Raw genomic sequence first — 144,179 nt, 5'->3', positions numbered from 1 at the left:
GAATGCAGCATTTCTGTTCTCCAATGTCAAAAAAAATCCAGAGTTTTGTTGACATTTAACGTATGATTGTGATGAACCTATAGAGTCGATAGAAATCAGGACAAAGACAAGATAACTGATGTTCAAACTGAGTAACTTTATCGTAGTTTTGGAAAAATACGATATTTTGAATTTCATGCCTGGGATATGTTCCATAAAAGTTTGGACGGGGTACAAAAAGACCTGGAAAGTGGTGTAATGCTTAAAAAATACCTGGATCATCCCACAGGTAAGTAAATTTATTGGCATCAGGTGGTAGTACAATGATTGGGTAGAAAAGGAGCACCCCTTAAAGGCCTGGTTGTTTACAATCAATGCTGGCACAAGGAACTCCACTTTCTGGCTGCATGGGCAAATAGTCCAACAGGTTATGAACAACGTTCCTCAACATGCAACAACAAGGAACAGATTTCACCATCATGTAACAGAACCTTTAACCCCCTATGAGCTAGCCCGCTCCCTGAGATCCTTAGGTGGGGGCCTCCTGGTCATTCCAAAGTCGAGACTTTTAAGTAAAAGTGACAGGAACCTTTCCATCAGGGCCCCTTGAATTTGGAACGACCTACCTGAAGAGGTAAGGCGCGCAGAATCAGTCACTGTTTCTTAATCTTGCCTAATCCTCTAATCATTGTTCTATTTTTATTACCATTACTGCTACTATTGCTGTTTTACTCTTATTATTACCTCCACCAAGGAGGTTATGTGATCGGCAGGGTTTGTTAGTTTGTTGGTTAGTTTGTTAGCAATATAACTCAAAAAATTATGGATGGATTGTGATGAAATTTTCAGGAAATGTCATAAATGGCATAAGAAAGAACTGATTACATCTTGGGAGTGATCCAGATCACTGTCTGGATCCAGGAAATTTTCAAAGGATTCTGTACTATTGGGAGATAGGGCTAATGGAGGTGCAAATCAAACCAGCTATGGGAGAAGGCATCCTCTTAACCAGGTGAGCTAAATGGCCACCCATTTTGCTTTTTCTTTTCCCTTTTTGTTTTGTCTTAATTTAGCTTCTTTTCTGTGAGGTTGGTCAATATTTAAGGCGGTAGTTTTCCAACTTTTTTGCCCAAGGTGCACCTAGGATCAAGCCAAAATCCCAAGACACACCATATTTTTATCCTTACATATCAGTGTGTTAAACGCTTGTTATTTTTACTATTGTTATCATTACCACTTCTGATCTTTAGCTTGTTTAAATACCTTCTATTCTTCTTACTCATTTTTAATGTCTCTTACTCCTCTTATTGTTTTGATTTCCTATGTCCATGACCTTGAGTTTTTATTTAGGCAGTTCTTACTGGTTTTTGCTTTCACCCTCTTGATGCTTGTTTCATTTTAGCATTTTTCTTCCTCATACGTATCCTTTTACATTTATTTTTCCTTTATAGTTTCACTTCTTTTAATGTTTTTAGTTCTTATTGCTTCTCTTTTACTTGCCTTTTAAAACTTCAGTCCCCTTGGTCTCAGGTTTTTGTGGCTGGATACCTGTGTTGGCCGGGGACTCGTGGAGAGAACCCATGCACAGGGAGAACATGCAAATTCTGCACAAAAAGGGCCTGACCGGGGAGTAAACCAGGGACCTTCTTGCTGTGAGACAACAGCGCTAACCCCTGCACCACTGTGCAGCCCAGCTCTAATAATGTCTCTGTAATAATGTTGATCGGGGTGAACATGTAGCCTGAGCCTGAGTCTTGTTTGGGTTCCCTTACCTTGAGTTTTCTCTCTTGTTAATGTTTGCTGTCTTAATCTCCTGTTGGGTTTGGCTGCTTTGTACATTTTAGCCAATTTTCCAGGATCTTGACAAATTACGTCATTAACATGGTTAAAGCAGCTCTTCTGTTGCAAGGAAAGAGAAAAATGAGTTGAAATATTGATAAAACATTCAAATGTACCCATTATGACAAGAAACAGAGTAAAATAAACAGTATGGTTGCATGTTCTTGAGAGATTTTTGCCATTGTTTTTTCAAGACACACATTTGCGACCCACTGAAAACTGCTCCATGACCCACTTTTGGGTCCCGACCCGCCAGTTGAGAATCACTGATCTAGAGTCCATAAAAATCAGAATATTCCAAGAATCTGGAGAAATCTCTGCACACAAGGCTGAAAGCCAACACTGAATGCCCGTGTGCTTTGACTCCTAAGGCAGTGCTGCATTAAAAACCAGTATCACTCATAGGCCTTCAGACCAGCAGGGCTCCGTGCCAGCCAGCACATCCAAACCCAGAAAAGTTTAGTTAAAAAATAAATGTTTTTATCTGTGCTATATTTGATTGAATGTAGATTAAAAAGGACTTGCAAATCCCAGTATATTTTAAAATTCTTATTTTTCCTACTGTCCCAATTATTTTGCAAAAGGGGTTGGCAGAATATTGATGAACACATTAAAATAACAGTCACTGATCTGCTTTTAAAGTTCACACAATACCAGAATATTAATCTTTGATACAATCCATGTAAAAATCAAATGATACTTGTACAGCTTTTGATATCACCATGTATTCATACATGGCTGAAGATCTGTAATTTTTAACTTTAGCCCTTTTTATTCTATTGAACATGATAAAAAAATTGTTTGATCTTATTTCACACGGTTGAAATTTCACACTATTATTCTTATTTAGACCTGCCATCATTTTTTAAAACATGAGGCAACACCAGGCTTGTAAATCAGGACTGGGCCTTAATCTGGGATGGGCTTTTGTTAGCAGTCCGACAGTATTTAGAATCTGGAGTTACAGTAGTATTATGTTTCCATCCAGTTTTACTCTTATTGAAAGTGAACAGTGTACCTGTTTTTAATCATTTAAAGAATCATGCGTATCAGCTGCATTATCATAAAATTATTACCATGCTTCTGTCATGCGAGCTGGTGATTAAATCTTGGCGAGCTGCCGAGGCTCACAAACCGAGTAATGTGTAATACAACTCCAATATCACTGCCAGGAGGTTTATTTTGACCAGCGCTAGGATTTTAATGGATCCATGACCTTTACATGTTTATATGTTTTCATGTAGAATTAAACTATGTTTATTGATACTTCAACCTGTAGGTGACGCCATGGGCCTAGCACAGGCGGGGGTACTGATTACCCAGGCCCACAGTAGAGAGAGGCACTTGGGAAGCCTGCATTGAAAAGTGTTTTTTTCTTTTTTTTTTTTTTTTTATAATTAGTGTCATTATTGAATCAAAGCCACTAAATGAATTGATTAAAGAGACTGAAATTTGTATCAAATAGAGTGGAATAAATTACTGGGGCTCCTGCTCCTCCCTTAAAAATGTCTAAATGGTATAGTCCAGCGCTGCAAAAATAATGCAAGATAACTTAATTTAACCATAGTAAAAATATTGCTCATACATTGGGAAATTGTGGTTCAGAAATACATTTAAATGCATAGGTATTTGTAAAAATGACACAATATTTGTTGCTTGGCTAGCTGGTTAAGGAGGCCCTGTGTAATATTCTTTCTGGGGGCCCAAAATCCCTAGCTACGCCCCTGGGTGATGCGTAAATCATAGACTAATTCTCAGGGTTCCCCTTTATGAAGTGTGATACAATACAAAGCTTTTCTCCTCTGTTTTAAAAGTGCTTTTATGGAAATGTTAATATTCTATCATGCAGGGCATGCACATGTCCTCGACAAAAGATCTGTGTTTAAACGATCCATTATTACAGCATTGTATTTAGGGCAGTGGTTCTCAACTGGTGGGTCGGGACTCAAAAGTGGATCGCAGAGCAGTTTTCAGTGGGTCGCAACAAGGTGTCTGGGAAAAAACATGGCAAAAGTTTTGAAGCCCTTATTGGACATGTCTCGATGCCTTTAATTTTACCCTGTTTTACTATGAAATTGGGTAAATTTATATGTTTGATTAATATTTCATCTAATTTATCTCCTTTTCTTGCAATAAAAGGCTACTTTTCCAATGATAATGAAGTAATTTCTCAAGATCTCTGGAAAATTGGCAAAAATTGACACATAATGATGGGGAAAGGGTACAAAATTGGTCAGTTTCGTCCCATTTCTTTTTAACTCTCAGAGACCGATGCAGCCAGGGGCAGCAAAAAATAGCTCCCGCTCCAAAAGTAACTTTTGCATTGTTTATCCTATCAAAATGCTTTAAAAACTGGATAAAAGCTGAGATTACAAGCTTTCTGGTGGTACCATGAACGTCTCATTTGAATGCAGACAGGCTCCAAGGAGCACCAAAATTCAATTGTGACTGGCTTAAAAGATCCATGTGGTTTGCATTCTATACTTTTGCTCTTCGTTGATGATAAATTTCTCTAAATAAGGGTCATGGTTTCCTTAGTGTCTTTTGTAATTCGATAATAATATTTATATTGACTTAACACTTTTAGATTCATTAACATGGTCAGCAAATTAAATGTAGGGAAACACCTACTTTTTAGAGAAAAAAACACCTGAAATTATATGATTAGAAATGACTGTAACTTCAGAAAGATCAGATAACAATTAAAATTTATACGAAGTCCAAAACAGCAAACCACAACCTTATAAATCAAAAAAAGCAAACTTCCTTGGGTTACGTCCCAGTTCAAAGTGAAAAAGCACAAAATCTCTACAGGCGTTTTTCAAAATTTCTGATAAATTCATCCATTTTGAGACCAATACATTTAAAATTGGAACATAAAATTAGTTACACTGAAAGTCTAAGTTGTCCAGGTTAAAATGATGTATGGCACTTGATGATGACTACTAGAAGTTTTTTTTTTAAAAAAAGCAAGATGAATGCAGATGAGTCAGGCATGCCACAACTGGTCTAGGTCTTTAAGGGTTAATATCAGGTGTTTTGGTCCAACCATGCCCCAAACTGCAACATATTCAATTACCTAAACATGTGTTGTAAAAAATGGTTTGGAAACTTGGGTCACGACCTGTTGTAAGCCAGACTGGTGGGTCCTGAGGCCGGACCAGTTGAGAACCCCTGATTAAGACTTCAAATTTTTGGGATTATAACATCGAAAGTCAAAAATCCAACCATTGTTTTCAGTTTGGTTACATGTTCATTTTGACTTGACGCTGTTGTAGACGCAACATTTTGAAAACTTAAAATTTTTTAGTCTGTAAAGTCAAAATTTAAGACTTTTCAAACCCTGAAATTCTGAGTTTTTCTTATAATACACAACTTTATAATCATAAAAGTTTCAAACCCACCCCCCCCCCCAAAAAAAATGTGATATTTTTTTCGCTCCAAAATTACAATATATATTTATTTAAAAAAAAAAAAAAAAAAAACTTTTTAGTGGCCCTTATACGCCATCATACATTATGTTTCTAATCCTGATTTTTAAAGAATATATCACTGGCATTGGACAAAAACCTTGTATCAACATTCTTCTTTATTTTAAGTTTTTCATAACCAATTTTAAAGCAATAAAAAGTGTCTAAAGGTTATGACTATGACCATTTCATGCTAAATTAATGACAGATCTATTATCTTTTTTGTCGTTCCCTAAAAAAGTGGTGATTTTGGAGATAGGAGGTTGTCGCCACTTGTGTGCACATCTAAGTTTGACTACATCAGAGCAGACAGGGCCAACTGTTGTCTGACTCCACCCCTCCAGAGTTTAGATGACGGCTTTTAAACCATGGCTGCCGCTGTTTCTCATTGAAGTTTTAAAAAAAAGTTCCTTGAATGTGTCACTACTCTTGTTATTCTTCCAATCTGAATGGTTGGCACAATTGTAAACAGCACAATGCTTTGGTGTTTTTATAGCACATCTCTATGTAGAAATCACTTCCTGGCCCCATCTGGAGTTCTTCTCAATAACTCATGTCATCGTGCCATCGTGTTGATGTTTTCTTGATCAAAACACAGAACTCAAATTAGCTCTCGAAGTCCAAGTCTATTTATGCTAAAAAAAATGTATCTTTATGTATATTCTCTTCCTCTTTCTAGCAGTTTTTGAGCTGAATTAAGTGTAATAATTTTCTAGATCTTTGATGTAATTAAAGGAAGCCCTAATTGTCTTATTCATCCATTAGTTTCTTAAGAGTTTGCATTATCCTTGTCGGACTGCTCCTTTAAGAACATGATTGGCACTCTTTTTTATGATGTTTCCTTTGCCTTTCATTGCACGGCCATAAATGTGCTCATATCCTCGTCATAGTTTGTGTAAGGGTATAGCAGTTTTTATTTTTCTCTGTAGGCAGCAGCTACTGGTGTGACGGGAAGCTGCAGAGCGAAGCCGCCGCGGGGCCGAAGCACGGCACCGATCTGGACCCCGGGATGTTTGTCCGTTACAAGCTCGACTTTAAACTCCGATGTTTTCCAGATGTTACAGATGTTATTACCACATTATTGCTGCTGGTAGAGCCCCAGCTGTGAAGCCAACCAGAACAGGTCCGGCCTGAGCAGCAGCGGTCGCAGCAGAGGAGTTTGACTCTGTGTTGTTTCTTTTGGTAACAGGCCACTGGGGCCTCTGAAGGCTTTAACTGATTTATTCAGGAAACCTGAGACTCCTGCACACACATGATGAGGGTTTTCAGTAGCATGTTGCAGAGGCTCTCATACTTGGTGTATTTATATCTGCAGTGCAACATTAATGTTCTCATAATAATGGTATGCTCAGAGTTTAATACGCAGACCCTTACTGTATTTTTATTGTCAACAAATTACTTCTTCTGGATATCGTTAAGCAGCAAAGTTTTATAGAAGCCCACTCTCAATCCAGCATTGTCAGATATGGAAGTTTGGTCAGAAGCCCAACACGTCTAATAATGATGCAGTAGGTACCCCTATAGAGCGACGTTTGGACACAGTCCTGTAGCTTATTGTTTGATTTTCTGTTAAAGCTAAAACAGAACAAAAAAATACTGAGGCAATAGACCATTTTCATAAATGTGCACGGTGATAGCATGTTTGTGGGCTGACAGAATGGAAACTTTGTCATTTTTAATAATAGTTCCCTCTATTTCATTATCACCCATGCTGCTAATGCTAAAATTACCAGGTAAAGTGTTCTGTTTTATATCAGTCATGGTTTTTATTGCCATTTCTACACATACTGATACCGTCATTATCAACAGGCATATGCTACAAAATGGGAGACAGTAGTCACTGCTGACTTCTGAATGGTCAGACAACATTACAAGGAGCGCCACAAGTGTGATGATCAAACCCCCGCTCATGGGCTGCTTCATACTGCCGTATGACTTCCCAAACTTTCTGAGAGGCATCTGGCTGCAGCCCTCGGGCAAACCTCTACGCTGGAGCGTTCGGCTGGAGACCTCTCCGCTGGGGTGAAACCTCTCCGCTGGGGCATGACATACATTGCCCAAGCCATGGACCTCTACACTGGGGCGTGACGTATACTGCCCGAGCCGGCGGACCTCTACACTGGGGCGTGACGTATCTTACCTGCGACGAAATTTCAGCTCTATCCGCTTGCTGACAGGCTGACCCTAAATCTAACCAGTCGTGTTTTAATGCCTAAACCTAACCAGCCGGATTTTAATGCTTAAACCGAACCAGTCGGGTTTTAATAGCGTAGACCCATTGACCCGGCGTCTGCTACTGCACGGTCCAGCGTAGACCCGTACGCTGGGGCTTCGCCAGCTTCGCCCCAGCGTACAGGGCTAATGTGTCATAAGCACAGCAGTGTAGTCATGCTAACAACAGCTAACACGCTGCAAGGCCCAGCGTAGGCTTGGGCAATGTACATCACACCCCGCCTCTGGAACAAAAATCTGCTGTGACAAAAACTGAACCAGGCACACTATCACCTCAATGCCAGTCCTTGTGCAGGACGTCACAGCAACCATGCTAATGATAACCCTGCATAAATAAAGGACACTATCAAAGTTGTAACGGAAAACAAAGTTCCTGGTACCAAACTGGAAAGCATCCAGCCAAATGAAGTCGGTGAAAATGCAACTGTCAATAGCACTACCTTGTGTTAAATTCATATCAGAAAAACACTGGGTTATCTGAATGCCTTCTAAAAACATTTTAAGAGTTTGTCAGCAGAAAACAAGTTGTCTAAAATAGGGCTGAGCAATTAATCGCAAATTAGATTAAATCGCAATATGGCCTGCTGCAACTTTTAAATCGCTCTAGTTGCAATATTACTTTAACTTGAAATGTGTCAAAATAGCAGTTTAATAAATCCATTGTTGCAGCAGCAGAGTTCTTATGCACATTATGCAAATATTCAAGTGTCAGTTTTTTTATAATGGTTTAAATCCTCCTTTTCGTGTTTTATGTGTTTTTCTTAATCAAAATGAGTGACATAAAGATTTACAATGATAACGCCCTTAAACAAAGCAAACGGCATCACATTTGCAATACCAGCAAAAAAGTAAGCTCATTCTATCTAAAACTGATGAAGCCTAGCATTACTTCACAAAAGCTGTGATCAGCTGCTAGCCAGCCTCACCTCCTCCACCCCAGCCGCCTCCTTTATAACTTGAAGCTTGTTGAACCCCCATATTCAGATTCATACTACTACTGCTTTGGAAATAATTTCATTGTTTTCAATACAAATGGTCTTATTTATGGAATTTTTTATTGCTTGAATTTGTCAAAAAATACATAAGATTAACCCAAAAATAATCGCATATTAAATCGCAATCGCAATATTTGTAAAAAAAAAAAAAAAAAAAACACAATTACATTATGTTTGCAAATCACTAAGCCCTAGTCTAAAAGCAGGGTCAAACTACATGAATTTAGCCAGATATTGGACCGGCTGCATTTTCACAGCTCATCTTCAGACATCAGACCTGAATATGACCGTCAGGAATGGTGAATGCCATTGTAGTAAGACTCTGCACTGATGCATCCTAGAAGCTCAGTGACATGGTAAAACATGGCATGTCAGAATTTTTTTTGCATCTTCTCTGTAGTTTGACAACTTGACCTCATGTTAAGGATCTTCTGTTGACATAAGTGGTGGGATTATCGATAATAAAGTGCTCTTTTGGTATTAATACATCTTGCCACTGCTTCTCCTGAGAGCTTCCCTGTCTCTCTCCTCCAGCTTCTGTTGCCTTCACTGCTTGTCCGGGTCACGTGACTTTGGAGACCAATCAGACATGTCTACCTTGCCATACCATGTGACTTTGGGGACCAATTGTACACGAGTCACAAATCTCAGCAGCTCCACTTGCGCGGATATGAACTCAGACATCCCTCTAACTCAAAGTGGCATCCAAGTCAATTTCAAAATTATAAGAAAATACAACAAAAAGCACTCTGAAGCCACATGCCAATACCACAAAAGTATGAAGACCAAATTGTTGAAACATAAAAAAAATATAATTCTATTTAAATCTTTGATGACTTGTATTTCTTAAATTATCCAATTTACTCTATCTGAATTTTAAAAATAAAAGAAATGGAGCATTTTTTATATTGTAGATAGTTTAATTTTATTTTCAATTTTGTAGTAGAATTATTTATTTTCCTCTATTTTATTTTTTATCTGCTTGCACAAATATTTCAATTCAATTAAAGTTTTTAAATTGAAGTAAATTTGATTTAATAAAAGTAAATACAATTCTGGAGCACCTGGAAACATCATTGTATTTGCCTGAAATGTGTACCTCTTAAAAGGTAATTGATCCTTTCTTCAAAAGTAGCAGTATTGGCATCTCACTGAATAAAAAAATGTGGTATCGCCCATTGCTTGTTTACATAAAGTGAAGCTAGCAATACTAGGTTAAATGGGCTAATGTTTTTGACATGTTACCACACTGATACCTCAAGTTCTCTCTGAAAGATTGCCAGTTCATATTGTCCTCTTCTAGATACACATGGAAGAGATGATAGTTGTTTCTTCTTTGTTGTTTTCAGAGCAAAAGACTACTAACATCACGCATTTCTGTTGTAGCTATGATTGACACTCATTGACCTGCCTGACTATGAACTTGTCCACAGTTGCTAAAAAGCAGAAAATCTCTAAGAACACCTACGATGATTGGTTAGGATCACACTTAGAGTGTTATCAGTCTGTCGGCCAAGACAGGAAAAGATTTTTGTTGCACATGGCGCCATCACAAAAGACAACCAAGAAATTGTCTGATCTGGCCATAATTAGCTAACTGTTGTGGGCTGAGGTTTCATGAGCTGCACTCACCACTGGCCTAACAATCCAACTAAACACACAAAGTGTGACACCCAACATTTATAATAAAGAAAAACTCATGGCATGTAAATCTCTACACACAGAGAATGTTGTGCTCAATACACAAATGTATAACTCCAATAAAAGGTTGTGTAATAAAGAGGGCAGGTCTGAGCCATGGAACTCTGGCTGACAAAGAGACCCTCTCCAGACCTATCTAATAACATGAAGGTTGGGGTTCTCAACTACATTTCATTGCAAGGTCTTGCTGAGAACTTTTGTCACTAAAACTGTCAGTCAGGTGTCTTACACTCACCCAGCTGCATATTGAGACAGTTTTGCTGACATCATGTGACGCTTGAAGCATTCAGTCCACAGCTGTTTGTGAAAAATGGGCTTTTACTGCTCACATCAACCACTGGATAGAGGTCCGAGGTCATAGACCAGAAGTTAGGTAACAATGGAGAAAGATCTAGAGGGGAAACTGCAAGTCCAAGCCGAATCCTTTGATTTTTTTTTCCCAGTCAGATTGAAATTTGTTCTTAAACATGCCATATTTGTGCATGTTAAAAACTACAACAACAATAGTAACTTGTTTTTACTTGCTGTTATCTTTATTCATGCACAGGGTTAAAAAAAAAAAAAAAAATTAGAGCCTTTCATCTCATAAATTTCAACTTCACAAATCTAATCTCACTGATTTGTAATCTCATAAATATATATCTTTATTTTCATATATTTATTACTTTAATGGTTTAGATGTTTTTCTTTATTCTTATAAAATTTGAATTTTAATCTCATAAAATATTAGGCTACATTAAACTTATTAATCTACAACGCTAAACTCGTAAGTTTTACTGCTTTATTCTTGTAAATGTAGGACTTTAATTTAATTGCGGCTTTATTCTCTATTTTTTAGTAGTATAGTAGAAAAAGTCACTTTTACGAGTTGCACTAAATGCAACATTCACCGGCAGAGAATTCTGGGTAACGCAGTTTTCTGCGTTGTTGTGTAGTCATCATGCTAGCTAGCTTTCCGTGCTCGGAGCTCTGACTAGCAGCTGAGTAAATGCCGTATTGTCGCTCAAAATGATGAACGGAAAGACCGTGATAATTACCGGAGCTAACAGCGGGATAGGGAGAGCTACAGCAGTCGGCATCGTGAAGCTCCAGGGTCGGGTGATATTAGCATGCCGGGACCGCAGCAGAGCTGAGGGGGCAGCCCTGGAGATACGACAGGAGACCGGGGCAGACAGTGCACAGCTGGTCGTTAAACAGCTGGATCTGGCCTCATTGGCGTCTGTTCGCGTCTTCTGTCAAGAAATAGTCAAGGTTACTAATTTACTCATATTACAAATGTTAGTTGGATTTCAAGACAGTGAATTTATTGATATATCCGTGCTTGCACATTAGAGTCCCGCTGAACCCCATTCAAAAATGGTTGATTTTAAATTTGCGACTTTATTCTGAAGTTCCTTTTCACGAAAACGTATGAAAAACGTGTTTACTTCATTGAATTAATCGCGATCTTTAATGCGGCATACATTTGTTGACATTATTATTTAGCTCCCAAAGAAAATTAAACTTTATAAGCCTACAATTTAAAAAGCTTTAATTCAGTAAACACGAGATGAAATGTCAACACCAAGAGGTATTATGATCAGTTTAAGCAGAAGCATCACAGAGTACCATTTTCTAATTGCCAAGTGAAAAAATATGAAATGATAATTGGGCAATTTGGACAAAAAGCAGTGCTTCTGGGCCCGGGCGTGATTACTTTCTCTTCCATCTCCCCTGCTGGTCTGCTTTCACATTAGTAACATTGTTCCATGTCAAAGAATTGCTGTGCATACTACAACACAGGAAGTGGCAGTGTGCATGTAGTTGGTTCGCAAATGTGCCAAGAAGGAGAAAGAGGAAGAGGCTACTATTGCAACCACTTGAGTCCACATTTGTTTATTGGTGCTGCTGCTGTGAAATGAAGGCCCCCGGCCCAAGACAGTACAACTGAGCCCCATATAGAACTGTACAAGTCCAGCTCCATATGTCAGTGTGAATGCAAGTCTGCTTGATGAAATTTGAATGCAACCGTGCTCAGATGCAGTAGAGAAAGTTGCAGCAGTTAAATAACAACAAAACATCTTCCACTGGTTTTGCAGTTTGCACACACTTTTTTAATGCACAGTGGAATTTGAGACTTCAGTCAACACATAGTCAGTCGTGACTTACCTTACGAATGACCACAAGTGGAAGTAAGGGGGTAGAGATGCAAACATCTATCTCTTAATAAACTCTTGTATCCTCACAGCACAGGCTCCTTTTATCCTCTGCGCATGCACAGATCCATTGGGAACATTAAAAAAAAAGGAGCTGAAGTGGTGACAAGGATCTCTTGCTGGTTCCATCTGCTTTTCCAAATGTTGCCAACAAATATGTGCAGTGGTGCAAAATATGTGCAAAGTTCAGGATCTTAATTTTGAATCTTTTTGTTTCCCAATCTCTCTCCTTGGCTGAACAGGAGGAGTCTCGACTCGACGTCCTGATCAACAATGCTGGCGTCTACCAGTGTCCCTACACCAAAACAGAGGACGGCTTTGAGATGCAGTTTGGAGTCAACCACCTGGGCCACTTCCTGCTCACACACCTGCTGCTAGACCTCCTGAAGCGCTCCGCTCCCAGCCGCATCGTGGTGGTCTCCTCCAAACTCTATAAGCGTGGTCACATCAACTTTGAGGATCTGAACAGCGAGCAGAGCTACGACAAAGCCTTTGCTTACAGTCGCAGCAAACTCGCCAACCTGCTCTTCACCTGCGAGTTAGCACGTCGGCTGGAGTGCACCGGGGTCACGGTGAACGCCCTGACCCCAGGCATCGTGAGGACCAATCTGGGGAGGCATGTTCAGGTCCCAGTTTTAGCGAAGCCTCTGTTTAACCTGATCTCCCGGAGTCTATTTAAGAGCCCTGAGGAAGGAGCTCAGACTTCGGTGTATTTGGCCTCCAGTCCTGATGTAGATGGTGTGCAGGGCGAGTGTTTTGCAGACTGTAAACCTCAGACTCTGCTGGACAAAGCAATTGACCAGGAAGTGGCGAGCAAACTCTGGGACATCAGTGAGGTCATGGTGGGAATAACCACATGACATTTTAAATTTAACCAAAATTAAGAGGCTGAAATCCTAAAATCAATCCTAAATGTTTAGTGCCTTGCTCTGCACATGATGGATTGTTGACAAAAGTTGCACTTGTGTCAGAAAATGTTGATTTTTTTCCCATGACCCTCTGTTAATGCTTTAGATCCACTAACTAATTAAAAAGTATCTCGTACGTTAACTACGACTGAGCTGTCACCAATTTTTGGTATCATTAACATTATTATACCATGATATTACTAAATTAAAAGACCAAATGCATTTAATTGCACATTCAGGTGCTACAACCCTACTTCTCCCCCTAAAACAAACAAAGCCAACTCATGTATGAGCAGATTATCCCCTAAAAAAATGATTATATATGTCTCTGTCTTCACTTTGTTATAACTCCACTCATAGTTTTAGGTTTAATTTCTCTCCTTCAGAGGAAAAACAAGGATGGAAATATTACATTTATTGACTTTTCTTTGAAAGAACTAAACAGAAACAATGTTTTTTATTGATTTAAATTAGCTTTAGCAGAGGCATCATTAACAAAAAACCAAACAATTAGAATGGATTGTGGGATGGAGTGCCTTTATCCTTGCACCTTTACCTTTTTCTCCACTTTACAATCCTGTTTTTGTGCCAAATCAAATGTTTTATAGTCACAAGAAATCAGGTAGCTGGTTGGCTGGTTTTCCGGTATTAACAATGATGATTTAAGGATGTTAATACTCTGCCATGAAAGAGAATTTTTCACAGCTCTGTAAATATTAATGGAGGATTTGTGTGGTAAATTTTCTTATAAAAAACAGAGCCCCTTAAAAAGTGAGCAGACACTGTTGAGCTCTGTACAGCATTATGGTGATTAGGAATCATATACAGTGCCTTTAAAAAGCATTCACCCCCTTGGGTGTTTTGCCCTTTTATTGATTTTTAAATCAATCATGGTGAATATAATTTGGCTTTTTAACAAAAAATACAACAAAACCTTCTTATTGTCAAAATGAAACCAAGCTGTAGTTCTCTTGCAGACTGAATAAGATTGTCCTCCAGGATTTTCCTAACCTTGCATAGCAGATGGATAGGCCCATTTCCTTGTTTTTCACTGGCGAATCCATCTTGTAAAGCTCCCATCTGAACCATTTGGGCCTGGTTAGAAAGTGACAGGAACAATCAGCGACGAGGGGCAGTACTTTCAGTTGCAGCTGAGTCGTGACGGAAACAAGCAGTAACAAGAGCTGGTGCAGTTATGGAGGAAGAGCTTAGCATGGATGCTGCTAAAGTGTCAGTTTTATCAGAACTTGACGACATTTCTTTGTTAAAAGAAGAACAAAGAACAGCAGTGAGTTGTTTTCTTTTCAAAAACGACAAAAGTTGTGTACTTACATGTCTGTAGTCGTCATGTTTCGCCTTTTTCATCAGTAGCTGTGCACGTGCAGCTTGATAGCTGCTACGTCACGTGTTTTGTTGCTCTGATTGGCCCATAAAGATGTGACAGACAGAACGTTCACCCAATCATACTCCGAGTTTTTTTCAAAGCCTCTGCCTTTTCTCAAACGTTTCCTGTTGAAGCTTTCCCAGATGGATGCGTGAAACACATTCATCTGGCGTGTCAGGTTAGGATTTTCCTGTATTTTGCTGCATTCATTTTACCCTCTACATTTACAAGCCTTCCAAGGCCAGCTATCAAGAAGCATCCCCACAACATGTTGCTGCCACCACCGTGCTTCACAGTAGGGATGCTGTGTTTGATGTCAAAAATATCTGGTCTGCAGGCCAAAAAGCACCATTTTGGTCTCATCAGACCAAAGAACTTTCATCCATTTGACCATGGGGTCTTCTAATGTCTTTTGGCTTTCTCTTTGCCACTCTCCCATAAAGCTTGACTGGTGAGGAACCCGGGCAACAGTTGTTTAATGCAGAGTCTCTCCCATCTCAGCTGCTGAAGCTTGCAAGTCCTTCAGAGTAGTCATAGGTGTCTTGGTGGTCTCTCTCACTAGTCTCCTTCTTGCACGGTCACTCAGTTTCTGAGGACGGCCTGATCAAGGCAGATTTACACATCAACCAGTCTAAACTACTCTGCTTGTTTCACTTACAAAAACAGCACTAGTCAAATATTAGTTTGAATAGTTTGATATTGAAAGGATAAAATGGTAGAGAAATGGAGGGATGAGGGGATGAAAGGTTGAATTTATGAGGAACTGAGCAGATAGATGTAGAGATGATGTGGGCTATGTTAATCAGTCCGATCTGAGGAAAGCTGAAGGTCCGGGACTGTCATTTGTAGTGAGGATTGATCTAAGACAGATGACAGATGTCACTTTTGCTGCTTTTTGCCCGTTTAAATCACTTTTCACTCATTTTTTTTGTTACATTTTTACCGCTTTTTGACACCTGTAACTCATTTTTCTATCCTTTATTCTATCTATTTTTGCCATTCTTTTACCCAGTTTCTGAAATTTCTATTTCTATTTCACCCCTTTTCATCCATTTTTTGCCTTTTCTTTGCTGCTTTTTTGACCATTTTTGCCACTTTAACCCATTTTTGCCACTTTTCACCACTTAGATTGTGGCTCTTGCAAAAACATTTTGCAACTATTTGGTTCTTTTGTTTAGCAGGGTTGATTAACAATGAGCTAACTATTTTTGCTCGTACTGCAAGTGTGATGTAATTTGCTTTGTTTATAGGCATCATTTTTATGTCACCCATTTTGATCAAGAAAAACATACATAAAACACAAGAAGGATTTTTGTAAACCATTATAAAAAATTGACACTTGAATGTTTGCATAATGTGCATAAAATCTCTGCTGCTGCAAAAAAATTGATTTATTAAACTGGTATTTTGACACATTTCAAATTCAAGAAATATTGCAACTTGTGTGATTTGAAAATTGCAGCAGGCCATGTTGCAATTTAATCTAATTTGCGATTAATTGCCCAGCCCTATATGGCAGATGATCACTTAGAGCTTCTGTAGCCTTAATTTAACAATGTGAAATAAAAGATTATTAGTACATTTCAGCTAAAGGGACTTGTTCACAGGCACTCAGAGGTAGGTCTGTTATCTTATTGCACTTTCAGCCTCCATAATTTGGTGTTCATAATAGAATAATGCTCAGAGACTTGCTTCATTTACACACTGCCTCATTTACAAACAGACTCCAGGAGAAGCAGCCGTTTGGAAATCAAATTTCTTTCCAGGTTAGTTAGGCTTCAGTCAGCCATGCTGGTTACTCCGAGAGCGTTCATTAGCTGGGAATGTTTTCTCTCCAGGTCACCTACACATACAGCACCTCACCTTACATCAGACCCTCAGGATACATAATGATTTTCCCATAGGTATTCTTCATTAGGACATTTTCTGGATCATTTATGGAGAGCTGGAAAACACAGGCAGCTGCTTTATCAAATCCATCTCAGTCTAAATGTTCCCGGGACTTTTTAATGGCAGCTCCATTGTATTTATTTTACAAATAACTCCAATTAGTGCAATTACAGAGTTTAATGTCCTTAATCGGAGCAGGAATATTGATAGGTACTGCATGTATGCTAATAGATGTGAGGGCCTCACTCAGGCTGTGTTTGCCTTCAGGTCCGACACATAATGGTTCAATTAAAAGTGCATTAAATCTGTCTTTTCCTCAGCTTCTGTTAGACTTACTGTGCTCCGGTCTGTGGTGAAATCAACTCAGAGACTGAATTAAGCACAAAATGTTAAGTTACAGGTTTCTGAAAAGGCATTATCAATGAAAAAATGAGGCAAATTTTTAAACAATCTTTAGGAAGGCATTCATCATGCACTATATCTGTGTTATCTAACTTTAAGTTGTCGGTTTAGCTCTGTTGGATGAGAGGGCATCACATCTAGATCCAGGGATTTGTGTGTTTCACAATCTTGTATTGCCATAAGTCACGGGTGTCCAAACTTCTTCCATCAAGAGCCACATACAGAAATATATAATGATGTTGGGGCCACATTAATATCCAAAAGGTGGGCTATGAAAGTTTGTAAAACTATTTTAGTGTAGGTTTAGATATGCTTAGTGACTGAGTATGCCTACATGACTAGTTCAATCAGGAAACACATGCTTTTTGGTCATAAATATTTCTTTATCAGCAGTTATTAATTAGCACCTATTTCTGTTATTTATGTTCTGCGATGTGGTTGTTGTGGATCCTCCTGCCCTTCCATGAGCCTACATGGAAAGTATCAGGCAGGAACAGCGCACTTTCCTGCTCTATCTGTGCTGGTAGGGAAAGCCTGAGGCAGGGAGGAATGTGGCAAAGACACCAAAGCAGAGCAGGCATCAATGACAACCAAATGGTGATGATTACCTCAGAAGAATAAAGGAGGAGCTGGGGTGGAGGAGGGTTGCTAAAGCAGCTTGCAGAGAGAGCGACTGAGCGTGGCCAGGCAGCAGCAGATTAAATAAGGTTGAATGAGAGCAATTGGCCAGTAGCATGCTTAGAGCAAATCAACTGGCCATCAGCTGATGAGGGCTTAGATCAGCTGATCTCAAAGCTTGCATCCTTGGCCCATCCAAACTAACTCTTGATTTAATGGCTGACAAGGCAAATAGACAATTATTTCCAGATTTTTGAGGATGCCAATCAGATTTCAGGGGGCTCTGTTTGGATCTAGCTGCCACTGGCTTAACCCCTGAAATAATATTGGTTCTTCTATTTGCTGCCAAAACTCATGACAGGGTTAGAAAACAAGATGTTATAATTTTGATTGCCACATTTTTTCCATGTGCAGTGTTGTCTCAGTTTAGTCAGAAAAAAACATCAATAAATTCTTTTTGTCAAAATGTTTGTTTACAGAATTAGCATGGTAGCATATTCTTGTGCAGAAACTAAGTAATACAGTCAAGCATACACTTCATATTCATATGGGGCCATACTTCATTTTATTTCTACAGTTTGCAACAGGCCAACCAAAGTTGGACATAGTTTGGAGGCCCCTGCCATAAGTGCATCTATTGTTGCCTGCTGACCGTGACAGCGGCAGAGAAACTGGTCCATAATAAATGAAACAGAACATTTGTGCAGTGACCATCAGAGTTATTTTTTCCGAAGCCCCTGCCCTTTCTCAACACAGATTATGGGCAGCTTCTGGTGATGGGTTGTTTATGAACGAGTCGGTTCAAAGAGCCGTTTCTTTTTCGTGAATGATAAGAGCCGGATCCCGTTTGGAAGCCGTTTAATATTTTTCTATTGCTATTATTTTTTTATTATTAATGTTTGTATATAGATTGTGTGTGTCTGTGTTATTTGGTTGATTAGTGGAGATGATCTTTTATTCTATGCCACCATTAACAACTCGTGTTTGATGGTGTAGGATTAATGTTTTATGTCAGGTGTGTCAGCCAGTGAGCAGATTTCCTCTGACCCGCACGGTGTTTTGAATTTTTAAATTGAGCATAGTCAGAGTAAAATACCTGCCCAAATATCAATCATATGTTATAAAACTGCACATATTGGCAGGTCAAATGAAGCCAAACCAATACCTGAATGAAGAGCCGTTTGAGAGCCGAAAGAGCTGACTCTTTTTGCTGAGCCAAATCACTGAAAAAGCTGCAATTCCCACCACTAGCAGCTGCCCAGATGGATCTGAGACATATCCCATGCTATGGGTATGTGAAATTGTCTATCTGATGTATCAGCTTTGGCCCTAGCACTCTCTTTACCCACCATTTCAACAAAAAATGGGACACCCTAGATGTGGATGTGCGAATGTAGAGGTAAAACTTTACTCACTTGAGTTTCAGATTAGAAAAATATTTATTAGAAATCCTTGTAAGTATTTCCATGAACATTTCTGAGTAAAACTAAATGTGCCTGGTTTATTTGGCATCATCTGATAGTTTTCTGCATCTGTGGGAAGAAGTTACCTCGTAAACTATTTGTTATAATAATAACATTATTCCCCCGCAGACCCAGCACACGAGCCTTTGCTCCCTGGTGGCACAAGCAGGCCTCGCCTTACATCTCAGCTGATGTTAGACATGATGGTGAAACTGCGGCCACAACAACAGTGTGCAGCTACACAATTAGATAGGGTGATGAAAATGAGGTAAGAATGTGTGAGAAGATTGTAGTTTTACATATCAAGATGTCAGGGTTAATTGTTTCATGCTGTAACCTCCTGATAACCTCAGACAGAGCTTCAGCGCTGCAGCTACGCAGACCTCTGGAGAGGAGATAACAATACAAGGAGCTGATTTAACACTCTTACTCTTAACATGAACAAATAATCGCATTAAATGTGTCCATGGTTGAGTTACATCATTAACATGCATGTATTTTATGGAAACTTTATGCTACTTATGGCGGTTTTCTTCTCTTCCCCGTTGGTCTGCTTTTAGGTGGTGGTATGCATGTATTTAGTTTGCAAATCTGCCAAGAAGAAAGTCTCACGAAGCAATCATGGCCACCACTCAAGTCTTTAGTTTTTATTTTTTCAACACTGCATTGTCAAAGTCAGCATTGTGTCTTTCTGTATAATCAGCACCAGTATAAGTCATCAAGAAGTTGTGAATATTTTTTTCAACTCAAGAATAAGTTAAAAGGTTCTGGCTATGGAAAAACCCCATAGCTTTTTCCCAGACAAAGGAGTTAAAGGGGTTAGGCTCATATTTTTGGTTACCTTCCAGTAGTTTGAAATGTGCTAAAACTAGAAGTGTAACAGTACTCATATTTGACCTAAACTGTCACGGTTCTTAACCTGACATGCCAGATGGATTTGTTTCACATATCCATCCGGTAAACCTCCCATAGACGGTGTTTGGGAAAGGGCAGAGCCTTTGAAAAAACACTCAGAGGGTGATTGGATGAACACTCTGTCACATCTTTACGGGCCAATCAGAGATTCATAATACGTGACGTCATAGCCCAAAACCGAGGTGCGCCGCTACCAACCTGTAAACTCCATAGAGAACTTCATTGTTCAGGCCTGCACCAGGCACACAAGACTACAGTAAGTCTTTAGTGCATGCATGCTTAGATACCCTGAGAACCACACTGCCTTGCCTAGCTAACCAATCACTCCATGGGCAGGTCCAAGTATGCAGTTGATCTCAACCTTGCAGTAAGCCTATCACTGTCAAGTCAGGTGACCTGCTCTACAACTTCCATGCTCAACAGCAGCATCCCAAATGCCTGTGTCCTTTTTTTTTTGCCTCAGGAGATGTTCAGTCCCAGCAGAGACATGTACATTCTTAACAAGAATCCCAGCATCATTAACCAAGTCTGTATACTACTGAGGGTAGCAGACATCAGGAGGGCAAACATCAGCTGTACGAGTGTACATGGGATTACATGGTGCTCCAGGCACCTCCAGAAACAACCCTGCTCACCAAGTGGAACTCCTTCCCTACAGTGCAGGCAACCCTCTATTGAAGTCTGGAAAGTGCTCATTAAGGACCATAAGTGTGAGGATGTGGTCTACTGTAGACCTTTTGGGTGTAAACCTTGGCAATGACATCTATTAGCATTTATACAGACAAATCAGTGTTGGACGCATCCATCCACCCTTTATTAACTGCATCTGGTCCAACATTATTCAGTCTGACTGTGCAGTGACTGGATTTTGTAGCAGCCTTCTCCAGCGCTTCTCTCTTAAATTGAAACTGTACATGATGGAGTTTGCTCTCTCTTGTTAGTGCCACCACGGTCTCTAACACAGAGCAGGGAAACAGAGGAAGGCGAGATCATGACTTTGGTATTCAGTCACTCAGAGGTCGACCCCGTCAGCTCGAGCAGCACCTCGGGGACCGGGCCCACCTGACTGATTGGAGTGAGACCCTTAGATGTTACCTGTTGTTAATATCACTGTGAGCTGTGTCGACATGCATGCCTCCCTCCTCCTCCCCCGCCTGCTCCACTCACTCTTAAAACAAGCTGTCTGCAGAACATTACTGACTCTGCAGTTGTCAGAGTCCGCTCAGACCCCCATACATCATCAAAGCACGGGTGAAAAATATGTTTCTTCTCTTTCTCTTAATGCTGCACAGCTCTGTGGACCATCTTCAGAGTCACTCACACAGCATGCTTAGCTTTGTAATACTAAAAAGCTTAGAACAGGACAAAAGCAGGAGCAGTAGATTGTTGTTTCTGCAGAAAACAAAGTGACAAAGCAGCAGGAGTGAAGCGATTTCAGAGTAATGAAATGCAACCATACCATGACAGCTCTTTGAGTCTTTATTGATTTTCTCAGTTCTGATGCCACTAATCATGTTTGACTGCAGCTAAATGTGCCCTCACTCAGCCAGTGAGAACAGTTGGAACATTTCATGACATTGTGGCTCCCTCTACTGTACAAAGATGGAATGTCTACTTTTCAGCAGTAGTGAAATAAGAGACCTTTGTCATTCCTTTCTATAAAACTCTGAATCAACTCAGATAAAACTATAATAAAACTAAGTAATGTGTGTTTCATCTCACAAAATATGTACAGCCCCAATTCCAAAAAAGTTTGGGGCAATGTTTAAAATGTAAATAAAAATTGGATGCATTGATCTGCAAATCACACAAACCCATATTTTATTCACAGTAGATTCATAGATCGATTCCATGAAAAGTAATTATCTCATTTTGAATTTGATGACAGCAAAATATCTCAAAAAAGTAGAGACAGGTTTATGTTAGTCTAGCATGCCCTCCTCTTCACAACAGTATGTAAATGTGTGAAGTAGACCAGCTGCTGGAGTTTTGAGAGAGGAATGTTGTCCCATTTTTGTGCGATGTAGGATTCTAGCTGCTGTAACAGTCCTGGGTCTTCTTTGCCGAGTTAATTTGTTTTATATGTCAAATGTTTTCTATTGGTGAAAGGTTCGGACTTTTCTCCTGCAACGGCGTTGTGATGGAAGTGGCATTGACTTGCTGCAATATGCTAGGCCTTTTATAATAGGCCTGTCCTGAAAGAAACATCTGACTGGGAGCATATGTTGCTCTGAAACCTCTATACCAGGGATGTCAGACTCAGTCACAGCAGGGGCCGAATTCTGAATTTGGGTCTAACCTGATGGCCTGACAGGGTCAAAATTTCAAATAAACTGTGAACTTCATCTTCACGGATAACAGATTACAGGGAAAAAGAACATAAGACTGATGATAAATGATTTTGAGTATTAAAAAAAGACAAAATATAAATTAAAGATTTTTAACAGTTAAAGTACTGACTAAAATTCAAAATCATGAGTTTCAAAGGGTCAAAACAGGAGATAAAATTGTAAATTCATAAGTTTAAAAAGTCAAAATATGAGATAATATTCACAATTTTAAGTTTAAAATGTCAAAATATTAAATAAAATTATATAATCAATAGTTTAAAAGGTCAAAATTTTAGATAAAATTATATAATCATGAGTTTAAAAGGTCAAAATATAAGATATATTCAAAATTATACACTTTAAATTATATATAAAGTTCAAAAAACTAAGTTAAAGGGTCAAAAGATGGGAAAAGAATAAATGAAAAGGTTCAAATTTACAATTTGAATTGTAAAGGTCAATATTTGGGATTTAAAGTTATTTTTAGGAGTTGCAAGGTCAAGATATGAAAAAAAATTCTAAATCAAGAGTTTAAAAGGTGAAAATAGAGATAAAACTCAAAATCATGAGTTCTTTATTTCCATATATGCGATAAAAAAGTAAGATTTTAAATCAAAAAGGTTAATATTTGAGATTAAAATTCAAAGTTAGGAGTTGGAAATGTCAAAATGTAAGATGAAATTCAAATTCATGAGTATAAAACGTAAAAATATGACTTAAAATTAAAATCGTGAATCTAAATGGTCAAAATATGATGTAAAAAGTTAAAACCATAACTTTAAGTCATAATTGTGAGATTCAAATTTGAAAATACGAAATGAAAACACAAATTTCTTTTCCTGCCTTCCTGACTTTTTATCAAATTATTTTAAATTTTTACTTTTTATTATTCTTGTGACTTAAAACGGATATTTTCAATCACTGTGGTTAAGTTTACACTGTTTACTGGAGGAAATCTGCAGACCTCGTACTGGTGGGCCAGTTACAATATAAACATGTTATGATCTGGTGGGCTGGATTTGACCCCCTGGGCCTTAAGACCTCCTCTCTCCTTCCTTGTCTCCTTAAACAATGATTTTAGGTGCAGCGAGCCTGTTTAGATCAGGTTGTAAATCTGCTAATATCTATATTGATCTATGTTTCCTTTTAAGTGATACACCTGATTGACACTCAGTCCTTGTAATCAGGCGCTTGTGCAGTTTTATCATTTAAGAAAAAGATATAACTGAAATATTAATTACACAAACATCCCACGCTAACCAGCCCGCACGCGTGACAGTGAAAGTGTGTGCATATCCATTTACTGTATGACTTTTAAAAATGATGACACATATCACATTTGTGTGAATTCTTTTTATTTGAACTTTTTTCCTACCTAACTGGTAACAACCATCTTAAAAGTGATATATAGCATTTACATTTACAAAATTACACAATAAATTTGACAGCGATTCTGTGCAGATAATATTTATAACCTCTTTTAATGCTGCTTGTGTGATGCATCAAATGTGCAGTCAACAACTGCAAACTTAAAGTTAATTGTTTACCTGTAAGGTAAACAGGTGAGTCAAAATCCTTTTTAGTGCCTGTACAGAAGTGGCATATATAAATAATATCAAACTGGATAGCAGGCAGTAAATGTTTATCAGAAATCAACAAAATGCCATGCATAACACTCAATGTACAAGAATCATCAGAGGAACTAAAATCCTTTTTCTTTGTTTATCATGTGGATATTTTATTTCTGAAATGAGGCCAAAATCTATTCTTTGGCATGCTTTAAATTACAGAATTACAAAGAGTATGTAGAGATATATTGGCTGTACATAGTGTTAACCAAAGATTAAAAGTCAAGCAGGAACATTTAATTTAAAAGCAATCTCATCCATGTTTGATGTTGAAGACTTTTATCAAATCCCAGATAAAAGCAATGGTTCCCTGTGCTTGGTTTTGAAACAGGAATCTGCCACATTGACAGCGTTGCTTAAGGATGATTCCCTGTAAAATGATACACATAACCACAATAAATAGCTTATTTTTCGTTTTTCTGCTACTGCCTGAGCTAAGTCGTTCTGAATCATAGGTTCAAAATTCTGAGTTTTCTCAACAACTTTAAATGCTCTCTTTATTTCTCACTTCTTCCTATACAGTTTGAAGGGTATATCTTAACATCACAAACATGCCCGGATTATTTTCAGTGCTTTCATTATTCAAAAAACAAGGTTTTGCTCAACTAGGAAAACCTCTGTCACTTTGCTATTACAATAACTTTTTTTTTACTACCGAGTAAGGCAGTATTTTCTTCTAAATACATACATTGTCGTCATCATTCTGTCTTCTATTACAGATGTTAATTACTGAATGAACTGTAGTTCTTAAGAAGCTCTCAGGCCACGGTGCTTTTAACTTTCTGTTCATTTACACAAATTCCAAATTCCTGGCCTACTGGACACCAAAGAACTCAAGTCATATGCAACTAGGGATGTTCTGATACCATTTTTTCCTTCCCCATTTGATTCCGATACCAAGGCAGGGCTGTTTTATGCTATAAGCAGACTATCCAAATGCAATGGACCCCACAAGCCACTAGGGGGCCCCAAAGCTGAATGTTCATCCTCATCTGAAGAGAATTAAAACTGCCGGTCTTTATCCCTTATATATTGAAAAAGAAATGCCAGGATAAAATAAGCCGCCATGATAGACTGAGGGTGTTGTTGTGCAGATGTCTGCTATGTCTAAGATATCTGCCACTTAACATTACTTTAGGATTACTTAAGATTGCTTAATTAAGTTTTTAGTGTATTTTATAGGCCTAAAATAAACTATACTAGTTATTTATTAAGTGGCTCATAGCTTGTAGGCCTATTGTTGATTATTTTGGACTACTGTGCCAGTGGATTATTGCTAACTCCACTGAGTTAGTTGCAGTCTCCCTCTTTGATTTAAATATTTATTGTGATGATACAGTTTGCTAGTTTGAATAATTTTGCCTCCATTCCTACAGCTGAGTTAAATTTTGGATGTAGTATTTTGGTTTATTCAAAAGAATCATAATATCACAAAGTAACTGTAATGTAAACTATGCTGTATATGACTGTTAGCTCTGCCCACAGAAAATAAAATCTAGACTAACAGCATAATTTAAGAGGTTATCATGACTGCAGTCTGTTTTGCTCATGAAGTGTAGTAGATGGTGGCATGTTCATGGATTATCTAATGGATTAGGAATCTCTCCATTATAGTTTAGCAAACTAGGGGCCCCAAACAGCATCTTGCACACAGGGCCCCGACAAAGCATAAACTCATGTACTTACTGATACCAAAACCTGCCTTTTAACCAGTATCAGACGTATTTCTGATACTGGTATCGGAATAAGAACAACCCTTCATGCAACTACCATGTGATGGATGCAAAGTCATGTTTATTCCGAGATCAGGAATAACATCAATTATCAGGTCAAACATCAGTTTGTCTTCAAATCTTTCTTCCATCATCAGCCTTTCTACATCAAGACTGCCCTGACCATTCCCTTTGGAACTTTTCACAGTGAACACATCACATCATTTGAACTCAAATGTGGTTAACAGCAAAGTTCAGTCTATTTTTCAATGATATAAAAATGATAGCTTTCAAAGCGTCTGGTTTTGTGCTATCTTTTTTTGGACAAGATCCATAAAAGTCCAGGATATGATATGATGTTATTTTTGTCATGTTGATAAAACAGCTCATATACCTGTACATTTCGGGGGATGACCGCTCCAGCGATTTCCTTCACAAACAATAGCAGCGGCTCCTTTTAACTTAAAACCATGGTAGCAGGAGTAGAGAGCAACCAGTTTGCCCGTCATAGAGGATAAAATAAAATCCCCATTCTTTATTTTCCATGGTGTGCCACACTGTCTTAATTCTGTTGTAAAATAAGAAAGGCTGTTTAAGTTAATAAGTAGTCCACACTCAAAGGGATTCGCTTAAATATCACAGATAACCTGACAGCATACCTTGGCTCTTCTCTTCCCTCCAAGCTTCAAGGTTCATTGATGGTATACGCTCACAAGAAATGTAATCAGAAGGGTATTTCCTGAACATGAAAGAATCAGCAAGGACTTCCTTTATGTTGCTATTGTCACAAATGATCCGAGACAGCGAGCCTTTCAAAAGCTCCGCCTTCTGTTGTTGGCTGAATATTCCTTCAGCCTCCCACCAAAACCTGAAAAAAGAATGATTTTGCATTTAGTGAAAACAAAAAAAGATAAACTAATAAAATAATTTTTGAAATTGCTTCTGAAATACATTATCAAATATTATGACAAATGAGTTGGATTTTTCATGAAAGTACAACAATGAGGCAAAAAACCCTGATAATTAGAAACAAAACAACATACATCACAACAATATTCATGTCACACATCCTAGCAAAAATCAAACCGCCTCCAATTATTTATTATTTATTATGTGAAGGGGCATTTATGGATCTACCTAACATCACAGGTTTTGGATTGTGGCTCTCACTAAAGTATTTCAAGACAATGTGGCTCTTGGGTAGAATAATGAGTACCACTGGTATAGACTATCTTTAGACACAGAGAAATATCAGTGGCAGGCTTTATTTGAAAAGCATGAACAGCCTGAAAGAGAGGGTTTATGAAACTATATATTTTTAGATATTATATACCATATTTATATTTTACTAAATGCATTAATGGATATGTCTTCCAACATCTTCTCCTTGAACTCACCCCAACATATAGACTTTCAAATACCAACTCATAAACTCACTGAGGCTGTTATTAGAAAAAAAGGAAGCCCTCCTCAAGGCTCAGGAAAAGACAGTCTTCTAAGGAAAAGAGAGGATTTATAGGATCATAGGTCCCGATAAATGCTCTACAACTAATAAATCCATTCATGAAGCATTTTAAGGTGTGGATAAAAAAAAATCTGGTACACACTATATGCCAAGCATTACCTGCAAACCCTTGAGGCTAAGGCCCTCCTGTCTTTCAATCCTAGTGATGTCCCTGAGACAGACCCAGGTCTGCTTGACAGTAACTTTATTTTCAAAACACTGGCAAATTAAAGTTAAGAAAGCCAAAAGCTGTGTGTACATATTGCAGAGATAACTGTCTTTCCACTGAAGCAACGAGTCCACCTTCGAGCAAAGCACATCTTTATAGTGTCAGCAAAGACGCTAACAACAACACGGATCAAGCCATGGCCGTCAAGCTTCACTGCTGGAGTCCTGCAGACCTGGATTCATCCACAAAACATCAACATCTAAGCTAACTAATGCAATCAGTTATGGGTCGTCAGAGACTACAGACTATCGACATTGTTGACGACAAGGGGCTTAAAGATGATCTCGCCTCAGACTACCCATACCACAGAACAACAAGGAGAACTATTGCCACAAGAATCCATGAACTGTATGGCAACTAAAGTGGAGCAGCTGCCCCGAGCCACATTTATTATACTGACGGGAGACGACTGGACATCAGTCAGCAACCATGGTACTGCAGGGTAACAACGCACCTGATCATTCGCTTTACAGCAGAAAGTATTTTGTACCTGATGTGTTTGTCTTCTGGGCTCATTTGCAGTTTATAAATATTATTGCTCAGTGAATTAAGACACTCTGATTTACAAACCATTACAAGTAAGCCGAGATATTAAAAGTTTAAAAACTATAGTTTCTTAAATGTTTCTTTACTCAAACACAGTTTTACTTCTTTTATCTGAAACAAAAATGCAAGTAAATGGCAGTATTTAATAGGCATGATTTAAAAATAATATTTTTTATAAAATGCTTTCAAAGTGCTGTACATAATATTAAGAGAATGAAAATAAAACACCTGACATTAAGAAATTTTAAAAATCTAAAAATATATAAAAAGTACAAAAACTATTTGAAAAATGCTGTGATTAATCAGAGTGTAGTGATGTTATCAACTTGATTAAATTTTTAGTCGATTAAGAGCAGTAATTTGCAGTATGTTATGTTATATGTTGCAGTAATTTAATGTTTAATTCCTGTATACTGAGAGCAAGACTAACCAGATTCAAACTCCTTGTTGGTCAAGCATACTTGGTCAATGAAGCTGATCCTGATAATTGTTTTGAAAATATCTTTTTTTGTATGAAATGAGTCTAAGTAAAAAGTAGTCTATAGTTGAATGGATAGAGGCCAGGATTACACTGTTGTTCAACAACAAAAATCACTTTTGGTTCCTGGCCTAGTTTAAAAGTTAACAATCACAAACATGAGACAAGTAACAACAGTTGCTGAAAAAAACAGTTTTGCTGAAACAAACTCAGCATTGGCCAAATTGCTATGCTGAACATAGGTATCGACCCTGATTTTCACTTAAGTGTATCACTAGTTGTGCTATTGCACATCGTGGTGTGGCATACACATATGGCACATATGCAGTTCTTATATAACTGTACCTATCACCATCACGTAGTGCTCTCATCTGCTTCCCAATCAGGCAGGCAAAGAGGGGACCAGTTCTTGACCCTGGCAAAACACTTTCCACCAGTCCTCCAAGCCACACATCAATATTATCAGGATGTTTGTATATTTTCCATATCTTCTCAGCCATTTTGAAATCTCTCACAACTTCCTTGAAATCATCAAGTGTGTGTATGGATGTGAGACCACAGAAAGCTCGCCAATCATTGTATCCTGAAACATAATTCAATAGGAAGCACATTCACATTTTGTTAACGTGTTAAGTGACACTTGGACTATGCAGCAAAGGCAAGCATGTGGAGTTTCCTGGCATTTAAGCATTTACGGATGCAACTCCAAAAAATTAGAATATCATAAAAAAGAATGCAACAGTTGGAGTTAAACTAATTTACATTTCATCTCAAACCCCAAAATGTCCCTAAAAGCAATCAGACACATCAGTTACTCAGAAGAGAGGTGAAGGACTTACCTGGAAGAGCATGATCTCGTCCTCTTTGCAGGTTTAATGCTGCAAGGTCCATATGTTGTGAAATGTTTAGGACTACCAGCCGCTCTGTTAGCTCTTCTGTCAGCAGCATGTCTGCATTTGCAGCTCGTGCTGCAGTTCCAATAGTACCCCTCAGGATCAGATCAATTCCACCTTAAAACAATATTTCCAAGATACAGCTTTTTTTCTTTCAGATTTGAAATTACACTACTTTATTCAGCAATTAAAAAGATCCTGTTTATCAAAAAGAACTTTGTTCAAAAAGTATGACTAATATTAGTTTATGTATTTTAATTAGATTAGATTATACTCACCTTCTTTGATTATTCTCCATGGACTGAAGAAAGTGTTGTGCAGTTGCAAGCTGGAGAAGTGCTCATGTTCCTGGAAGTTCTTGTTAAGTCTCCTGATGACTGGAGGGACGGTAGCATGGCCAAACCTGAATGCAGCTGTGCCAAACACATTGGAGGCTGACGGGTCAGTGTTTGGATCATATCCCCCATAGGGTCCAATGTAGTGTTCATAAGACCACAAGCCGATAATTTTTGGGATATAATCTCTCATGGTTATGATCTGAGAGCCAAGGATAGAGGAAGGATTAAAAAAAACAAAGAAAAACATCTTACATTAGAAATTTAATCATTGCAAAGCTCTAGACATCACACATGATATATGAACCAGGGTTTTTTAGACAAGACAAAAGCTGGCTGCAAGTTAGAATCAATCTGATACCAAGTAAATACAGGGTCAGTATTGCTGATACTAATCAATATCAATACTTTATGCATTGATATGTGAGCTATCCAGGAGGAGACAGCAGGTCTCCAGGAGTTCAACAGGAACATGGCCTACAGTGATGATCTGCTAAGTGAATACGTGAGGCAACCGAAGCCCAGTAAGAAGGAGGAGCCAGAGGGACTATCATGGGAAGACAAGCCGCTGCAAGGTAACCTGACACGCCAGATGTATTTGTTTCACACATCTATCTGGTAAACCTTCCATAGACGGTGTTTGGGAAAGGGCAGAGCCTTTAAAAAAAAACTCTGAGGGTGACTGGATGAGCGTTCTCTCTGTCACATCTTTACAGACCAATCAGTGCAACAAAACACATGATGTCGTAGCCCCAAACCGAGGAGTAAACTCCGTAGAGAACTACATAACGCAAACACGTCAGTACACGACTTTTGTCATCTTTGAGAAGAAACCAACAGGTACTTTAGCAGCATCCACACTAATCGCTTCCGGCCTCTTGTCGCTGCTTGCTTATGTCACGACTCCGCCGCGCCCAAAAGTACTGCCCTTCGACGCTTGTTGGCCCTGTCACTTTCTAACCAGGCCTAAACTGTTCAGATGGGAGCTTTGCAAGATGGATTCACCAGTGAGAGACACAAATATCCATATCCATCTGCTTTGCAAGGTTAGGACTATGTGCCACTTAACTAAAAGGTAGTCATACATGCCCCAATACGCTTGGCACTTTGATTTTGTATGTGCATGTACTTTAGATGATTAGATAGGGCCCTTAGTTTCGTATACAGAAAGTTTAAACTGCTTACGTGTACAATGTGTAGTGTACAATTAACATACCTAAACTATTCTGCTCAAACTGAAGCTAAATATTGGCATACCAAATCAGTTTCAGTTACTTGGCACCTACCTGGTGCAGAGCTCCAATTATCTTACGGGTTTCTTGGTATATAGTCTCTGGGCTCCAATGATCGTTGATGTGTTTCAACACCTCTGCAATTCGATTGTGTTCTCTTAGCCAGAGAGTATGTAAAGTGGTCAGGGGCAGACCCTCGTTGACCCGGCTGTCTCCAGCACTGAAACACTCCACTCTCTCTCCATCCGGACCCTGGCGGCAGGCCGACGGCAGAGTAGATACATGTGGAAGGTAAGGTCGTCCGTGTGAATCCATGAATTGTTTGCTGACAGCAAGTTTTCCATTAAATCCTGAGAGATCCCGGAGATAGCTCGCCAATTTTGGAGAGTGACCATACACAACTGAAGCATCTATGAATGATGTGATTGCATTCATCTGTTGTCGTTGCAGAGCTTGTCTGATGTCAGTCCCATAATTGACAAAGCAGGCAGGAACCGAGCGAATGAAAGGCATGCAGCCCTGTTTACCAGGCACAGCTGTCTGTAGACAAAAGATGAAGTACAAATATAAATACACAAAATTATAAGCTTTCATTTACAAGCTATAACAAGCTTCTTGGGCTGGCCCATACTATGGGTTTGCATGGTAGAATCTGAGTGGCCAGATTTTGCCATTAGTCAGCTGATTTCAACACATAACAGCTAAACCATGCAGAGTAAATAAACTATGTCTTCAGGGAATTTGGAAAACATTTTTTTCTATGGACACAAGTGAGGCAAACAACAGAAGTATGCACCAAGACTGTTTTATAATAGTTTACCTCAATTATGGGAAAGCACGGGTGCATATTTTCACACGTACTCATGCAGTTCTTGCCATTCCCAAAGGCGGCACTGCCAGTGCTTTGCGGGGTAAAAGTTATATCATGGTCAATGTACTGGCCCCACTCCACCAACATATGAGAATAGAGATCATCGTCCTGTGTCGAAGAGCTCCCCAGTATTTTTGTGCTGACATCCCGTGGCTGTTGAGACAAAGGGGTAAAATATTTTGAGGAGTGGGATAAGATGAGACAAATTTTTTTTACGCCATCCTCAAGGTCAGGAAAAATGAAAACACAAACATTTATTTCAAGATCTCTGCTATAAAATGAAGTTATCAACATGACTCTATAACACAGCCTTCTGAAAATATGACCTCCCAAAGCATACTCCTGTGGCTCGAGGTAAGATATGAATCAGTGGGTAAGTCTAGCCATCATGGGGTAATCTAAAGAACTGAGTTTAAGTTTGAATCTAAGCATAAATGTAGAAAAATAGTTTCACTGTTATGAACTTATCAGAACAAACCACCAGTTAGTTTCAAGACCACTGAACAATCAAAACCAGTGATGCTCAACATGTGGCTCATTTGTGATGGTTTGTGGCTCTTTCATGTCTTAATTTGAAATATTCCCCCAGAAAACCTTAAAAGGAAAACTTTACCTCAGAAATTATCAGTTGCAAGTAACATTAATCAGTTTGTTTCCCACACTCACACAGTAGGCTTTAATTGCCAAACGTAACCCCTTAAAGCCTGAAAACACAAATAATAGCCAGAAAATTCTCTTTTTTGGAACTGAAATGTTAATTTAACTTTCTACTGAAATTTAAAAAAAAATCCAAATTTCCATAGAATTTAACATTTTTATTTTTAGTATCTCATTTCATTGATTAGGTGTTTTTGGTAACTGAAAATCCACCTGCAGACATTTTTATTATAGTAATTTATTGATCATATTAATTAGATAGAGGTATCATAAAAGTATGTATCAAATATGATACTACAGGCATTAAGGGGTTAACTGTCAACCTCTATTTTTTGTCTGCATATTTCCATTGCCCTTATTTAGAATTTTTACTACTTTAATTCCATTTTTACTGCTTTTGGCCCATTTTTGACAGTTTTATCCTGCTTTTTTTTTTCAATGTTTTTGTCCATTTTCACCTTTTTTGTCACTTTTCGCCCATTTAAGCTGCCTTTTGCAATTAAATGCCCCTAATTTCCCATTTTGCCACTCTTTCATGCTTTATGCCCATTTTTCCAACCTTTATTCTGATTATTGTCCATTTTAGTCACTTTTCACTCATTTTCTCAATGTTTTTGCCACTTTTGGACCATTTTTGCCACCTATAACTCATTTTTTTGCCACTTTTCACCCATTTTTTGCCACTTTTCGCACTTTTTTACCACGTTTCTCCCCATGTTTTTGACGCTTTAAGCCCATTTTGACACTTTTATCCTGCTTTTCGCATTTTTTTGCCCCTTTTTGCCATTTCTTGCCCATTTAAGCTGCCTTTTTCAATTAAATGCCCCTAATTTCCCATTTTGCCACTCTTTCATGCTTTATGCCCATTTTTCCAACCTTTATTCTGATTATTGTCCATTTTAGTCACTTTTCACTCATTTTCTCAATGTTTTTGCCACTTTTGGACCATTTTTGCCACTTATAACTCATTTTTTTGCCACTTTTCACCCATTTTTTGCCACTTTTCGCACTTTTTTACCACGTTTCTCCCCATGTTTTTGACGCTTTAAGCCCATTTTGACACTTTTATCCTGCTTTTCGCATTTTTTTGCCCCTTTTTGCCATTTCTTGCCCATTTAAGCTGCCTTTTGCAATTAAAGGCCACTTTTTGCCCATTTTTCCCACTGTTTTCTGATTTTTGCCCATTTTAGTCACTTTTTCACTCATTTTTCTCAATGTTTCACCACTTTTTACCTATTATTTGGTCACTTCCCACCCATTTTTGCCACTTTTATCCCAGTGTTTGCTGCTTTTTGACTATTTTTGCCACTTTTACCACTTCACCACTGTATTTCAACAGTTTGGCTCTTTGGTTGAGCAGGGTTCAGTAACACTGATCAAAACGTCTATCTTTAAATATTTCAGTCATCCACTACTCAAAAAATAAAGGGAGCACATAATCATCACAGTGTAACTCCAAGTCAATCAAACTTCCAGGGTATCTACCTGTCCAGTTAGGAAGCAACACTGTGAATCAATTTCACCTGCTTTTGTGCAAATGGGACAGGTAACTAACCTGACATGCCGAAAACCTCCCATAGACAGTGTTTTGGAAAGGGCAGAGCCTTTGAATAAAACCTCAGAGGGTGATTGGATGAACGTTCTGTCACATCTTTACGGGCCAATCGGAGCTATTAATACTGTTATTTCCAGCACTATTTTTGTGCACATTGGACAAGCATTTTGATAATTACCGTGGGAAGTTGGAATCCATTATGAAGTCGTTCCCTATTCCACCCCTTGGGTTCTCTCTCTCCATCCTCATATTGAGCAGGAAGCCATCTAACCAAAGGAATGTTGGCTGCTCCCCACAGAGGATTTTGCCTGGTGCAAAGAATCAAAGTGTGTTCAAGGTAAGTCAGTGCAAAAAAGATAAATTTAAATGTAACATGTACTTGGTGATTGAAATCTCCCTGTACAATTTAAAATCTGATATTTTTAAAGGCATAAAGACATCTTCAGACACATTCTGCTGCTGATAAAAATATACAGCAAATTTATATATAAAATCAATAATAATAATAAACATTTTTCTTGCTATGGGAGATTTCCCACATGAATGTCACATATATAATCATGCAACGGATATGAGCCAATCTGGCATGTCAGGTTTGCTGTTTCCTGCTGACAGAGCTTTATGTTTTAAACTTTTGGGATCCTTCAATTCTCCACTCACAGACATAAGAGACAGCACAATTACACCCCGGGCTTTTCAACTGGCATCTGCGATAGCTGCGGTCAGCCATATTGGTTTTAACCTAGTCTTGTTTAGTTTTAAGATGTAGGATTTTTGTGGGCTACCTGTTGTTGCAGAGGCCAGTTATGGAGCGGTATTTGTTGAGATGACTGTGCTGACAGATGGTTGGATGTGTTGCAGGTGGACATTTCGACAGCTCTGCAATCAGCTCCAGGTCATCCCACGAGAGCAATGCTAGCATGGTGACAAATAAACATGATTAAAGAAAAAAAATAAGTGGATTTTAATCTTGCCTCCCATGAAAAGCAAATTAAAGCTGAAGCTATGCAATCCATTTAAATCATCCAGTGGTGTTGAAGATTTTTACAATGATAATAAAAGTGGCGTGACTGATCTGAAATGTTTTTCTGAGTCAATACTGCTTGTGCCTTCTTGCCTATTCAAGTTTTTTCAAAATGTTATTTTTTGCATTTAAGAGGAAAAAAGCACTTCTACCTTGAGCCATGACATCCCTTTTATGTCTTTTTCGTGCTTTGTCCTTTAGGACTTGAAGAGTGGTTTGAAAAATCTCTGCAGATCGAGAAAATTCCAGAGTCTCAGCATCAGTTTTCCGGAGGGTTCTAAACTCATTTTCTGAAGATGTGGGAGGGCTTTGTCTGGGTAAAGGCACAAATGACAATTTTTTAATTATTCCTTGTATTCTACTAGACATACAGAACTGATTTTAAGGAAGAAATTTGTCATTTGTCAACTCATCAGTCATTTTTACCGTAGTCCAGAAGGGGCCAAGGCTGCATCAACAATTTGAAGGCTTTCTTGGTATGAAGAGAAAAGTAGCTCTCCAGCAGTGGTGTCTGAAAATTACATACAAAACCACGACATAAATCATACAAATCAGGTTTACCATTTTTACAATCTCAATCTATCTCTAGTGCCATCCATATTACATAAACAATGAAAGTTCACAATGTTTGGGACCTGATAATTTGATAGAGAATTATTTTAAAGACAGATTTACTATTCCCTCTTTGATTGACTTCATATTCACTGGAGGTAACAGTAAAAATGAATTTAAAGAAACAAAACTAAAAGCTAGAAAAATGTGATAAAATGAGGAAATGATTTTTAAAATGCACTGCAGTGCATTGACAGTGATCAAGCCAACTGTTATCATTCATTTCTGACACCTTAGATGAAATCTCATCTTGTTTTTTGGTAATATAGCATGAAATATATGTATTTAATAGTGCTTTACTTGATTTAAAAAATTAATCAAGTTAATCACATCACTACGCTTCGATGAATCATGATTAATCACAAGGTTTTTTTTTAGTTTAAGTAAATTTTTATGTTTTTAGATTTTTAAAGGATGTTATTGTCAAATGTTTTATTTTTATTCTTTTAATTCTATGCACAGCACATTAAAGTGCTGATCTGAGTCCTTATTGATACCACTATCATTACTTTCTATACTTGAGTGGAAAGACAAAATAATTTAAAACTACAAGTGGTCTTAGCTGAGTAGTGCTTGAGTTAAAAAGCTGTGATTCAGTCTGTCACATTTATTGTATATCCCTCAAATACAAACACATTCACATCCAGAGGTGTCAAGTAACAAAGTACAAATACTTCGTTACCTTACTTAAGTAGAAATTTTGGGTATCTATACTTAACTGGAGTAATTATTTTTCAGCCGAATTTTTACTTCTACTCCTTACATTTTCATGCAATTATCTGTACTTTCTACTCCTTACATTTAAAAATAGGCTCATTACCAACATGTTTCGACCAAACTGGTCTTCTTCAGGGCTAACAAACATCTGTAGTGTCGACTACAGCCAAAGAAGGCAGTCACATGAAACAGAAGTCTTTTTAACCCTAGTATCTATACTTCTACCTGAGTAACGAGTGTGAATACTTTTGACACCTCCATTCACAACTGTATTTATTGAAGTTTCTCATCAAAAACAACATTTACCATTTTAATGTGACATTTGAACACATCATAACATAGAATACAATCATCTAATTTACTGAGGTTACCTGAACGCGTCATATTTTCCTCTTCAGCTCGTAAAGTTTGCTAGTCAATTTCAATTTTGCCAATTCCACCGCGGATTTCTAGACTGGATTAATATTGTTAACAAACAGGACTGTCTCAAAGTTTCGGAGCACTTTCCAGCATTTATCTGAGCAGCTGAAGAAGAAAACTGTCCTGAAGCTGCTGAAGAGAGCGGTACCATGGCTCGTGTTGTTGTTAGCGTCTTTGCCAAAAAATAAAATTTGTCATCATGAAATTAAAAATGAAAATATGCTTCAACATTTTAAGTTGTGAGTGTAAAAGGTCAAACTATGGGATTATGAAGTCAAAGTTTGGAGTTGAAAATATGAGATAAAATACAAAGTAATTGGTCAAAAAGGTCAAAATATGAATTACGAATCTTAAAGCTCAAAATATATAAGAAGTCAAAATTATGAGTTGAAATGCTCAAAGTACGAAATAAAAAGTCAAAATCCTAAGTTTGAGTCCTAATTGTGAGATGCAAAATTGAAAATGTGAAATTAAAACACAAATTCTTTTCCCACATTCCTGACTTCTTATCTAAATATTTTTACTCCTTGCTTTTTCAGATTTTATGACTTAACAAGGATGTCTTAAATCATCAAGGATAAGTTTACATTTTTATACTTGAGTAAATCTGCAGACCTCATACTGATGGGCCAGTTAGAACAGAAATATGAGATCATCTTACGGGCCGGATTTAACTGTTCCACGGCTGGATTTTGCCTCCAGGCCTTGAGTTTGACACCCCTGATTTACAGTAACTCAAACATTGTAAGAAATCTGTAAACTATCTTAAATGATCTTATCTACCTCATGTACTTATGCCCACATCCTTGCATATTATATACTTTAAATTTTGTATATTCAGCATTTTTGCACCCTTTGCACATCTTGCAACCAAACTATTGATGCACACAAACTAGAAAAATACCTGTCAGGAGCTTGTATATATCGAATCTTTTTTTTTTTTTTTAAATACTTTATTCAGTTATTTTGTTTTTAATGTTTATTTCCTGTACATTGAGGGTCAAATTCCATGTTGTGTAAGCATACTTGGCCAATAAATCTGATTCTGACAAAGATGAATCAAAACTGACATGCAATGCTAGACTTTAAAGTTTATTATGTACTTCCTGTTGTTGAGGCACAAGTTACAATATAGAGGAGCCAGAGTCTTCTCCTGAATGTGATTATTTTCATTTCAAAATCAAATTGTCACAGTTCTAAGTAAATCTCCTTTCCTCACAGCAAAACAGTATCAGGATGAAAACTGAAGCATTAGCTGTGAATAACATGCATGTACTGTGAATGCAATTGTACTAGTATGTATAAAAATTGTAATTCATTCAAGCCATGGAATACTGAACATCTGTATTTCTAGCTGAAAAAGCATAAATCAAGAATTACTTACAGTTAAAATGTCTGGCTTCATCAGTAGACAAACTTGGAATCACAATGCAGAGAAGCACAAGAAGAAAGGGTTCGTTTAAATAATAAAATATTTTTGTAAACATTTTAGAAAACAAGTGACAAAATATCCCAGTAGCTCGAATCAGACAAACATCAAGTGCTGTGTGAGCTGTGTGAGCTGTGTGAGCTGTCCTTATATGCTGAGGTAAAGGAGGAGGTCAGTTTCGTAGGATAGCTGGCCCAGCTCACATAGAGGATCTCAGGGACTCTTATCCTTGGTTGACTGGATAAAGATTTGTTTTGTCGAGATGTTTGGAAGATCCTGGAAACTCAGTGAAAGACTATGAGAAACCCAAGGTAACACTTCAACAGTACAGTGAAATATCTTGCTTTGATTAAATAACAAAGCCATTGTCTCAAACTGGGAACATTTTGGCTTACTGGTAGCATAGTTCTCTATCAACCTGTAGGTTGGGGGTTTTATCCTGTAGTGACCATCAGTATGACATTGTGAATGAAAGTGTTACGGCCTTTCTCCTGTGTGTGAGATTAACCTCTGTGGAGCGAGAACAGCAATGAAAAGCATTTTAAGATTATAGCAGCCTCTGCTATCTGTCAGTAAATGTTGTTTAAAATGTATAAACATGGTGTAGTGTAAAGTGCTTCAAGTTGTAAGAAGGCTAGGAAGGGGATAGGTTAGACAAAGTCACGCATGCCTGAGTATCCAGTCTATTCATGTTGGTTAGCTGATAACACTGTCCCCAAACATACAAAACTTTCAATGACAAAATATCTGCCAGTCTGGAGGTCAATGTGACCAGCAGAGACATAAAAATCTATGTGTATCAGAGGGATTAGTCTATGAAAAGGACAAAATGTTCAAGTCCTGTTGTCATTTTGCATTGTATCAGCTGCCATGACCTTCATCTGCAGAAAGCTCACTGAGAGTTACAGATGGCAGTGATTGCCTCAAAGCAGGGGTGTCAAACTCAATCACAGCAGGGGCCGGATTCTGAACTTGAGTCTAACCTGAGGGCCTAACAGGGTCAAAATTTAACCATAAAATGCCAACCTTATTTTCACCAGAAATGAATTATGGGTGTAAAAAACACGGCACTGATGGTTAATGATGTTGCAATTAAGAGGTGAACATGATAAGTCAAAAACTCAAAATCTGAGATAAAAGTCAAACTTATGAGTTTAAAAGGTGAAAACATGACATTTAAATTTAAAACAATGTTTTTAAAAGGCAAAATATGAGATAGAATACTGAAACCTTGAATTTTAAAAGTATAAAAGAATGAGATAAAATTCAAAATCATGATTTTTTACAGTCAAAATATGAGGTCTTCTTAATGGCAATTTTCTTTTTAAAAAGCTGGGGAATGTTAGTTAAGATGAAACCAAAATTGTGGGTACATGCTGCAGTGATGAACTATCTACCAGTCCTCAGTTCCACCTTCAGGCAAAGTACATGTTTGCTAATGTTAGCAAAGACGCTAACAACAACATGGGATCAAGCCATGGTCATACCACTCTCTTAAATGCTGAAAAGTGCTCTGAAACTTTGAGACAGTCCTGTTTGTTAACAATATTAACCCAGTCTAGAAATCCGCGGTGGAATTGGCAAAATTGGAAAATATGATGCGTTCAGGTAACCTCAGTAAATTAGACCACTGTATTCTATATGTTATGATATGTTCAAATGTCACATAAAAATGGGAAAATGTAGTCTTCGATGAGAAGCTTCAATAAATACAGTGTGAATATTTGTATTTGTGGGATATACAATAGATGTGACAGACTGAATCACAGCTTTTTAACTCACATACTACTCAGCTAAGACCACTTGTAGTTTAAATATTTGCCCTTATTTTGTCTTTCCACCAAACTATAGAAAGTATCGATAATAGTATCGATAAGGACTCAGATCAGCACTTTAATGTGCTGTACATAGAATTAAAAGAATAAAAATAAAGCACTTGAAAATAACCTTTAAAAATCTAAAAACATCAAAACATACTTAAACCATTTTTATAAATGCTGTGATTAATCATAATTAATCATAGCATAGTAATGTGATTAACTTGATTAATTTTTCAATTAAAGTAACAGCACTACAAAAAAGACATCCTTTTTCAAAGGCTGATCTTGAGGCTATAAAATTAATCGATTAGTAAACAATAAGCACAAGATTTAACACTTCAAAATAAAACATCACAGCTACATCTATAAATAATTGGCAAAGTTTTTATTAAGTTAGGAAATCAGCAAATTTATGAAACTCAATTATATACACTGGTTCGACTGTTTGGATTAAAAAAGGACTGAAGCTTGACACACCAAGCTAATTAATACATGTAGACTTTAAATGTCACATAACCCATAAACCTTTGGTAAAATTTTAATTACAAGATTATGTCATTCTCATGACAAAGAGGTTGATGGGCTGTAATCTCCCAATGTTTTCATTCACAATAAAAAAAAGAACTCTGTCACTGAACAACCCTTAAATATCTTAGAACTACACAAGCATATCTAGCATGTGTTCCATGGGAAACAAAGAAAGGCAATAGTTTAAGAAATCATTTCTTATGAAATATTTCTAAGCCTCAAAATAAACTTTCAAACTACTTCAGTAAGGTCATTTACAACAGGTAAAAGAGGCAGGGTTTCACTATTAAAGCAGTTAAATAAAAAAGAAAAACATCCTAATTTGTTCAAAATATACAGAAAATGACATTGGTGCAAAATGCTTTAGTCAAAGCCGCTAGTGGCTGAGACCACAGTAAACAACTATGCTGAATTTCACACTGTGTAGCGAGAAAAAAAGTACATATGACAATTATGATGTACAGTTTTTTACCAGCTATTGTAATACAGTTTCCAGTGTTGTGACTATAAAGAACGTTTGCACAGCTTGAACACACAATGGTTTGTGTTTTTCAGTGTTCTTCTTTGTCTCGGCCTTTCTTGTCCTTCTCATCCTGCAGGGCTGTGCCGAGCTTCTTGATCAGCACTGACAAAACCTTGTCCAGTGGGTCCATCACGCCCCTCTGCAGCCACTTGGGAATTGTTGTCCTGGCATGGTGGAAGCCAAGTTTTTGCAAAATGTAGTCCACGCCAACTGGGTCAATCTTTCGTCCAGTCCAAGAGATAAGTCTAAAAAAGAGTAAATACAGTTGTGTTTGAGCAAAAGGCATTACTGGCACTGTATGCCAATTATTGGATGTTTAAAATAAGACACAGAGGGTATTAATGAAAATTACAGACACAATTTTCCTTCATAAACTTGTTCAGATGTCCACAAAGATAGATTTTACTTAAAATCATTACAACTTTAAAGAGTGATATAATGAATGTGTTGCTGCTTAATGTCTAAAAGACTTGTTTTTCTGCTAAGCTCTGCATTCATGCCATTCCACTTCAATCATAAAATGAAGAGCATGGTTGTCTTTGTCTTAGAACAGGTGTGTCAAACTCAAGGCCCGGGGGCCAAATCCAGCCCGTGGTGCAGTTATACCTGGCCCACCAGATCATCTGCTAATTTTTTTATAACTGGCCCACCAGTATGAGGTCTGCAGATTTCCTCCAGTATAAAAATGTGAACTTATTCTTGATGATTTATAATATCTTTGTCGAGTCATAACAGTTTGAAAAAGTAAGAAGTAAAAACAATTGGATAAAAAGTCAGGAACGTGGGAGAAATTTGTGTTTTTTCTATATTTTTAATTTTGCATTTTGCAGTTGTGACTAAAAGTTATGGTTTTGACTTATCTCATATTTTTACCTTTTAGATTTATAATTATAAATTCTACTTTGACCTTTAAAGTCATGTTTTGACCTTTTACAACTCCTTTCTTTGACTTTTGTTTCATTTTTTTTATTTAAAACTCATGATGTTTAATTTTATCTCAGTTTTTTGACCTTTTAAAATCATGATTTTGAATTTTATCTCAGTTTTTTGACCTTTCAAAATCATGATTTTGAATTTTATCTCACTTTTTGACTTTTAAAATTCAAGGTTTCAGTATTCTATCTCATATTTTGCCCTTTAAAAACATTGTTTTAGATTTAAATGTCATGTTTTTACCTTTAAACTTATACGTTTGACTTTTTATCTTAGATTTTGAGTTTTTAACTTATGTTCACCTGTTCACCTTTTAATGGCAAAATCATTTACCGTCAGTGTTAAGTTTTTTACCCCCTAATTCATTTCTGGTGAAAATAAGGTTGACATTTTATGGTTAAATATCAAACCTGTTAGGCCCTCAGGTTAGACCCAAGTTTAGAATCCAGCCCCTGCTGTGATTAAGGACCCCTGTCTTAGAATAAGGTTAAGAAGGCTGACACAGTGTCATAAATGCTCTTCTTTTTCCTCCTCTATTTGTTTGAATGAGCATTTTTACTACAGGACAGGGTCTATGTCTATAAACTCTATGAATGCTTTAGGTGCAGTGAGGTGAAGCTGACCTGAGAGTTGGCTCTAAGTGCCAGGTGTTGCACATGAACTCCCTCCAGTCCACTGTGGTGTAGTTGATGCCGTCATCCTTGTCCTTGTCTGAAGAGCTTTCGTCATGCAGGGCCGTAGGGCTTTTCTGGCCTGGGCGAGCCATGAACATCCGTGGAGCAAAAAGGGCTGAGGACAGACGGGAGGAAGAAAGCAATGATGCTGTTTCCCATGCTGCAGTGCTCTCATATTCTCTTGCTCATATGACAAAACCTTCCTCAGCAACATCAAACATGAATCAGACATGAAAAGAAAGAAAAAAAAAAGCAAGCCTGGGTGACCCCTTGGTGTAAAGCATACTTAATTAATGTGTCCTACTGGAATTGTTGAGGATTAAACAAACTTATAAAGTACTTAATAGTGTCTGGTTGTAGGTAAAAGTAGGGCTGGGAAACTAATTGCAAATTAGATTAAATCACAATATGGCCTTCTGCAATTTAAAAATCGCAGAAATTGCAATATTTTTTTAACTTGAAATGTGTCAAAATACCAGTCTAATAAATCAATTTTTTGCAGCGGCAGAGGTTTTATGCACATCATGCAACATTAAGTCCCACGGTACTGGCCCGTATGGGATTACGTGATGTTTGCCAGTGTTTCGTGCAGCTGCTTTGACATGCTGTTATTGTTTAGGAGGGGGCGGGGTGAGTGAGGGACAAGTTGTGCCCCGCTTTAGTGTTCCCCACCGGTCCATATTCCTCAGAAATACGTTCCTCTTTCTAAAAAAAACACAGCATTTCAGTCAACGTCATTCAATTTTCGCGATTTCCACTTTATTGGCCAATTCCGCAATTCCGTTACAATAATGGATTAATAATACATTTCTAAGACCTTTAAAAATCGCACTTAAGACATTTTATGAAATTCTAAGAGAATTTTAGACATTTTAAGGCCTTAAATTCAAATGATTGGATTTTAGACGTTTTAAAACTTTTTAAGACCCCGCGGATACCCTGTTGGTATACATCATTCCCGTAACATTTTAAAGGCAAAAAAAATCAGACATATTTTTCTTTCATCACTGCCTTAACTGTTAAGAGAAAGCATGATTAAGGTGAGAAGGATAAAAACCTTTTTCCTTTTCCTTCAGGTATGCAGACACCAGGTCGTGAAGAAACATGATGAGCTCTGCGTCCATGGTGACACAGATGTGATCTGTGAATTCTGTCACCACACTGCACTCCACTTTGGGCTTGCTGTTGGAGTCTGGAACACATAAATCAATTCCAATTACTTAAAAACAATGATTCTCAAGGCAAGCATACTCTTACAGATTGACAAAACAACTTATCTGCTCTTACAACAACGCAAATCAAGAAGAACAGTTGAGAGTTAAGATGTAGTTCAACATGTTGGACCTAGCCTGGTATTTTTTTTTCAGCCACAAAGACATTATGGTCTTCAGAGAGTATGAATTTGAGATTTGATGAGATTGCGCTGAGATAGTCAATGGAAAAGATTTACTATTAACTAAGAATTCCGAAAAGAGTTACAAGTCTGATCTTAAAAACAGAAATAGAAACACCTTGATTAACAGTAATGGCTTCTATATACTTTAATTTCTTATGTGCCTTTTGTTGCATTATTATCTTGCATTAGGTCCCACCTGTAAGAGATGGTTCCTCAGGATCTTGTACATGGATGGACTTGAAATCCAGCTGCATTCTTGGAAGAGCAAAGATTGTCTCTGTTTCGTGGTTGTAACTTGAGGAGCTCCGGAAGCTGCTAAGCAGACTGGAGCTTTTAGCAGCAGCTCCACTCTCCTGGTTGTTTGCTTCAACATTCCTGAGCAGGTTCAACTCTGGAAAAAAACAAAACAAGACAAAAATAAGAGAAAAAGAGGGAGAGACAAACAGTGGAAGAAGAACACAGCATCTCCTCTACTATTTCCCTGGACAAAGGAAGGAGTAGTAGAAAGTACAGAGAGGATTATTAATGGCCTGTCTGAAAAATGAAAAAAAGTCCAGCTTTATCTTCCTAACTGACAATCCTTAGGCGTGGTACAGTGCACTAAGAAAGCACTACCACCCCTCTGTAAAAAAATAGAGGGTTTCAGTGCAGTCGACACTTCAGATAAAACCAGAAGGGGAACAAACCACGGTAAACCTCTACATGAAGGGAACAGTAATGATCCAAGCTAAGTATCCTTGTGGAAGAATGACCACAAGGACAGTCCCGTGTCATCAGGGGATCAGTTCCTTTACATCTTCTGACTCGCAGGTGTTGAACTTCATAATAGCAAATCTTGAGCTAGTTGCTAGTAGCCCTGTGACCTCCGTGGTCAGACCCAAGGGCTGCGACAGCCTTTCAGCTTACCATCGGATCACCATAACTATGGTTGGTCGCTTCAGAATTGAGAGTACTGAGTATTGAGGTGGAGCAACTCCTGGGTGGTGTAGCTTCATCTGAGCTGTTATCTCCTCCACGGTTCACTCCAGCTCTAAGGACCCCAATCCAACTTGCTTGGTCAAAACATTGGGCTGCAGAATCCGGCGGCTCCTCTGCGAGGAAGAAGGCCAAAGAGTCCAAACTTGTTTCCAAGGTGGACCACATATCTGCAGAGCTTCAGCAGATGAAGGCTGCTTTTTCATCCCTCCAGGCCAAGAAAAGCAAGACTTGTGTGGTTTCGCCCACTACCTCAGAGGCCCATATGATTCCAGAGGAGTATATCCTCTCCATTGCAGCATCTGCCACAGAGTTAGGGGGGGATTTATTCTCCCATGACATCCCTTCTCAGGCGTCTCTTGCTGGCTGCCACTCCTCGACCCACAGCTCTGGGCAGGGCTCCGAGGATGAATCTGTGGGGGCCATCTTTCAAATGGCCCTTGCATGCCTGCAGCTGGACCTTACCACAGTGAAGCTACCAGTAGCCAGTGCTTTGATAAGATGCAGCACAGCCCCAAAAACCTTCACTGTGCCTCCCTCTCAGGAGTACCTGAAGAAGACAGAGGGATTCAAAAGCACTTGCATGCTACATAAGATGGCCGAGTTCTTGCAGCCATTCAGGATGCAGCCAAGTACGGGTTGGGTCACATGCCAGCTAAAGAGCTGACCATTGCGGCCCTTATTGTATCGGCGGGCAGGACACTGAGGCCATGAGCCAAGCTGTCGGCTGCTTTTCCCAAGGGTAGCTCAGTTACTAGGCTGCTTCAACACCAGACTCCTGGTAGGTTTCCTCTAGCCCAGGGTTACAGACAGCAGTTCCGAGGCCAGCCCTTGGCTGGGTTAAAATGACCATTGTTTAAGACTCAACAAAAGCCTTGGCCCTCAACCAGGAGCTTTCTGCCCTCTTGGTAAAAGGTGCCATCTTCTTTTAGGTTTCATCAACGGAACATTTTGCTAATGTTCTTGCAATAATTAGATTTTTACTTTTTAGGCTGAAGTAAAGTATTTATCCATGTTACATACAAATGTTGTTTCTGCTATGTGCTTGGCTTATTAGATATTTGCATTAATGAGCAATTTGACAGCTTTACCATATTTAGTATTTTAATTTGGTTTCATTGACTATAAATGTTAATGAAACAAAATTAAAGGTATTAAGCAAAACTGGTTACCTTCATTCCTCATGGCAGTGACATAATTAAACCATTCTTTCACCGTGGCGACACCATGTGGAGGGTTTTCATGACGCCGACGGGTTATTTTGGTTATAGTGGCCATTGGGCTTTCAAGGGCACCACAAGGTTTTGTAACCATAGTGTTGTGACCAAGATGGAAATCCAGTGTTTGAACAATGTAGGTAGAATCGTCTTTGGAGCCTAGATGAGAAAGAAATAACATTAATCAAAGAGGAATTATGGTGATCAAGCGCAGTCTATAAATATGATCACTAATTTTTCTACCAAATAAAAAAAAGATATTAGTAATTGTTATATTTTTCATGATATTTTTCAATGATATTAATGGCACTGTGTCTCACCATCCTCCCAGATCTTCTGCGCCTCTGTCCAGAAGGCAATGTTGGGCTCTTCAAGGTGGAACAGAGCCCATGACTTTGAGCGAAAGTTAGGCCCGTGGAAGCAGGCCAGGGTCATGTGGTTGCCATGGAGGCTCATTGAACCACCCAGTTGCACAGCGTCCTCTGGCAGAGGCATCTGAAAGAGGGAAATGTGGCAGCCAGCAATCACCTTCAGCACCCCAGGCCAATGGCGATGATGGGCTGCATCCATATCTACAACAAAGAGGTCAGACGCAGCCGGAGTGAGGAAAAAAATCATGTAGAATGGAGATAATAGGTTTTGATGTAATTAGTTGTTTTGACCATTACATATCCTTAAATCTTTGTAAATGTATTTAAGTGCATGAATACAACAGATAACATGGATGATTTGATAGTTAATTCTGTGCAAATCTTAATATGCCAGTCTGTACTAATTATTTCAGTATGACAGTTAAAAATGGTGCTTACAAAGCTCTGCAGCTCCTTTTTCAGTGTTGATAACTGGGGTTTTGGGGGGTAGGTATGGGCCAGGGCCCCAAGTGGAGAGGGCTCGCTTGCTGGTGTCGAACTGCTGAGTGAAAAACTCCTGCAATTTCATGCCGATCTTAATAAGGTCTGGTGTTGTGGAGCGGGAAATTATCACCTGGAATATGTCCCACTGCAAGTCTCCATGGACAAAGATCACACTAGGAGCATAAAAGGAGAAAGCATGGAGTAAGGAAAAGGACATTAAGGTTTTACTTGGTTCAGACAGTAGAGAACATGAATAAAAGGCAAATAAAAGGCATATCACACCTTTTCTCTGACAGACTAGTGTCAACGGTGCACAGGTTGACCTTCCATTCGTCCTGTAACTGCAGATCAGCATTGCTGAAAACTCCCATAAGAATGCTGGAGCCCATGTAGTCCACACGGGCCTCTGTAGAACCCATTGTGATCTGGATCTTATGGCTAGGTTGTTGGTTGGGGTGCTCAGAGATGTGTGCTAGCAAATAAAAAAGTAAAGGTCAGCATTTCTTATTTTTATCATTGAGTTTTTATGTTTTAAGCACTTTATCCCAAGTAAAGTCAAAAGATGACAGTTTATAGATCATCTTGTTACTGTAAAAGCAATTAACTGTATTTAAGTGGCAACTTATTAAGGAGATGGCCATCCAACTGAATAAAAAAACAATTGTGAGTTCAAGAAATTGCATGAATGTATGAAGATGGACATTTTAGTGTCTGTCTCCTTCATTCTCGTCCCCTTCTGCATCACTTGACTGCACCTAACAGACATCCAATCGGACTCAAGTTTAATGCTTTATGCACAATGACACAAAGCCTACCAGAAAAGCAAGATACACACAGGCTAATATGTTTGCAGAGTGGATGTAAAGAGTTCTTAATCAGCAGTCAAAAGCATTGGCCAATACTGGAGGATGTACACGAACATTTCCCATCCTCACTCCAATACATGCATCAGAACTAGCCAAAATTATAATTGGCTGGCCTTACCTTAAAGTGAAACAGAACTGGCTGATTGATGCATCTCTTCAGGCATTATAAAACATGTTTTTATCAAAACTGCTAAAATACTTAAGTGTGAGGCTATTTCAAAGTCTTTATTTTCCACTGCACAGCTCCCACTATTGTTTTAAAACTCCCTACTGAACTCTGGCTCACAATTTACACTTTGCCAAAAACAGAATTGCCAACAAATTGCTGGACATCATTATGTCTGATAGTTGACTTTGTTTACTTACAAACCATCTCCAGGGTGTTCACGTCTATATTGCCACCCACCACCCCGCCCTTGGAGTCCAGCTTGGAGCGGCCAAGGCCGACGGACATGCTGATCTCTCGGTCCCGGTTGCTGCCTACAGACAGTCGGCCTTGACTCTTTAGCCCGCTAGTCGTCCAGCTACAGAGGTAAACACAACTGTGAGTGGTCCTGCTATAAAGTGCTCTCTATGAATAAGTTAATTTTATTTGGAAAAAAATGACTGGTTGCCAGAGGAAATCAATCATATAGAAAAGTCCAACACATCAACTCTTTACACACCAAGTTTTCATGAGCATTAGGCAGTATTTTATCATCTTAGCAGGATAATTTAAAACACACTGAAAGCGACAGAGCACCCTGACTTAGTGAGGAAGAGGCTGGTGAAATATATGCTGCTGAGAGCCGAGCAGCCTCAAATAAAACCAAGCCAGGAAAGAGATCAGCAACTTTTGAATGGACTAAATCAAAAATTCAGTCACACTTAGATCTCAGTGTTTTCACATGTTTACAGCAGCCTTATTTCAACATATCTAGTGTGTTTGGATTTCACTTTACAAGGACTTAAACATGATGTTTCTTCTACGATGAAAGAGCTCATCAAAAGAGTGCTGCCCTAATTGTGAGAATGCTCTATTCATAACTAGTTCAGTAGGAATTTCTTGCATTTCTTCCATCACTGTAAAAGGGAAGGTCGTGACTACAACATACCCTATTGAGCAAATAAATAAATAAATAAATAAAAAATAAAAAAATTACAGTGTGCAAAAAAAGACTCAGCTGATAAACGAATAGGTGATAGGAAGAAAAATGCTAACTGAAGCACTATGGTACCTGAGAGACATTTGTTTGATGGTATCACAATTTAAAGCAAATGATGCTGAAATGTCTAGTCCTCAATGGTCTTAGCTTTAAAATACAATTCACCTTCACTTGGTCCATGGCTTCTTTTCAAAAACATGTTTTTTTTAGCTGTTTCTTTATGAAACCAACAGCTTAAAGTCAGTGGCTTGTATCTACATAAACAGTTAGCACACACAGGTAAACTTACGTGTTGTTTCCCATGACGTTACTCATATTCATCTGGACAGTGAGTTGTTTTAAGTTGATGGCAAACACCACCAGAGTCTCCCACGGTGAACCCTGCTGGCCTGCGGCCTTACCATTTTTACTGAAGGAAGGAGTGGAGGTTTTTGTGACAGAATCTAGACAAGAATGTTAAAAAGATATGTCAGGGACTGTCAAATCACAGGATAAGCATATAGTGGCATCATTATATGGTATTTTCAAACTCAAATGACTGTTTTGTTTGACTGATATAACCACAGAAATACTTTTCCATTTAAATATTTACACTCTGATGGAAAAGGCTGCTATAAGACGTTTCCACTGACATTAACTAATAGTATTTATACCAGCGATTTCAACATTCCCAACTTTTCAAGCCCCTTTCTTATGGTTAAGAGATATCCAACTCTACAACTGAGCCACATCTGTCCAAATATTACCATTTCCCCTGACTTTCAGCAGAAGGGATTTACATTTAAATAGCATATTTTAGTAATAAAGAGAGCATTTCTGTTGAGGGATGCAACTGTAAAAACAACAGCCTTTTTTCTGAATACCTCTCCGAGGTGCAGAGGAATCTGATACACTCCTGGTGCGTCCAGGTGCAGGGGACTTGAGGTGGCCCAAGCCACCTGGAGACATGTTGTTTCCGGTGGAGTGCTCCGAAAAGACATTGGGGGATTGAGGCATGTGTTGTGTCCCCGTGCTGCCATCCCAGGTCCTCCAGTAAGCTTTCCGGCTAGACTCAGGGGACAGATGTTGGGTGATGTTTTCGGCTGAGTCAGGGGTGGCAGGACCAGAGGCTGGTAAAGATTGAGATGTGAGTTTGACAACAAAGAGCAGCAAAAAGAAAAACAAATGTAAATCTAAGTCTTAACATCAAATATATCCATAATGGTAGATATTTGTGACTAAACAGCTGGGTGGTGAACACAAAACACATCCTTAATCCGAACAAAAATGGAAACCAGTAATCAGTTAAAAAAGTAACCTGGCAGGTTGATTGTCTGGTCTCCCAAGAAGAGGCGTCTGGCAATACTTCGACGGTACCAGGCTCTTGGAAAGGCAAGGATCTCACTTAGTCGCCTCATGTCATACTTGAAAGAGGCGGAGCCAATGTCACATACAGCTAAGAGGAGAAGATTACAGTGATCATATGAGAGAGACAACTTCAAAAAGGTTCTATCATTAACAAGTGTTTCTAAAATCATATCTACAAGGCTGGGAAAGTGAATTTCTCATCCATCATGTCACTAAGTCTAACCCCCAAATTCCACATACTCTACATACTCTGTGCTCCAGGTGCGCATCGGTTTGCGCCGACAGGCAACATGTTCCCTAACCCACTGAAAGAATTTCTAGAGTGCAGTAGAGCCCTGAGCAGCTAGAGCCTCGAGAACATGAGATCAAAGGAAAACTTCAAGTTCACACAGGAAGAGTATGTAAACAACAGATTATTTTGCCTTTCTGGGATTCAATATTCTCATTATTATCCTGCCATAGGCTAGTAGAAGTTAAAAGGTCTTGTTGGAATGGAGGGGTTGGGTGGCATGCAAGGGTACATGACCCTCCAAACAGAGTTTTCCAGAGGCACACTCCAAACTAAGTGGCATAGGAAATCATCAAGAAAGCCTTGCAAATCATCAACACAATTTGAAAATGATGATGGCAATCTAAAATCATAACTTCATGTTGTTCCAGTGTTTTACAGTCCTTCTGATCCTTTCTTGAAGAATAACTTAAAAGTAGCGTTGTTCAGATTCTGATACCAGTATTGGAAATATGTCCAGTACTGCTTAAAATGCAGGTATTGGTATCGGTGAGTACACGAGTTTATGCCCCGATCCGATACCGTTTGGTTTAGCTTTATATTTTGCTTCATTTATCTATGCTAACTGTTAGCACTATAAACCAGAAATCAATTCTTCTTCGCTGCCGCAAAGCACGTTATGCATGGGCTACCATTTTAGAGCAGCGAAGAAGAACCAAAGGACTCACTGCAGGAGCAAAGAATGGTGGCTGCGTGACAGTTTTTGTCTTTGTCATACACAACAAGAAGTGACACAGTTTATCATAAGATAAATAACTTTTGAACCATAAATCGTGGCCCCTTACTCATTTTTCCTCTTGAAGCTAGCCATTGTGGCATCCCATTGACGCCATTGATGCCTTTAAATCCCTTCTGGCAGCATTGTCAGCGAGCCTGGAACTCGTGTGACTTTTGGAGACTTTAATGTTTAGATCCACACCAATAAATGCAACATTGAATGTCTTTTTAATCTATTTTAATCGAACTACGAACAATTATTACTGCTAGCTCGAATGCTAACCGCCATATTGTGCATTCATTGTGAGGGTCTATCAGCCAGTTGCAGGCTGTTCTATAATCATGTCATGCTTCCCAGATAGAGCATAATATAAAGAGAGCCTGTGATGCAGCCCCTACATTATTATTTTAATATTTAACAGTTATCTAAAAAATCAGCAGAAAAACAACAGTAGGGTCACAGAGATGCTGTATGTTACGATTCTATTTGTTGAGTCAAATATAGGTCTAAAATAATTTGCTAGTCTGCACAGTCCAGAAAGTTCACACTGGTATTGGATCAGTACATGGTATCGGCCGATACCCAACACCTTGGTATCGGGATCGTATCGGGAAGGAAAAAATAGTATCAGAACATCCCTTTTTAAAACTATCATTTGTGGTAGAAATGGCTACTTTTGTCACTGAGTCTGTGTATGAAATGCCGACAACTACTGATGACATATCAGGAGCTTAGAGAGATGCACCATTTTGCAGGGGAAGATTTCACTGCAACCCTTTGTAACTGTTTCAAGGGGCAAGGTTCCACTCAAAATCAAGGGGTAGAGATAAAAGAAATAGGAGTGAGCCTAAAAAAAATTGCATTTATCCCTTCATGACTCACAGTGTGTGATGCAGTGTTTGAACATTTCACACACAAACACACAAGGACTACCCTGATGTACAAAACTGTAGCAACATACAAGCAGGGGAAAAAAAAATTTCCTGAAGAACAACTTTTAAAATCACAGTGTAATCTGTAGCATTAATGTGTTCTCCTGGGGCTGAAAACGTACCTGAGATGTTGATAAGGGTGGTGTCCATCTTGCCACCTTTTGGAGGAATGAAGCTTTCAATGAAGGTAGGGCCCCCACTTCGCCTCATCCTTGATAAGCTGACTTTAACAAACTCCAGGTTAATACTCAGAGAGTCTTTTCTCCCTGTTACTGAGGAAGGCTCTTCATCAACAGTACCTTAAGGAACAAGAGCAATAATAATTAATATCTTTGTTATATTTTACAGCAAATGACGCAAGTAGTCCTTAAAATGTATTCGTGTTCTGGTTAGTTTAATGTCTTCAAAGCTAAAGAAGTTATTATAAGCATTAAGAAACTATTCATTTCAATGAGACACTTAAGCCCAGTGCCATAAGCACACTGGAATACCATGAGAACCCTTCCATACCTAAGGGCCCTGGACCAGGAGGCAAGCCTGTTACTGCGGATTTCTGCTTTCCTGCGCCGTAGGGGTGGAAAACGTAGAGGGAGAAGTCAGACATGCAGGCAGTAAAACTGAGGCCTGATGAGTTACTGGGGGGCCCAGATAGGTCTGACTGGCTACTGCTGTGTCGGCTCCTTCCCAGTGGACTCCCCAGCAATGGTGAGGCTGAAAAAAGGGGCAGAGAGGGGGTTGGGGGTTGGAAAAGTCAGATCAAGCAGTCACAAGAGTTAGCATTAACTAGTAAAATTTGATCATTTCAAAGTATCGTATGTATAGCCTGTACGACAAAAATATTTAGCAGATATTTCAGGATATGAAGAAGTAAGCTGACCAGAGAAAGGCTTAAAATAAATTCTTATCCAAAAACTGTAATGTGTGGTTATGGCTCAGAAGGTGTAGTGAGTCAGCAAGTGTTTACAAGATGGCAGCGTGATCCGAGGCTCCTTCACCTTTGAGGGTTGGTACCACTAAAAACATTTTAGATTAGTGCCTTCTATATCCTCCAGTATATATATAGATATATATATATATCTATATATATATTTAAAATCAAATAATCATCCATCCAGATAATCAAAAAGAGGGATTTTTTTTCTGAAACAGAATTAAAATTATCGGTACCATAAACAATAGTTTTGCACCATAAGAGTAGTACGTTGTTGTGTACTCATGTGAATCAGTTAAAGCATTAAATACGGTGCATGAATGAAGGCCGTCTTGGTACCTAAATAATTCTGAGAAATATCTTTAAAAGATAAAGAAACAGCTGTGACTTCTTGAAGCAAAGGTAGCCAAAGTGTACAAGTGTACAATAATACAAGTGTAGGCCTCTATGAATTACATTAAGCCCAAGGTATTTTGTGCCTTTTATGCGTACTGGTGGGGGGTTGCATTGGAGTGCAGCAGCATCAAAATGCTGTATCGAAAGCTTTGTTTTGATTCTGTTTGGTAGGTATCAGACGTGTTGACACTGGTGCCATGTTGGTACCAGATTTCGGTACTCATCCCTATTGATCAGGTTAGAAGAATATTATTTGATTAGTGATGCTCTGCTGACCTTTACTTGGTGGTAGTTTGGGAATATGTTGTCCTGGTGGAGTGGAGGATGATGGATGAGATCCGTCTGTAGGATGGGCTCCAGTTGGGGTCTCTAGTTCTCCACGATTAGAAGAGAAGACCAGGTCTAAAGAGGGAAGTTTGAGCATGCACTCCACCCTGGACATTGGAAGGCAGCTGAAGCGGATCTGAGAGGGCTAAAGACAACAACATAAAGTATGAATGTCTAACTTAACAAAGCGTACAATCTAGACAGCTCTCCTTGTATACAGTCTTAAGATAACTTTGGTTATTTTTATTTTATTTTTATTTATTTATTTTTATTTAAGCAGGAAAACATCTTTGAGATCGATAATCTCATTTACTATTGGAGCACTGCAAATAAAGACTGATCAACTAGTATAGTGCTTTTCTAGTTGTCTGACTACTCAACGCCATGTCACCTGCAGGTCACACCTACCTGATCATTCCATATTCAGACCCTGAAGGCGGAAGACGCTATGAAGAATTGGCCATCACTATTAGCTAATCCCATAAAAACACATCCATACACATTTACACACCACTAATGCAGCAGTAGTTTTCTATAGAAAAAGCATGTGCACCCAAGGGGTGTGAAATAATAATAAAAACAAATAGATAAAAAGCATGTTTTTTGCACAAGGTTGAGTTGTTTTGGTGTTTAGTTCAGATGAGTAATCAAAAACACAACATGTTTAATTAATTTACCATTACTGTATCATTAAATAGTTTCCTGTGACACAATCAGTGGCTAAAAATTTCAAAATTAATCTTCCAAATAGAAAACATGAATCTCTCTTGACAAATAATTTGGATAACCGTGACCTGGATTAATGAGAACCTACACAGACAAGAAATGACATCTCTTGAAACCTCCAAGCTGCAAGAAAAAACTAAAATAACTGACATTATACAACATTATCAGTTATTTTAATATCAAAAAAAAATAATTAACTTCTTTTATATATTGGAATATTGTGTTTGAAGGTTAGACACTTAACATAGGATCCTCTGCTGGTGTATACAATGCTTTGAGAAGTCAGATGACTAGACAAGAGGCATAAAAGCTCAAATCCATTACAATTTAAATGCTGTAGATAAAGTGAGCTGCAAGAATAACACTTTAGTTTTCAGTACCTGGACTCTGACATAAACAACTACATCAACTGGGAATGAGGAGTAGGCCGATGTGGAAGAGGAAACCAAGGAGGTGGTGGATTCCTCTAGTTGCTCCACAGTGTCAAACTGACCCATGTCTTCCTCCTGGGAAGCCACAGCTGATGGAGGTACAAAAAACACAAACATGAGAGATTACCTCAATTGCTTGGGAGCAAAAAGGCATTACTGATGTCCGCTCACAAAGACATTCATAAAACAAGCAAACCTGCATAATTCCTATCAACTGGAGTGATAGGAATGGTCTCCAGTGCCTTTTCCAGGAAGTCAAGCAGACAGGGGCTAATGACCATTTCCTCAGGTAGTGTCTGGAGGGCCACCCAGGCATACAGCTTGGCTGTCTTTACTCCACCACTGCCTTTGCCTTTGGCTGCAGAAACACATTGGAGTTTAAACCATTTGCAGCTTGGATTTTATGTCAGCAATAATTCAAAAATTGAAAATGAATTTGTTAGGCTCTTTTTTAAGTCGTGGTTGATGTCTGAATCAGTCTGCATGTGCCTATTTGATGAAAAGCTCCCTCTGGAATCCAGAATCTGGATTCATGCCTCAAAATGAAGACTGAAGTCACATGCATTTGATCCAATAGGTCCATGTGTGGATGTAAATTATCAGATCAGAGATGCAAGGCACTTAACGATGATTACAGAGGACACAAGGGCATGCAATTAAAATGAGGGAATATTCAGTACCTGATGGAATAGGTGGGGGCGGGGGAGGGAGGAGCGAGTTAGTCTTGGTTTGAACAGCATTGGAAAAGTTGGGAGGGCCGCTATCTTTCATACCATACAGCTTGGACTCTTTGGAGAGAGTGCGAGGGAGAGAGGAGCCACGGGATGCATTTGGGGACTCCGTCTTCAGTGTTTTTGAGTTGTAGTGCAACTGAAGGGAGGAAAAAGATGAATCAGAATTTAAAGCATAATGAAAGCACACATTTGAAATATGTCTATTAAAGTTTGGATGAGGAAGAAACCAACCTTAACATCTACTCCTGGAATGTAAAAGACAGTGGTTTCCATGTCATTGGATTTGGTCTGCAAGGAGGAGGGACATTTCTTGCCAGCTAGGAGGTGGGTGGTAGAGGTGTAGGTGGGCTGCAGCTTCTTCTTTTTGGGTGGGGACTCCTGATCTAGACTCCTAAGACTGCGCTCACAGCTCCTACAAAACCCACAGAGACAAGAGCCTGCTATGTGAGAAAGTTTTGCTTATTCTGTGCTCAATTCTGTGAGTTATCTGAATTAACAGAATGTTGTAAGAAGAGCTGCAATCAATTACTGGACAAATCATGCACTGGATCTCCATTTAAAGCAGCCGTTCTCAACCTTTTCAGCCCGCGACCCCCGAAATAAAGGTGACATAATATCCACTCTTATTAAACAAACAAATATCTTTTTTAATCATTCATGTAGTAAATAGCCTTCTTAAAAATGTAAAACTTTTTTGTTAAAAAAAGGATTAAAATGGTTTAAAAATTGCTAAAATGGGTTAATAATGGCAAAAAATGGTGGAAAAGGTGCTGAAATTGGATTTTAAAAGAAGCAGAAATGGGTTAGAAGTGGCAAAAGTTAAATAAAATTGGCAAAAAAAAAGGCAAAAATTGGCATAAGTGGCAAAAATGTGCATAAATAGTGGTAAAAAGAAGTTTAAATTGGCTGGAATGGCTTTAAATTTGGAAAAATGGGTGGAAATTTGCTGAAATGGGATGAAAAATTGAAATAAACTGGCAAAAAAAAGGGTTAACTGAGACACAAAAAAATAGGCAGATATTGGCAGAAATTGGTTAAACGAGCAAAAGTGGGCACATCAAATGGTACAGTGTGGTTAAAAAGGGGAAAAAATGAGCATCAGAAGTGGTAAAAAGGGGTTAATAGGTCAACATAGGCAAAATTATGCTTAAGTGGCAAGAATTGTTTTATAAGTTGCAAAAAAAGGGAAAGAAAAAAGTGGTGGAAAGAGTTTAAAACTGACAAAAATAGGTGTTAAATGGTAAAAATGTGTTAAAATTAGAGGTAAAAAATGATGAAAAGGGCTAAAAAATATGACAAAATTGGTGTTAAGTGGCAACGGTGTAATTTAAAAAATGATCTTAGTTTTTTTTAGGGCATCTGGAGACCCCCTTTTAGTGTCTCCCCAAGGTTGAGAATCACTGATTTTAAGTATAATTTAGCTCCTTAAAGGCATTATTAAAATGTTTTTCGAGCAGAAAGCAGCAGGGAATGCAAGTCAGACATGAAATACAATTCTGCTCTTGCCATTGCTCTTATCAGGATAAGAAATGTGCCTCCCATCATACCTCCTTAGGGAAATGTCCTCATGCTCTGGTTGCTGTGTGGTGGGGTGAAGGACACACTTCCCGCTGTCAATCTCCACACGGACATCAAGCTCAAAGTCGATGTTTCTTTCAGTTGTTGGGCCACTAAAACTGCGGTTGGCAGCTGTGCCAGGCCAGCGCTCACTAAACAGCTGACTCACGGCAGAAAACCCTGTGGACTTCCTGTGTGACGTTTGACTGGGGAGAAAAGTAGGGACTGTGAATACTCAAAGTTGCCCTTTTTTATGAAAGAAGAAATTAAAAAAAAAAAAAAAGATTAAGAGTGTTTCCCTTCATCACAAATTCAATTCAAGAGAACTGGTTTAATAAACAGAATCGACAGATGACTCACAAAGGCCTTCGGTAGCTTGGCGGTCTCTCCCGTTCAAATTCATCCTCCTTTTCTGAATCCTCAGATGAGGAAGAGGACAGGTCGTCCCGCCTCATGTCGTCATGCTGGAAGGGAATTGTAGGGGAAAAGACAGCTGGGGTGACAGGGGCACTAAAAGCTGAGTGCTGGCCCTCGAAAACAGATGGGGAATGAGGATGATGATGATGAACATGATGATGGAATGGTTCATCAATGGAGACTGAAAGCAGGTCCACCTCTGTCTCCTCAGGAAACTTTAGAAAAAGGACATGAAGTCATGCTCACAGTATAGGAGAGTCTTCAAAAGTATTTCTTACTAAAAGACAATCTCTTAAGTAAGAAGGTAACCGGACTATTTTGAAGGAGAGAGTGATCTGTTCATTGGTCTTAAAGGGGATTATCTTTTATCTCAGATACAGTACCGCTCAAAAGTTTGGGATCACTGGCAAATTTCTTTGTTTTTCAAAGACAAACATTTTCATGCAGTTCACAAACAGTTATCAGCAACTGTCAGTCCTCTGCATCAATCTCCTAGTATGGCTGCTAATCCAAGTTAATCCTGTTGCACAGCTAAAAAAAAAAATTTACTAATAAGGGCACAAAAAGACTGGACACTGGAAGACCAGAAGAAGGTGTTGGGCACGGATGAGTCAAAGTTTGGAGAGCATTTTTTGAGACACAAAACAAATGAAAAAAATGCAAGAACGGTGCTTAAAACCATCAGTCAAGCGAGGTGGAGGTAGCATGATGTTCTGGCGGGCTTTGGAGGTGGTAGAGTAGGAGATTTGTAAAAAGTGGAAGGGACCTTGGGGAAGGAAAATGATCACAAGACTTCACAATGCCATGCCATACTGTGCACAGCACTTGCTTGGGGCCAATTTCATCCTACAGCAGGATAATGACCCAAACACACCTCCAAAATGTCTGTGAAATATTTAAAGAATAAGCAGTCAGCCAGAATTCTGACTGTAATGGAGTGGCCAGCACAGTCTTCAGATCCGAACCCTTTTGAGCTGTTGTGGGAGGAGCCAAACCACATGGTAAGAAGGAAGACTCCATCAAGAATATCCATCTTGTAGGAGATTCTCCAGGAAGCATGGGGGGGAAATCTCATCAGATTACCTTGAAAAACTGACAGCTAGAATGCCTAAGGTTTGCATGGCTGTAATTGCTGCAGTGAGTGTTTCTTTTTCTACGAAGGGAAAGGTTTAAGAACATTTTTCATCAAAATCATTATTTCTAATTCTGACAATGTCAGCATGTCCACTTCATTTGCTATATTTCCTATTCAGACTAATTTTAAGAGTTTTTCCATGGAAAACAAGAAAAATTCCAAATATCCTAAACTTTTGAGCAGTAATGTACATGATGTATGACTTATCCCCTCCTAAATGGTAAATATATTTCTAGTTTTATGTCCAATAACAGAACACTACAAACCTTCAACTGCTCTCAGAGAAGCTAAAAGGACACATGCTCATTGTGAGGAAAGGTGAGAGAGAATCAACTAAGACAAGATGACATTTCCCTCAAAAGTAAAAAAGATATAACACCCTCCAAAGATGCTGGCAATGGAAAGTTCCCATGAAAGTCTCAATATGAAAGAGCCTTCTATCATTAAAGACAGCTGGAAGAGAGCCCAAAAGACCAGAGAAAGGTATGGTGACTGCTGGTGGACGTGTGTTTATATGCCAAATTCTGCACTTAGAAACTGCTGTTTTTGTTTGGCAAATTGCTAAAAATACAAAGTAAGCTACAAAGGTGAATATATGGAAAGGTCAAGGCCAAATGACTATCACAAAGACTGACAACAGACATTAATTCATCATGTCAAATAGCCTTAGACACAGTCAATTGGTGTGTTAGCGATAAAGAAAGAATGGTAGAGATTGTGTGATGAAAAAATTACTGACACCAGTTTCAGATGCTGATACAGACCCCAAGTACTCATACATACACTCTGAAGAAAAAAAGTCTTCTGCCAGTAAGGATTGCATGTTAAATACCATATTTGTTGATTAGTGTTTAAATAAAAAATAATAATCTTAGTGTCATATTAAAGACAAATCACCTTTAAAAAAAATGTCTATCCATGTATTGTAAGTTAAACCTGAGATATGAGATGATGAAACGACTGACTGACTGTGGTTCAGAGTCCAGCCATGCATAGTTGTTAGAATTCAGCAAACGTATTTATATTGAAGAGAGGTTAATTTGAATTCCGTGCAGTTTCAAAACAGGATGAGGATCTGCCACTTAAGGTTAGTCTCACCATGATGCAGGAAAATCAATTTCTTAACACCCTTGCTTAAGGGTATCCAGAAAAAAATCAGGGAAGATTTTCCATCCATCAACTTGTCCAGAGGATGTGTACTAATGATACTAATGGAACTGTATTTCCATCTGTGAGTAATTCTATAGACTGAGGAATATTAGAGTATTCACATTTGGTTCCACATAAATTTACAAAAAGATTAACACACAAATCACTGCATAACTGAGGAAATATAAGACCAAACCACAAAACTTTATCATGAAAAGAAGACTATTTAATTAAAGGTCCAGAATTCATCATCCTGTTTTGATTGCAAATTAAAATCAGAGAAGTCATTGTTATCATAGAACAGATGAGAAAACAGATCTTTTTTTATTGGTTAGAAATACTGATTTGCTGAAATTAATCGTTTGAACCATATACCTTAAATACCTCTCCTGGACTGACAGGTGCATGGGGTGTTTCCAAAGCCAGATTTTTTATCTTCAATTGAACACAAATTTTCATTAACAATTAAAAGAAAAAAATTCAAAATATAAACAACAATTCTGAAAGCGTTATGATCTCTCATTTGGGCATCTCTGACATCTGTGGTAATGCAAGTTACAGTTTCATGCATTGAATATATCATGCCTTATGGGAAGAGCCACAATGACACGAACGCGACAATGAAGGATGAAATGTTCATCTTAAAACTGTCAACATTAAATAGCTGATAACTACAACTATCTACTTTTTCAACATGTTAATAGTTGATTTGGTTAGCAAAAATTTGAGAGCACACAGATATGGAACAAAATTTCACTAAATCTAAAGTGAGATTATATGAAAAAGTTTTTTTTTTATTTTTTATTTTTTTGCTTTTTAAACTTGCCATACATGTATGTTTATAGAAACAAGTTTACCGTTTCCTGGATGTTGAAGGTGACCCGGGGTCCAGGAGAGGCTGCATCCACACGCAAATCTGGTAAATCATCCATATCCCCGAGTCTGGAGCTGAAGTCACAGGGATTTAAAATGCATACAAATATTTAAAGGTCTAATGCAATACATTTCTGCTATGAGTTCAATCCCAGTCAGGTCAATAGTAAATGGGCTTAAGCTTGTACAGCACTTTTCTAGTCATCTGACCTCTCAGAACACTTTTTACACTGCGGGTCACACCTACCCATTCACCCCACATTCAAACACTTATGGCAGAGGTTGCTATGGAGAATTGGCCATCAGTATTAGCTAATCCCATTCAAACACATTTACACACCAGGAGCGGACTTTTCTTCTTTGTGTGTTTTAATATAACGGCTACTTCCTCTTCTTTGTTAGTGGTTTAATAGCGGTTAGCAATCACAAGCACCAGCATTACTGCTGCCAAGATTGGCGGATAAATATTGTCACATTTCTTTTCTTTTCTTTTTTAATGGTCCAGACGTATTTGTTGTGGGACAATGTGCACCAAACCGTGACAAATACAAAAAACGTTAGATCCCTCGCTTATACTGATGGCAAATTCTCTATAACATCCCACTCCATCAGCGTGTGAATGTGAAGTAAATGGGTATGTGTGTCCTGCGGTATAAAAGCCCTTTGAGTAGTCAGATGACTAGAAAAGTGTTACACAAGCTCAAGTCCATTCACCATTTACCCAGACACAAAACAAGAGATGTATCTTTGTAATAATCACTGAATTAGAAATGTTGTCACTGACTTATCAAATGAAGTGCTATCATCATATCAATGACAGTGCTTTGGTTAGTTTGGATTAGGGCTGGGCAATTAATCACAAATTAGATGAAATCGCAATATGGCCTGCTGCAATTTTCAAATCACAATATTTCTTTAACTTAAAATATGTGGCAAAATACCAATTTAGAACTGGTTTTGCAGCGGAGATGTTATGCATTACATGGCACACAATCATTCTAATGCCATATTTTTAGAATAGTGCACAACAAATCCTATTTTCTCCATTTTGGATGTTCTCTTATTAAATATGAGAATTACATAAAAATGATCATTCCCTTTGATACAACAGTTCATATCAAAATCATCATATTTTTTAAAAATTGTCCAGCCCTAGTTTAATCTAACATTGTGTTGGTTGTCATATAGAATGAATTATTGTAAATTTTTGTTGTAAAATGCATGAGATGAGAAACTTAAGAAAAAAAAATATCGCAATTATATTATTTCCTCAAATTGCTCAGCCTTAGTTCGGATGAAAAGTGCTAATAGTTAAGATGAACCTTACATCTCCACAGAGCCACCAAACAATCACAAAACTTAAATACAACTGAAATTAGTTTCAGAGTAGGGACTTTACACTATGGAGACAGTTACAACTCGTGCAACAGGCCACTGTTGTTTAAGCTGCTGAGTCAAGATTTAAAAAAAAAAAGGAAAAGGATTATTGTTTTCATTCAGAGTTAGAATTATTCCTGGCTATTTTGCTGAAGAGTTAATATTTTTGGTTTATGCCAAACAGTGTGTCAACAGTTTAACTTCATCTGCTCATAATCTCTGCTGTCTGCTTTTTTATGTACCTCTGTCTGTCCATCCTCTTCAGAGGGGGTCGACCTGCTGCTGCAGAGATGCTTTTGGAACGATTGTAGCTTGGTTTGTAGCCAAGGCCCCACTTATCCTTCAGAGAGGCCGCCTTATAGAAAAATTTATGTTCGAAAGTTTAAATGACAGTCATTAAGGTATCGTCTGGAAATAAAATAAATACTTTGTTGACAGTTTAAAAACTTTTTGTGAAGCACTCACCCTCATGCTGGAACGTCTCAGTTTCTTTCTGACATCTCTCCTAATGTCGTTGACAGCCACAGATTCTAGCTGCTGGTAACGCTGTATCTCCTGGTTGATGGTGCCTTCACTGGCCCCCAATTTTCTAAAGGTAAAAAAGGAAGAAGCCAATAAGTTTTGAACTACAGAAATTATAAAATGCTGAAATATTCAACGATTCTGAATTGTTCCAGAGAGAGAAGTCAGAAGTCTTACTTGAGATCATCGATGACCTTGGCCTGTTCATTCAGCTCTCTGATGTCCACCACTCTCTTGGTGAACTTCCTTCCACGAGGGTCAATCACTTGGTTCCCCATCACCAGTTGCCTTCTAGGGTCAATGGTCTCCTGTTGGGTTAAAGCAATGATAACATGGAAACAAACTTAACAATGACGACAAACTAGATAATAATCCAGACACTGTTTTCAGAGAAACTTCCACCAGGCAGCTGCTGTAAATAAAAATGAATTCTTTCCAAGTCTCTATGATTTTAGATGCTTTTGTTGATAGTTACAGTGCTGTGAAAAGTATTTGCCCCATTCCTAAATTCTTTTTGTTGACTCATTTGTCACACTTAAATTCAGTTTTTAAATTATGATTTCATTTCTTAAAGGAAAAAGCCTTCCAGAACTACAAGGCCCTATCTTGAAAATGTAATTGCTCCGTTAAACCTAATATCTGGTTGTGCCATCCAGAGCTCTTTTCATTCAGCCATGCTGGAGGGTTTTCAAACATGAATGGTCTGTTTAAGGTCATGCCACAGCATCTCAATTCGATTTAAGTCCAGACTTTGACTAAGCCACTCAGTGGTGGTCTTACTGGTGTGTTTCAGATCACTGTCCTGCTGCATAACCCAAGTGTGCTTGAGCTTGAGGTCACAAACTGATGACCAGACACTGCCCTTCAGTATTTTCTGATAAAGAGCAGAATTCATGGTTCCATCAGTTCTAGCAAGTGATCCAGGTCCTGAGCAGGCCCATACCATCACAACACCACCATGGTTGATTGTTGGTATGCTGTGTTAATTTTACACCAGGAATAATACACTCCAAAAATTTCAGCTTTTGTCTCATTAGTCCAAGGAAAGGGGCAAATACCTCACAGCACTGTCTATTGTTATGCTTAAATCAAGATTTGCTACACATAGGTCAGTCCAAACACCAGGTATTACACACTTAAAAATGTCACAAAACAAGAGACTCTGCCACCACCACCATCCCCGTCACCACTCCACTCTAAATGCAAAAAGGAAATGTTTAACGCTCATTAATCTAATTACACCCATCTTCCAAGCCTAATAAGGAGGGCTGGAAAGCCAATGGCAAGCATTACAGTTAGGAATAAAACAGCATTGCAGAATGCACAGCCTTTATTAAATAACTGCAGGGGACTGAGATGTGGCAACCCTGCAAATGATTTTGTCAGCCCAGAGAAGAGTTTGATGCTATAGGTGGCTACATACACAGGCCCAGGAGACAGGTCTTTGTGCCCTGGCACTGCCTGCTTGGAAGCGAGGCAATTCACAGTTAAAGTCATCAGTAGGGACAGACACACTCTGAGGCCTAGGGCTGAGGCCCAGGATGTGGTTTACCAGACGTTTCCTTAAGGTCAGCCGAGGGCTAATCTGGCTCCCTGGACTCTGTAAACAATGGCAAGGGAAGACTGATGAAGTAATTGAAAATCTCCATCCTGAACTTACTTTTGTAAGGACCCAAGTTAATCCATACCTGTTTGATAATGTGACAACAACAACAAAACATACAAGGAATCCATCATTGGGTAATTTCTTCCTTTTGGTTATCACTGTTGGTAATGTTTTGGTACCCAACATTGCCAATGAATTCGTGCAGTTCAGAAAGAGTGTCTTTTCTGTCTGTTAGCAAGAAATCAACTAATAATCTTTTCTACCCAAATGAGATGCCATAAGAACTTGAGAAACTTCAACATTACACCGCGTTCCAAATGATTATGCAAATGATATTTTTCTCTGACTTTCCTAAAAATTAATGTCAATGACAGTTAGTTTAATTTTCAAGTAATCAACTGTTTTCAAAAACTAAAAAACTTGAAATGCACTGTTCCAAATTATGATGCATAAAAGAGTTTTAGAGCATTTCATAGGTTGTAAAGAACTGAAAATGGTCATTTGTTGAATTTGCAGCATTAGCAGGTCATATTTACTGAAATCAAAAGCTATTTCAATCAAAAACATCTTAACAGGCTAAGTTCCATGTTAACATCGGACCCCTTCTTTGATATCACCCTCATAATTCTTGCATCCATTGAACTTGTGAGTTTTTGGAGAGTTTCTGCTTGAATTTCTTGCAAAATGTCAGAATAGCCTCCCAGAGCTGCTGTTTTGATGTGAACTGCCTCCCACCCTCATAGATCCTTAGCTTGAGGATGCGCCGAAGGTTCTCAACAGGGTTGAGGTCAGGGGAGGATGGGGGCCACACCATGAGTTTCTCTCCTTTTATGCCCATAGCAGCCAAGACACAGAGCTATTCTTTGCAGCATGAGATGGTGCATTGTCATGCATGAAGATCATTTTGCTACTGAAGGCCGGTTCTTCTTTTTGTACCATGGAAGGAAGTGGTCAGTCAGAAACTCTACATACTTTGCCAAGGTTATTTTCACACGTTCAGGAACCCAAAAGGGGTCTTCCAGCTCTCTCCTCATGCTTCCGGCCCAAAACATGACTCCGCCACCTCTTTGCTGACGTAACAGCCTTTTTGGGACATCGTGGCCGTCCACCAACCATCCACTAAATCCATTAACCATCCAAGTAGTTTTCCCTTAATTGGGCTCACCTGGGAAACTAATTTCACAGGTGTCTGAGATTGATTTCAGTGATCCAAAGAGCCCTGAGACACAATACCATCCATGAGTTTAATTGAAAAACAAAAAATTGAAATTGAATTTTTATGACACTAAAATAAAATTTGGATAATAATTTGGAACGAAGTGTAGAGTTTTTAGAGCTTTTGATTTTTTCTTAACATGGATCATAAAAATTCTAACATTGTATCATTTTTAAAACATGGTACTGAAAAGTAAAGTTTGACAACAAAACTGTATGTTTTATGTCTTTGCTGGCCTTTCTGTTAAGAGCCAAAGGAAAATAAATACCACTCTCCTGTCTGCTGGATATACAACTAGAATAAGCAGCTGGCTATGCTAAATATAAAAATTGACCAATGAGGGTCCCTTGAAAAAATAAATTCAACCCTTCAGCACCATTAAACCTTTCAAACTTGACACATTATGTCTTGAGCTCACAAACATTATACAGTCTGTAAAATCTTAATGTAGCAAACACTGAAAAATTTTGGTGTTAAGAGGCCTTACATGCAGGTTTATCTCTTGGCGGGATGCTGTGACCAAATGGAGTCTTGGCACCACTGTTGCCACTGTCACTTTAGAGGTTATGATAGGCTACTTTTACCATGCAAAGCTCGACTAGCTTGACTGCTGAATATAGCTTCTCTATCAAAAAGATAAATGAAGCATGAGATTGATTTATACTCCCCTTAAACTTCAGAAAGATAGCAAATGAATCAACTCAACAGATTAAGTTCACTGTGTATGCTGCATCTTGACTTCACAGTATGGAGAAATTGATGCATTAAGATCAGCTGGATTTCTTTCTGCAGTCACTTAAAGGAAACATCTGTCCTATTTCATAATATTACAACATTCCAGAACAAATTATTGAAAAGTATGTTAAAATAACTACTAAAGATCAAATAAAGAGCGAGGGTGTGAATGAGTCATCATTAACAAACCATGTGGATAGTGGGTGACATGGAGTCAGCTTCATCCTCATCTGAAAGGTCTGCCATCGTGACAGAGTTAAGGTCAGCAATGTCATCTATGTCCTCCTCTCCTGTCAGGGACGTCAGCGTGTTACCCAGGGCATTAAGGCGCTTGCCGATGTTTGGATCCATGTGAACATCGATACCACACATTTTCCAAAGTACGTTTAGCGTCCACGTGCCAGCACTACTGCTCTCTGTTTTTTGGAAAGAGGAAACCATGGTTTACGTTACAAGAAATGCAGAAAATGTGGATCTTTTACAAAATAAGGTTTAAGCTCTAGTTTAATGTGTAGCTAGAAGATTGTATCCATTATTTAATAGTTCAGATATTAGCTGAAAAAACCTGCCTGCAGATGGCTGCCCTGTAGTCCTGGAACACACTTCATATGTACCATCAGGAACTACGCCTGATTCAAACCAAACATGAGAAAAAAATGTATGAATATTAGAAAATGTAATGCAGTTTTACTGACTTTTATTTCAATGCTTCAATTATATGTGTCACTCACAGGCATTCATGACTAGATCTCCTCGGACCTCAGGCTTCCAGTCATCCCATGAGGTCTCAAAGCCCTCAGCAAAACGGATGCAGAAATTCTTGAAGTGGCCTTTGCTGACCAGGGACTCAGACGAGCAGGCAGTGATCAGTGTACTCTCAATTGTCAGGACCAAGGCGGAGCCAGTGTCAAAATCTATGCTGTGGTTGGCCTGGGGGTTGGCAGGGAGAGGGATTATACAGGTCTGAAGTAGGGATGAAAATTCATGGAAAAAGACCCCATCTTCAACAGAGCTAGCTGGTAACACTTCATTCAGTAGTGTCTACTCTACCAGTTCAAACCAACTTTGATAGACGGATTTATTTTTAGGACACACTTTAGTGATTTAGTGAGTGATTAACCCAATTAGGTTTTCTTGGTAACCATTTTTTACATTACAATTTTCGAGTGTCTATTACAGCGTTACTCAACCCTTGACGACCAATACCTTTGCAAGAGCCACAATCTAAGTGATGAAAAGTGGCGAAAATGGGTAAGAGTAGCAATAAAAATAAGTTAAAGGGGGCAAAATCGTCAAAAAGTGGGGATAAAGGGTGAAAAAGGGAAAAGTAGGCATAAAATGCCAAAATCTGGGTGTAAAGTGATAAAAATGGGGAGAAAAGGCGGCAAAAAGGGCAGAAGTGGCGAAATTTGGGTGAAAAGTGACACAAAATTGGGTTGCAGGTGGCAAAAATAGTTAAAAGTGGCAAAAACATGACAAAAAATAGGTGAAAATTGACTAAAATGGGCAAAAGGTGGGAGAATGGGCAAACAGCAGCAAAGAGTGGCAAAAATCAGGGGGAAAGAAGTGGCATTTAACGGCAAAAGGCAACTTAAACGGGTGAACAGTGGCAAAACTATCAAAAAGCAGGATAAAACAGTCAAAACTTGGGAAAATTGGGCAAATACTGGATAACTGAGGCAAAAATGGAGCCTGAAGTGGCAAAAAGAAGTGACAAAAGTAGCCTTAAAGCAGTAAAAATTGATTAAAAGTGGCAAAAAATTGCAAATAAGGGAAATGGAAATATACAGACAAAAATGAATGTTGACAATTAAAGCCAAGTGTGGGAAACAAACTGATTAATGTGACTTGCAATTGATAATTTCTGAGGTAAAAGTTTCACTTTTTTAAGGTTTTCTGGGGAAAAATATTTCAGCTTAAGCCATAAAAGAGCCACAAATCATCACAAAAGAGCCACATGTTGAGTATCACTGGTCTATTGGATAGTAAATTTGCTATATTACTCATCCAATTACTGCAACCATGTAGAAGTCCACAAATTACAGCCTGTTGAAAAACATAATCCCTCAAATACACCTTTGAGTGAAATGTTACCAAGCTAAGATTATAAGACAGTGCCTGATTACAGGATTTGGAAAAAAAAAACAAAAAAAAAACATGACACCTCAACCTTCTTGATTAACCCTGATCAGGTCCTAAATTTGAGTTTGGTTGTTATTCCAGTCTGAATTAAAGGCAGGTCAAAAATATTTTTACTGCCTTTGTGACCAGTTTTTTAAGAGGATGACTGAACCAAATCAGTCAACTCACTCAATCCAGATGTGTCTAGATCTCACATTGTGTGTGGATTTTTTTTTTCCAATTTCATGGCCATTATAAAGATTCTCCTTTATAATGGCCATATTAGCAATGCTCTGGACAACAACTGGAATAATCTTGAAGTGATTACACATCCCACACTTCTCAGACACCAGCCCAAGCTTTGTTAGTTGTTACACCAGCTTTGTGAAAGAAACTGATTGTTACAAAGAAGCCATACAATTTTTAACAGAGAGCACTTGCAATGCAGTGTGCTTATGTCACTGAATGTATTGATCTCAGAAGTCACTGGAATACAACAAGCCATCGACATAGATGTAATAAATCATAGGTTACTTTTTGTGCATTTTTATGGTGGCCTACTGATGTGCTGGCCCCAGCTCCAGAGTTGGTGCCCTCTGTAACTGGTCCTCTCTATGGAAATAAGTGTGAGATAACAGCTGGTTATCTTGTCACCATGGACATATCTTAAATATAACAACACAACTGAAATGGACCATTCATTTAATTCCAGTATTACCCCTAGTATAAATGTATTAGTAAAGGGTTGATCATGGTCATTTTTAATCAACATTGTAACAAGTAACATTTACAGTGTAAAGATTAAGTTAATTTTCTAACAAATTAAGACATTTCTTAAAAATGATCTGACAATAAAACGGCACCTCTCTTCAAAGTGGAAATATCTTCTCAAACAAAAAATGTTCTCATTTAAAACAAAAAAGAACAAAACAAGAGTACAGTCAAATAAAACTGATATTATCTTGTGAACAAGTAGCCCACTCTATTGTACAGTTAAGTATGTGTTTCAAATACAGATTTAAAATTTGAATACAAGGGAATCCTACATGGTCAGTGTATTTTCTGGCAGATCCATTTCCTGGTTGGAACCAGACTCAAAAATTGTGAGAAACTCTCGTTATTCCTTTTTTTTGTTTTTGACCAAATATGAAAAAAAAACAAAAACAAAAACAAAAACGGAAAAACAAGCCTTTTTTTATTTTTTCCGTTTTTGACCATGGCTCATTTTTCCATTTTTTCAATTTTTGGTCAAAAACTGAAAAATTGAAAAATTGCTCATTTTGCCACTTTTCCATATTTGGTCAAAAAAAACGCATCAACAAGAGTTTCTCCCGATTTTCGAGTCTGGTTTCAACCAGTGAGTGGATCTGCCAGAAAATACACTGACCCAACATGCACATGTCTTACATTTGTGCACCATCTGAGTGGTTTGATGCACAACACATTAAGGGAACAAATTATGGTTGATATTGCGTTGAATAAAAGTGTTTGGTTGGGCATATTAATAGAGTCCTCATCTACAACTATGCTCAAGGAAAAGCAAAATTAAGTAACAGCAAATGCTGCAAAGTGCGGATGAAAGTTGTGAGATATATATATATATGTATATTTATTTGTGTGTGTGTGTGTGTGTGTGTGTGTGTGGGGGGGGGGGGGGTGTCAAAGGGGAGACCATTAATTCAACAATATGGGAGAAAAGGGGGATGGAAGTCTGATTTCTTGTCTCAGTAAATCCCTCAAAATTTCTTTTTTTTTTCAACAAAAAAGAATACTTTGCTCCTACAAAATGCTCCGTTTACAAAAATATGCCATAATTACTGCTTACTTATATGCTAAACACATCAGCAAACAATGATTTTTACATCAAATACTGAAAAAAATGAGAAAAAATGAACCTCATCTGTAATATAAATATCAGCTTTATTTGATCTTGATTTTCTACTTCCATACTGACTAGTGCATTTCCAAAACCAACAAAGCAGATTACCTGGGATGTGTTGGTGATGGGTAGACAGATTCCCAGGTCATTGACTGTCAACTGCAGGAAGAGGGTGCTGAAAGCTTGGGCAGAGGTCTGTTGAATGCCTGGCAGCTTGTCCACCACTTCTTTGGTGGCCATGTGAATATCTTTGTTGAGGGCCATGCGTTGCTCATTCCAGTTGTCATATGCAGCCTTGTAATTCAGCCAGAAAAGCACAGCTGCAGGAGACAAACAGAAGTTTACTCTCTGACTGTATGGTTAAAAACACTGATTAAGGAGTATGCATGCTTGAGTTTGTTGATTCTGAAATCATTCTTTTTTTAACAATCTGGGTTAAAATAAAATCCTGAGGTTTCTGCAATGTCACTGATGCTTCAGTGCCAACTAACAGGGTTAATATGAATCCAACTTACTCACTGCAAAAACTGTTGAGAACAAATTTAAAGACATGCAATCGTTTAATTCCAAAAAGCTTCAAGCTTTAAAGCTCATGATTAATATTGGCAAAACCTTCTGGAATTAAAGACACTATAAAGTGTCTTTAACCACAAATGCATTTATGCAGGACAGTTTTTGGTATTTGATATTAGACACTGGACAAGATGTAGAGAGAAAAAAAAACTCAACCTCTGTCAAATGCGACAGGCTGGGCAAAAACAATTGGTCTGTTGAGCGTGATGAGAACAGCCTCCTTATCTGAGGAGCCACTGATCTCCTCCTGTAGAGCATTCCGCAGGCCAATCCGTGTACGGAAGTATGCCACCTGGTGGAAGTCAGAGCCAGCTTCTTCATACACCTGCAAAGAGAAGGGTGAGATTGTGTGAGGCAGTGAAAATATGAACCAGCACAATCACACCAACCCTTTAAAAATGTGTGGACTCTGAATGTTACAAGGTGTTCATTTTAAAAAGTTATGAATAAAAACGTTAAAGTTTTATAACATTATCTATACCTGGTGCTTAACTATTTGTCCAAGAGCCAAGTTAAGATCAACTTGACATTTGCCAAACAGTTTGAGGTAACTGCTGCTGCCACCAGGCTGAGTCTTGCACTGGATTCTGTTGGATAGTTCCAGTTCTATCAGGCCTGTCTCAAAGCGCACAGCTCGCATGGTGGGAGTTGTGGCTGTCATCTGGATTCCCTGGTTTAGGAGAAAATTGCACTCAGAAGTTTAAAATACATTCAATAAACAACAGAACAAAAGAGAAAACCCCTTTAATGGTTTTGTTATTCAAAAGCAACGACAAGGTCTGGGCTCCATCTGTGACCCCCTTTTCTACTTTGAGTTTCAGTGCTTGAAAAAACTAAACACAAGGTACCTTGAACATGAGACTGAGAGAATATAGTAGGATTTTTGGCTTGTCTGCATCTGTTGATGTGTCATGCTCATTCCACAGCGGGATGGGTTGTTCTCCTCCTGAATGCAGAGAAAGAGTTAAAGTCAAACTCACAAGTTCGGGATGACTGTTATGCAATTCACGTTATGGTGAATGTATTGTCCCAATAACCCTATATTTAGAGATCATTTCCTCATGTGACTAGCTGTTTTGCACTATTTCTATCAGTCTTTATCCTAAAATGGGATATAAATTCCAGGTAAATTTCTGTTTGGCAGTTACATTAACCAAGCTCTGTAAGGTAAACTAACTGATATACTATTTGTAGTGCCTTAGGCACTGGTTTGTATGTAAACAGTTTGAGTGACCTTCAGATACATAAGTTGTTTGTTTGTTTTTTGGAGACATGACGTTTAACAGAAAATGGTCTACATTTGTACAGAAACATACACAATGTGTTCCAAATTATTATGCAAATTGGATTTTAGTGTCATAACAATTCATTTTTTGTTTTTCAGTAAAACTCATGGATGGTGTTGTGTCTCAGGACTCTTTGGATCACTGAAATCAATCTAGGGCACCTGTGATAATTAGTTTGCCAGGTGAGCCTAATTAAGGGAAAACTACTTAAGAGGGACGTTCCACATTATTAAGTGGGCCACAGGTTTCAGCAATATGGGAAAGAAAAAGGATCTCTCTGCTGACAAAAAGCATCAATAGTGCAATGCCTTGGACAATGTATGAAAACATTAAATATTTCATGAAAACTGAAGCATGATCATTGTACTGTGATGAAATTTATCACTGACTCAGAGCACAGATGGGTTCATGCAGATAAAGGCATGATGAGGAAGGTTTCTGCCAGCCAAATTCATCAGTGACGTCAGCAAGGAGGGGGCGTAGTCATGTTTTGGGCGGGAATCATGGGGAGAGAGCTGGAAAACCCTTGTGGGTCCATGAAGATGTGAAAATAACCTCGGCAAAGTATATAGCTTTTCTGACTGACCACTTCCTCCATGGTACAAAAAGAAGAACTGTGCCTTCTGGAGCAAAATTATCTTGATGCATGACAATGCACCATCTCATGCTGCAAAGAATACCTTTGTGTCATTGGCTGCTATGGGCATAAAAGGAGAGAAACTCATGGTGTGGCCCCCATCATCCCCTGACCTCAACCCTGTTGAGAACCTTTGGAGCATCCTCAAGCAAAGAATTGGGAGGCTATTCTGACATCTTGCAAATAAATTCAAGCAGAAACTCTCCACAACCTCACAATTTCAATGGATGCAAGAGTTGTGAAGGTGATATCAAAGAAGGGGTCCTATGTTAACATGTAATTTGGCCTGTTAAGACGTTTTTGATTGAAATAGCTTTTGATTTCAGTAAATATGACCTCCTAATGCTGCAAATCCAACAAATGACCATTTTCAGTTCTTTACAACCTATAAAATGTTTTGAAACGCTTGTGTGCATAATAATTTGGAACAGGGCATTTTGAGTTTTTTTTTTTTTCTTTTTTGAAAAAAAAAAGTTATCATTGAGAGGTTTGTTCAATAAAATTTGAATTATACTCTAGCAGCTGATTTGAAAATTATACTGACAGTCATTGGCATAGACTCCTTAGAAAAATCAGAGAAAAATATCATTTGCATAATCATTTGGAACCCGAAGTATATATTTAAAGTTTGTGTAAAAAATGACATCCATTCAAGTTTGATGGATAATATACAGTACCTGAGACCTTCTGAATAACCTCATTGACCTCCTTCATGAAAACCTTTTGCAGAAAAACCAGGTGGTTCAGCAGGTCTGTTGACAGGTTGTGCTCAAATGAACCAATCTGCATGAGAGAATTCAGATTCACAATTCACAATTCAACAAAGACTGCTCTGTTTATTCATACTGGTGCTTATTTAGTGTTTATTCACTGTCATGACAAAGAAATGTGAAGCCTCCTTCGGAACATCTTACCTCAGCAACACAGCGCAGATAGTTGCCTTGTAAGTAGTTGCCTTGCTTCGCTGGGAAGTCATCAGGAGCCCAGCCCTGGTCTGAGTGGCTCTCATGGTCTTCCATGATGTACTCCCCTGACATGGTAACTGGTGGCAGCGTGAGGCTAGCTGATGGTGGCATTGTGGACATGTCCACTGGTGACACTTTAGATTGGAAGCAAAGCTTATGGTTTGGCAACTCAAAGGTGAAACTTGTTTGTGCCCCTGAACATGGATGGAAAAAAGGAAAAAAAAGGCTTAATTATTATGACTCATCTTTTTGAAGCACGCTTTAACTTTGGTGCTAATCCATAGAATACAGATTTTAATTAGTTTGCAGTATCCTGGGAATCATGTCAGTTCTCTTCTTTAACATACCTGTCATTCCGTGGCTCTTCATGCGACCCATTTTGTACTCTGCTTTTAGTGATGGCAGAAGGGCTGCCCCGATTGTGATGCCATCCATCATGGCGCTAAACTTCAGGACAATGGGCTTCTTCTCTAGGCCTTCAGGAAGCTGAGGGAACTCATTGGCTTCTACTGGGGTCTGATTGATGCTGGATGCTTTGTCAGAGGGTTGTGGTGTTGGGGTGTCCTCTCTATTAGGAGGCTGACTGTAAGAGAGAGAAAACAAAAAATAGACAGCCAGTAAGTATGGTCTCATCATCTAAAAAAGTACTGAATGTGTACATAGGCGTCAACTGACAACAGTGTGGATATCCCGTAGTTCCCCATCACAGATGATGAAAGCACTCTTTGAATGTGGCATACAGGTGTATTCAGATTTGAAAACTTCCTTTCAAGAATCAAGAGTTGTTACTTAAAAAACTGTGAATGAGACTTTGTAGAGAAAATGAAGTGGACTTGCATGTTTGAGGGCTGGCGGATGAGGTCAGAGATTTGTTTGGAGAGCTGGTGAGAGCTGCGGACCATCATGCTGTGCAAAGTTGCAGGATGCTGGGGGATGTTGATCATGATGGCTCCCACTTTAAATACAGCTGCATTGTTGGTCTTCAGTCCTCTCTGGGCGCTGTACAGTGCCTGGGACTTTGCAATGTTGCATTTGACCACCGTTCTAAAACACAGGTTCAAACTCAAATAAGCAATATTCATTTTTTCCAAGGTTGTGTTTAAATATGAATGGGTGTGCGGGTTAAAGAGGAATTACTGAGAGGACATCAAACAGTAAAATGTCATGCAGATTCAGAACAGCATTCAGTTCATGGTCACATTTCAACAGCAACACTAGTGACACATGGTCCACTATGAATGAGAAAGGGATTTGTACATAGTGACAGATGAAAGCAAGGTCTTTTCATGAAAAAATAAATTAAAAAATATATATAATAATAATAATAATAACAACAACAACAAAAATAATAATAATGAATTGTGATCTGATTTTTGGCATATACAACACTACATACATATTAAAATGGCTCATGACTGAGTTAATCCAAATGTTGATTGTAAAATGTTTCAGTGTTTTCTCAGGCTTAATATAATTGTGAGAATGGCGAAGTAAAAGAATTCACAGATCACTTCAACACAGAAACAGAGACAGACAGACGCACAACAAAAACTCATACACACATTCGAGCAAGGAGAGTAGCTTATTGAGAAAGTTTCGACTGAAAATACATATCAATGAATCAGACAAATGAAGGATGAGCAACCAGGGCAGCTGTGTTTCTGATTTACTGATGAGATGAGCCCTGAAGTATAGCAAAAACATACAGAAACTCTTGTTTAGCTGTGCTGGTGGGAGATGTTGGGAAATCCTCCAGTCTATGCAAGTAGCAAGAAAAGAAAGAGAAAGGAATATAAAAGAAGAGTTGAAAAACAGTTCTTAGGAACCTTGAGATGAGAACAAACAAGAAGATTTAGAGAGCCATCAGATTACAAATGTGATCAGCTCTGAGGGCATTGCAACTTTGTTCTTGTTTTGGAGACAAAGCAGATTGCAAGGTAAAGGGGCATAGTAAAATATTTCAAAACTGCTTAAAAAAAGTGCAACCAAGTGCAATCATAGGACTGGGCGAGATATCGGGATACTTGATGTATCGCAGCTTTTGTCTCACATTAAAATGACTATATCCCAAATATTGAGTATAAATTATGTGAAAGAACTAAAATACACAACGCCATGCATTCTTGTGATATTTTCCACCTGCTTGTTCCTCGTGTCAGGACTGAACAAGGGAAAAGAGCATTCAGTTTTGCTGCCCCCTCTGCATGGAGTCTGATTTGAAACTGTCAGAACTAATTTCACTGGAAAACTCTCGTTCTATCTTAAATGACAGGCAACGCGAGACCATGGAACATTTGTGGCACATTGCTTGTGTGTTTAGATTGTTATTGTGATTCCTACTCTTGCAATTTAAAATGTAATCTAGCTTGAATTTTTAATTATTATATGTTTTAACATAGTGCTTATTATCTGCTTCTTGAATATGTATCATTTATTTTGACATGTGCTGCTGACCTCTTGGCTAGGTCACCCTTGAGAAAGAGATCTCGATCTCAGTGGGTTTTATCTGGTTATATAAGGGTTAAATAAATGTGGAAGTTTTGATCCGGCAGCATACATTTCTCGCTGGAGTTTCACTTTGCCCATTGTCATGACCCTGTGTTGTAAAAGAGCCAGGATTTAAAAATCTTATAAAGACACTTAACCCAGAATATGTGAGTTGCCTGGGCACAAACATTTTCTGAAAACTCCCTACAAGAGTCGTACATGTCACAGAGAAGACGGCCCGGCAGCAGACAAATGTGATCCACTTCTCCACAACTACAGAGATTTATCTCAGCCTAACAGTTCAAAACACTGACAAAGAGGAGTAAAAAAACATATCTGCGCCTCCAAACAAGCGTTTTCCCCCCATGATCACACAGGAGAGCTTCTTGAATAAGGTCTAAAGATGCTCTCATGTCATGAATTTGTCAGAAACTGGCCCAGCGTTCACCAGCACAGATAACAGACTAATGTAATCAAAGCTGCGAGCCTGAATGGTGAACTAGACTGCATGGTTTTGGCCTGAATGGTGGACTAGACTGCATGGTTTTGGCCTGAATGGTGGACTAGACTACATGGTTTTGGCCTGAATGGTCCATATCGCCCAGCCCTATGCAATTAGAGTAACATTTAAAAGTATAAGAAAAGGTATATCAGCTGCAGATAATACAGTACCTACAGTGACATGCTTTAATATATTATAAATGGTTATATAACAAATTCATCAACAAATTTATTTTTCCCAGACAAAATAACAAGTAAAAAAAAAATTTGAATGCCACTACCTAAATCTGATGGTCCAAAAATTACATTCAGAAACAGGTGTTAAGTGCCAGTTGAGAGCAAAAAGTTTCAAACATGACTGGGTTCCGGTTTTTATTGACATTAAGTGAATGTGTTAACCCTTTAAAGCCTGATACCTTAAATAATAGCCAGAAAATTACTTTTTTGGAACTGAGAAGTAAAAAAATAAATAAATAAAAAACTTCAAGTGAAATAAAAAAATCCATTATTTTATTTTGTATCACATTTGCTGCATTACACATATCTTTCAATTGATAATCCACTGGACGACATATTTATCATTTATCAGATTGTATTCAAAAGGTTTTAAAGTAATTTATTGATCATGTTGAATAGATAGAGGTTTCATAAAAGTGTGTATCAAATATGATACAATTGGCTTTAAAGGGTTAACTAAAATGAGATGACAAAAACCTCTTAACTTTGGGGCAGTCAAGGTCCTGTACTGTGAAGGAAGCAGCATGAAGAGACATTAGCCAGTCTGAATTGATGACTACAAGACTGAAAGTCTAATTAGGACAGCTAAGTTTTTGGGGAAATGCCTTCAGCTGAGAGAAAAGAGTGCTGTTGAATTACCTTGCTGGAAGAGAGAGAGTAATTGGTCAACAAAAGCAAAAACCATTTGGTCAAATCTTGAGTGTTTTCAGATGTACTTGGCATTAAAACATCCAAGTGCATGTTTTAGGTGATAATTTCCAACAGACTGTTGTTTATTCATGTATTAGCACACACTGAAAGAAACTGGTACATACTGGATGTCAGGTGTTATTCCTTCCAGCAGAACAATGTTTACCCCTCCTATATGAGCTGATGCACACGTCTCAGTCATTTTCTGGTGCAGGATATCTGTGGACACATGGAAAACAAATGAAAACAAACAACCAATCATTTCTTCCTGCCCTTTTCAGTCATTGAAAACAATTATTTTATGGATGAAAATGCTAAGTGATTTTAAGTGGGCAACTTCAGATTCTAATACTTTTTAAGAGCAGTTAAGATACTGCCAGAGCAATCAATCAATCACGTCAAGCCACAGGGACATAGTAACATGTACATAACATGAGTGGTTTTACAGTTTATTATGCCTGTGCTTGTGTGGGGGTGACTGAAAGATTTTGTATTTGTTGTATTGTTGCAACAGACACAGCTACAACTGTTCAGCAATATTCTAATGCAGTGCTGGCCAAAGTGTGTGAGGTACTACAGGTGAGCGAGAGGCAATAAACAATAAAACTGGAAATATAATTTTAAAAATTGAAATCATTTTTTAAAATGCCATACAGTACTAAAGATTAGGGAATTTGCTTAAGACACTGGGAGAATTTGCTGTGAAAGTTTGGGGTTATGTTGGTATGTTTTGGAGAGTTTCCTAAGAAAGTTTGCTTTGAATTTTTTGGCAATTTCATGGGAATTTGGGAAATTTGTTAAGATGTTTGGGAGAATCTGTTTTTCAAATTGTCCGGCATTTTCATGAAAATTTGGGAAATGTATTTTCATTTTTTGAGAATTAGTTTTGAAATTTATGTGCACAGTTTCTGTAATTTTATCTTTTTTTTGGGGGGGGGGGGGGTCTCTTTTGTATTTCTCAGGGGGTTTGTAAAATTTGGGTAATCTGAGAAAGAATTTTAGAGGGAATTTGCTTGAAAATCTTTAGAAATTTACATTCAATTTTGGGAAAGATTTAATTAAATGGTTTGGTTTTGTGATTAGGTTTCACTAAAACATTTTGGGAATATTTGAATAAATCATAGGGTATCTTTTATTGAAAAAAAGTTTGAGAATTTTCAGTGTTTTTTTGGGGGAAATTTGTGTTGAGTTCTGTAGGGAAAATTTCAAAGAAACTCAGAACATGTAAATTTTGTTCACGCTTGGCTTTAAGAAGTCCTCGAGGTCCATCATAAAAATAACAAGAAAAATTACTCCATCATATCTCTCTAAACGATTGACACAATTTTTGACTGACTGAAGACTCCAACAACTGACCACCTGCCTGGCAGAGCCAAAACATCTGCTCTAAAACCTTTCAGAGGGCCACTGAAGATTTTAAGGTGTCAAGTTGGCCCGCAGCACGCTTATGTTTGGGAAAGACTGTTCTTATGAATATGAGAGCATGCATTTTTGGGTACAACAACAACTCAGATAAAATGGTCTTTTAATCCATCAGTGGGATGAGAAAGATGAGGGTCTGTGCAGTCAGCAAAATCACATGAAGAAACAAAGAAAAATAAATGAATGTGAAGCTTTATGAACAGAGAGGACAGGTCTTCCTTGCCTCACCTTTCATCTTCTCCTTTAGGGTGAAACTTCCATGAATCTTCTTCAGCTCAGCCTCCATAGTAAGCCCTCCAATGTCTGCTTCCAGGTGAGTTCGATTGACCATGCCAATGCCAAAAACTATGAGTGTGACATGCTGGGGCTCAGAGTTCACCAGGCTCCGCCGTCGTCCCCCTGTACCCTGGGGTTTGTTGGGGGTGGTGGGGTCCTGCTGCTCATTCTCAAATATCACTTTACAGAAAGGTTCTGAGGGGCGAAGTCCACCTTCTACAGAAAAAAATCAACATAGAAGATTTTTTCAGACAAATAAAAAGTTCAACCACTGTAAACTAATGTTCCTCAGATGTAACAATGTAATGTTGTGAAGGATATAAACAGCAGCAAATGTTTATATTTCTGTTGTTTGGAATTTTTGTAAAGATTTAAATAACTGGGATGGGTTAGTTCCCTGTCAGGCACCCTTGTTAAGTTACTTTCTAAAATCAAGTTCAAGTCTTAGAGCGAAGTTTAAGTTCTTTTGGGAATATGGGGCTATTATTACTGCAGGAGGGTTACATCTTAATAAACAGCAGATAATGTCATAAATAGTTTGGAACAAAAGACTGCAAACCATATGAGAAAAGCAGAGTCATACAGCATAATAATGCATTTTTAACTATTATGAATGTATCATGGTCAGAAACATACAATATCGGAATAAATTGCTCAACATACATAGTAAGTCTAAAAGAACTCCTAAAACCTTTAGTGCATAATTAGCTGCTCTCTTCAGTTTCCTGAGCCTTTGTTGACTCATTCTGGTCCAGTACACACAACTGCAACCATGGGGAAGAGTGCTGACATGACAGTTGTCCAGAAGACAGTCATTTACACCTTTCACAAGAAGGGCAAGCCACAGAGGACCACTGGGGAAAGGCAGGCTGTTCTCAGAGTGCTGTATTGAAGCATACTAGTATTCATGGAAAGCTCACTGGAAAGGGAAAGTGTGCACAAGCAATTCTGTTAAGTGCAGCCTTTTGTCAAACACAGATGATTTAAGAATTTAAGATTGGAGGGAACTTCACAAAGAGCTGACTAAGGCTGAAGTCTGTGCATCAAGAGCCAACACATAAATGTGTACAGGAAACCGATTAGAAGTGTTGTGTTCCCAGTGTCAAGCCCCTTCTGAACCAGAGACGAAGACACAATCATCTCGCCTGGGCTAATGAGGAAAAGATCTGGGCTGTTGCTCAGTGTCCTGTTTTCAGATGACAGATAACAAAAAATTCCTTTTGGAAATCAAGGTGATCAGTGAGGCACAGAATCCAAGGTGCTTGGAGTCTAGTGTTTTCAGTTTCCACAGTCAGTAATGGTTTGGGGTGCCATGTCATCTGCTGGTCCAAAGTGCTTTATCAAGGAGATTTTAAAGCACTTCATGCTTCCATCTGCTGAGAAGCTGTATGGAGATACTGATTTGCTTTTCCAGCAGGACTTGGCTTCTGCCCACAATAACAAAGCTGCCAGAAACCGGTTTGCTGACCATGGTGTTACTATGCTTGATTAGCCAGCCAATTCATCTGACCTGAACAACAAAGAGAATCTCTGGGGTAAAGAAGAAGATAAAAGACGCCAGACTCAAAAATACAGACGAGCTGAAGGCCGCTACCAAAGCACCCTAGGCTTCGTAACACCATAGCAGTGTCACTGAACTGCTCTATGCTACGTCACATTGATGCAGTTATTTGTAAAAAAGGAGTCACGACCAAGTACCAAGTGCATAGATGAGCATAACTCTTCAGAAGTCAACACTTCTGTATTATAAATCACTTTTTGGTGATTTGGCATTTGTAATGTTCACATATTTTGAGATAGCAGATTTTTGATTTTTGTGAGCTGTAATCTGCAATAATCAGGATAAAAAAAACCCTTTGAAATACTGCACTTTGTGTGTGAAGAAGAATCTAGAATAAATGGAGGTTGAACTTTTTGAAGCAAATTACATGAAAAACAGATGTTTTCATGATAATCTAATTGTCTTTGATGCTGACATTGATTAAGAACAGAAGAAAAAGGAGAGAAAGACATTTAAAAATAAACTGTAAATTGGGATCAGGTTATCTGCTGGAAGTTAGTTCCCACCTGAAAGACAGTTCTCTGGGGAGCTTTTCTCCAGGATTCCAGTTGGATCAGAGATGAGGGAGTAGAAGTTGAGAAGCTTGTACATGTTCTGCCAACATTCTGCTGATGGCTCGCTCTGCTCTGAAACGGTGATAGAGTCCGAATCATCCATTTGGATTGCCATGTGGTCTGCCACGTCACGGGAGCCCTTTCTTGACACCTAAAAAAAAAGAAACAAATAAAATCACTATTCTGGAACAATGGAATAAACAGAAATATGCATTACAGGCCTGAAGGCCAATAACCAGGTTTATTTTTGCCTTTTTATGGTCTTGCTGCAGAGTTTAGCAGTATAGCTAAAATCGTGTGTGCTTTCAAGACAGTACCAGTTAAAGGATATATTAACCAATTTTAAACTAGCTGTGCATCAACATGTTCAATGATCAGTGTGTGACTGTACTCATTTTAAACTGTAAGGAGAACTCCCCTCTCATATACCCCCCAAAACTTCGCCAGGCAGAGTGTCTCAGATGTCTGTGGACATCTGTTAGACTACAACCTGCATTTTCTCTGTGTAGGTCTGATGCTAGCCCACAGACTGCCCACGAAGGGGTTGAGTCCCGAGAAGGGCGACACTATATCAGTACACGCTGACATTACCTGCTGTTACCACAAGGAAACAAACACTGCAGAAAGCGATGTGGATATGGATTAAAATTATTTTTTTAAGAACGACAGTAATGATGGGCAAACAGAGCTGCTGATATTGCCATGATAAAGAGTAGCAGACAACAGCATGAGAACAAAGAGCTCAGCACTACAACTGAAGCTGGTGGAGAACTGTGCACCCGGTGCCATTGTGGTAAAATGTGCTGAGTGAAGTTTAATTGTTATGCTGAAGAACATGAGGTTTATTAAAATGTTTTTTAATAATATTTAATATCGCTACACTATAAATCTTTGTAAACAAGCCAACGGCACAGCTTTGATGCTCCCCTTATAATGTTGTGGACTAGGAATGGGCGGTAATACGGTTATATTGTATACCAGGATATTAAAAAATAGCCACGGTATTGCTTCAATTACTGTCATTAAGACAGTGCCATGTGACGAGTGCAGGTTTTTAAACAAATGCCTTGAAAACACGTACCCTTGTTCACCAGCAGCACCACTGCCAGTGTGTGAAGGTGCTTTAACATGATAAATTAAACCCTGCTTATGATTTAATTTCAATTTGGCAAATGATGAAGGCGCTCAGAGCTGGTGGTAATACCGTATACCCCCGGTAAAATTTGGGGAGGGTAAAAAGTGGATACTGCCCAAGCCTACCGTAGACCAACTATCCCAAGTACGCACCGGCACATGGAGACACTGAGCCATTAAGCAGTTATTTGGGGGGGGGCGCCCTTTCCATGCAAGTTGACCCTATTGCATTATGCATCTTATCCTGAGGTTGGTAACAGCACAGCATTAATAGAGTAATGATTAGCCTACTGTCTGTGAGAGCTGATGGAAGTGTGCTGCAGTTTTTATGGTGCACAAACTTTCCAGAGATCAGGAAACTATTTCAACTCTGTATAATGTACAAATAAATTATAAATGATGTTAAAATAAGGTCAGTTAATATTATTTTTAAATTGCTATTACTAAGCCATAACCAGGAGTTAAATTAGTCTGAGACGCTTAGCTGCTCTTTTATCCATGTGTGACACTGGTATGCATGACCATGCATGTCACACACTAAGAGTTTTGTGCTTTAGTGAACATCAGTATTACAATTCCTTTAATACAACACACTGTCTGTTATTCCTAATATTATATTCTGTGTGGAATTTAGGCTGGACTGGACAGACAGGCTGCAGTGGATGACAACTGCATGAGTGGGAGCTTCTAGTTTATATAATTTACTAGGGTGCCTTTCTTTTATTTTTTTCATCAATTTCTGTAAAAAAGACTCATCAGAAGTTTAAAAAAGTCCCTCTATGTCATACTTACTTTAGATGTGCGTCGCTCTGAACGTCCAAGGGAGCTGCGCCCTCGAGGCTCCCGTCTCCCTAACGTGTCCATTCCTGATGGAGGCCCATTTGGTGGTAAACCCCCTTGAATGCCTGTGCCTGCACCGACTACTCCTCCCCCTGCACCCAGCCCTCTCTTGCTCTTTAAGGTTTGGGTTCCACTGCGTCCTGTTCCATTGAGGCTACCCCTTGAACTTCGGCTGAAGTCAGAGGACCTGAAGTGGCGGTATGGGCGAGCCTTGAAGGTTGGGGTTGGAGAGGCTGAGCCAGCAGTGTAGCGGCTCAGCTTGATATCAGTCTGTGTGGCCTTGATGTCATCTATCATGGTGCTAAACTGGTGGATGAGGCGCACGAGGGCCATGTCAACACGCTGGCTGATCGCCTGACAGGCTGTAGTAAAATCACAGTGGAATGTGTTGTAGTGGCGGCGGTTGAGGTCGTGGAAGGAAAGTGGAGCTGCAGTGGGGCCTTGAGGGGCGCTGGTCGATTTCTCCATCACTACTGCATTTAGGCTGAATGTCTCAATTAGCAGGGCTGGCTTAAACTCCAAGGGAGGGAGACTGACCATGCCTTGTCTGAAGAAAGAGTGAAATAGATATATTTTGCACATTTATTTGGAGTGACTTTCACATATAAACACATTTAAGATGAATGAAAACAAATGGGATTTGACATTGTTCAACTCGTATCATTTGACATTGCGGTTTTTGACTGAGATGTATTTTACCTCCTGGATCTTTTGTTTTTCCGTTCTTTGGAGGTATCAGAGTCGACAATGTCTGCTCTGAGACACTCAAGGTTGCCAGAAAAAGACAGATGTTCTCCAAAATACATTTTGTAACTAAGAGGAGTGGTGTCTTGGGCCTGAATACCTATGTAGCTCAGTAAAGGCTTGAAAACAACCTGAGGATGAAAAACAGACAACATGGCACAAAAAAGACAAGTTCCTTTTTAGATGTCACTGCGTAATCTATCATACACAGATCATTAGGTGTCAACCTGGCAAAGACAGCATTAATGGCACTTTCAACAATCAAAACTAGATTTAAAACCCAGTTTTTTATATTCTGAAAGAACATTTAGAACTGCAGGCATGCCATAAACATGCAAAGTTGAAGTTTAGACAGAAGCACAACAAACGCAGACATAATGTATTCACCTGAGCATCTGCCAGCTGAACAGCAGCTGGACACTGGTTGCCCTCCTCAATGTCAGCAATGTCATCCTGGCTGGTGCTATGTTGGGAGTGCTGGGAGTGGGTTCCGTCTAAGGTATTCTGGTCACTGGAGAGCACCGTGTTGAAGTCCGATGCTGAGGGGATTGTGGGTAGGTTACACGTCCCACCTAAGAATGTGAAAAGGAAGTCTAGGATGGGACATAGGATCTCACAGCAGTGGTTATGGGAGCCAATAACGGTAATAGTTTCTTTCCAGAGTAGCACCACAGTTGCAGCATGTTACGTATGCTGCAGTGAGTGAGTTGATTGCTTTAGAACATTTTATACATTTCTAACATAATCTATCTGTTATTGGCAAATACTGCAAGAAATGCAAAAGGTGTCTGCAATACAGAAGCTGAGTCAGAGTTCAGAAGCACAGGATGGAGGGAAGGAGCTACACTATGAGGGATGACTACAATTTCTGGGTTGTTCAATACCAATAATATGTGAGGCAGGAAAGGGAAAGTGACAAAACATGTCTCCATCTACCATCACAACCATTTTGCTGCAGCTTATAGCAGAGCTTTACAATGACTTATAAGCTACCACTAAATCCTACCAATATCAAATACATTTTACATTATCAAGCCCTTTCTCAAAAACAAGTCAGTGGGCTGCTAAGCCAAAAGACCAATAACAACCTGCGAGGTACCTGTTTTAAAACTGATATATTCACAAAGAAAATCTCTATACTGGGCACTGTTAGTTGGAGCAAGAATGAAAGTTGGTATGTCAGCACATTTTTTTCATCCTACACACTGTCAGCTAATATCTGCATAATAGCAGTCATTTAAAAAAATAATAAGTAAATTTATCTTCTGAACAATCTCAGAAAAAAAATCCATATACTGGGAGTTTTAAAAACAATCAACAGGATTCATTTAGAATTCTTAAAAGGAATCCTGCTTGATGAGACAAATTCATCTTGTTGGATAAATATTTGTATCTCTCATATGCATATTGAACTAAAAAACTCACTAGAAATCTGCATTTTAAAGTAATTTGAGTTTATAAATTCACTAGGAGGCCACCATGCTTTGGTCCACACTGGTGTGATGTCACAGTGCTGCATCGCTCCTCGCCGTTCCTATACAGTAAGTGCTGTTTCAGACTGGCAGCCAGTGTTAGGGCTGCATCTCAGAGATGCTGGACATCTCACGCACAGAGAATTTTGAGGTTTGAGGACTCTTTCTTCTCTATTTTCTCTCTATTTTTCCTTGCACCACAAGCGGTTATCGGTCAAACTAGAAGGAAAATGATAAACACAGGGCTATATTTACCTTGTTGTAGCAAATATTTACGTCCACAACAGTGTTTTGTTGCTCTGATTGGCCCGTAAAAATGTGACATACAGAACGTTCACCCAGTCACCCAGTTTTTTTTTTTTTCAAAGGCTCTGCCCGTTCCCAAATGCTGTCTAAGGGAGGTTTACCAGATGGATGTGTGAAAAAAATCCATCTGTCAGGATAAGTGAATGTCTGAGATTGTAAAGTAAAATGCAGATACTGTTTTTGTTTTAAAACCTCTTATTCCTTATACACTTTTCTTCTTGTTTTGATTTGAAATAGAAGGTGCAATGTTTGCAATGCATTGCGTGTATGGAAATAAATACTATTATAAGGATTTTGGGCTTTACTCACTGCTATTACTTTGAACACAACTGTAAGCATGTCTTGCGTCAGTCCTATACGGGACTACAGAAGGAATTAGTGACTCACTTAATCTGGTGCAACTACTTTTTCATTTGCTATCTGTGAAAGATCAACACCATTGCACAATGCCCCTTGATAAACTAAATAAACTAAATTAGAAAAACATAAAAACCCTATTTTCAGGTTCTTCAGCAGGATACACTGGCTGTTACGTGCGGTCTAGAGCACTGCATGCCCTCTCTCTCCCTGGCTCTCTTGTCTCCCTTCTACCTGTGTGGCTGCAGCACACCCAAGTGCTGTTACCACTCAGGGTGGAGGAGGGGTGTATTTAGAGTGGCAGAGGAGAGGAGTATGCTGAGCAGAGCTGGACACTGAGCCACACACACTCCTAGACAACACGTGAGGAGGTTTGTTTGATTGCTTAACCTTCTCTTTTATTACTTTATTACTTTTATTACTTAATTAATTTTCCGAGCGTTTCTTTTCTGCAGTTAGTTAATTTACCCCATGCACGTCAAGATCGCTATAGGGGAGAAAACAAAATCTGTGTTACAAATAGACAGAGGTAACTTGTTGTGTTACTGTGTAACGTACTGAGAAAAGTAACATATTTAGAGTACTTTTGTGTTATCAAAAATGAAAGCCCTTAAGTTACTCATTTCACATGCCAGTTGTTAGAATGGCATGTAGTCTACTGTACATTTACCTTTGAATGGATTAACACTTCTGTCATTCTACAACCTAGTATAAGCCTCATTATCTGTAACTCTGCAGCCTAACGAGAGAATCACATACATGATATCCTTTAAAGCTCTAAAATAACTAGTTCACTAACACCTTCAGCACAACACTAAGTCACAATCCCTGACCTTCTGGACTGTGAACAGTTGGTAGTGGATGATACTGGTAGCAGTTGACAGGAGAATCCAGCGGTTCTAGTTAAATAACAACATTATGGACATTTAATAAAAATTCTAAGCTGTTAAATCTGTTGTACAAGGATAATGGTTAACAAACTTTTCACAATTATAGAGTGATGATTTAACAAGTGAAAAGCCCCCCCTTCCCCCCAAGCCCATAGATCTACCTGTCTGTAGACTGTTGTGCTGGGAGCGGTTAACGGGGGAGTCCTGGGTTCCCGCTCCTGTCCTGTTGCCAACAGCATTTGACATCCAGTTGTAAAAGCTGACAGAGGAGGGCTCAGACAGTAGTGGGTGTTCAGTCAGCATATCTGTACCTAAACTGTTTCCTAAACCCCAGGAAACAGAGATAAGAGCACACTGCATCATGGACAAAACCTGTGACTGAAAATTGCATAGAACCTTTACTTTGGTCATATAGACACAAGTAGGTTAACATTTTCTTTCTTTTTTTTAAAATAAAACTTCTCCTGGAGACAAGCATGCTACTTTAACTGGGTATTTATCAGCATTCATAAGCATTTATAAGCTTATTCTCCAAATGTGTTCCATTTAAACCTTGGGATGGTGAAAGTTGGCATAAAGACTTCTTAATCTGCAAAAAAGGTCAGTAACGCATGGCAGACTGACTATATATCTGTTCAAAATGGGCTACAAGGAAGTTCCAAGTATTAAGTCTTTTATAATTTACACCTGTGTTACTCAACCCTGGAACAACCAAAGAGCCAAATTGTTGAAAAATACCTTTGCAAGAGCCACAATCTAAGTGGTGAAACGTGGCGAGAATGGGTTGGAGTGGCAATAAAAATAAGTTAAAGGGGGCAAAATCGTCAAAAAGCAGCTAAAAAAGGGTGAAAAGGGGAAAAGTAGGCATAAAATGCCAAAAACTGGGTGAAAAGTGACATAAATGGGGAGAAACAGTGGCAAAAGGGGCAGAAAGTAGCAAAATTTGGGTGAGAAGTGACACAAAAATAGGTTGCAGGTGGCAAAAATGGTCAAAAAAGTGGCAAAAACATGACAAAAAATGAGTGGGGGGCGCGCAGATGGTTGAGTGGTTAAAGCACGCACCATGCACACAGGCAGCCCGGGTTCAAATATGGCCCTTTGCCGCATGTCTCTTCCCACTTTCTCCCCTGTTTCTGAGTCTATCCACTGTCCTCTCTCTAATACAGGCATGAAAAGGCCCAAAAATAAATCGTTTCAAAAAAAAAAAAGGGAAAAATGAGTGAAAATTGACTAAAATGGGCAGAAGGCAGCAAAAGGTGTGAGAATGGGCAAACAGCAGCAAAGAGTGGCAAAATTGGGGGAAAAAGTGGCATTTAATGGCAAAAGGCAGCTTCAATGGGTGAAAAGTGGAAAAAATATCAAAAAGCAGGATAAAAGAGTCAAAAACTGAGGACAATGGAGCAAAACCTGGATAGTAGTGGCAAAAAGGGCAAAAAGTGGCAAAAAAGAAGTGACAAAAGTAGCCTTAAATCAGTAGAAATTGATTAAAAGTGGCAAAAAATGCAAATAAGGGAAATGAAAATATACAGGCAAAAAATTAAGGTTGACAATTAAAGCCAAGTGTGGGAAACAAACTGATTAATGTGACTTGCAGTGGATAATTTTTAGTTTTCTGGGGAATAATATTTCAAATTAGGCCATAAAAGAGCCACAAATCATCACTGAAGAGACACATGTGGCTCTGGAGCCACCTGTTGAGTATCACTGATTTATACAAATGAGCAGTGAGGTGAACCTTTAAAAAAATCAAAGATGTTTAATATTAACATTAAAAAACACTGTGTTCCTTTATTACTGGAGGCCTCAATATACTGTTATTAGTATCAGAAGAGCCTAACAGTAGCAAAGGCAAGAATACCTGTGCGAGTGAGGGAGCTACTCTTAGCAGCTGCGACTGATGGTTCATTCCTCTGGGGCATGCCCTCCAGTAGGTTGTGCAGACTGCGAAAGCTGCCCGTTAGATTGCTCAGGAGGCTCTCTTTCCTGGGGCTGTCTTTGGCTGGCAGTCCTGCCCGGCTCACATGGGCTGGTGAGTCAGCTGCTGTGTCACCACTGGTGTAGCTAAGAGACTGGTATGGATGGGAGCCCTGTGTATAACAATTACAAAGACTACTTAGAGTTGATCTTTTTCACATTTTACACCCGCACACACCTTTGTATTATTCAAGATGAGCAGAGAAAATGATGGCTACTATGATCAATCTTGGATATCATCTGGAGTTAAGGCGTTTCTAAAGTAATGACCTCAAGTGACCCTGTAAAATAAACAGCCACATGTTAAATAAAATGTCATCTGCCCTCTTAGCTCTGATCTCTCCTGTGCATTTCTACAGCAGTATTAAAACAAAAAGACTGAAGAACAATGGCTATAATTTAAGAATTTGCTTCTATTGTGACCTCTCATAAGTTTTCAGTTTTCAACACATACATAATGCTTCGCGGGTATGACACTGGTAAATACCAGGGGCTGTGTGAACTTCACAATGAACAACTGTAACACAAAGATGCAAAAACTCTTAAAGTCGTACCTTTATTCTAAGTGCAGACTCATTGTGTGTGTGGGACTTGGACAGTTTCCTCATTATCTCCACGCCGCTTACAGGACCAGAGTTTGCTTCTTTTGGTGGGGGACGGCCGCATGCTCCCTCCAGCAACATGGTGTGTTCACTCACTGTGGCTTCACAAGAATTAGATAAAATAAAACTCCTCGAATAACTATATGACTACTGCAAAAATAAAATCCATTTTAAAAACTAAACATTTAATACATATAGTAAGTATAGTCAGAAAGCCATAAGTGTACTAAAAAACATAAGTTCCCACCTGCGTCAAATTCAAATTCAGCTCCATCCGCACTGGTGTCACTCTGCAGCGCAGCACCATTGTCCAAGCCCAAGATAGTTTCGCCCAAACTCTGCTGAGGCTCCTTTGGTTTAGTGAGCTGATTTGGCCTCATAAGACCTATAGCTTTGAAGCCCTGGGTAACAACAATGAATTTCATCCATTGTCGAGCCAAAGCAACAAGACCCTTTTTTAGAGTCACGAGTGCTGGAACCCCGTCATTCTGGGATGAAAAGGAGAAAGGGCAGTTCTGGATAAAAGCCGTGGGTGATAAACAAATTGAAGTAGTACAGTAGAGTCGAGAGGACCACTTAAAATCATACATCATAAACTTCAGCAACCATTTTACAGTACGAGTAAAATTCAGTGGACTCCCAACAAATAGATATGATAAAAAAGAATTGCCTCAGAGGCTTCACACTGACCATGGTAGCCTCCTCAATGACAGAGTAGTCAGCCTGCTGCAGATAGCGATGAAGGATGTTACAAAGCATACAGGAGGGATTCTCATGCAGGTACCGAGCTCGTTTAGTCACTCGGTTGTACTTGCTTCGGATGGGGATGTGGATGCTCTTTTTCTGTTATGGGTGATAAAACAAAGGAAAATGTCCAACTAAAGCTCAGGAAGTCAAATAAAGTTATTGTATGCTAATGAATTCTTAAAATTTTAGAGTCTGACAAAAATGCTTTGGTTAAATCTTGATTTCTTAAAGAAATCATAGTATATTGTACATGTAATATGTGCCACAAATGCACTGCTTACTTCTAGAGCTTCTGTCATGATGCAACCCATCACAGCACACACTCGGAGTGTGCCCTCCATCTCCAGTTTCCTCAGAGAAGATTTGAGTTGGTCAATGGGAACCAACCAGGCTCCAATGGCAGGTGTGGCTGTGCTCAACAGATTCAGCTGCCTGTAAACAAATGTCATATCCTCAGTCAAAGAAAACAGATTAGTGGGAATTAAGAAAAAAAAATGTAGTCTTTTTCTACCAAAGACAACCCAGGAACATGATTTATTTATTGGGTTAAGTGAGCTTAGCTTTAGTCAGAATATACCTTGAGGTTTGATCAGTTTTATGACTAAGGGGGTAATAGGTCTGCATCACCAGTAAAGCTGACAGGGTTTGACTACCATTGCGATAGGCACACAAGAGATGATTCATATTTAAAAACTATTTTCCAAAGACTACTACAAGGCCATTTTTTTTCTACAATTGGTCAGACTTTGAAATCATCCATTAACATATCCTGTTTCTATGCAAAAAGGAGGCTGCACAGGTTGCCATGGTTTTGGTTTTGTTTATTTTGTTCTTGGTAAATGGGTCTAAAATCTGTATAGTGCTTGTCTAACAGAATCTTTTGAGTTCTTAGAACCTTTTATACACCACAGGTCCCATTCACACCGCATTCACAAACTGATGGCAAAGGATGATAGGTAATGTGTCCATCACTAATAACTGATCCATTCATACACACTTACTGTGTTTACATGGACAAGAGCATCCAAGTTTCTGTCAGGTTTTACGAGTATCCCGGTTTCTGTTTGTGCATGTATATGTTACCAGAAACAGGATATGCCAGTGTCCTGGTTTGACAACCTAGAGAACTCCAAAAGGAAACGGAATACTGTGCCATATATACACCTTATCCAGTTTTTTTTTTTTTTTTTTTACATTTGCAGACTACCTGTGCAGGTATGACTTTGATTTAACTGTTTATTTAACTTCAGATACTTTGAGATATTGGGGATGTGTAGCGGAGGGATAGCTGGTCCGCTTCTGCCCAGATAGAGTAAATGACAACCAGTCTGACATCCAGACAGTAATGATCTGTGAGTGTGGTTTACTGTGGAGGCAGAGAATAACTGCTCAGGCTACGAATTATGGAGAGGTCAAGGCTGAGTGAGCTGAAGTTGGATAAGGGCCACTCATTAAGCATCCCACTGCGTCTGACAACAGGTCTCTGAAATGAAGATGCAATACCTCTTTAGGTGTTCTTTTCAAACTAAAAGCTTGAGCGAGCAAATTTAAATAATGCTTTTATTCTGAAGCCTTTCTGGGTCCGTTATTTAGAAAGTTAAGTTACTTGTGGGATTGCTGAGCTCTTTCTTGGGTTCTCAGCTGAATTTTTGTAGCGACTGAAAATATTAATAATCGCCTTGTATTCATAAGACTTGGAACCATATCTTCAACATGATGTTGACATTTAATAGTGTTAAGTCCAAAATAACTCACAGTAGTCCTTTTTTCTCACATGTAAAAAATGCCACCATTTATGCTATAGATTTAAAAAGCCTGTGCTCATATGATACAGTGATCAGAAACCTACTAGTATTTCTCATGTATACTGGGACATGAATAACCAGGTTTCTCTGTGCACATGTAAACACAATTTCCAAAATATGATCAAAACCAGGATATGACTCAGAAACAGGATACTCAAGACCATGTAAACACAGTCATTCGCATGCCACCTTTACAGGGGCAGGAGCAGTTTTCAGTTCAATGCCTTGTCCAAGGACACTTAAAACACATAACCACAGGAGCTGAAGAATAAACCCCTGACTTTCTGGTTGAGAGATGACCTACTCTACTACTGAGCCACAACTGCAGGAGTTTTGGGAAAATCTTTATAGTGTATGAGGAGAAAACATTTACATGGCCTTGGGAGTCTCAATGGCCTTACAGGATGTGATAAACATACCTTGAGATGGCCTGTGAAGGCGAACGCACATTAGTTGGAGCAGCAAAACTGAACCAGATCTCTCTAATGGTCAACTTCATGCTACTGGAGTCAGGGGGAGGGGGCATGAGGGGGAGGTCTTTCTTCAGGTCGTCTGATTCCACCCCTTCATCCTACAGAGCAAAACATGGTTTCACATGTGGCTGAAACTAAAACACATGATAAACACACGGAAGTATTCATGTGTGGCAAAATGCAGAACTCTGCATGTTAAAAAGCTATACTCAGTTTTTAATGTATATCTACTAGAATGATCAGTGCTGAAATGTTACCTTCATAAAAAATAAAGATGTGGGGATTGAACAGAATTTCAACACCTGTATTATATGTAAATCCTTGATTGCAAGGTTAAGAAAATCTTCTTCTGGTCATTGAGATTGGTTAAAAAATCTAAGAGAAAACATGCTTTGCTGTTTGTGTGATTTGGATGAAGTGGAGTTACTTTTGTGCTGTACAACTTACCTGAGAGTTGTTGCTGTTCAAAGAAAAAGCTTATCAAAAACCTGAAATATTGTGGTGGCCTGATATTTTCTTACATTTTTTCATCATTTTTCTTATGTTACATGAATCTATGAACTCTGATTATGGACAATTTTTAATTTATGGTTCCAAGTAAGCCCATGTGGGCTTGGCAAGTAAATTATGTATGATACAATAATGAAATCTAAAACTTCAAACTTCAAACTAACCTTAAATGGGCAAGGGTCCAACTTAGATTGGGCCCTTAGACTTGAAAAAAGTAGTGAATTTTGTATGTTGTCAATATTAAGATGCAGCTGTAGAAAATAAAGTAACAGATAATCCACAATCTCAGGTAAGATTGATAATGCTTTTGAACTTTCTCAGCAGAGAGATGAAAAGGCTTGTCTTAAGTAACATCTGAACACATAAAGCAATGTGCAGATAAAATGAAAGAGAAAGAAACAAATGAAGAGTTCAAATTCTGTGACAAGCTCTGATACTATGATAATTCTGATACTAAGTGCCCTTGAATATAAAACATTAAGGTTTCTACAGCATATTCTGAATATGTAAAATACGATAACCTTAAGGAGAGTTTATTTGGCAAAGGAATCATTTCTCACCTGGTCATCAGAGTCCGAGTGGTCATTGACATCGGAGGTAGGGCTGATGGTATCATTTGGTAGGTTGTCATCAGAGACATCAGTGCTGTACCCACTGCCGGTCTGTGAGCCTGTAGAACCATTTGACTTAGACATTCCTGTCCTACCACCAGTGTCTGAGCGCCCCATCACACCAAATGCATTGTAAAGAATGGCTCCTGACTGACGCCCCCCTGCAGCACAAAATATAGTTCATTTAAATATCTGTAAAAATACTCTTTACAGCCATATTAGGATTTTTTCTCCATTTTCCTCAATGGCAGTCACAACTCCTTTGACTTTGGGATGCTCTACCTTTGACCGTGAGGTTTTCTATGCCACATTCAAACATGATCCAACCCCATTTCTCAAGAGATGAAGTGGAACGGCCAAGATCCCCTGCTGTGGCTTGAGCATCAGTTTCATCCACCAGTGAAAACTCTTCCATATCCTCCAGGCCAAACAGCACTTTAGATTTCTCAAATGGTATTGCTGTGATAGCACATGTACCAATGTCTATAAAAGAAGAATAAACAATGAAATTGATTAAAATCAGAAAGAAACACACTCCGTGATACATAAAAATAAAACAGAAAGATCCAGAAGAAGATCATTCAACACAATGACATGTTGTACAAAATGCACAAGAAGTCTGGGGGCTTTCATTCTTTTGCCTGGTTTTCATCCTGTTGACCAGGTAAAGACTCATTGCTTTTTTGTATGTCCCCCTGGTATGCTTAATATGTGTACCAAATGATGATTGGTACACATCAAACATGTTCACACATGTTCAAAAACCCACAAAATCGAGCTATTTTTTCCAAAATGGCTGACTTCCTGTTGGGAATTTAGTAGGACTAAAACTGGCTTTTTTAAGGGTCTCAGGATGCAAGATATGCCTACAAAATGTCCTATTTATTGGTAAAACTTAATCCTGAGGCTGCCAGTTTGAAAGCGGTTTGGGGAGGTGGGTTGCTGTGAGGTGAATTTTCTCCCCCTCTATTAGAGACCCACAAATTTTCACCAGGCATCTGCCTGCCAAGTTTGGTAAGTTATTAAGCATGTTTAGGAAATATGGAGATGGAAAGAATCCTTAAGATTTCAATAGGGACCTCACATCCTTGATACTCAGGCCCAGAATAAATCTGAAGTCAAAATCAACTGATTATGGTACGCTTGTGGTTCTATGTGTGTTTTAATCCAAACATCCCTGTTCTCTGCTGTAACTGGCAGCAGGTGGCAGTAGACACAGCAGTCTATCACCGCTGTTATGGCCACCAAAATGCCCATAAATCAGCCGTAGGATTTGTCTATATAAACAAGTAAAAGTTAAGGGAGCCATTTAAAAAAAAAAGGGTTAAACAATATCATCACACCCAAGACTAACCTGTAGAGTCGAGGCCGCGCAGCTGGCTGTGGATACGGTGGATATTAAGCCTAGCAGCAATTTCTTTGCCTTTCTCGATGCCAGCATTGGAGCGCAATGAGCCAGATGACTGAGGCTGCATCTTGGTGGCTGAGGCGTACTTCTCCAACATGACTGAAGGTCTCCCATGTTCTGTGGTGTTTGGTGTCTCCTCTACAATACCCCTTACAGAAGCAAAAGGTAAATGATTGAGCAGCTGTCATGAGGTTCAAAATTAAAATGAAAAGTCTAATTTAAAAATTAAAACACATAACAGAAATGCATTTTAATTTTCCCAAAAAATGATGCATTTTTTGACTCAAATAAAATTAAAATTCAGTTCAATTTTCATTTAATTTTCATCTTCAGGCATGCAATTTCCATAATTCAACTGAAAAAGAAAGGGACAATTTATTTTTAATTTTCAGAAAAGGATACACTAAATAACGCTCATAACTCAAATAGTAAATGCATTATTAGAAATGCTTTTTCATGTTTCACAATGTGTGCATTTTTGACTCAAAAATGAAAAAAATATTTAGTTACTGTTTTTGTAAGTTAATTTTCATATTCAATTTGCAAAATTACATTGGCATTATTCGAATGAAATAGAAACAGACATTTTTAATTTTTAGAAAATTCTCTATTATTTTGCTCTCATTATTGAAATTAAAAGTCTAATTTGAAAATTAAAAGGAAATAACAGCAGTGCTTTTTCATTTTTTTGAAAATATGTGCTTATTTGCCACTCTGTTTCATTTCAAGACCATTTTGTTGCTACACTGTGTCATCTTGTTTGTCCAGTTCTTTTGTCTTTCAGCTCTTATCTCTTTATTTTGTTACTTATATTATTATTATTTATTTGTTTGTTTTCTCTCCTCATTTTTCCCCTGTTCAATTTCTTTTTTCCTCTGTCAAACTGTAGTGTCTTTTTAAATGTTTGTTAGATGTATATAATTTTGTAAATCACCTTTGTTGTGCATGTTTGTATGCACTTATTGGTGAATACATTTTAGATTAAAAAAATAATATTTAATTATTCAATTTTTGTTTTTAATTTTCATCTGCACTTTGCAAAAAACAAAAACTGATGATTTATGAATAGAACATTAAAATAGAACCAAATTATTTTTGTGTGCAAAGAAAACCAATCTTATAAACTTGGGTCTCAAAGTTTTAACCAAAAGGCAACTTCAATCACCATGACCGTGGCTAAAACCTTCACAGATATGTGCAATTTGTGATAGAAACCCTTCAAAAGAATACATGCTGTGCATCTACACAACAGGACAAAAATTTAAGTATCAGCAGGCATTCTATGTACAGCAAAGATATTTGCACATGGCAAAGTTACTTAAAAAATACTGGTCATTTTAGGCACACATACACAACAACAAAAGGAGTATTTGAGGCCATACCTGTTCATTCTAAACTGGGTAGCGATCCTGTCAAAGCACAGTGCCACAAGAGACACATGTGTGACACACTTACTGGAGCAAGATGGTGACCCCTCCTCTACAGAGGCCTGCAGGAGGCAAAGATTCACCTGCAGAAAAATAGGACAAGGCATAACCACTTTTGCTTGGAGAGAAGACAATGGGCCCCTTGAATGAACTACTTATACATTAAAAAATTGGTATTAACGGGTTCCCTAGGGAAACACAGACATCCTGTGCAATTATTACAAATTTCCAGAGGTCTCTAGGTAATTCTAGTCTTGTGCAGATAGGACAGAAGACTGTTAGATTGATTCACTATTACACCATAAACTATAAAGTTTTGGTGTGCAGGGGCTCTTATTAAAATTCACTGTAATAATAGAAACAAATGAATGGTTCAGAAAGCTGGGGCTATGTGCAGCTTTACAAGTTAAAACACCTTCATTGTGCTATGCAATATTAGGCTAAAAAAAGTGTCTAAATGTAAATTGATCCACAGCATTGCTCATGATTCTGTGCCTGTTATTGAACCTTTCTCAGCCAGACCAGAGTAACTCTAATGGTCTCGTTATTAGAGGTCATGGGTCTTGCCTTGGGGATGGAGACGTTGGCCTGGAGGCCCTTGATTTTCACATTATCTGGTTTGATAGACAGGTCTGTCTGGCCATGTGAGATGTTCAGGGATCCAGGGGTTGTGCCCTCTGTCTTGGACAGCTTGTGCTCCTGCTTTCCTGTTTGGCTCTGTGTATATCCAGATCCAAAAGAGAGAGATGTCAGTCATTAGGCCACACAGTCACTTTTTAATTGGAAGTCTAATAAATAAACTTAAGAAAATCAACACTTTTTTGACACTTAAATAACAATCAACTAATGTTAATCAAATAGATAACTAAAGCCAATGTCATTTAAAACTTCTAACATGATTGTTAAAACTTCAACTAATAGGCAGTTATAGTTCTGTACCAAGATTTGTTGAACTTACAGACTCAGTGACAGTGGACTTGCTGATTTGATAGGCTTCATTGAGGACTTTCCCATGCAGGTCATCCAGAATTGCTGCAGGATGACGGATACCGACAAAATGGACCGTGGATTCAATATACCTAAAGAGATTAAACAAGTAAAGAGCAAAAAACGGCGTTATGTCTGTGATGTTTGGCTGTATTTTAAAATACACAGACTCAGCACACCCATTTACTTAGTGTAATGAAGTTTACAATGTCTCCACTTTCAGTCTTAAAACTTCTTAAACTTTTAGTTACAGTGAAGCCATTTCCACATTTGACAGACCATTAGCAAAGTGCTCGAAAGACTGTTGTAATTAAGTGCTATCAGACTCACTATCGAACTGAGGATTCATACTCACTGACACCCAAAACAGAGAGCAAACTCTGAGGCAATATTGGTACAATTTTAAATCCAAGATGCAATTTGAAGAGGGAAAAAAGGGGACATATTTTACACCTTTAAGACAAGTTTATATTGGTCTCAGAGGTCCCCAAAACATGCCTGTGAAGTCTGCTGCAGAAAAAAAACTCCAGTACTGGATTTTTGTATGTCTAAAAACCCCTCTGTTTAAGCCCTGCTCAGAACAAGTTGTTTCTGTGTCTGTGGCTTTAAATGTTACTGAGCTGTCTGACTCTGCCCCTGACCACACCCCTCTCAGGAAATGGATGTGGCACAAGCGGCAACCTCTGTTCCTGAAAAATGAAGCCAATGCGGAAGTGCAAAAAATTTCAATACCGCAAGTGTCCACTTGAGGCTGGCTGCTGCAGCACTGGAAGTCCCGTCTGGACACCTGTTAAACAGCCAGTTTTTACACTACAAATAAACTGGTTTACAGCCTGGTTCAAAAGACAAACGTGTCTCATTAGCTAGTGTCTTATTGTGCTCTCACTGTACAGGGGGGAGAATTTTTTTTGTACCATGATCGTTTGGATTATATTTAGGACAAACCTCACTTCACGCTGATTTGATGGACAGATAGCTCGACAGGCAGAAGCTATGCTTCCGTCAACCAGAATGCTAGCTAGCTAGCTGACAGGAAGTCCCACTTAGTGGGCAGGCCATTAGGTTGATCCAAAGTTCAGTTGAGACCGCGATTTCAATATGGAAGCCTCCGCGGATTGGCTTCAAGAGCTGTTTGAGTCCACCTATTGTGAGCAGACGGCTGACGTCACACGGGGTTTGTCCAATTCTTTCTACAGTCTATGATATGGCACTCCTGATGTTACAATGTTATTTAACAGACTTTTAAGCAAAGTTAAGGACCAGCATCTCAGCTGGTAGTTGAGAGGAAGATCAGGAAACGAGGGCGGATCTTTCTTCCAAGAAGGGAGGACCAACTGAACCTGGGGGCGGTGCTAACTCCCCACATGACATCATGGGGGGGAAACCTTAGAACTGCTTGTTTCAGCACACATATTCTGAAAAGTGGAGCGTGGGGGGGGGGGGTGTTCTGATTCTTGAGGGGATTGTGGACAGGCCAACGGCACATATATTTGTTAGAAAAGCCTGAAAAAGTGACTTTTGCATAATATGTCCCCTTAAAGGTTGAATCATGTAAGTTTTAGTGACAGGCTAAAAATAACTTGCCACTGAGAATGCATGCTATGGGAAAGCTGATCAACAACCTGGTCAACAGGGAATTGAATATTGGGTTGAAAGGGCAACTTAGTGGGGCTGCACAGCAGTGCAGGTGTTAGTGCTAGGCAACTAGCACTGTTGCCTCACAGCAACAAGGTCCCTGGTTCGCTTCTCAGTCAGGGCCTTTCTGTGCAGAGTTTTCAAGTTCTCCCTGTGCATGTGTGGGTTCTCTCCAGGTACTCCGGCTTCATCCCACCACCAAAAACATGCTCATTAGGTTAACTGGTGACTCTAAATTTGGCCGTATATGTTAATGTGAGCATGCCTGGTTGTCTGTCTCTATATATCAGGCCTGCGATTGGCTGGCGACCAGTCCAGGGTGTACCCCGCCTCTCACCCAATGACAGCCGAGAAAGGCTCCAGCCCGCCCCCGCAGTAAAGAAAAAGGATGGATGACTTAGTTGATACAACAGCATGACATAAATATATAATTTACTTTAATCTAAATAACTTATCAGGCTAATTTGTATCCATATAACTTTAATTTGAATCTAAATAGCTTTTAATAACTTTAACTTAATAATTTTATCTCAATAACTCCATCAGGACCTACTTATAGCTAAAACAACAAATGGTTCTGTAAAGATGGTTCCTACCTGTCCAGGGATTCAGCCACGAGGGGCGTCAGCACCACATTGATGGCCCCCTTCACTTCAACGATGGCAGTTGTCCTGGTCTGAGCTAAAGGCTGCTCCAGAGTCCAGTCATCCGTTGTTGTATCCTCATCCGTGTTCTCCATGGCTCTCTTGTCCAGTGGAGTATATGGTGTACTGCAGAAGAACAACGAGAAAATATCTAATTGTGTGTTCAAATGAATAATGGCTACAAAGGATGGACTGCCACATGAAATGACTCTTACACAAAATTTGGTCTGTACATTACCTATTGTTTTCTCCCATGAACTGAACTCCTCTGTCCAATAGAGAGCTAGCAGAGAGACCCTGCTTTATCACCTGAATGTTAAGAGAAAACTGGTGAACTACATTATAAAAGGACATGTACCATTAAACCACATTAAATGTTGAATTACAGTATCAGATGCTTAAGGTGTCAAAACCCTGCATAGTGCAGAAAAAAGTTATTAATCAAAGACCTTAAAGCTGGGAACAGAAAGCTGGTCAAAGGATGTGGAGCTCTCTTCGCTGGTGGGTGTGTCCAAATCTAGGGGGCGATGGAGTGAGGACTTTGAGGTTCTCTTATTGGTGGGCTGCTTGACGGACCAATTTGAGACCTAAAAATGGTCGAGAGAAAAATGTCTGATTGGATAAAACTGGGTCTACATAGTAAAACATATTAAAAAGGCAATATCAAATCTAATTTTAAGCAGCAAAAAAACGAATAAATATATAACCACACAAATGAACACATAGTATATGTAATGTATTTGTTCTGTTCAATGGAGTACCATGGATTTTACAAGTAATAATGTGCAAGACATTGCCTGGTAATGGGCTAGATAATTCTGGTAGCACGCCATGACATGAGGCTGGCGGGTCACAGGCCCTGGTTCAGCAGTCTTCTCCGCTTCCACTGAGCTCTCCTCCTCAGCAAGGGCAGAGACAAAGGAAGCTTGAGATGTGTGGCTAGGCAGGGGATGGGGTGGTAGAGGAGGCAGCATCGGGGGCAGGGGCAGAGGACGTGGCTCAGTGATCAGCTCTCCATTGAGCAGATAGGTAAGGGGACCTTCAACACTGTGGTAGATGGAGCTCCGACTGAGAGGGGTCAAAGTACAACACAAATACAGGAATTAAATATATGAAGGTAAATTAAAACAGTAATTGACGAAGATTAGTCAACATAAAAACGGGGCTTGACAGAATACATTGTAATTCTTGACTGTGTATAGTTTTAGGTTTAATTGTTAGGATTCCACAGGTCTGTCATTCTGGAACCTTTTATCATACACCTGTTTGTGTGGAGGCTGCATCAATCAAAAGCATCCCACAATCAGTGGTCTCACATTAATCATGGCAGTAAATTGCTCCCTATGGAACAAACATCTAATATGCTACACCCTTTCCAAGATCACATTCACGATCATGATCAAATTAATGTTTAAAAAAAGCAACTGTGAGGTTTCTTTTGAGAAAGCTGCTCGGCACGATGAATTCGAACATTTGGTATTAAACATTGAATGTCCCAACACTGCTTATGTAAAATTGCAATCTGCTGTTTTACAATCAAAGTTGTTATTAAGATCCATGATAAGTAATTACTGCATTTTTTGTATTCCAATCCTCAAAGATTTCCTATCTAACTGTTAAGAGCTTGCTATTAGAAAAATAATGAACTATTTTTGTTTTTACCTCCAGCTACAATAAAACATTAATTTAATCATTCTGTTAAAAAGAAGTTAGGTTTGTGATAAGTGCGAGGAATTTTGAGAACCAAACATAAAGGTGCATCTCAATAAATTAGAATATGATCAAAAAGTTGATTCATTTCAGTAATTCAATTCAAAAAAATCAATTCATTTCTTTTAAGTTTTATGATTATGGCTTACATATAATGAAAACCCAAAATTCAGTATCTCAGAAAATTAGAATATTGTGAAAAATATCAATATTGGAGACTCATTGTGTCACACTCTAATCAGCTAATTAACCCAAAACCCTTGCAAAGGTTTCCTGAGCCTTTAAATGTTCTCTTAGCGTGGATCAGTAGCCTACACAATCATAGGGAAGACTGCTGATTTGACAGATGTCCAGAAGACGATCACAGACACCCCGCACAAGACACCAAAGGTCACTGCTAAAGAAGCTAGCTGTTCACAGAGGACTGTATCCAAACACATTAATAGAAAGTTGAATTGAAGGAAGAAATGTCATAAAAAGGTGCACAAGCAATTAGAGGTGGGAGATAAAATTCAATTCTTAGATGCATCGTGATGTGGAAGTGGAAGATTCTGAATTCATTTATAAAGGTACAATAATCGCTAATTGATAATAACTGATTATTCAAATATTTAATACTGTGGAATAGCAGGAAGGTGGAACTCTGATATGCAGGACATAATAGCAAGATTTAGATAACCAGTTGTTCATCTGTGAAAAACAACATTTTTATGTTTGTAATTTCAAAAATGGTACAAGGAAAGAATGCTGCTACCTTTGGTTCTGTGCAATTGTAAATTTTTAGTTTACACACATCTTCCATTAGAGGATAGTGGAAATTGTATTAATCTCTTTTTTCTTAACGAAAATGTAATGTTATAATGTTTGACAAGGTGAGAACAACAGAAATGTAAGAAAAAATCAAAATGTAAGATGCATCAAAATGCATCAATAATGGATTAAGAATCGAATTGTTAGGTGCTTAAAGATTCCCACCTCTACAAGCAATAGGGATAACCACAGCCTTCAGAGGATTGTTAAACAAAGCCCATTCAAGAATTTAGGGGAGCTACACAAGGAGTGGACTGCTGCTGGTGTCAGTGTATCCAGAGCCACCATACACAGACGGATCAGAACATGGACAACAACTGTCACATTCCTTGTGTCGAGCCAATCTAAAACCAGAGACAACGTCAAAGATGTCTCAACCGGGCTAAGGACAAAAAGGACTGGACTGTTTCTCAGTGGTCCAAAGTTCTGTTGTCAGTTGAAAGTAAATTTTGAATTTCATTGGAAATCAAGGTCCCAGGGTGTGGAGGAAGAAACCATTAACGGCCTCCATGCCATGCCACATTACTGCAGTCATTCATGCAAAAGGAACCCTGACCAAGTATAGAGTGCTGTACATGCTCATACTTTTCAGTAGTCCAACATTTCTATGTTAAAAATCCTTTTTTTATTGGTTCAAAGTACTATTCTAATTTTCTAAGATACTGAATTTTGGGTTTTCATTAGCTGTACGCCATAACCACCAACATTTAAAGAAATAGACACTAAAAATATAACAGTCTATGTGCCATGAATCTATATATGAGTTCACTTTTTGAATTGAATTACTGAAATAAATACATTTTTTGATGACATTCTAATCTATTAAGATGCACATGCATATCTTATCCATCAGAAACACTTCAAAACAGCCCCTTTGACATTACTTAAAAGGATAACACTGCAAGCAGTCTTGCAAGGTCAGAACTTGCTAGCAGTTCATTTATTCATCTGATGGTAGAGATGAGAAAAAGAGTCTTTGATGTTACTCTGAGCTCCCTCTCTGTCTGTCTGACTCTGCCGTCACCTTAATCCTATGCTTAACCTTGTACTCAATCTGACCAACCATCCAGTCTCTGCTCAAAGTTTGACACCCTTTCACTTTGAGAATTTTTATGAGACCTGTAAGAGCATTTACATCAAAAGCTGACCTGTAGTTCTCCATGTGATATGGGGGCTGCTGAGGCTGCTGCATCTGTTGCCTCCTCTTCTTCTTGCGACCTGGGTATGTTCCAGGACCCTCGTCAGCACTACTTATTGGCTCAAAGTCCTCAGCTGCAGAGAAGTAGGCCTCGCTGTCAGCCACGGACATGCTGGAGTCAGCAGAGCGGTATTGGTGGAAGGTGTTAGAGTCTGCAGAAGGTGTGAAGGGAAAAGAGCCGTAGCTTCTACGCTGACGTGGTGAATCCAGGACATTCTCATCACTTCGGGAGACTTCACTGCTAAACTGGACACCGCCGGACAAAACTGGAGGAGGCTTGTCGGTGAAGACTGCAGCTGACAGACTTTTGGTACTGCCAAGTCGACCTGAGTGTACAGAGGACTGGCGCTTAAGGGGGGAGCAGAGTGGGGAGCGCACTGAAGAGCGATCCTGGGAGCTGTTGGGTGATACTGGGGAGACCTCTGGAACTTCCCCTAGGGTGCTGCAATCCAAAGAACCAAAATTAACATTTGGAAAAAAAAAAAAAAATCACAGTGTTATCAGTGTTGTCCTGGTTTTGCTGCATTCCAGCAGTTACTGCATGCTTTGGCAGCACCTATTTATGTGCTCACATTGACATGAAAAGGGTTTTATATAAAGAATAAGAAGAAACTTGACAACATTTAAAGCATTATCTTAAATATAACCTACTCAGCAGGGCTTCTTCCATTCATCGGAAACAAGCGTTCCTCTGTGCTTGGTGAGGGAGAGTCCCTTTCTCCAGCCAGAAGTGGTAATGCAGCACTAGAGGAACTATTTTCTTCAGAAGAGGAGGCAGAGCTGTGGGAGCGCTGGGGGACCTGGAGACTGAGGTGTTGCTGAACACGCCTCTCAGGGAGCTCAGGTGGCAGGCATGGCGAATGTGTGTCAGTCTTTAGCCCAACAACTCTCCCTAAGAAAGCAGTTATTTACAGATTATTAGGAGCCAGACAAGAAAACAGCAACAGCTTAATAATTTACAACATAACAGAAGGAAATCAACAATAAGATAAACTGAAAACTCCTAATATGGCTTAACAGCAACAGGTTCTGGTATTTACACTCATTGCTTTTCTTAACTGTTGATTTAAACATTTCCAAGAAACCCTGAAATGTGGACATTTACAGTATATTTACTATCTACTGATCTGTACCGTCAACTTTAGGTGTTTCCTTGGTAATAATCCACTCTCCAGGGTGTAGCAAAGATTGGCCATAAGACATATCTGACTCTGTGCTCGAAGAAGAAAAGGCAGACGAGGATGAAGGGGTGAGCTCCTCAAGTTTGAAGAAGTCGAGACCCATGTTAGTTCCTCCAAAGAACCTGCAGCCTCCAAGACAGCCACAGCGATTCCTACTGCGCTTGTTACGAATGCCTGCTTCTTCTGGCCACAGGAACCAGAGCCTAAGGAATAAATGATACCATGAAAGATGATAAAACTAATGGCAGCAGAACAATAATAATGGCAATAATGGGTCATCAGCGGCAGCAATAGGTGAAAAGAGGCAAGAATTGGTTTAGAAGTGGCAAAAACAGGCAGAAAAAGTGGTGGAAAGGATTTCAAATTGATAAAAATGGATTTAGTGTGGCAAAAATATATTCAAATTGGCAAAAGTGATTAAAATGGGCTAAAGCTTAGCAAAACTGGTGTAAAGTGGCAAAAAAAGGTCAAAAAAAGAGGCAAAAATAGGTTTAAATTATGCAGAAGTGGCAAATAATAGTAGCAAAATTGGCTGGGAAAAAAACAGTTTAAAAATATTCATAATTTTTTGAGGCATGTGGCGACCTCCTCTAAATGTCTCACGAGCTCCAAGGGGGTCCCGACCCCCAGGTTGAGAACCACTGTCTTAGTCTGCATAATAATCCAATAAAGATGTTTGAATTATGATACAGTTCCTGACACATTAATGCTTATTCTTTATCTCATAAGTCACATGCAGTACATTTAAAAAAAAAAAAAAAATTCATAAGTCATCTAACTGTGGGCTAAAACTTGGCAAATCAGATTTTTCAACAAAAAGGTACGCTTGACTTGGTAAACGTTTCTTTATATGCACTGTAACAGAACTTAGAAGAAAAGGAAAGAACATAAGACATCATGTCTATTTTACCTTTTAGTCTGAGCATCATGTAGCTCAAGAAAATGCCTCTGGACTTCACACTTGGCTGGGTGGTCAGCGGCCAGGGCAATGTCTGCTGTAATGAGGTTCAGGTTGACTGAACCCGCCTCCAGCCATATTGAGCGTCGCAGCAAAGGGGGCTGACCCAGACCTAATGGCTGACCCAGACCTTGACCCTGTCCAGATGGCTGCAGCCTTGCTGCCTCACTGTGCTGCTGCTGCTCTATGTACTGCCGGATGTTTATGTCTTGCACCACAGCGCTGATGCCCTCCCCCACTGCCTGGTTGTGTAGGTTACAGTTGGCAACCCGAATATTGGCTGTCTACATAGGGGAAAAGGAAGAAAACAAGTAGGACTTTTATAAAGCTGACAATCTTACTGCATATCACTAAACTATAATTTGGTTAAATGTGTTTAAAAGAACATTTTTACTAACTGTAGCACATTTATTGTGCACAGCTAATTACCTTGATGTTGGCAGCACAGCCATGCTCCACAATGAACAGGTCAACTCCATCCATCGCCAGACGTGTCATGGTGTATTTCAGCTCCTCTGAAGTTCGACAGTGACCTGGCAAGCAGCTCATCTGAAAAGTAATAATCATTTGGTGGCATAGGCATGTCAGTGATAGCAAGTTATCACTAATCTAGTCAGGTTTTGCCACACCAAGCCCCCCTATCTTCCCACCCGGCCCCAGAACATTACCAATTTCAGAAATATGCAGAGGAAAAAATAGTTTAATGCATATGAGGCAGCTTTTGTAAATTTCCTACAGCTATAAAAAAATAAAACAATTGAGATTGATAAAAAAATGTTTGAAACATTCATGCATTTTACAGAAATCCACCCATTAATAGCAAATATGCACGATACACATGCACATATTTTGAGTTCATTCTTGATTAAAACTATGGTTTTCTTTCAAACTCAAGCATTTTCCTGCCTGAGAATCAAATCTAAAGACTTTTTTCTTGCACGATTTTCTCCATTCAGAGTACACCAGTGATGGAGAACAGCTGTAATTTTCTCAACCGCCCCCTGGTGGTTGGCTACTGTGAAAGGACTGATCTTACTTTTAGAGGCTTAAAATGGCATATATTTGAAATAAAATATTCAAAATATGTTAATCAGACCAAAATGTCTCTTAATTTAAGTTTATCTGAAAGTCTGGCCCCCAAAGCATCCGTCACGGAAACCCTGGCCCTTGTACAAAAGTAGTTGATGGCCCCTAGCCTAGGGCAACAGCTGCCCAAACTGATGGTGATTCTCAAGCTAAGTTTTAAATAATATTAGAACTCAAAACACAAGAACTTAGTTACAAATTTTTGTTTTCCTTCAGAGTAATGTCATCTTATGTTGATGTAAGCTATGTACAGCTGCAGGATGTAGATTTAGGGTGCTTTCACATTAGGCCCAGTTGATTCAAACCGCGCCATGACACGATTCTTCCCCCTCCCCCTCCCCCTCTCCCACAGGTTTGCTTTCACACTAGCAATATTGAACTGTGCCCGGGCGCACTTGCATATTTACTCAGTTTGAAACAGCAGGTGGCAGTATGCACACAGCTGATTTACAACCCCGCAAAGGAGGAGAAAGAAGAAGAAGACTGTTTTTTTTTGTTTTGACCCGGCAAAAAATCCATCCTGCATCCATGGATGATTAAAATCAATAAGATGCCAGAAACTTCTCTCTTCCTATCTGCACATCTGCTACAGCTCAGAGGATTAAATGGGCTCGCGCTGTAAAGATACAGCGGTTTTTGAGGTGACAGGAGACTTTTATTGCCTTTGCACCTCCTCTCACTGACTCCAACTTGTGTTCATCTGTAAGGTGAGTCACAACAGATCATTTATTGACTGGATTCTGATGATTTCCGCCCTTTACTGAGGAAAAATGTGAACAAACTGCCGCGCTGTTTAAGTTTTTACGATGATGTTATAAAGCTGATATGACGCTCTGTCCCGTATCCGAGCACGGTTGCATTCACATCTCATCTGAAACATGCCAGAGTTCACTTGAATCGCGCCCGAGACCACCTCCCCAAGTGGGCCCGGGCCTGATGCCTGGGCGCGGTGTGTTTGCATTCACACTAACAAAACGAACCGAACTTTGGGCTCAAGTGCACTCGGATCCAGGACTGGGCCCCTAGTGTGAAAGCCATCTTATACTTGTGGTTAATTTTGTCTTGTTCCATTGTAAAAACTCTGCTTTTCAAAACAAAGGTATCATTGAGTCATGAATTATTTATTGCATGATGTCAATTCGGATTCATCCAATTTCTATCCATTATCTGCACCACTGCTCCAGGGTCGTGGATGTACTGGTACCAATCCCAGCTGTCACTGGACGAGATGGGGTTATACCCTGGACATGCTGTCATTCAATCAGAGGCGGCTAACATCTCAGGACAGACAATCAGGCATGCTCACACATAAAATGGAGCAAATTTAGGTGTTTCCAGCATTTTATTCTAACAGCAGCAACTAGGGTTCATCACCAGTCTTAAGTACTTAACTCATCATTGTCTTCTGTCTGATCAAGTTGGTGGCCCTCTTTGACCACATGTTATTCTAAATTTGCTCCCATCACACTTGTGTGATTACATTTATCAGAAAAGTTCTGGAAGTTACAGTCTCCACTATGCAACTCAGTCACTAAATTTATTTTTGCTATCTGGGCCAAAAGTCTGTCTTCAAATGGGTGAAAGGAGTTTCAGGTACGCTGCTCCTGCAGCCTGGAATCAGCTACAGGAGACTCTAAGTCTGCGGGAGCTGGTCTCTTTAAATGTTTTTTAAAGTAAATTAAGTGTTGGACGATGAGGCATCTGGCTGTAGATGTTTTGACTAATGGCTTATTATTAGGGCTGAGCACTTAATCGCAAATTAGATTAAATTACAATATGGCCTGCTGCAATTTCAAATTGCAGAAGTTGCAATATTTCTTTAACTTGAAATGCGTCAAAATGCCAGTTTAATAAATTCATTTTTGCTGCTGCAGAGATTTAATGCACATTATGCAAACATTCAAGTGTCATTTTTTTTTATAATGGTTTACAAAAATCCTCCTTTTTGTGTTTTCTTAAGATTTATTTTTGGCCTTTTTTGATAGGACAGTGGATAGAGTCAGAAACAGGGAAGAGAGCGGGGAGAAACATGCAGGAAATAATGCCACGGGCCAGATCCGAACCTGGGTCGCCTGTGCACATGGCACGCGCCCCAACCACTCGACCAACAGCGCGCCGACTCCTTTTTGTGTTTTATGTATGTTTTACTTCATCAAAATGAGTGACATAAAAATGATAATGCCCTTAAACAAAACAAATGATATCACATTTGCAGTACGAGCAAAAATAGTTAGCTCATTCTATCTAAAACTGATGAAGCCTAGCATTACATCACGAAAGTCATACCCCAGCTGTGATCAGCTGGTAGCCAGCCTCACCTCCTAGCTTAAAGCTTGTTGGACCCTCATATTCAGATTCCTGCTACTATGTATTAATTGCTTCAGAAATAATTTTGGAAATGTTTTCAATACACATGGTCTTATTTATGGAATTATTTATTGCTTGAATTTGTTGAAAAATACATAAGATTAATCCAAGAATAATCGCATATTAAATCGCAGTATTTGGGAAAAAATCCTGATTAGATTATTTTTGCAAATCATTCAGCCCTACTTATTATTATTATTAGTGTTTTATTTATTAGTGTTTGTAACTGTTCCATGTCTGTCACTCTGTGATTGTGCTGCTGCCTGTCTTGGCCAGGACACCCCTGTAAATAAGATTCTTGATCTCAATAAGGTTCTCTTGGTTAAATATATTTAAATAAATTTTAACTAGCCCAAGCCAATTCCAGACATCTACAACTAAAAAAAAGGAAAAACTCAGACCAAACATATCTTGTTTCCTGCCTATCTGTACCTTGGCATCGCAGATGCGACGGTCAACACCATGCTGGCAAATGACAGAGGGCTTGGGTTGTTCTAGCTGGAACTCTCTGGACACCCCATGGAAAAGGAAAGTCTCACCCCACTCAATTATGCTGGCCACCTGAAAAAAGGAATGAAAATACTGAAGTAATTTGGGTAAATAAAATAACATAACTCTATAAAATGTAAATGAGCAAGATACAATCAATAAAGTTCATGCAGGACTCTTTGGATCCTGCGTGAACAAGCAAGCTAAAGATATTTTGAATGATTTCTACCATTTACATTTCAAATACTTCTTTCCAAAGGTACAAACACAAAAATGCACACACCTGTGGCACAGTGACTCTGCCAGTGAGCCCCCCAGCCTGCATGTCAATGAGCCAGGCATACTCCAGGGTGTCACTGCCCAAGGGGAGGCCCTGAGCTGAGAACATGGCATGGGCTCTCATCTGCAGGCCAGACAGACCTAAGTGGCCGTCTCTCAACACCCCATCTGCAGTAGGACGCTGAGGAAAACATATATACACACATGTACAGAGACTTCATTTAATCTTGAATAACTGCTGTGCATAGTGTGAACCAATTCACAAAAAAAAATTAAAGCAATCTTTAGCTTAAGTGAAATGTTTTTATCTATCTTGCTGAAGGAGAAGGACAAGTGCTATGATTTCTATATCAGGGATTAGGGAAAGGATATTGATTCTGTGCTGCAAATAAGACCCAGCTCAGTGCTTAGAAATTCTTTGAGCTTCAAAAACATCTGAAAGTGCTCATGCAAAGACTGGCTGGAGAAAAGACTGTTTTACAGAATGCAACACTGCCCTGTCAGCTTTATTTAAAGTATCTTCTAAACACTAAGTCATCCCTCAATTACTACCTAAGAGAGGAGCTGTTTGTATATTAAGCTAACTTTTTCACTCATTAGGTGACGTTCACATACATGAAGTCTGCATCGCTCTAGCTCAGTGTTGCTCAACCCTGTTTAACCAAAGAGCCAAATTGTTGAAAAATACCTTTGCAAGAGCCACAATCTAAGAGGTAAAAAGGGGCCAAAATGGCTTGAAGTAGCAATAAAAATAAGTTGAAGGTGGCAAAAATGGTCCAAAAGTGGCAAAAAATGAGAGCGAAGTGACTAAAATGGGCAAAAAGCAATCAAGAGTGGCAAAATAGGGCAAAAAAATAGGAAGCAAGTGGTATTTAATTGCAAAAGGTAGCTTAAATGGGCAAAAATTTGTGAAAAAAGGGCAAAATGAGATAAAAGTGGCTAAAAGAAGATGCAAAAATGGGCCAAAAAACAGAGGAAGAAAGTGGTATCTAATGGCAAAAGGTAGCTTAAATGGGTGAAAAGTGGTGAAAAAAAATGGTCCAAAAGTGGCAAAAAGGTGGCAAAAAAATGAGAGAAAGCGACTAAAATGGCCAAAAAGCAATCAAGAGTGGCAAAATGGTGCAAAAAAGGAACCAAGTGGCAAAAGGCAACTTAAATGGTAGAAAAGTGGCAAAAAAATGGGAAAAATGGGAAAAAGTGGCAAAAAGAAGTGGCAAAAATGAGCAAAAAGTAGGAAAAAATTGGTATTTAATGGCAAAAGTAGCTTAATTGGGTGAAAAGTGGCAAAAAATGGGGAAAAAAAGGGACAATGAAGTTTGACAATTAAAGTCTCCTGTATAAGTCTGGGAAACAAACTGATTAATTTGATGAATTTCTGAGGTCAAAGTTTCGTTTTTCGAAGGTTTTCTAGGGGAATAATACGTCAAATTAAAACATAAAAGAGCCACAAATAATCGCAAAAAAGCCACAGGTTGAGTATCACTGTTCTAGCTGATTATGTTGCCATGCTTATCATTTTGAATTAAGATTGACCAAGTACTTTTCTACAGATGAAAATCCTATTTTTCAATTGACTGTACTGTGTGTAACCAAGATAAACAGTATAAATCAAACATAATATAGCTGTGTTTCTGACCTGGTAGTTGTCACTAACAAAGATGTGTATGGGAGACAGGAGCAGCTGAAGCATCGTCTCCTTGTAACCCTTTTTCATCTCGAAGCAAAGACGCTCCAAGAAGCCAGAAGGACCCTCAGGACCCTCACTGCTGCAATGCTGGAGTCAGTGACAGAAGAAAAGTGTAACATAAACAGGCATCAACACAAAAAGAAAGGTTTAGATAAAAAATATAATTCATTTGCAAGATGGGAAGAAAATGAGGGCAATAAAAGAGGACATAAATGTAAATATTTGTCCACATTAAACATTCTGCTAATGAAGTGCTGACTTTTTTCATTCCTTTCATGTAGAATATGTTTGAACTAAACTGGCATTGAACAGTTTTACCATTGGCAGTCGGCCGTGAACTTTGTAGAGATTGATGTTCACAGTGATGTCCCATGGGCGCAGGTCTAAGGGATGGATGTCAGATTTGTCCTTCTGTTCGCTGTCCTCCATTCCCAGAGGAGACCAACCGAGGCCAGAGGAGGTGGAGGTGGACAACACAGGGCTGGACACTGCCTCCTCAAAGTCTGTGTACATGTCATCCTCACCAAAGTAGTTTTCCTACAAAAAGGATCGAATAAGGGTCTGAAGCTTGTACTGGAGAAATCATATTTTCTCTTTACTGAGCTTTCTCTTTAATGTACTGAACTAACAGTTACACTCAGGGAACACTAACAAGGTTAATGATTTACAATGGTTTTACTGGAATCTATATTCATTCATTTAACCAACTGAAAAGAGGATTTCCATACCTTGATGGAAATAAGTGCTCGGAGCAGGGGCCCATACAGGATAATCTGAGAATCAGGGGACATCTCCATCTCCACATGAAGTCTGTCAGGGGGGAGTTCTGAAGGGTCAGTGGGTGCCCTGCTGTGGGCAGCAGAAGCAGATGCAGACGTGTGGCGTGGCTGTGCTTTATGAGGTAAAGAAGTGTGTTCTGGGGGACGCAGGGCTGACAGCATGGATTCCTCCATCTCAGACACTTCAAACACAAATCACAAGCTCATAAGATACTGATAGATGAACCTCAAAGAAAACAACAATGAAATGACACTTTAGTAGTCAGCTTACGCGACTGTTTAAGCTGCTCATCAGCCTTCTGGGGATATATGGGATGCCAGGTGTAGTCAATGATAAGCAAGAAGTTGGGTACACTCCAGCAATCCACCCAGCCAGCTCTGGCAAAAGGGAAGAAAAGCATGTTCACTCAGTGCACAGTCATAATGCTGAGTTTATCATCATTTCAAATGGATTTTCCAGTTCATCGTCTGCTTTATGACCCATCCCATTCGAGGACATCCAGCAGAGGTGAAAGACGGCAAATGGGTCATGCCTGATTAAACTGCCGCACAGAGTGCACCAGACCAGACAGAATCCAATCCTAAACCCCCCGAGAGTGAGAGTTTCTCTTGCAGAGTTAGATCATACAGTCTGGCCTGATCTATTCATAATACATGATGTTGATGTTGAGTTATAATACAGAGTCCACAATGCATGTGTTACCCCACTGGCAAAGGTTCACTGATTTCACTTGTTTTTTGTACTTTTACCAACCTTAACCCTGAGAGCTCACAGCTATTTTTGTCACCATCATGTCTCGTCTGGACTTTTTGTCTTAAAAAGCATTAAAACATCAACCCTGTAGTGCACATTCAAGCTCTAAACATCTGTTTTCTTCAGAACAACCTAGGCTTTAAGAATATATCTACTACAGTGAAGTCACTTGAATTTTAAAAAAGTTAAAGGGGTCTAAATCCAAAAGAAAAGAGGTTTAGCCTTTTCACAGACTTGTTCTCCCATCTCTTGGGGACATGATGAAAAAATAAACATTTTGTGACCAACAGTTTTCAAAATATGTTTATATATACAAAGAAAAAGTCCATGTGCTTTTTTTTGCAGTTTGATTTATTTGTGCTATTCCTCAAAGAAATTGGTCCTCAAAGCAAATGGTCAACCGCCCCTCCCACAATGCATTGCGGTAAACAACATGGTGACGCCCTGGGCAAAAAGCCATAGTAAGTAATCGAAAATGGATTAAAAATCGATAAAATGATGCTTATTATTGGATCTAACGCTGTGGATTCAATCTTTAAAGACCCCGAAAAGTCACCGAAGTTCCGCGCCACCCTTTAGGGCTATGGAATCGAACGACAAGAATGCCAGCTTTTAGAGGAAAAAACAGAGTGTCTATGACTTATGGTTCAAAAGTTATCAAAGTTTTATAAACGTATGACTTCTTGTTATTTACGACAACACCGCCCTAAGAGACACCGGAAAGGCAGCCAAGTTCTGGGCTCACTAGAAAACATGATCAGAAAGGCACAATGGAGAGCTTTCAGATAAAAAAAACAATGAAGTGCCAAGACTTACTGTTCAAACGTTACCAAGTGATCTATAAAGGGATGTGCCGTGTGAGCTCTAAGGGTTAAGGGTGTTGTTTATGTTTTATAATGCTGATTGGTAATATTACCCGATATGGATGAAGACTTAATAAATCTACAACAGTTCCACTCATTATAAGGGAAAATACTGTGATCAGATCATAATTTAAAACAGCCCTATTGAACAGGTTGTTGCATTTATCTTTAAACCAGCAGGACCAACTATTGAAACAACCACACGATGAAAAAAGGTTAGTGACACTTACACTTACACACTTACTTGAACTCACCCGCTGCGACCTATTCAACATATTCAACATTTCTCTTTTTACCTAAGCATCAATTTGAGTTGGTGTAACAACAATGAATCATCCTGATTTTATTGAAACACACTTCTTTTGTTCACGGGTTTAACTTACTCTGCATTGGTGATGTTCCTCCAGCGGGACTTTGGTTTGGGAGGGTGAGCGCCTTGGTTCTCCCCTGGCATAAACCTCTCTTGAGGTAGCTTTATATTCTGGTAGTCTTTGGCTAGGGTGAGCAGGGGGTAGCGACTGGGATGGCACTCTGGCAGGGATAACCGCATGTCTGTATCTTCTGCCTAAATACAAAACAAAAATAGAGAAATGTATCTACATGTAATTCTATAGCATGTCCAAAATGGCATACTTCTGTTAGCTAGCAATGCAGGAGTGTCCATTGTTCCACACTCAATTCTTGGACGGTGTTGACTGCACCAGTAGAGTGAACACACTTAAGCACTCAAAATATGCAGTATTTAGTACAGAAATATGTGATTTGGGATACATAGTCTGTGCCACAGAGTTCATATAAACCAGTCATCGAAAAAAACAAAAAAACAAAAACAAAAACAAAAACAAAAAAAAAAAACAAGCTCTGAAATCAGCCATCAACTATGAAAATACACTACATGTGCAGGTGTACCGCCTAAGAGCATTTTCCAGAAGAAAGGGTTCCTCACAATTAAAAAAATGAAGGAGAAAAGGGTACTTTTAGTTTTTAAATGCATGGCTTACCTTTAAACTGAAGCGGGTGTGGCAAGTGGTTGGGACAAATTCATTGAAAGGCAAAGTGAAGTCAATATTGAGCGTCTCACCGCATGCTGCCAGGTACACTGTAGAAGATCAATAATGTAATTGATTAGTCTGCCCAAAGGAAGTCTGCCCAAAGGAAGTTACACATAGTATATTCATTGCAATATACAAAGATTTAGAAGAGCATTTTTAAATTTTGTGCAGTGTCCAGAAATTATGCAAAAGATGGACCCCCAGGAAACATTTTGACCCCTACTTTATATGGTTTTATGCATAACTTGTTTTTTGTTTTTTTAAATGTTTGATTTACTTTTTGTAATCACCTCCAGTTCTAATCATGACATCATTTGAAATACCTGATACGCTAAACTTTTGACTTCATGTTTGGGGATTTCTGATCAATGGGTATTGTTGCGATTTTGCAGGGGCGGCACTTAATATAGACCCGCAGCATATCCCCAACAAAGCACATTGGAGTGGTGCTTCAGAGATGGAATTACTCACATCTAACATGCAAAACCCAAGTTTATATCCGTAAACACCCACAGACATGTTTTTTTTTTTTCATTTCTTCACAGAGCTATACAAAAATCCCACTGTAAGTGTGTCGTCTGAGTGCCCTACGGATACATGTTGGCCCAAAAAGAGTAATGATGTCATCTAGTGGTTATTACAGTGTAGTTTCATGCCAATAGCATCAACAGAACACAAATTGGTTCAAGAATTCCAAAACAGAATGCAACAAATGTGCCTAGGTACACCTAAGGGTTAAATGAGTTGATTTGGTAAACTTGATATAATTAATGTACAGTATTGTTTTATTGATAAAAATAATTCACCAGTTCTGATTTGTCTTTAAAATCTGTTGAAGATGTTTGTCCTTTAACACAACTTACAGGGCACTTTTTAAAGCAGTTTCTATTAGACTTCTCACCATTTTCCTGCTGCTTGGTGGAACAGTCAATCCAGTTATGCTGGTTTGCAGCCCAGATCATCTCAAACTGATGAAAAAGAATTTTAAACTTCCAGGAATAGGGGACAAAGGAGTAGATGTCTGGGGCGCTGTCACTTGCCCAGTCCTGGATTAAATCTAAAAGGAAAAAGGCACAGTGGTGAAGTGCAAATTAGGTGGTGGTGAAGTGGTTAAGATTTTCTGTTAATTTTTACATTGCAGTTTTAAAATGCAAATGCATTACTGTTCGTCAGGACTCACCAGTAAAGAAGTTTTTTTGGGCATAGATGAAGTGGTAGGTGGCCTTGTAGACTTCGATCTCACACTGCCAGGACTGAGGCATGTTCCAGACCCGAGGGTAGCTAGCTATGACATGAAACTGAAACAGCAAAATGTGATTTTATGAATAAAAAGCACTATTTAAGTGCATGAACATTTGACTTTGCATTTGATCATTTCCCTTGCATCTTAGGCTGACGTAGAAGAGATCTCTATCACTTTGGACTAAAAATTCTGTGTGAAAGCCTTGCAAATAATTGTCTTCTACTTACAGCAAGCATCTCAGCCTCCAAAAGAGTCCTGTATAGCATGCTGCTGGTGGTGTCCACGTGAAGCAGTTGGCCTTTGATGGTGGGAGAGTAGCCTGAGGCAAAAAAAGGAAAAAAAAGCAGGGTCATTAATTCTTAAACCCAAAGGCAGGACCAAAATCCTGGAAATAATGTCATTTTCCAGGCACACTTCTAAAGTTATGGATTTTAACAACATTTCTAGGAACAGAGGAGAGCACTGAACTATAATGGGCAAAATATTATCAACTTAGTATGATAAATTATTTCACATACCTCACAAACAATCAGTGAAAAATTGTAGATGGTCATTTAGGTCTGTTGTTAAAAAACAATGGGGAACTCTAAAGAAGTCATTTCTTATTCTGTACTGTGTTCAGGTGCTAGTAATCTAAAGGAAAAGTGGACCATCCTCATACTGCCTTCATAAATTAATCTAATAATTCAGAATTATCATAATTTCTGCACCAATTGCATTTGAAAGTATTTCACAGCCAGGTGGTTCAGAGTAGGGAAGCTACTTAATGTGATTTCTAAAGTTAACAACTATGGGCAAATGACATTGATTTCAGGGCTGTACAGTGCAACATACAATTTAATCTATAGAAATTGGAATATCATGAAAAAGTTATTTTTCTCTGTGATTTAATTCAAGAAGAAAAATTTCCATATAAAATGATCATTACAAAGTGAAACATTTCCTGGCATTTTTTTGTTTTTAGATGATTACGGCTTACAGCTCACAAAAATCAAAAATCCATGACGATCGTCAAGGGAACTATGCTCATTTATGCTGAGTAACTCGCTGGTGCTTCTTTAGCAAAAATTCTGCAACTGTGCGACACGGCATGGAGCCAATCAGTCTATGGCACTGCTGCAGTACTATGAAGCCCAGGTTACTTTGATAGCAGCCTTCAGCTCATCTGTACTGTTGAGTTTGGTGCCACTTATCGTCCTTTTTTTCCCATTCCGCCCACTCCTAATTAGACAGCAAGTCTAAAGTCTCTTCAGTCTGACCTCAAACAGCAGTATGTCAAAGGCAGGTCACCTTTCTGTTGAAAACATTTTTAACTTCCTAATGAGGCTTCCAATCCACTTAAAATTTAAAGATGAAACAACAGGCAGCCATTAGTAAAACCATGGTTTGTGACTTAAAAACTGGTTACTGATCACCTTATACCGGTCCCGAAACACACCACCCATGAGCTCATGCATCTCATGTGTCTGTATGTGTCTTACAATTTATGTTAAATATTTTCTCGTTAACCTGATATCATTTGTTTATGTCAGGGGTGTCAAAAACTAAGGCTTGTCGTCCTTTTTGTAATTTGCCCACCGCAAATTCATGACATGCCATGAAAAATGACAACACTAGAACATAAAGCTTGTGCTTTTAAGTACTTCAGTTTTGACTAGGGATGCATGGCAGTGGATTTTTGCTAATATCCTACATGATGATATTTAAAAATTCTTTTTCAGCCAATACCCTGATACAAATATATAAATGTAGTTCCGACCTAATACGCTTCTATGTGCTCGGTCCCAAGGTCTGACTTCCAAATCATATTGCTCCACTAATCATCTTCAAGCACTAACACGACCACGTCTCCCCACTCTGCTGCTAGAGAGTCGTTTCCATGGTAAATAGGTTTGAGATTATAGCAGTCAGAGTTTGGCAGAGGATTGGTGATCAGTAATAGCTAATCCCATTCCCATACACATCAAAGCCCATTTATACACAACCAACAAAGCAGCGGGAGCAAATCGGGGTTATGTGTCTTACCCAAGGACACATCGACATGTGGGTGCAAGAGTTGGGGATTGAACAACCTTCCGATTGTGGGAACACCAACTCTACCTGCTGAGAAACAGTTGCCACAGTAATCCAGCCAGGGGCAGAGCTAGTGGCAGGCAGGGCCCAAGAAGGTTCCCCTGAAATTTGATTGACCACCCCAAAATCCTCAACAACGATCAATGATTAGCCATTAACTTGGTCAGCCAATGAAGGAAAGCGGTGATTTATGCTGTTTTATTAAGCATATTCACTTACTAAGCATATTGTTAAATAAGTCATTGGTTGGTTTTAAATTAGGGCTGTCAAAGTTAACATGTTAATATCGCATTAACTCAAATTACTTTTAACGCCGCTAAATTTTTTGTCACACGATTAACGCATGCGCGTTCTGTATGACCCTCGACCCATCCCGTAGTTTGCCAGACCAGGAAGTGGCGCTATTGTGATGCGGTACAAGCGAGCAGAAATGGATAAAGGACAGAGACTTTTGAATGACCGGGTCAGCTTTCAGATCATGTCAGATAAAACTGAAGTTATTTTCTCCTACTGTCGACATGAATGGAGTTACAGGAAGTTCGCAGAGTCTTATATAGTCGGCACCACTCGCTAGCCATGCACACCGCAAATGCAGAGAGCCGCCCCCCTCGCCATGCTGGATTTGTTTACAATGTAGACACTCAGACAACTCTGCAGGGATGGACTCACAATCTGGCATACCAAGCACTTCCCGGTGTGCCGACGCATTTTTGGGCCAGTATGATTTATTCATTTATTTAGGCTATTATATCTGTCATGAACCGGCACCAAAGCTGCGCTATTGACTGTTGACTGGTCCGATCACGTCTCCTAAAGGTCCGCTGTCATCCCCACGCAGCTCCTGCTTGAAAGTGAAAGCATTCGGAAAAAAACGAAACTTACTAAAACGATCGACTGGAACTGTGACTAAACGCCAAAATTAAATAACAGTCAATCAAGATGCTGCAAAACTGTCAAAGACTCTGCAGTCCCTATAGGAGATTGTCTGATGCATGGTGAATGTACAGCTGCATCATGAGGAGGAGGAGGAGACAGAGCAGCAGAGGCTGGTGTGTGACAGGAGAGCAGAGGTTAGTGAATGAGCTCTGTAGAGTATCATAATATAAGCTGAAAGCATTATTAGACTGTGGGTCTCCTTTGTTTAGGAAGAAAAAAAATGGTTTTAGATTAAATCTGTAGCTCTTCTATGATCTGAAGAATGAAGAGATGGTTAAGTCCTCTTAGTACACCTTAAAAGTTCTCCACTGAGACTTCTTTTACTTTGTGTGTTCATGAGTTTTGAAAAGAGGCTTTATATGGGTGTTTATTGACATCATTCTAGTAAATCTACTGGACTGATGACAGTCATTTCTTACTGTCAGCATTTATTTTACATTTGGACTACATTTTTTAGTTTGAAAGTAAAAATATGATAAATAATAGCAGACATTTTTTAAGTAATTATTTGCTTTTTCTCTTGAGCAGGGCAGATGTCTCTACCTTTCTCACATCAGAACAGTGAAACACCATTAGATGTGTCTGTGCCTTACTGCTGAGCTCTCAGCAGAGACTTGACTTCTTTATGTCCATGTGTGATGAGGAGATCTGTTGTTCTGTGTTCAGCTGCTGAGAACAGAGGATTTAACTTCTAGAAGTCTAAAGTTTGACTCTACATTGTGGTATTATTCCGTAATGTTACATTAAGGTCAGTATCTCCATCTGTTGTGGCTTGAGTTTACCATGTTATGCTCTCAGCATATTTTTGCAGCATTCAGTATCTTTGAGCTCAGACTAGAGAATTTTCTGGACTTTATCTGTTGTTGTTTTGGGTTGGTGACATGAACAAACATTTGCAAGCATTGCAAAGCATTTTTGTCCACATGTGTTGATAAGGGTATTTGAATCTTGAGAAATAGTACTGTAAGGTACATTTAGAATAGACAAAAAGTGAGATTAATTTGCGATTAATCACAAGTTAACTATGGAATTTGTGAGATTAATCGTGATTAAAAATTTTAATCTATTGACAGCCCTATTTTAAATATGTTATAAGTCTGTAACAAGTATTTTGTCCTGTGTTTCAAGACCATCAGTCTCTGTAGAACCAGTGCTTTGGGCAAAAAAGTTAATCTACAGCACTGGATATGATTTATTGAATAAATAAATCTTAAAGGCAATTTTAACCCAAAAGTAAGAGCTCACACTGACTTATCACGGGTGTAACTCAACCACTACTTAGTGCAAGGGACCCTAACTAAAGAAACAGTAGAGCTGGCATGTGTCATCCCAAGCTAAGAAACTACAATTTTTAACAATCAGTCTCTGAAACATGCTTACCATTCTCTCCCACAGTCATAGGGATGTTGACTTCCAGGTAAGAACCAGCCCCCACGTTCACATGGATAGCATTGGTTTCCTGGCAGCAGGAATAAACAGAGCAGAGGGGAGAAGAGAAGAAACAGAAAAGTCATGCATGCTGTCAAATAATTAATGGGAGCCTTCCTGCCTTACAGGTAAAAGTTCTCTAATATGCTTAAAAGAAATAATAAAATGGCAATACTCCCTGACTCAAGCCATTTACTGTTTTCATCCATCAAACATTTAAAATAATGATTAGTATGCACTCTACATATTATGATTTTTTGAAAATTCTTGCCATGCTCAGGGATGGAAATTTAAAGAGGCATAAAACATGAACCAATATCGATAGCTGGAACATGGTGAGGAATAAAGACAAAGAGAGGAGCAGGGAGAAGAAAAAAGATCAAAGGCTGGCAAGTAGAAAAAAACAAGTACAAAGCGCATGAGCAGAAAAGAGTCACCCTGTTTTTAGTGAAAAGAAGGTCTATAGTTGCATCAGCAATGATGTTCATTCGGAGCTCAAAGGCCTGGATCTGCCTGGGTTTTCCTGGCTGGGCAACCTCAGTCACTTTCATGGCCTGGTAGTCAGCTGGAAGGAAGAACTTCCACAGACAGTCCCTGGGGGAGTGACAGTTCATGTAAATGTCAGGTATGTCAACCTCTTAAATTTGAGAAATGTGGGGTTTTGACCCTTAGAAGTGCTTCAGTGCATGTGAAAGACAAACCAGTATTACTTTATGTTACTGTATAATTAATGTTTGATCAATTACTAAGCACATTAAGAGCAAACTTTTATGCAGTATAAATTGTACTGTAGCAAGATTAATAAGGCATTCAAAATGAATTTTCCTTTAATAAACAGAGAGAATATGTTATTTACATGATGGCCACTCACCTCTGACGATCTGCCCAAGGGCCGTAGTTGAAGTCAGTCCCTTTTCCACAGACAATGTCAAGACCCCAACATGGAGGCAAGTCCTGAAGCTTATCGTCCTCACTGCATGTCTCTGCTTCCTCCACACCCTCCTGCTCCACAGGCACCAGACCTTCAAAAACACACAAGAGTCCAAGAACTAAGCCCTGACAACAAGTATGTAACAAAAACACACAACCGTATAAAAAGCTTTGTATTTCTGATGTTAGTCATTAACCCCTAGGTATACCTAGGCACATTCTTTGCATTTTGTTTCGGAATTCTTGAAAACAGTTTATGTTCTATTGATACGATTGGCATGAAACTGCACAAAGATGTGTATATTTACTCATTTTAAAATTTTCAAGCCAAATCATTACATTGACTATAATATAAACTTGGGTTTTGCATGTTAGACATGAGGGCTGTCCCTTCAGACTTACTTGTGAAAATGAAGCAGTGATTCACTGTCAATGGGGCACTTGAAATAAATTTGATTAATTAATTAAATTGATTAAATTACTAATTATTTATTAAAATCCTGAAAATAACCAAAGAATTGCTTTGTCATGAAAAGAATAATATATATATATATATACACACATATATATATATATATACATATATATGTGTATATATATATATATATGTATATATATATACACATATATATATACATATACATATATACGTATATATATATATATACATATATATATACATATATATACATATACATATATATACATATACATATATATACATATATACACATATACATATATATACATATACATATATATACATATATACACATATATATACATACATATATATATATATATGTATGTATATGTATATATATATCTATATATCTATATATCTATAGATATATCTATATATATATCTATAGATATATAGATATATATATAGATATATATATATAGATATATAGATATATATATAGATATATATATATATAAGCATGTAAAGTAAGGGACTACATGTTTCAAAGGGGTCCATCTTTTGCATAATTTCCAACAGTTTCTGGACACTGCACAAAAAAATGAAAATGCATCAGACTTGATGTTCGTGGTAATGGATGACTTATGGCCATCTTTGATAATTTTTTTAAAAAGTCCACTTAGCCTTTTTTTTAAAAGGAAAATATCTCATTATGCTGAATTGAAAATTGAACAAACTGGCATTTAAAGGGTTATAAACACATAAAATTATTACAATGGCCAAAAATGTGCTATATCATGATCAGAGAAAAAACAAAAAAAGTTTTTAAAAATAATACAAATTATGAATTTTAGCATTAAAGAAGGTGCAGAAAATGTCCCCTAGGGATTTATGTGTGTAGTCATTTAAAGGAAGCCCTAGGGTTAAACTGTTTTACTCCAATTTTCCAAAGGCAATTATCTTTTCAAATGATTACTATTTCTGCTAGCGATAAAATGTAGCGCACTGGAAATTTTAACAGAAACTGGATGTATATATCAGGAGAAACAACCCTTTCTATTCAGTTTGAAGTTAATCTATCTAAATACTTTAATACAAATTAATTATGCATCTAACAAGGAATAGAGACACTGACAGGCAAGGCACACACTTTAAGAGTGAAAAAAATAAAATAAAAACTGTATGGAACATAACAGAGGAACAAGGAGGAAATAAAGTGTGTGTGTGGGCAAAAGAAAGTATTTGCAGTAGCTAACATGGAAGGCAGCACTGCTGCTACATGTTGAATGATTTTGATGGCCATTTACTACTACTGCATTTACTGATATTAATTGAAAAAGGACAGAAAATCAAACACATTATCAAAAGTGGTTATCATATAAAAATACATATGAATAGGCTACTTGTGTAAAGCTACATCTGAATGAACACTGCTCATAGTCCACATTTTAGAATAAATATTCATCAACCAAATTATAATTTTAGCTGGTGAGTGCAGGGAGATAGAAACTGGTGCTTAAAGTATTTGTCAGAAGACCTCCAAACCCCTTACCTAGTGGTGCCAGCTATAAAATGTTAAAAATTTCAGTATTTCATGCACTGACCAACAGGTTGTTGCCGAGGAAATCAATCTACCAATCTATCTATGCATACCTGTGTGTGTGCTGTGTAGGTGTGTGTGTACAAACCTGGTTCATCCTGGTAGTAGTAGATATCAACATCATTGGACTGCATAACCACAAAGCCTTCACCCATCAGTCTGGGAGGTCTAGAGGAAGCCACAACTTCATAGGTTAGAGGCAGTAAATTTAGTTTATGCAGAGTATATGTGGCCTATTCTGTATGATTTAAGGTAAGGTGACTGCAGCTGAGCAGGTTCTTTGGCATTAGGGTTAGTATAGGGTTAGGGTTAAGAGTTCCTGCCCAAAAAAAAAAAAAAAAAAACACTCTTTGCATTTCAACATTTGGCCACCCTCTTACACATTTTGGCTTCCTCTCAATGAAAACTTCAAAACAACTTTCAGAGAGGCCAAGGACTGTTGCCGGTTTAAACCACTATTGGCTTTATCTTAAGCCACAGATTCCAAGTTTTTGTCAAGAGTGACTCTTAAGATATTAGTTTACTGACTTGACAATTCAGTTAACGCAAGTGCTTTGTCCTCATCATGCTGCTAAGATAAAGCTGCCATTTGTCAAATTTTAGAAGACAAAAGGGATGCATTATTCAAGCTGTCTTCTATCTTTTATGGCATTACAGTGTCAATCAGCCAATCAAAAAAATCCTCTATTAAAGTATTTTATGGTGAACTGCCTTAAAGTGTTGGAGTGTTTGATCAATTACTCAACTTGTATGCAAAACTATTCCTATGAATAAACAACAATCATTTATTTCACACATTTATTTTTTTCAATTGTGGCTCAGTGGTAGAGTCGATTGCCTTTCAGTCTTCATATACCAGTATTTCTGAGCCCACTGCAATCATTTCTCCTTGTGGGAATTGGTTGAGGGTGGCTGAAATACAGTTTTACGCACATCACCAAGCCCCTAGAGGATCCTGCATCGAGAGGTTCTTGAGACTCCCGAGGCACCAGCACCTTCAAATACCTGTTTGCTACTCATCAGTGGATTTTTCTACAGCTGCTCTCTTAATAGGATAAGTCTGCCTTACAGTAACTTTCCTCAATGCACCTTTATCTGAACAAACTCATCTGCGCCCTGAATTACGCACTAATCTTTCACAGTACAATGATTTCTCTTCAGTTTTAGTCAAATATCCAGTGTTTTCATACCTTTTGCAAGATACTGCACTGTCACGCTTTTCATCTGCAGAAAGATCTTTCTTTTTCCCCATATTGCATGAAACCTGTGACTTGCTTAATAATGTTAAACAGCTTCCTTAAGTAGTTTCCCTTTAATTAGGCTCACCTGGCAAACTGTAAACTATATAGTTATGCGGCTAATTAGCAGAAACATCTCGAGAAGTGACTTTCCTTTCACTTTTGAGCTGAATACTCATATTGTTAATTTGACTGTAAATAATGCAGTAAAAATCTTTCCTGAATCCATTTAGAACTCACCCCTGGTGACACTGGAATTACAAATAAATTGGCCAATGCCCACAGAAGCATTTGCCTTCTTACAATAGTCAATGGTTTCAGAGATTGGTCAGTAAGTGACGTAGACTTACTCATCATTCTGCATGCCAAGGTAGCGTGGACTAGGAACCAGCATTACGCGCACATTCTCCAGCGAGCCCTTGACAATGTGCATGAACTGGTCCAGGTGGCTGGATGGAGGCTTGGTAGCATATGTCAGGAAAGCGTCCTCAAAGTTCAAACACAACGTCTGGGGCAGATGATGATTCCCAAAAGCCAAACGACCCTGTAGGAGTAGAAATTTTAAAAAAGACATGAGCATACTAGAAATGCCCATTTCAATTCAAAAAATGTATTTCTTCACAATTTAAAGAAAAGTTTTTTTAAACTAAATCATACTTACAGTGCTGATGTTAACTTTGATTACAGGAATGAGGGAGCGCCAAGAAGATGTGGGATCTGGACTCTCTGATTTGATGCTCACACTAAACAAGGATGAGAAAATACTAAGTCTTAAAAGAAAATACCGGTGAAACATTTTTTTGGAATGTAAGCAGAAAATGGCATGGTTGTTTGTCCGTCCAAGCATAACAGACAAAAAAAAAAATGAAGATATTTTTTCTTTTCATCAATTCATCCCTTTCCTCTGGTTGGAAATTGTTGATTCTATGCTTAAAATCAACAACAGCAAACACTGAAGATGCAGTACTTCTGTCAAGAAGTTCTGTCAATAAAATGGTATCTTTTAACTCTATAATACACTTCAAATAAAAAACTTCTAATTCAAAACATCACTGAAGATGCATCCCAGTACATCAAAGCAATACAACTTAAAACGTTCCTTCTGAAGCAACCAGTCCGGGAAAGACCATGAGACAACCAAAATAGTTTGGTGACTACCGGAGAGTCAGTAGACAGCACCTGGTTCAAGTTGGGTAAGCACCCCAGCTTGTATCCCCCATAAGGGAGAACCCAAAACAAGCTACAAGTGACCCCTCTGAAATATACCCCCAGGGGATCCCGAGAGGGGGAGAGAAAGAGATCCCTAAGTGGACGGACCCAAGGTTTACAACCCTTGCAAATGATCATAAAACTAGTGAAGCACGATGTATATGTGGCAAAGTATGTAAGAATCTGTGTGAGCTAAAAATCCATCAAGCCCAGATGAAATGTGTTGAGAAGGACCATGTCCTGATAAGATGCAGGAGGATCACAGCCAGGACTCACCCCACAGTGCCCAGCCCCTCCAAGCGCCAGCTGGACCAGACCCAGGCAGAGCTATCCAACGGCGGATCAAATAGCCCGCAGCTAATAACAGAAGTCAGTGGCATCAGTTCGAGGAAGGTGCCTGCAGGATTCTGCAGATGATAGCCAGCGGTGATGCAGAGCAATGGCTGCAGACAATGACCACCAGAGAGGCCATGCACTACAGGGACTCCAGGGACCCAAAAATGGGGACTTGGGCAAAAAGGAGCCTGGAGAAGGTCAGAGAATGGGGTAAAGCGCAAGATCTCCTGGTCAGGTGTTTGGTGGGTTGACTTCCATCACGTCAGGTTTCTTGTCTAGGGTGTATATGACACCTTGCCAAGCCCGTCTAATCTCTAAACATGGGGCAAAGCTGAGTCAACTTCCTGTACTCAGTGTGGTGGGAGAGGATCCCTGCAACACCTTCTCAGTAGCTGTCCAAAAGCCCTGGCTAATAGTCATTACCGCTGGTTCCATGACCAGGTGCTTTTGGTAGTTGAGGAAATGGTCAGCACAGTCATCAAGGACAGTAAATGCCGCCCAAGGAAGAGTTCCATCAGCTTCCTCAAACCTGGCAAGAACCCACCACCAGGACAGATGAAAACATCCTTACTCTCCACAGCCCATGACTGGCAGAAAAGAGCAGACCTCAGCAGCCAGCTGAAAATCCCGGAGCACATCACCCACACAGCACTCCATCCCGACCTGGTCATCTTATCAGATTCCACCAAGAATGTCATCATGTGGGAACACCGTGCCATGGAAGGAACACATGGCGGGGGCCCATGAGAGGAAAATGAGCAAATACCATGAGGTTGTAGACGAGTGAAAAAATCACAGGTGGCTGGCATGCTGCCTTGCCATTGAAGTGAGCTGCTGAGGCTTCCTGGGACATTCCCTCTGCAAAGCCCTGACAGTGCTGGGTGTGACCAGAGCTACAAAGAAGGGAGCCATACGCACTATGAACAGAAGCCGCAAAAAAAGCCATAAGGTGGCTTTCAGTAAACAGTGAAGACCGGGACGCATGCTGGTACTTCATCATCCCAGCTGGGTCACCTGGGCGATGGGGTATGATGTAGTAAGACCCAAAACCCCAAATGACCCCAGGAACATCAGTGTACATGCATCCCAGCACATCATAGCGATGTATCTTAAAACCTCAAATAAAATCTGAACATCCACAGCAGTTTTTTACAATACAGCTAAAATAGAAAAAATGTTAGATGTTGCCAGATTAGTAGCCTACTTTTCAAGGGTTTTGTTTCTATCTTCTCGCCCCTTCTCTTCATCTTTTTTGGGAGTTATGAGTGTTGGTTCAAGTCCAAAAGTTTCCTGAAGTCGGGCATAGAGGTCCGTCCGGTTGTAGACATGAAATTCAAAGCCGTTTACCGTCACGTACAGCCTGGTCTCTGCCTTGGGATCTGACAGGAAGAAAAAGACAGGCAACTAAGAGCTCAAATCAATATTTCTATCATTTTTAAAAGCTGTTGCTGCATCTGGACAGTCAAAAACATGATAGAGGGTTTAACAATTTATAACACAATTAAAACTTATGGGAAAAGATGAGCAATGCCCCTGAAGAAATTTTTATTTTTCTAAGAGGTAGAGTGATATTGTACGTGATCGAAAAAAGTGTCTGAAATCATTTTGAAATTCAACAAAGCTCCTAAAATCAATCTCATCCACACACATTTTGAATCCACTCACCATGCTGTTTTTGTTTTGGGTTATACATTTTCCACCAACGAAATATGAGGAAGCCATCTTGTATCCTGAGAAACAAAAAATAAATAAATCAGCAATAAAGTTTTGACATTATAATAAAAACAACTGGTAAAATAGTAAAGATAATAACGATAATGATTCATAATAATAAAATATTATTATTAATAATAATAATTTTTATTATTATTTTGTATCATTATTATTATTATCAACAATAATAATAAAGGTAATGATTAATAATAATAATAATAATAATAACAACAATAATAACAATTATAATAAAGGAACAGAAGAGTAGGGCTGAACGATATGCAAAAATGATCTAATTGTGATTTTTTTTTTTAATATGTGATTATTCTTGGGTTAATCTTATTCATTTTTCAACAAGCAATAAATAATTCCATAAATAAGACCATGTGTATTGAAAACAATGAAATTATTTCAGTAGCAATTAATCCATCGTAGCATGAATCTGAATATTGGGGTGCAACAAGCTTTAAGCTATAAAGGAGGTGGCTAGGGTGGGGAAGATGAGGCTGGCTACCAGCTGATGGCAGCTGGGGTATGACTCTAGTGAAGTAAGGCTTCATCAGTTTAAGATAGAATGAGCAAACTATTTTTGCTCATATTGCAAATGTGATGTCATTTGCTTTGTTTAAGGGCATTATTATTTTTATGTCACTCATTTTGATGAAGAAAAACATACATAAAACACAAAAAGGAGGATTTTTGTAAACCATTAAAAAAATGAGACTTGAATATTTGCATAGTGTGCATTAAATCTCTCCTGCTGCAAAAAAAATGATATCTCGACACATTTCAAGTTAAAGAAATATTGCAACTTCTGCAATTTGAAAATTGCAGCAGGCCATATTGCAATTTAATCTAATTTGTGATTAATTGCCCAGCCCTACAGAGGAGAAGCCACCATTGCAGCCCAGATCACATTACCTGATGGACATGTCTTGATTGATGTAGTAGACATCTCTGAACATGACTTTCCCTGACAGCACAGAGAAGGAAAAGGAGCCTGAAGAGAGACAAGACATATTTTATGTTAAGTACAAAATAGCGTAAGAACAATAGTCCTAAGTATAAAGTAAAAAAGGTCTTTCCAGTAAATTCAACAACCTTGGTTCTCTCTTATCAAGAAAAATATAAGGACATAATTGTACAATTAGGTCAGAATTCGTCAACAAAGAAGGAGACCCTCAACAGATTGGTCAAGATTTTCCTGCACAAATTCTTCTCTGTGTATATCCCGGGTTTCTCTATTAAAATTCTGGCATGCTGAAAAAGACAAAAAATTGAGTGGTTTAACTAAAAATCTCAAGTAACACTCATATTTGAAGAATCTACCTTTTCCTCCTTACTGGCCTCAGAAAGGATGTGCAAATCAGCTCACTCTGAAACATATGCTTCCACTGTGAATCCATTCACAGATATTTACTTGACTCTGCTCTAGCAACAAAAAAGGCATACCTTCAAAAATGTTATAACTGGCTCAACAGGTTGCAAACTGTGTCTATACAGTTTAATGAAAACCATTCTATTTGGTAAAAAGCTGTTGGCTGGCAAAGAGACAGCTAATACGGCATGCCGTCAATATAAAACCTCTATACTGCCTTGGACATCATTAATTCACTTCCTATTTAATCATACAGAGCTGAAAGGTTTTTTAAACAAACTGTTGTGACTTTATAACTAAAATGATAATAGTTAATTCCTGATTACAAAGTAAACATCTCTGCAACATGCTTGGGCTTCTATTCACTGTACCTGGAATTCAATGTTGGTGTTTGCTCTATCACAGAGGAGATGCACATGACAAGATCTACTCTTTAGTTAACAAAAAATGTTGGGAAGAAGGCAAACACCAAAGTAAAGTCATTCACGATGCCTTAAAAATTGTGTCATTTACATAAAGAAATTCAAGCTGTTGCAGGTTGCGGTTTGCTGTTGAGTCTCTACGGTGATAATCACAGACAGAAGCGGACTCATCATGAAATATTCAGCAAACTGAGTGAATGCCTTGAACTGACAGCATTGGCAGTGTGCTTCCACGCTATTCATCACTGTGTAACAGAGCTTCTTATGCACATACCAATATGAATGTAGCCATCCTTGTAGAGTCTGTTGATGATGAGGGTGAGGATGAGGCCAATGTTGCGGGAGTTGTAATAAGTTAAGTAGATTATCCATCCACATGACAGAATTGTGGCTAGGAAAGGTAAAGGCAAACCATAGTTAGGGTTGGTACATAAGAGAAAACAAGTACATCAACATTTGAAGGTTTTCATTGTGACTCCAAACATTTCTATAAACATATTTAATCAGCTGAGGATCTGTGCTTACTACAGTGAACATCATCAAGATGTAGTCATTAAAAACACAGCACTTTTCAGCTGAAATATGGCGCATACTGTTTACTGCCTACTGATTTTTGTCACCAGTTCATGCAAATTGATATAATAAAAGGCAGATAAAATAAGCCACGGGAAAAACTTACCATGGAAACCGCAAAGTTACTGTTATGCTAATTGACAGGTATGCTCTTTTCATTCCACAGGTAACTTAATTTTCACAGAAAATATCAATGGAGCATGATATTTTTAGCTAATTTGGGCACAGACCACTTACCAACAAGGAGCCAGATAAAGTTTGAGTTGTGCTTGGTGAGAAAATCATCTATATCCACAAAGCTGGGGAATGTGCTTTCATTGGTTTTGGTGACATGCCCATCCATGGCTACAGGCTCTCAGGATGATTTCTATAACTGAAACAGAAAAAATATATTAATTTACTTTGAACTAAAATCTTCTGAATGCCTTTCAGTTACATCTGCTACCATAAAAAATGGCAGATAACTGAAAGGCACACAAATAAAAACAAAAATACATCAACTACAGAGATTTACACAAAGTTAGGTGTTTATAGGGCTGAATGATTCACGATTGTGATTTTTTCCCAAATATTGGGATTGCGATTTAATATGCGATTATTCTTGGGTTAATCTTATGTATTTTTCAACAAATTCAAGCAATAAATAATTATAAAAATAAGACCATGTGTATTGAAAACATTTCCAAAATTACTCCTGAAGCAATTAATCCATAGTAGCAGGAATCTGAACATGGGGGTGCAACAAGCTATAAAGGAGGCAGCCGGGGTGGGGGAGGTGAGACTGGCTACCAGCTGGGGTATGACTTTCGTTAAGTAACGCTAGGCTTCATCAGTTTTAGATTGAATAAGCTAACTATTTTTGCTTGTATCGCAAATGTGGTGTCATTTCCTTTGTTTAAGGGCATTCTCATTTTTATGTCACTCATTTTGATGAAGTAAAACATATATAAAACCAAAAAAAAGGATTTTTGTAAAACATTATAAAAAAATTGACACTTGAATGTTTGCATAATGTGCAGAAAATCTCTGCTGTTGCAAAAAGTTGATTTATTTAACTGGTATTTAGACACATTTCAAGTTAGATTAATATTGCAACTTCTGTGATTTGAAAATTGCAGCAGGCCATATTGTGATTTAATCTAACTTGTTTATGTATTGTTGTAGATCAAAATCAGTTTCTTTGCTTCATAAATTATCAAAAAAATTATCATTAGGGGTTAAACAACCATATTTGTGTCAATATAAATACAAAATACAATAGTTTAATAATTAATTGATAAATCATAAAAATAAATTTTACTTAAAAAAAACGTTGCCACCATTCTGTCAGCCTCTATTTTACAAAAGACATACAAGCAGGATTACCAGGAAAATATAATCATTTTCTTCAGTCTCCTGATAAATGATCAAGATCATCATTTCTTCAACAAAAAGTGCAATAATGGTTTCAGAAGTTCCTGTTGCATCTAAAAATAGGATGCCCTGATGGTAAAAATCAAGGCTTTTAGCATCAACATTTGAACAACAAATGAGCCAATCAATGTGTTTTTTCATTACTTCATAGTTATTCTTTATTCTATATTATCATGAGATTTGATGTATTGTTGCTAGTCTCTCATTTTGAATTGTTTAAGACATCAAATCATATGTGTAGTTCTCTGAATGAAGCTGGAGACCTCTAAAGAAACATTCCCCATGGTCATAATCAGCTGTGTGTGTAGCTACTTTGCATGTCAAGAGGATATAGGCTGTTTGGTGATGTGAACTTTGTTTCTACTGAAGGGATTATTCTATTTTGTCTGTGTGTGACAGAGGCCTGGTATGCTGTACACTCAGTCCATACTTATGAGGTCAAAAGCTTGTATTCTGTACTCAAAAAAGACAAACAAAAACTCAAATCCTTGTCTAATCCATGAGAAAATACTGTTTGTAAAAAAAAGCTAAGATAAAAGCAAACCCAGAGCTGTCTTTCACAGCAAACAATCTACTGTTGCAAGAAAAAGTATGTGAACCCTTTGGGATTTCTTGGATTTCTGCATAACTTGGTCATAAAATATGTTCTGATCTTCATCTAAGTCACAACTATAGACAAACACAGTCTGCTTGAACTAATAGTGCACAAAAAATGATATGTTTTTATGTTTTTACTGAACAAACCATGTAAACATTCACAGTGCAGGTTGGAAAAAGAATGTGAACCTTTGGATTTAATAACTGGCTGACCCTCCTTTGGCAGCAATAACCTCAACCAAACGTTTCCTGAACAAAAATGTTTCTAAAACAAAATGAATCACTTAAAAGTTACCTTTCTTTATGTATACTAGTGTATACCTTTCACATATAACCTACTAGTAGCATAATTTATCTGCACAGACTGCAGTTATTTCTCTGAGGGGCTAAAAGTTTTTGAAAAAATACCACGAGTTATGAATTGTAGCACAGATTATGCTGCTATTCCAGATCGATGAGTCTGTCAGTGACTCATCACAGTTACCTCTTACATGGCAATTTAAGGTTTTCAAGAAGTTGCTTGAACTTCTTCACTTCCCCTAGCACATATTGTACACTTACTACTAGAACCAGAGCACCTGATTCATCAGGGATCAAGAAAACAGCCTTTAGAAGCACATTGTAACACTATCTGAAGAATTTTAAGGGGAAAACATCTGCAGCTGGATTAATTGAATCCTGCCTCTCTTATAAAAATTGGAATGAATATCTGGAAGTTAATTTAAATCTGATTTTGCCTCACAGCTGAGCTAATTTTGACAGCTATTTTTAATTTTAGTCTCAGTCTTAGTCTTTAGATTAAACACCTTTTAGTTTTAAAAATAATAATAATAACTTTATTTGTATAGCACTTTTAAAAACATGGGTTTACAAAGTGCTTTGACATGTGCAGAAGCAAGCAGAAAAACAAAGCAACAAACCCAAACAGGAGACAAAAAGACCAAACGTGACATACAGACATCAGCAGAATCCAAACACTTAAAGAAACTAACCAAAACTATGGATGAGATAATAATTCATCAATATACATCAAAACCTAGACGTCATGTGATGCCATGCAAACTAAGACATCACAGACATCAATCAGAGCGCAGACATGAAACCATACTACACAACTAAGACATCATGAACATCATCAGGATGCAGGCAAGACACAGACATCAAGTACCATAAAATGATGGGAGCCCAGGCAATGCAGGAACCCAGCTACACAGGCTGAGACCGAGAGGACCAAAATTAAAGACGTGAGAAATTAAAAGAGAAACGAGGAGTAAAAACAAAACCGGAGATAAATGAGAAAAGGCAGTAAAATGTAAATACAGAGAGTAAAGCAAGGTAAAACAAGCTCTAAAACTGTAAAAGCAGTAAAATTGATAAATATTATAACAGAGGTAACCAAAAGGGAAGCAATAAAGACATAAAAGCAATAAAGTGAGGAAGACAGTATCAATTAAAAACAGCCAGGGGGCAAGGAAATAAAATGAGGTTGATAGGAAGTAAAGGTGAGATGAAGAGGAAATTAAACTAAAATAGGTAAGAATCTGTGAGAAGATAAAAACCAAATAAGAAGAGGACGACATCACATAAAAGCAAGTCTATAAAAATGAGTTTTAAGAAGTGATTTCAAAGACGTCAATGATTCCGCATGCCTTATTTCCTTGGGCAGGTCGTTCCAAAGTCGAGGCGCTCTGATGAAGAAGGCCCTGTTATCCTTAGATTTGAGTTTCGACTTTGGAACGATCAGGAGGTTCCCACCTGAGAATCTGAGGCTGCGTGCTGGGACATAGGGGATTAAAAGTTCTATAATATATTCTGGAGCCAGACCCTTCAATCCTTTAAAAGTAACAAGTAAAATCTTAAAATCAATTCTAAAACTAATGGGTAGCCAGAGTAAAGATGCTTAAATCGGAGTGACATGATGTCGTCTGTTTTAGTCACATTTTAGTCATTTCTACCCTTCTGAGTTTTGACGAATATTCAAAAATGTTTCAGTCTAGTTTTTTAGTCCATAAAAACTTCTTACATCTTAGCATTTACATAAAGTCTAAGCATGTATTGTCTTGCCTAAATCTGGTACCAAATCATGGTAGTGTGCTCTATGTAATCCGCCAAACCTGGGGTCCCTGCTTTCTACAGCTGAGAGGCAGAATAGCTACAGATGCATTGTGTTTTGAAAGATTAACCCACAGTGAAGAAATATCACGGATTTTGAACGTTAGACAAAAAACTATAAACTTTAGTCCAGTTTCAGTCAAAACGAAACTTACTTTAGACAGTCATCAAAATTATATTTTTGGCTTGTCTTAGCCTCATCTTTCTCACTGAAAAAACATTTTTTGTCAACTTTACAAGCCGGCAAAGGGGATTCAAAAAGCAGAAATTAAAACATAATACATCTACAGGTTAAAAACACATGTTTTTACGAGCTTCACGTTCAACAAAACGACAAAGGGAAGTATTTGTTGTGAAATATTTGGTCTTGTTTACATGCTAACCTGAGGGTGCCAAAATCGACACGGTTTTCTGTATTGATGTATCGCTGTTTAGCATTACAGTTAACATGGACAAGGGTATAAAGATAGCAAATTTAACTCCCTTGGCTTCAAACTAAATCTGAAACTCAAACGCACATTACTTTATGGTCATACGACGATAGCTAATCCCATGTCTATTTATTTCTGCGCTGTCTTCCGCACTAAAAGACAAGCTGATGTCGAAAGTAGTCCATCTGAGCGTTTTGAGATGCTGATTATGAGGCCAGATTGCCCAGATGGCTACGAACGTTGAAGATCATAGATAATGCAGTTATTAATCTAACCGTTAAATAGTGTAACGTTAGCACTGCTGTTAGCTAGCAAGGTAATGACAGCAGGCCGCACCCTTTAATTTCTCTTATGTCAAACCATAAAAACAGTTCCTTTTGTGAACAAAAAGTACCTTGATGTCCACGATGATGCTTGTGGTTTCATCTTTGATCAGGTTTTCCAGGAGTCGAGGTTGTTTTGCCGTGTCAGACATTGGTACAGCTTAGCATCCTGGAACACGGCCAACTAACATCTTTTCCTGCTCTGTTTAGAACGGTCACAAAACTGACCAATAGGAAAAAGGGTAAGTTGAAGACTGGCCAATTGCAGTAGAGCTTTATGGATATACATAGTTGACAGCCAATCTGACCAATCACCATGAATGTTTTCAATGCAGCATGGGGCGTGTTTAGAGCACACGGAAGACTCGGAAGGATTTATTTTTTTATTTCAATTCAACGGTAGAGTACTACATTCACATGAGAAAATAGCAGTTTGTGTTTTTCCGAGGGATTGTTGTTATTTGTGTTATCTCGGAACTGCGAGAACATTTTTCGTATTTTTCTGTTTTTTTTTATTATTATTATATTATTATTATTTTTTCCAATGTTTTGCTGCCTTAACAGTCTCTGCTCTCTGAGTTAGGAGGTTAATATCAATATCTATACCTATCAATATGAGACAGCAATGCCACTTATTCAGAAAAAAGGAAAGATATTGTCTCTAATCAATGGAATGAAATAAACCTCTGTAGGTTCTATATCATTATAAATTATGTTGATCTTGTATTTTTCCTAGATTTTTTATCAACAAAATAAGTCTTTTTTTCTTTAAACAAAGGTTGTATTCTGTTGTAAACATTATAATAGCACAATTGCTGACAAACATATGTTTCTATGAATACTTGTGAGTTACTGCAATCATTACTGTGACGAAATACTCTTAAGAACAACACATAATACTGTTTCTAAGGTATTATCAGACTTAGCTGTTGGAATGTGAATATCTACTGATCAATGAACATAAACTCAAGTTCAGGGTAGTTGGATAAGCCATTAGCATTGGATTTTAAACAATGAGCTGAGTCAAAATGACTAGAATAACTCATGAGTGTTTTCTCTTTCACTAAAACCAGATACTGAAGCTCATTCACATTCATCCATCACAAAAACAAACTAAATCCAATTATTAGAACCACGATGTTTTATATATTGTGGATCATGGTATTACAATACAATACAATACAAGAAGTTTATTTATCCCCGAAGGGAAATTCAATCGTCTGGGAGTCTCATCTGTTTACTTTAGAATTATACAGTCTAATTGCTGATGGTATGAAAGATTTTCTAAATCTTTCTGTCCTGCAGCACAGGGATAGGAGCCGTCCATCGTTGTTTCTTTGCTCATTGAGGGAGATGAAGTGGGTGATCTATGTTTCTCAGAATGGCCTCCACCTTGCTCAGTGCACGTCTCTCCACCTCATCCTCCAATGAGTTCAATTTGATAATTAGTTAACATTTTGACATGTAGGCAGCTTTCTGCAAACTGAATGTACAAAATGTAAATCTGCCCACAGGTCACTGAAATGTTGTGCTCTGGACCAGTAATCAACTGACTGATATTGCAATATTCAGGGCCATTTAGCCAGCAAAAAACTAAAGAACAAACACTTTAGCAAACAGGGGGGTTGTTTTTAAGGTAGGCTTTGCTTTGACCTTTGAGTTTCCTTTTACATACTACCCTACACCCTTCTTCAATAATATATATATATATATATATAGCAAAGTGGTTAAGACTCTTGATCTGAAGAGAAATTCAGTTTTGTTTTGGGCTACAGTTGTACCTGGCCGGCCAGATCATAACATATTTTTATTATAACTGGCCCACTGATCTGCAGATTTCCCCCAGTTAAAAAATGTAAACCTAACTCTGATGAGTTGAAATATCTTTCTTCTGTCATAAAAAAAAAAAAAAGCTAAAACAATTAGATAAAAAGTCAGGAATGTGGGGAAATACATTTCTGTTTTCATTTCATATTCTTGATTTTGCATCTCTCAGTTATCAGGCAAAGTTATGGTTTTGACTTTTTATTTAATATTTTGACCTTATCAATTCACATTTTGAACTTTTATCTTTTTTTTATCTGTTTTGATCCTCAATTTTAAAGTTTTAAGTAATATTTTGATCTTTTAGCTCACACTTTCATTCTTTCTTCTCATATTTTGACCTTTTTAGCTCCTTACTTTGACTTTTACTTCATAATCTAGCCTTTTGTATTCCAGTTTTAAGTAATATTTCGACCTTTTCACTCATGATTTTTTTTTTTACGTTTTGACTTTTATCTCATAATCTGGCCTTTTGTATCCTCAATTTAAAGTAATATTTTGACCTGTAAATCTATTTTTTTTTCCTTAGGCGTTGGCATTTTTAACCAATGATTTTGAAATTTATCTCATAGTTTGACCTTTAAAACTCATGATTTCAAATTTTTATCTTATGTTTTGACCCTTCAAAATCATGAGTTAACTTTCGTTCTTATATATTTGCCTTTTAAAAACATGATTTTGACTTTAAATGCAGTTTGAGGTAATAAGTCAGAATTTTTTAACTCAGATTTTGAGCCTTTAAACTTACCATTTTTACTTTTTTTAAATCTCAAAATCATTTATCATCAGTGCTAGGGTTTTTCCCCCCATAATTAATTGCTGGTGAAAATCAGGTTGACAAATAATGGTTAAATGTTGGCCTTGTTCGGCTCTTAGGTTGGACCCAAATTCAGAATCCAGCTCCTGCTGTGATTAAGTTTGACACCCCTGTCCTGTTCATTCATTACAATGTCAAATACCTGATATAGTTGTAGTTCCAGTATCAAGCTTTTTCTGTTATTTAAAAGTGGCAGAACTCTATGGTACTGTTTAGTGGAAAAGGCTGTTGCCATGCCTTCCTAGTCACAACAACAAAGCCTCCCTAAGAACACAAAGGAGTTCTTTCAAAAGTGCCAAACATGTCTCAGAGCTTTTACCTGCCAATCAAGCTTTACCCTCAAGACTAACCTATTTATGCTGTGGTCTTAAAAGGAATCCTGCTGCTCCCATTACAATTTTAGCGCTGTTTGTTTTGTTTGCGTGTGTCAATTAAAAGCACACTTTGGTTTCCTAACTGAATTGTATTTGTCAGAAAAAAATTAGATATTTTTAGTAATGGAACAAGGTGACTTTTCAGGAGTGATCAGAATGATGCTTGATAAGTTTTCTAACATAAAATAATTACACTATTGTTTACGTCTAGATCAGGAGTGTCAAACTCTAGGCCCTGGGGCCAAATCTGGCCCATGGTACAGTTACAATCAGCCAGCAAGATCATATCACATTTTAACTATATCTGGCCCACCAGTATGAGGTCTGCAGATTTCCTCCAGTATAAAAATAAATATTAAAAAACACTGATAATTAAAAATAACCTAAGTCATCAAATTTAGAGTGAAGAGTAAAAACAACTAGATGAAATTAATTTGTATTTTCATTTCAAATCATCAATTTTGCATCTTACAACTTAAACTTAGGATTTGGATTTTTCATTTCATATTTTGGCTTTTTCAGTGATTAATTTTTGCCTTTTTATCTTATATTGTGACCTTTTAAGTCATGATGTTGATTTTTTTCCCTCATATTGTAGCCTCTTAAACTCAGAATTTTTAATTTCATCTCAAATTTTACCTTTAAAATTCAGTTATTCATTTCATCTCATATTTTGACCTTTTAAACTCATGATTATAAATTTACTTTTATTTTGACTTTCAAAACTTGTGATTTTGAATTTTATCTCATATTTTAGCCTGCAAAACTCATATATTTTTTAAATTTTATCTCATATTTTGAGCTTTAAAACGCCTGACTTTTAATTTCATCTCATATTTCACCTTTAAATTTACAGAGTTGAATTTCATCTCATATTGTGACCTTTTTACATTCATGATTTTGACTTTCATCTCATATTTCTGCCTTATATATTATTTTTTTCTGTTCTATTTTTCTTTTAATTTTGTGTTTTGTACTTTTTAATGAATAAGTTTGCCTTTTGACTTCAGATTTTGAGCCTTTTAACATATCATTTTGACTTTTTAAAATCTGAAAATCCTTTATCATCAGAGCTAAGTTATTTTATACTTCCCATAATTCATCACTGGTGAAAATGAGGTTGACAGTTTATTGTTAAATGTTGACCCTGTTTGGTCCTCAGGTTAGACCTAAATCCAGATTCTAACCCCGATTGGATTGAGTTGCTCACCCCTGATCTAGATTAATTACTTGTTTGTGTTTTTAACAGTCCGATTTTTCACTGTAGTAATTGTTGCCTGTTTTACTTTGTGTTTAGTGGTAAAAAGCAAATGTATCATTTCCTTTCGCAAAAAGTGTCAATAAGATTTGAAAAAAAGTTTTACCAGTGTTCCATTACATATACTACAAATCTTATACTGTTTGCTCTATTAACACTAATAAAAAATTTGCTTACACAAACATCTTTATTGAAGCAAAGTATTATAAAATTACTTTGACAGTCAAATGTGTGTTTAGAGTAAAGACAGATACTCTGAACTGTGCACAGCTTGTTGCTATAAGAGAAAATGAAGCAAACCAATTAATGCATTACTAGAAAAGTGCATGTAATGATGGCTCATGCACAAAGACACAAAAAGATTTATTCTGTCAGTTGGAATTGTGATATGAATTCATTTGCATCCTTTCTGCATTTGTTATTTGATTAAACCCTGCTCTTCATGTAAATCCCTTTACAACTTATGCATGATCAACATTCTGCAAACAGTTTTAGTAGTACATGTTTCTTTAATGTTCAGGTTGGTCTAACGTGGCAGCAAATAAATGATTTCGAATTTTATAACATGATTCTTAATTACACTGTAAACAACCTGATATTAGAGAACAATCTACACTGTCTTTAAGCAGGTTAATATCAAGTAAATGACTTGCCAAAATGCCAATTAAACTCATCAACTTCATCAAGGCAATATAACACAACAAAAATTCTAATGGCTCAATAGCAAAAACAATCAGTCCTACTATGATCAAGTTATTCTTCATTTCAGCAAAATCATTTATCAGTCTTCTTTCAGAGTACACATGTGCATGCATGCATATAATAATGGAAAAAAATACAGTAACAAAAAATGGCTGCATCCATTAACTGTTCAAACTGCAGGCAAAAGAAGGAGTCAAAAACTCATGAGTACATCTCGTTCCTGCATGCTGGTGAAGAATGGCTTCCCAAAAACAAAAGAGTGAAGTCCTGCCCTCAGCTTCTCAGCGAAGGCCATTACAATATTCAGATCTCCTTCCACGGTCAGATCCAAGTCTGTCTTTAAATTGCGCAGTGATCGAAACTGCTTCTTCCCTTTCTGCCTGTGAAGTGAGAAGGACACACATTTTAGTATAATTGTTCACCTACAATACTCAGGGGTCTAAGGGCTTGCATTAACATCTAGTTGGGTTGCAGCTGTGAGCAGAAATGCCATGCCATGATGAATTATGTATGCTGCTACAGGACGGCAACTGAGCATAAACAATCCTGTCAAGGCACCTGTAAAATAGTGTGCCCTTAGACCTCAGGCTGTTAGCAACACCATAAACAAGCCTGCTTTTATGCTTCCACATGAAAACACAAATGATAGTTTTGCTTGTGTTAGTTAGTACTGTCTCTAACGTAAGATACATTTTTTCAAGCATTATCTATGTATGAGAACAAACTGTACCCTGCATTTTATGCATAAAAGGTAAAACACAATCAAAAACATGTTTTCTCACACATACTAAAACCAGCATTTCCTGTATTCTTCACATAATAAAAACATCAACTGAATGACTTAAGGTTTTATTATTTGATGGAGGAATACTTTAACTCATTTCTGCTTCTACATGGGGGTGTGCAAACAAAGCAAGTCTTTCTTTATGTATTTCTTTCAGATTAGTTTTTGTGCTTCTTGCTTTTATTTTGATAGTACAGTTGAAGAGAGACAGGAAATATGGAGAGGAAAATGGGGGGAAGACATGCACCAAACATGCACCAGGAATGCATCCCACCAATAGTACTTTGTGGACTGGCCTCTATTTGCAAAGCAGAGTTTTAAAAAATAATCCATAATGGGCAACGGGTGTTGTATCTTTATCATTTCTCAAAGTATGTTAACTTTACAGTGTAAATATTTGCAACAGCAACTGAAAACCTGTGATTAACAAGATACAGGGGATGGAATAATAGGCCTTCAAGACAAAATGCTTTTAACAACACGTAAGAATGTTTCCAAGGTATTACCAGACTCTTCATCTGTTGGCATGCAATCCTCTACCAATCAATAAATACAAAGCAAAGTTCAGGTTTATGATAAAGTCAATAGCACTGGATTTAAAAAAAGAAATGATTAGCACTAGGGCTGAATGATTTATGTTTTTTTTTCCCCAAATGTTGAAATTGCCATCTAATATGCAATTATTCTTGGGTCTTATGTATTTTCTGACAAATTCAAGCAATAAATAATTATAAAAATAAGACCAATTTCACTGAAAACAATTAAATTATTTACGAGGCAATTAATCCATGGTAGCATGAATCTGAATATAAGGGGGCAACAAGCTTTAAGCTATAAAGGAGGCGGCTGGGGTGGGGGAGGTCAGGCTGGCTTTCGTCAAGTAGATAGAAGTAGATAGAATGAACCAACTATTTTTGCTCATATTGCAAATGTGATGTTGTTTGCTTTGTTTAAGGGCATTATCATTTTATATCACTCATTTTGATGAAGAAAAACATACATAAAACACAAAAGGGAGGATTTTTGCAAACCGTTATGAAAAATTGACACTTGAATGTTTGCATAATGTTCATTTTTTGCTGCTGCTGCAAAAAATGGATTTATTAAACTGGTAGCAGGAATAGTAGCAGGAATCTGAATATGGGGTGCAACAAGCTTTAAGCTATAAAGGAGGAGGCTGGGGTGAGGGAGTTGATGCTGACCTTCGTCAAGTAATGCTAGGCTTCATCAGTTTTAGATAGAATGAGCTATTTTTGCTCTTAGTGCAAATGTGATGTCATTTGCTTTGTTTAAGGGCATCATCATTTTTATGTCACTCATTTTGATGAAGAAAAACATACATAAAACACAAAAAGGAGGATTTTTGCAAACCATTATAAAACCCCCCCGACAACTGAATGTTTTCAAAATGTGCATAAAATCTCTGCTGCAAAAAATGGATTTATTAAACTGGTATTTTGACACATCTCAAGTTAAAGAAATATTGTTACTTCTGTGATTTGAAAATTGCAGCAGGCCATATTGTGATTTAATCTAATTTGCAATCAATTGCCCAGCCCTAATTAGCACTATGTGATAATCCAGGCTTCATATTTACACTAAAACCAAACACTGAGAGGAAAAGCTGGTCTCAGAGGGCTGTATCAAACATATAGTGTTCATGGAAAGTTAACTGTGGGGAAAGTGTAGTAAGAAAAGGTGAACAAACCATAGGGATGAGCTTAGCCTCTAGAGGACTGTCAAACAAAACAGATTCAAGAACTTAGAGGAGCTTCATTGGGAGGGGAAAGAGGCTTGAGTCAGTGTATCAAGAGCCACCACAGACGTGTCCAGGAAGTGTTGTGTTCCTAGTGTCAAGCCACTCCTGAACCAAAGACATTGTAAATGTCTCACTTTGGCTAAGGAGAAAAAGAACTGGACCACAGCTCAGTGGTCCAAAGCCCTGTTTACAGAAGAAGGCAAACTTTGATTTCATTTGGAAATCAGGGTCCCAGAGTTTGGAGGAACAGATCCAATCTTGAAGCCCAGTGAGAAGTTTTCACCGTCAGAGAAGGTGTGAGATGCCAAGTCATCTACTGGTGATGCAGAGTCAATGCAGCTTTCTACCAGGAGATTTCAGAGCACTTCATGCTTCCATCTGATCAGAAGCTTTATTTATTTCCTTTTCCAGCAGGACCTGGCAACTATCCACAGTGAGGCCAAAACTGTCACAAACTGGTTTGGTGACCACAGCATTACTGTGCTTGATTTCCAGCCAACTTAACCTGCACCCAAACCCCATTAAGAATCTTTGGAGTATTGTTAGAGGACGATAAGAGACACCAGACTCAGCAATACAGGCAAGGTGAAGGTTGCTATTGAAGCAACCTGGACTTCATAACACCCTAGCAGTGCCTCAGACTGGTTGTCTCCATGCCAACAGTGATGCAGTAATTTATTCAGCCCTAATCAAGTACTGAGTGCATGAACAAACCTAATGTTATAGAAGAGCAACAGTTCTGAACAATAAATCCATTTTTGTGCAACTGGGTTCTTGTTATATTTTAATATTTTGAGATGTT

At 38.4% G+C, this 144,179-nt stretch overlaps 4 protein-coding genes across 14 annotated transcripts in view; 1 reads left to right on the top strand and 3 right to left on the bottom strand.

Annotated features, from left to right (window-relative positions):
- Nucleotides 1-11,151: 11,151 nt before the first annotated feature.
- On the top strand, nt 11,152-13,461 carry LOC121525889 (retinol dehydrogenase 14-like). Its single transcript, XM_041812086.1, has 2 exons — nt 11,152-11,467; nt 12,654-13,461. The coding sequence occupies exons 1-2, from the start codon at nt 11,225-11,227 to the stop codon at nt 13,269-13,271; spliced, it is 861 nt and encodes a 286-aa protein (XP_041668020.1). The 5' UTR covers nt 11,152-11,224; the 3' UTR covers nt 13,272-13,461.
- A 12,586-nt stretch (nt 13,462-26,047) lies between these two features.
- On the bottom strand, nt 26,048-36,698 carry LOC121526598 (thyroid peroxidase-like). The gene is made up of 11 exons (XM_041813241.1): nt 36,686-36,698; nt 35,412-35,496; nt 35,138-35,298; nt 34,747-34,876; nt 34,140-34,269; nt 30,933-31,418; nt 29,590-29,848; nt 29,258-29,428; nt 28,764-29,001; nt 26,321-26,529; nt 26,048-26,229 (listed from the first exon to the last, which is right to left on the bottom strand). The coding sequence occupies exons 1-11, from the start codon at nt 36,696-36,698 to the stop codon at nt 26,048-26,050; spliced, it is 2,064 nt and encodes a 687-aa protein (XP_041669175.1).
- A 3,655-nt stretch (nt 36,699-40,353) lies between these two features.
- kiaa1109 (KIAA1109 ortholog) lies at nt 40,354-136,067 on the bottom strand. 10 transcript variants are annotated; one of them, XM_041812476.1, is made up of 90 exons: nt 135,931-136,067; nt 131,221-131,356; nt 130,685-130,801; nt 129,532-129,610; nt 128,563-128,627; nt 128,102-128,276; nt 126,014-126,095; nt 125,703-125,896; nt 124,203-124,282; nt 122,032-122,182; nt 121,598-121,754; nt 121,113-121,191; nt 116,951-117,042; nt 116,661-116,778; nt 116,382-116,537; nt 115,430-115,527; nt 114,812-114,993; nt 113,083-113,189; nt 112,761-112,993; nt 112,351-112,569; nt 111,982-112,119; nt 110,350-110,526; nt 110,010-110,138; nt 106,554-106,673; nt 106,077-106,408; nt 105,119-105,369; nt 104,637-104,877; nt 103,936-104,427; nt 101,065-101,335; nt 100,717-100,854; nt 100,506-100,576; nt 100,220-100,393; nt 97,960-98,080; nt 97,569-97,718; nt 96,957-97,084; nt 95,521-95,723; nt 94,449-94,649; nt 94,116-94,327; nt 92,992-93,143; nt 91,049-91,199; nt 90,711-90,863; nt 90,268-90,508; nt 89,973-90,121; nt 89,303-89,531; nt 87,606-87,767; nt 87,388-87,453; nt 84,807-84,991; nt 84,375-84,550; nt 83,628-84,222; nt 81,654-81,852; nt 79,539-79,802; nt 78,014-78,107; nt 74,811-75,017; nt 74,321-74,556; nt 73,923-74,167; nt 73,686-73,791; nt 71,934-72,031; nt 71,567-71,755; nt 71,242-71,410; nt 70,621-70,832; nt 69,168-69,245; nt 67,244-67,442; nt 67,082-67,141; nt 66,702-66,928; nt 63,133-63,263; nt 62,899-63,022; nt 62,676-62,788; nt 61,041-61,131; nt 60,559-60,618; nt 57,843-58,114; nt 57,473-57,688; nt 56,157-56,337; nt 55,872-56,061; nt 55,388-55,549; nt 55,141-55,280; nt 53,984-54,179; nt 52,891-53,091; nt 52,503-52,679; nt 50,392-50,529; nt 49,958-50,203; nt 49,384-49,537; nt 48,316-48,473; nt 47,366-47,555; nt 47,039-47,256; nt 46,550-46,801; nt 46,185-46,388; nt 44,234-44,428; nt 43,699-43,833; nt 42,591-42,756; nt 40,354-41,279 (listed from the first exon to the last, which is right to left on the bottom strand). In XM_041812476.1, the coding sequence occupies exons 2-90, from the start codon at nt 131,324-131,326 to the stop codon at nt 41,063-41,065; spliced, it is 15,408 nt and encodes a 5,135-aa protein (XP_041668410.1). In that variant the 5' UTR covers nt 131,327-131,356; nt 135,931-136,067; the 3' UTR covers nt 40,354-41,062. The 10 variants fall into 10 exon arrangements, with proteins under 10 accessions (XP_041668410.1, XP_041668415.1, XP_041668417.1 ...); XM_041812481.1 differs by having other exon boundaries at nt 55,965-56,061; XM_041812483.1 differs by having other exon boundaries at nt 57,843-57,946.
- A 4,300-nt stretch (nt 136,068-140,367) lies between these two features.
- c9orf72 (C9orf72-SMCR8 complex subunit) overlaps nt 140,368-144,179 on the bottom strand; it is a 15,402-nt gene continuing 11,590 nt past the window's right edge. For both annotated transcript variants that reach the window (XM_041811989.1, XM_041811990.1), the window contains exon 10: nt 140,368-141,214. In XM_041811989.1, coding sequence (XP_041667923.1) covers nt 141,028-141,214 — 187 coding nt within the window. In that variant the 3' untranslated portion in view covers nt 140,368-141,027. The remainder of the gene's footprint in view (nt 141,215-144,179) is intronic.

This window comes from Cheilinus undulatus, linkage group 18, assembly GCF_018320785.1.
Source record: "Cheilinus undulatus linkage group 18, ASM1832078v1, whole genome shotgun sequence".
Lineage (NCBI taxonomy): Eukaryota > Metazoa > Chordata > Actinopteri > Labriformes > Labridae > Cheilinus > Cheilinus undulatus.
This window is presented reverse-complemented; position numbering and strand designations above follow the sequence as displayed.

Coding starts and splice junctions, on each gene's coding strand:
- LOC121526598 (XM_041813241.1), bottom strand. Junction 31,419..34,139: donor ATGGATTCCAACTTCCCACG/GTAATTATCAAA, acceptor TTTTGTCTACAG/ACAGCTGTGCCTGGTAAACA. Junction 26,530..28,763: donor GCACTACGTGATGGTGATAG/GTACAGTTATAT, acceptor TTCTTTTTTCAG/GTTTTGGTGGGAGGCTGAAG.
- kiaa1109 (XM_041812476.1), bottom strand. CDS start 131,326: ATGGATGGGCATGTCACCAAAACCAATGAAAGCACATTCCCCAGCTTT. Junction 128,628..129,531: donor AATCAAGACATGTCCATCAG/GTAATGTGATCT, acceptor TTTGTTTCTCAG/GATACAAGATGGCTTCCTCA. Junction 48,474..49,383: donor AACGTCATGGGAAACAACAC/GTAAGTTTACCT, acceptor TTACCTCTGTAG/CTGGACGACTAGCGGGCTAA.
- LOC121525889 (XM_041812086.1), top strand. CDS start 11,225: ATGATGAACGGAAAGACCGTGATAATTACCGGAGCTAACAGCGGGATA. Junction 11,468..12,653: donor TCTGTCAAGAAATAGTCAAG/GTTACTAATTTA, acceptor TTGGCTGAACAG/GAGGAGTCTCGACTCGACGT.